Raw genomic sequence first — 130,222 nt, forward strand, 5'->3', positions numbered from 1 at the left:
AAAAGTCAAAGTATACTGCAATTTAATTTGTCGTAAAAGAACTGAAGTAGGTGGCTTTTAACAAAACTGTAGATCAGAAAGTTATGTAGTTTCATGCCACCTTACGCATGCATGAAAAATGGTACATGACCCATTTCTTTTTTTTTTTTTTGCTTTTAAATAATAGAGAATAGTCTGACAATAATCTTGAATCCTGAACTGTGGAAAAAAAAACTGATAAGCAGCAACTGCTACATGTGTAACACCTGTGAGAAAGAATGCTGTCCTGAATGCAGTAACTGTCTGTACATCTGTACATGGGATTTGAACATGTAAAAAAAGTTACTTACATAACTGTCATTGCTCATATTAGTTGTCTGGTGAAAAAAGAGTGGGACTACCTCAATCTTTGGATTATTTATGCATCAGAGCAGTTCCAAAACTAGGCCTTACTATATATTTTATCAGGTAAAAATATATGGATTTGCCACTTCTGTTATGATTTGGTGGCACCACAATACAGCAAGAGACAGCATTCTTTAGTTACACAAGTGTAATGCCATGTTATTACATGGAGAAACTGCCTTATTGGGTCAGAAATCATCAAATTGTGCAATTTATTTTTGTGACAGAAATCCATAACTGGTAGACTGTAAGGGTCTTAATCATAGATTACACCTGAATGAACAGAAGAAACTCAACAATGCTCAGTTTTGAAAGTTGGTGAAAGAACATTTCTCATTTTCTATCTTTTTACAAGTTCTATAATTTTTGTTTAGTCGCTCCAATTCTGTAATTTCAGAAATCATGGAGCATCTACTGGGAAATAAGCCATTAACAATAATTTCAATGTACCTGAGAGTCTATTTAAGACTGATTTTATTTTTTTTTTCAGAAACCGAACACCAGACCAGATAGGGTGAAAAAGGCAATTTTCCTAATACCTTGAGTTCCCATGCATATAAGTCCTCCTTCTCGGCACAATTCAACACTGATTGAAGTTGAGATGCCTGGCCAGAATAGGGGAAAGTCCAGTAGGATGCAGCTCCAGAACAAGGACTTTTGAAAGACCTTCGACTTTGTCTGGCAGTTGATTCCAGAGGTGGGAATTAATTTTGCCCCTAGGTCAGCTTAATCCCCTTATAAGAAGAACCCTTCAATTATAATAAACTCTGTTAAATTATTTATGATATCTCTGTGATCTACTGAAGCTTTATTCAGCAAGACCTTTGTCTCTGGCTCACACAGGGAAAGAAATGGGGCAACTGATCATGAAACTCAAGTAATTGTAGACTTCAGAGCAGAAGCACTAAATGGTCTGGTTCAAATTTATTCTTAAAAAAATTACGCTGATTTCAGAGGAGTTAGCATAAGAAGGAATTTAGCCTGTAAAACCCAATTCTGCCCTGTTTTACACTGAATATGGTCTCAGAGAAGCAACTGAGTCTGCCAGGGCAACATTTCAGTTCCTGAGGTAGACTGCAGGAAGTCCTATAGTCCTTACGCAATTTTCACATAATCTCTTTTGTCTTATTTTCAACTGGCTGCTGTAGGCTGTAAAAATGAATTTAAAAAAAAAAACCAAACCCACAAGACTGACTGGTGCTTTAGGGTGTTCAGTCTTAGTACCTGACCCAATAAAATATATACATACACATTCAACTTCCACGCCATTAAAGCCAGACACTTTCTTTTAACAAAACCTGGCCCTCAGTTGTAGTCTATACCATACAGAGGCATTTAGAGAGTAAAAAAATTCTCACAGGAAATTCTTTATATAAAGATATTCAGAAATGAAAATACCATGCAGGTTGCAGTCATTGGCACATACAGTTAAGCTGTTCATTTTTAACTAGGTCTGTGATCAGAAAATAGCCAGTTTTGCTTTCTGCTTCTTGGGGTGTTCAACAATTTTGTCAGCCAAAAACTGTTAGCTGCTGAATTTTTAACAATCCTTTATTGGATAATAAGGTTTTGTTTTCATTTGTCTCCAATGGCTGGAGCCTCTGTTAACAATTATATTGGGGAAAAGGTTTCCACAGTAGGTGGGCCCCACAGTCTACCAAAACCTTGGATTAGCACTACAGAAAAAAAGAAAAAAACAACACAAAACAAAACAAATAAACAAACAAAAAACAGAGGGAAAAACAAAGAGCATTTAAGAAGAAGGGCAGGTTTGGTCTTTGGTTACTTCATTACAGAACTAGGTTACTTCATTACATAAATTAGGCAAAGGAAATGAATACACTCAATATAGTGAAACATATGAATCTGCTTGTCTCTTGATTGGCAAGATTCAGCCACCTAGTTTAAGTGGTCTTTAGTTAATGGTCAAATAAAACTACACTTGTTACTTCAGGGGTAATAATATGGGGTTTTGACAGTAGAGCTGGGTAGGGGCCCGCCTGGCTCAAAAGCACCCTCTGTCCTACTGTGATGTTTTAGTGACTGTTCCAAGAACAATGCCTTTTTTGTTTACAGAGGCACTTTTTCACACTTAACTTGAAAAAAACTGCTGCTCTTATCACCTTAGGAACATCTTCAGACCAAAACAAGTTTTTCCTCTTCCTTTTAATTTCCAAGGCAGAAGGAGGGTTTCTTACTGGTTCATCAAGACACATTTCTTCATTTCTTACGTTTTTTGTTTCAGAAGACAGTTTTGAGACTTGTGCATAACCTCTGCTTTGATTTCTGGTCTCATGTATCAGGCAGCATCACTTTGGGATCTTTAAGATGGTACATCAAGAAAGAGTGTCTGTTTTGGCCATTGGCCTGAGTCCTGAAATTTGAGTATAAATGAGACCCCAAATGGTTCACAAACTGGAAAGACAAAATCAGAGACTGTAGAAGAAAAGAGGACAAAAAGAAGAGAATTTAAAGGGAAAAAATGGAGAAAGTTGAAATGCACTGAAAATAGGGACAGTGCAAGCCATAGAACAAAGGAGAATTTTTTTTAAGGGTATCCAAATTTTTTAAAAAATGGGTTTGCAGAAGAATTGTACTGCAAAACCTCCAAATCTGCACAGACAGGAATGTAGCTGTAACATATGTAGGGTTCATTGCATAACCTTTCCTGAGAAGACTGCCTGGAACTTTGTATTAAAAACTCAGTATTGCTTTTAACTTTGTCAGACTTTAACAATTTCCCATACAGGTATGAAAAATATCCAGCCATACCAGACCAACTATTTTCAATCATAGGGTAAAAGAGTTATTTGATTCACCAATATAAAAAATAATCTAGTGACTTTTTCTTTATTTCGAAGACTTTTCAAACATGTGAAATTCAGCATCAATGGCTGACCATTTTGACAAGGATACGATTTCTGTTGCAAGACTGGAACAAACACAAAGAAGCCTCTGAAAAAAAATCTCTATTTAGGTACATTTATTTCTCCTTTTCATCAGCCAAAATTTCTAGAGATTTCAATTCCACAAAGCATCCCCAGACTTTCACACTTTCTAGAGATAAAGTACATATTCTGCTACTTCACAGAGTTGGTCTCCTATTTGATATTGGACTGCATGTTGCAAAGATAAATTAATTTTTATGAACCTTGCAAATATTATCACAGTCTCGGTAATAAGAAAAAAAAGGAAAAATTCTGCCAAGGAGGCGAGGTCTGAAAAAAGTGTATTGAATAAGGCACTGGGTCACAGTCTGAATAATTAGAAGGGCATCCAGAAAGAAAAATCATTATACATAAATATTTATTTAAAGGATTGTATTAGAAAGCACATGGACAAGAAAGGAGGGTGGAACTAAGCACAGTTTTAAATCTTCATTTCTTAATCTATAATTTTTTACCCTACTAAACATCTGTAAAATACAGCCTGACACATCTAATACATTCATACAAGAAAAGTAAATGTGATTGTGTATGCAGGATCAATGCACGCATGCAGTCTACATAGGAGCACACACAGACATACAAATTAAATGAATGAGAAAAGGCAATGCAATACAAGGATGTAGGATAAATTGTGTTTACCTCATTTGTAATTGCATGGTTCATCCTAACCATATGGTGAAGAACTATATAACTCACTCCATGCAGTGTATACTGACTAGGTCACATTCAGTTTAACTTCACAGTCTGCCCCAAAGCATTTCCTTTTTTGGTGGAGCCCATCAAACTGACTCCAAAGTGACAGATGAAAAGAACTTGCTGTCTTGAAACAGTCAGTAGAGCAGTTTCACTCAAATAGCTGCAAAATATGGTAAAAAATGCTCAAAAGCTTTAAGCTACAAGATGTGATTACAAGCACTCGCTGTTTGCTATGAAATATATGAGTTGTGCATTTTGGTTCTCATATTTGAATTGACTCAATATTTTAGTCAACAGAGTGTCTCCCTAAGGAATCACATAACATGGAGCCCATCTGCTGAAGAGCTGTATTTAACCTCCTATGCAGTCAGGAAATTGAGATCACACAGGATTTCCTGTCCAGTGGGCTAAGGTTTTTTCACCTTTTGATTGTGTTGGTCCAGATTCTTTCAAGTCTCAGAGTTGTTCACTTTCTGCTTCACCTGATTTACCAGCATAAACTTTTCTATCTGTGCTTTGCACTCTCCATGCTACTTTAATAGGCTACTAAACCTGAAGCTCCAGATGCAATGAGCTCAGTGAAATCAATGGGAAATATCTGTGTGCACAAAAGGCCAGATTTTGATCCATTGTGTTCAAGCAGAATGATCCTCATTAACCTAACAGATAAAGGCAGCAATGAGCGACATTTCTCTAATATCCATGAAATCACTATTTCATGATACCAGTGAGAGCCAAGGGAGGAGGTTTCTTGGTTGCAATAATTAATAATTTACAAAAAGCTTTAACTAAGCAAGACATTGCCCACCTGGAAATTGGAATGAAAGGATATTAATGAAGCTGCAATGCAGATGGTCATGCTGAAGGTGATGAAGAATTTATTAGAGAGACAGCCATCAGAGGCTGTGTAGTATATGAAGCATAAAACTGCTATAACTAATGACAGCAAGTAGTTTAGGCAAGTAATGGACAGCATAGCTACAAAAGGGAACATGGAGATATATTATTTAGTAATAAAGTTCTCATAAAAATGTGAAATATGAAGTAGAAAGATTAATATGATTGCACAAGCCATCTTAAATATCCATACTGAACTTCTGCCTTTTAAAAGAAGTAGACTGAATTTATACCCAAGCAGCAACATGTAAGTCACAACACTTATTTACATAGTTTATGCAAACTACTACAGATCTATCCATTTAATTTATTGAAATAATGTTTGAAAGTGGTGTAATTTATTGCATTAAGAATACAGCAGATGCTATATTTCTATCTGCCAGGTGATCCAAGAAGTGTAAGTCAGGTTATCAATCATCATATCATACTCCAGAAGATCCAAGGACCTGCAGGTTAGCGGTTGCTCTGCTTTAATAATTGCCATCTTTCCTGAGACTGAGCAGTAATCCTGTCTTTACATATCCACTGTTGGATTTAATCTTTGCACAAAAACAGGGTGAAAGAGTTGGATGAAAAAAGACAACATGAATACAAACATTGCTTAAGACACTTTCTTTCCTAGCATTTTGTTTGCAATTGGAGCTAGAAAATATTTTTTTATTAAACAATCTGTTCTGTGCTTTTCTTTTAGTAGTAGTAGAAAGTTGAAGAATTTTAGATTATGCTAACACAGGCATGCAGATGAAGTTAGTAGAGGGAAATTACAGAGGATTCTGGGCTATTTTTAAAAGCTGTTGAAGCCTACTTTTCTCTCACCCATCTCAATTCATAATACATTAGGAAATGTGAAAAGTGTCTTTAATGCATACATTGATCAAGCTGCCTAATTAGAGGAAGCCATTCTTTTTTCCAGTTCATTTTAAAATGTATGAATGCCTATCCAAGACCAAAATCACTATACTTGAATGAGAATTTTCTGCCCAAAATAAAGGATTGTTCTAGCGCAGATATCCTGTATTATAAAAAGCACTGCAGATTGCTACACTTCAGTCCACAATAAAGGTTTATCCTTCTTCTCAGAATAAAAAGAAAAAATTACCTAAAATATTCTTGATGTTATCTAAAAAAGGGATTTTAATGCATTTGCCCTAAGTTAGCCATAATACTTGTCTTTAGTGGAATTACAGTAATGTGAGATTGGCACAAAGTAAAACACAAAAGGACTTTCTTGAGAACATTTACTTGATCATTCTTCTAGAAGGACAGCTATTTTCTCAGCCACACTTTTACTTATTGAGTTTTTAATTATTTTTGTGTAATATATTTTTTTCTGTCAAGCAGTACTTCTGGAAATGCCTTTGGTACTGGGAACCACTGCTTGCATCTCTGGTTTGCTGAAACAGTTTTGGAAAGAAGCAGGTGTTGAACTGATCAGGCAGCTGCACTCAGGCAGCTGCACTCAGGCAGAGTGAAGGGAAGTCCAGCGGGTGAGAGCCAGTCATACGAGGGGGGCTCCTGAGTCCAGGAACACCCAGGCAGCAGCCCCACGACCCAGAAGCCAAACAGGAAAGGAGGGGGCAGTGCCGGGAGCGACCAAGGGACATTTAAACAGCTCTAGGCAGCATGAACAAACCAGAGCACAGCGAACAGGAGCGAGCAAACAGGGCCATGGCACAGCAGTGAGAGTGTGGCATGGCAGTGAGGGTGTGGCACATCAGTGAGGACACAGCCCAGCAGTTTGCAGGGCAGTTCCCACAGGCAGGGCAAGCAGGAAGATTTCCTCTTGGACCATCTGAGAGCAGCTAATAGAGGCAGCAAACAGAGTAAGAAGCTGGTAAGGAAGAGCAAAGAGATCCTTTCAGCCCCAGTCTTATTAGCATATTAGTTTAAGATCCTCAGTGACGGTGTTGACATGCTGTAAAGCTCAATCCCCTGTAACTGCAAGAGTCACTGTACCAGTCATGTCACAGGCAGATGGACAGACAGACCTGATGATGGCAGACACAGCTCTCCAGGTCACAGGTTACCAGGTGTGCCTGATGTCTCTTCACGAGGCTGGGGCAGACAAACAGTTGTTTTACAGAAGGTATGCCGGCGTTGAAGAGCTATGTTGCCAGGTGAAGGAGCTACGGGAGGAAGTGAACGGGCTCATTTGGGCAAATGAGCAAGAGATTAACTGGTTATTTTCAAAGAGGCTACAGCCTCAAGACTCTCAGGAGTCTCAAAACCCCATTGTAGTGGAGAAGCAGGTGGACTCAGAACCCTGCAAGGTAATTAGTCAAACAGTTGTTACTCCAGGGTCTGTTAAAGGTGAAGGCTGGAAGTTGGTGACTGCACATACCAGGAGAAAGATTCTTCTTTCTTCTCAGAATTTGACAGGTAGGACTTGCACTTTCTACAACAGGAAGCTCTGGAACTAGAAGGCCAGACAACTGATGAGGTGGGCAAAGGTCCTCCTTGGGCCTCCTAAAACAACACCATCTGTACCCTGTATCAAGATCTTCTCTGTTAACAGGGAAAGAAGGGTAGTTGTATTAGGAGACTCTTTTCTAAGGGGAACAGAGGGCCTGATATGCACACTGGACCCAACTCACAGGGAAGTGTGCTGTCTCCCAGGGGCTCAGACAACGGACATTACTGGAAAACTCTCCAGTCTAGTAAGGCCCTCTGATTACTGTCCACTATTGGCTGTTCAAACTGGCAGTAATGAAATAAAAACGAGAAGTCTAAGGACAATCAAAAGAGACTTCAGGGCCCTGGAACAATTGGTAGATGGACCAGTAGCACAGGTAGTGATTTTCTTGATTCTTCCCATAATGAGGAATAATATTGAAAGGAATAGGCAGATATACCAGGTCAATGAGTGGCTCCAAGGTTGGTGTAACTGGAAACATTTTGTGGTTTTTGACTATGGGATGATGTGCTCAACACCTGGTCTACTGACATATGACACCTATCTCAAAGGGGGGAAATTAGTTTTAGGGCAGGAGCTAGTGAGGATGGCATGCCAAAACCAGCACCAATGGGATCCCTCAATCTGCCTCAAGAGGTGTTGGCTGCAATGTACCACACCTGAAATGTTTCTACACCAATTCCCACAGCATGAGGAACAAACAAGAGGAGCTTGAAGCTTTGGCCTAGTCCCAGAGAGTTGACATCGTTGGCATGAGTGAAACCTGGTGGGATGAGACCTGGGACAGGAGTGCCCTGTTGTACAGTTACAGGCTCTTCAGGAGGGATAGGCAGGGTAGATGATGTGGAGCAGTGGCACTGTGTGTAATAGAAGGGTTAGGATGTATGGAGCTCACAGTGGGCAGTGGCACAGTTCAAAGCCTTTGGGTAAGAATCAAGGGGCAAACAAATGCGCATGTCATCGTGGAAGCCTGCTATAAGCCTCCTAGCTAGGACCATGATGCTGATGAATTATTCTTCAAGGAACTAAAGGACACTTCCAAGTCAACTGTCCTTGTCTTTATGGGGGACTTCAACTTGCCAGAAACTAACTAGGAACATCACACAGCTGGTACAACCCAGGACAGAAGATTCCTAAAAAACCTAGATGGTAACTTTAGGGAACACATCCTAAGGGAGCCAACTTAGAAAAATGCCCTCCTTGATCTTCTGTGTGTCAACAGAGTAGATCTCATGAGTAAAGTGGAGATTGGAGGCCGTCTTGGCCATAGCAACCATGAGACAATCAACTTTAAAATCTCTATTGCAAGGAGGAAAAGGGCCAACAAAACCTCAACTCTGGACATGAGGGGTGCAGACCTCAGGCTGCTCAGGGAATTTGTAAGTAAGATCCCCTTGGAAAATTTTTTTTCAGGTGCTCGGGTCCATCAGTGCTGGTCACTTTTCAAACATCACTTCCTAAGGGCACAGGAGCAGGCAATTCCCAAATGGCGGAAGTCAAGCAGGCAAGGCAGAAGGCCAGCTTAGCTGAGCAATGTTCTCTTTGAAAAAAGGTAACAAAGAAAGGTGTATGCCCAGTGGAAGGAAAGCCAAGTGACATGGGAAGAATACAGAGATTCTGCTTGCCACTGTAGGGAGAAAATTTGTGTGGCCAAAACTCAACTGGAGTTGAAGCTGGCCAGAAATGTGGAGTACAATAAAAAAACTTTTTTCAAATACATTAATGTCAATAGGAAGTAGAGAAATGCCATTGGCCCATTCCAGGATAAGGATGGTCACCTCACAAACAGGGACAGAGACAAGGCAGAGGTGTTTAACGCTTTCTTTGCCTCTATCTTCAACACAGATGATGGACTGAGGGGGTCTCAGTGCCCTGAGCTGGACGACCATGATTGTGAGAAAGATCAACTCCCAGTTGACCCTGAAATTGTGTGGGATCTGCTGCCCCAGCTGGATCCCTACAAATCTATGGGTCCTGATGGGATTCATCTCAGAATCATTAAGGAGCTGGCTGATGTCATCACACAACCTCTCTCAATGATTTTTGTGCAGTCTTGGGAATCCAGAGAGTCCCAGCTGACTGGAAGCTGGTGAAAGTTGTCCCAATTTTCAAGAAGGACGAGAAGGAGGGTCCTGGAAACTACAGGCCCGTCAGTCTCACTTCAGTGCCTGGTAAAGTCATGGAGAAGGTTATTCTGTGAGGTATTGAAAAACACTTGAAAGACAATGGTTACAGCCAGCATGGCTTCATGAGAGGAAATCAAACCTGATTTCCTTTTATGAATAGGTAACCCACCTAGTTGATCAAGGGAAGCCAGTTGATGTCATCTTTTTGGATTTCAGTAAATCTTTAGATACTGTCTCTCATAGGATCCTTCTGGACAAAATGTCCAGCACACAACTGGATAAACACATCATGTGGTGGGTGGGCAATTGGCTCATGGGTCAAGCACAGTTTGCAGATGACACAGAACTGGGAGGACCTGTTGACTCCTTCAAAGGCAGGGAGGCCCTACAGAGAGTCCTCGACAAATTAGAGAACTGAGAAATCACCAACCAAGGGGAAGTGCTGGATTCTGCACCTGGCATGGGGCAACCCCAGATGTACCTACAGACTGGGGAATGAGATCTGGAAAGCAGTGCCATGGAGAGGGACCTGGGGGTCCTGGTCGATGGCAAGTTGAATATGAGTCAGCGGTGCCCTGGCAGCCAGGAGGGCCAACTGTGTCCTGAGGGGCATCAGGCAAAGCATTGCCAGCTGATTGAGGGAGGAATTTGTCCCACTCTGCTCTGCACTGGGAAGGCCTCACCTTGAATATTATGTGCAGTTTTGGGCACTGCAATATAAGAAAGATATTAAGCTATTAGAGAATGTCCAAAGGATAGGTTAGATGTTAGAAAGAGATTCTTCACCCACAGGGTGGTTGTGTGCTGGGACAACTTCCTCAGGGAAGTTATCACAGCACCAAGCCTGACAGAGTTCAAGTAGCATTTGGGTGATTCTCTCAGACACCTGAGTTGTGTATGACACTTGGGGATGGTCCTTTGCAGGGCTAAAAGTTGGACTCAATGATCCTCGTGGGTCCCTTCCAACATGACATATTCTGTGATTCTGTGAAAAAAAAAGGTTTATTTTGATATGTCAACAGTAATATTTTATTAGCAAATTTGGGTCACTCACTATTGAGAGACTTTTAAAATCTTCTAAAGGGTAGTAGTATGAACAAATCTGCAGCTTTTGTTGCTTTGGGGCACTTGTTTACAAATCATATAATATCTTCTATGAAGAATATTCCATTTTCCTTTTAAAATGTTTCAATTCTTTCCTTCTTTTTCTCTCTCTCTCTCATTTTTTTTTCCTTTGGAAATGAAAAAGCTTAGAAAAAATTAACCTACAGGGTGGATAATTTTCTTTTTCCACAGTACACTGAATTATTCTGCTACCACGATGTAGTTTGTCATATTTAGTAGAGGGTTTTTCTGAATCATAAATGAATAAAATAGTTCATTTAACTGTTACTGGCATTTTACACTTTCCCCTTGTGAGTGGTTTTGCTGGCCTTATAATACTGTTTTGGCTAGTTGAAATCTCATGAGTTATGAGTGTTATTTCCTTACAATTGCACATATTTTCCATATTTCACACAAACCAATTATTTATCACACACATATACATGTGTTTCAAATTATTTTTAAATTAGTTCCTTCCTATTTTATACTGTTTTTAAATTACTCTCAGTGTTTTGATTCTTAAAATAAATGATCTGTTCACCACTTACTAATGTTTTTCAAGATTTCACAGAATAGCTGCTGGTTTGTTTATGAAGAACACACTTTCTCACCTATGCATCATATCCTCTTGCACCAAGGGATGCTTGGCAGTTGGTTCTCCCTTTCTCTCCTATGAATGGTGTAAATCCTAACCAGTATAGCAGAAATTGGGATTGCTTGCGGTTCAAGACATTCCTTAATCCAACTTCATTGTCTATTTCTGTTGTGCCAGATGGCAAAGGCTACATAATTCGTCATGTCAATCCTGCAAACAATGGGCATAAGAGAAAGGAAATACATGAGTGCCCATGTAATACCATAAGGTGATGTTTAATACATAAAGTTTTAAATATATTGTAATATAAATTAAATGCAATGTTTTATGTAATACTTATATATTCTATATTTAGATGACAATATATAACAATATATATTGGTTTAATATATTGATTTATTTTCTTCCATTTTACCAGTTAAAGGCAATGGCTGCAGTCAGCAATAGACATAAAATGCCAATCAAATTTTGGCTTTGTGGCTGGTGTCATTGTGAGAGTTTTGGCTTTTTAACAATGGTACGTACTTAGATGCTTCTAGAGTGTTAGGGAGAAATAGGATCCACTTGTCTTGAAGAGGCAAGAAAGTCTTTGTCAGCAGGCTGGCTGACTTTATGAGGCAGGCTTTAAACTGAAGGACTCAGGATGCAGGGTCCAGAGGGGCAATACTCAGGTCATCACATCCAACTTTGGAATAAGCCAGGCCATTCTGAGCTTGTTTCTGCCTTCTTACATAACTTGGACAGAATTGAGTTGTGGAGTGAGAGAAAATCTGCTCACTGGGATGTCTGAGTAGGCTAATTCACGGTGAATTCCTTTCTCTCAATGTTTTGCATAGATTGTCCTGGGATATATGGAGAATCTTCAGAAAACAATTGCCAAAATCAATGTTCTTTTGTTCCTTCTAATTTTGTTTTGGTTTCTCTACCGTGTTTAGGTAATTACCCAAATATTCATGTCTCACCAAAAATAATTGCCTTTGGCAGAGTAGACGGATTTCCTAATTGCCTTCCTAACAGTTGGCCTGAACAATTTGTAAATTTATCACTTTTCCAAGTATTCTATTGTCTAGTCTGTATCAATATATATTTGAAAATGTCATCATTTGCTAGTTACCTAAGCTTCATTTTATGTTCCTCTTGCTTAACAAAGAACTTTCAAAGGATAACTGAATGTCAAGAATTTTTATCTATTTCTAAAGTAATCTTCACTCTAATTTTTGAAATTGTATGTTTTCTTTCCATGACAATTCTTCTCCCCTCCAAATATAGATTAATTTTTATTGCCTCTATTTTCCTTCTCCAAACTTCATTTTTTTTATTATATATTTCTCATAAGTTTGGGTTAATTCCTTTTTTCTAATTTTGCATTCTGGAAAAAAAATATTTCATGCTATTGACAGATCCTTTGAAGTATGAATATTTCTTCTTTCTTGAATTCTGAATCTGATTATAAATATAAATATAAAATTAAACATGAATTATTTTCATCCTCAATTAAACTATACTTTAAAAGTATCTGAAAGACATCAGAGCATCCTAATGTGCAACAAGTTACAGCATATAGTCACAGAATCATATAATCGTAGAATGTTAAGGGGTTGGAATGGACCTTAACACCCCCTTGCCATGGGTGGGGACACCTCCCACTAGACCATGTTGCTCAAGGCCTTATCAAACCTAGATTGGAACATTGCCAGGGTTGGGGCATTCACAATCTCCCTGGGCAACCTGTTCCAGTATCTCACCACCCTCACCATAAAGAATTTCTTCCTGATATCTAACCTCAGTTTCCCCTCTTTCGATTTATACCCATTACTTCTCCTCTCACCACTACAGTTCCTCACAAAGAGTCCTCCTCAGGCTTCCCTGTAGGCCTCTTTCAGATATGGAATATTGCTATGAGGTCTCCACGCAACCTTCTCTTCTCCAGTATGAACAGCCCCAACTTTCTCAGCCTGTCTTCATAGTGGAGATACTCCAGTCATCTTATCAACTTTGTGGACCTCCTCTGGACTTAATCCAACAGTTCCATGTCTTTCTTATGTTAGGGCAACCAGAACTGGACAAAGCACTCCAGGTGGGGTCTCACAAGAGCAGAGTAGAGGGGAAGGATCACCTGCCTTGACCTGCTGGCCACACTGCTTTGGATGCAGCCCAGGACACAGTTGACTTTCTGGGCTGTGAGTGCTCATTGCTGGCTGATGTTGAGTTTTTCATCAACCATCACTCCCAACTCGTTCTCTGCAGGGCTGCTCTCAGACACTTCTCTGCCCAACCTGTAGGTGTGCATGGGATCACTACGACCCAGGTGCAGGACCTTCCCTTTCACTTCCCTTTATTGAATTTCATGACATTTGCATGAGCTCATCTCTCAAGTCTGTCAAGGTCACTCTGAAGCTGCCTTCCCTCCAGTGTGTCGACTGCACCACACAGCTTGGCATCATCAGCAAACTTGCTGAGGGTCTACTTGATAGTGTACCTGCTGGTTGTAGTTGATCAATTCTTTCCTCTTTTCTTTCTTGGATGAAAACCACAGGCCAGTTCATGTGCTCGTGGCTTAGTTGCAGAAAATTCTTATTGAAGAAAAAGGAATTAGGGGGAAGTAAATGCTGAATAGAGGTTTAAACATCTGGACAGAGATTTCTTTCTGCCATTACCTGATTCCTGAACTGTGTTAGCCTCTATTTCTTAAGAATCTATTGGCTTGATACTAATTGAAATTGAGAAGATAATTACTCAACATTGGTAACTATTCCTACATTCTCTCTTTTTGTTGTACTTTTATAAAGACTTAAAGAAAGATTTAATATTAATTCTCCTTTATTTCGGTTATTGATTTTATTAACAAAGCGATTGCTAGGCTCATTCCCTTCAAGTATGTTTAAAGTCAAATAATTTTTGTGAGCTATAGCTGTCAAAGAGCTACCTCTTTCTCTGTAATTCTGAGAAACCTGTATTCAATGAATGTGCTTTTCCTCATTTCTTTCCCAAATGCAATAAATTTCACAATAGTGTTCTCCATTATGCAATGTAATAACATTATACCTACGCTAACTTCAAATTTCTAGTGTCTTACTTGACTTTTAACAACAAATTTTAATGCACTATGTAATATTCCCTTTACAGTAACCACACTTCTAGGCATCAGTTAGTTCTGTTAGCACTAATAGTTAGCACTATTGACAATACCTAATTATCTGTACTAATAGCTGTAGATAGATTATATCACTTTGGTATGCCCAGATATTTTTTTTTGTGCTCCTTTTATACCTCTGATGATATTTAAATAAAATAATTCTCCTCTTACTCATTACTTCCTATTTCATAAACAGTTCATCCTCTATCTTATTTTAAATTTAAGTACCAGGCCATACATGAAATTGTAAAAATATGAGTAGAATAAAGATATAATCTTGCTTTTGGTATTGATGTGGAGTCTATGTGACTTTCTAAGATATTGAATTCTCTTTAATAATCACTAAAAGATAGGCAAACACTGAGCAGGTGATGACAGTTACCTGTGTTACATTGACAGTGTTTGGGTCAAAGGATCTCAAAAAATTCCCAGACCATGAAATTCTAAGAGCACTTTAGTAAATAAAATAAAACAAACAAACAAACAAACAAACAAACAAAAACACCCAACAAAATACCTTACCCCTCTGGAGAAACTCAGCACATAATTACAGTCAGTAACTTTCTGCCTAAACTGCCTAAGTGAGAGAGAAGGCAAATGTTTACCACAAGGCCCTTAAAAGCTGGAGATTATTTTAAAAGCTGTATTGTTAAAAGACCAGAAGGGTCTTTTCTATTACTGCTGGTCAAACTAACAAAAAAACAAACAAACAAACAACGAAACACTGGAACAGAAAGTTATCTACCAGCCTAGTAAGTTATCACTCAAGGTAAACAGCACAAACCCTTTCTTTCAATGAAATATATAAACATTATTCACAGAATTGGTTCTGCTGAAATAAATCAATACTGAAATACTGCACTTTTAGAAAGCATCAATCAGTGTAAAGATACACAGAATTTTCTTTTAAAAATGAAATATATATATGGTTGAAAGGTTTAAGCATCAGAAAATCCAGAAATAATTTAAATAATTAAAAAGAAGCCTATCATAAGACGTGCCATATTGGAAGGAAACTGACTGTCCATCACAAGTGTATATAGATACAAAACGTCTCAAGTTGCATGACATATATATGACTGTGATGTGTCCATCATAGTGCTCACATGATCTTAGCAAGCTTTACAAGAAATGTTAAGATGAGAAAGGATCATCAGTCATCAATTCTGATTTCCTGCATGATAAAGGGCTTAGCATTTTCAAAGCGCATACATAATTTAGAAACATATAGACTGTGGGGTTCTCGTTAGATGCCCGACTCCTACTGATTCCACATTTGATAAATGACATTGAGTATCTTAAATCTCCAAGGTCCAGATCTTCAAAGGCACTTTGGAAGCTAATTCCCCCTACAATCAAAGAAAATCAAATGCCTAAATGTCTTTGAGGACCTGGGCCTAACCCATTTCTGAAAAATTTGCCCTTTGTGTCTCTCTTGATAAAGATAGGTGTAGTTAGATGAGGGGCCATTTTCATTTTCCTTCATAAGGAGGTGATAATGCAGGCACTTGTCTTTAAGCATTCATCCTGGAAGTGGATGACTCAGAATCAGCCCTCTTCTCAGTCTGAGGATATTCTAATTACATCTTCTGCCTCCCAAGAGGATGCCCTAAGCAGTACTCTCAGCTGAGCTACATTCTACGCTATTTAGGAGAGGGCGCATTATCCACTGTTTTTTGCAGCAGCTGTCCTATCACGAAAAACAGAGAATTCAAAATTCACTGGGCCAGAGAAGAAAAACAAGCAGAAACATGGCACACATTTGGAGAAAGAGACAACATGGATCCTGGTCCTTCCTTGAGTTCGTTCCTCATTTTTGTTAGTGGTACTCTGTGGTAAATATAGGACTGTGGGAGCAGGAGTCCTAACTGCTCCTGGCTGCCAGGGTAGTGCCCTAGCCATTGCACTGCTCTATAAAAGAGAACTAGCACTAGCATTAGCATAGTCACAGGGACCTTCTCTTCTGTTTTCATGTGTGCAGATCCTGCTCTTTCTCTGAAAGTTTGAACAGCTCTTTACAAGAGGCTGTAACAGCCCATGAATTCCAAGCAGGAGATCTGAGCAAGGCTCCTAATCCTTCAGTACAGGTAAAAATATATTCTTTTAACAGGGTGTTTTTTATTGTCTACTGTCAACTGTTGCTAGCTTCAGGCATCTCCTTCCTAAATTAGCCAACTTTCTGATTCCCATTCTGAGGAAATAGACTGTTACCAACAGAGTACACAAGGTGCTCAAGAGCCAGACACAGAACTCTGGGCTCCATCTACAAGACGGTGTGTGGGTATGGCTGGCATTCCACTTAGCTTTTAAAATACCTAGATCCATTGTTGGATTCATTTGTAAAACACTAAGAAAGGTAGCTGCCCTTTTCAAAACTGACCAAACTCAGAGAAAGGAACATGGGTATTAAGAATTCCCAGGATAATCCTGAATGAAGTTAGGCTAAATGGCTGTCACTGTTGGGGTGCAGAAAACAGCTTTTAAAAGGTACAGGAGTATTGGTACCATTTAAAAACCTTTCCTACAACCATCCAAACATATATACACCTTGTTTCTCATGTAATGCATTTTCCTCTGTGATCAAGAAATCACCGAGAAACAAGAGAAAAAGCAAGCAAGTTACTAAATGTTCTGATTAATAGTGATCTAGATGGGAAGCTCCTGTACTGTTATCCTTCAAACAGAATAGCACTAACATACTCTGTTTAGAAAAATCAACAGTAGGCTTTAGGCAAGACATATAAGAGGGCCACAATAGGCCTGACCCTACAGTTATCCTATGATTTATAGTCTTCTTACAGCAATGTACTGTATTTGACACTGGCTAAGGGGTTAATCAGTTCTGAGCATTGGCTTGGTAATAGGGTCCTGCCCTCAGGGTCTATTCAATCAATCAGAGTTGTCCAATGCTGTAATGCCTCAGTTCTGTGTGTAGGCAGATGAGTGTGCTGTTGTTCAGCATCCTGGAGGTATATGGGCTTTGAGAAGCTTAGTGGAAATTCCACCTACACCAGGGCTGTCAAGCTCCCTCCATGAAGAGCACTGACGACAAGAAGTAAGGTGACCACGTTGAAAAAGGGGTCATCATCTTCTCTGAGGGCAGCCTGAAGCCCTGGACCTGCTGAGAATAGGAAGCTACAGCCATTTTGAAGAAGGAAAATGCTTGGCCACATCCTCTCTAGAAGGAATTGTTCTTCGGGCCATGTTGCAAAAGAAATTTTTCATCTTGAAGAATACAAAGGAAAATTGCCATTAAGTTGAATACATTTCTTCCCAAAAATTCCGGAAATCATATGCTCAGGAAGAAAAGGAATCAGGAATATTTCTATAGAGTATATAGGGGACTAAAGAAAATATTAATCTGCATAAAGGGCCGTGACATCAGAATCTGGAAGAAACTACCTTGGATGTTTCTGTTTTTCTGGTGTACAATATGGCATCGAGCTTGTTAAAAAATAATTCTCCACTTATCAGTTCAGTCCTTATGTGCAACATTCTAAATGGTTCCTGAAACAACTAGGGCTGAACCACTGAACATAACTAGATTGTGTTGCTTAGCTACCTTACTCTTGTGTGCTGTTGCTGCAGAAACTGGTATGCATCAAGCTCTCAAGACTAGTGGTCTACCTGGTTTTGTGGATGCCTTTTACCCTAAATATAAGGGGAATTTTAAGAAATATCAGATATTTGCAGTGCTGGAGGTCCTTCCATCAACTGCCTCCTCCAGGTGACCTTTCAGAATAGCTTGTACTCATAAGACAAGTACCCCCAAAAGGCACACATACTTATAAAACTTACTGCACTTAAAATACAGAGCATTCAGACAGTGCTTATGTTGTCCAAAACACCCTGGCTACTGTGGAGAAGCAAGGTGTTTCAGATGTAGCAGTGAGGGTCAGAGCTGCTACAAAGCATGGGGGGAAGGCACTTTACTTAAACCTTTTGTTAATAATCATTCACAAGGAAAATAATAGTTCTCTAAAGACAGCATTCTTTATTTATCCTAATTATAGTTCTGTATGAGATTACTCAGAAGTAGGTATCAGAGGAAAACTAAAGGAGCTTTCTTCAGTAATAGTACGTATGCGTGAGGTCAAGAATTTTTCAAAAAGCTTCTGAAAAACTCTCTGGGCAGGGAAGGAGTGGAAATGTGATCCTTCTCTCTGGGTGGTAAATAGGAGGTGTAGGAAATTGCGTGTCTGTGCATGGGGGAAGGGAGGGATAAATGTTTCTGTTTAGACCTCAGCAGAGCTTTCAGCAGCCAGTATTTCAAAACTCGAACGGGAACACATTTAACAAAAGTGCATATGCTCTTCTTTTCAATGACAAAAGATGACATAATTTACTTTGGTCAAAGTAATGTTGATGATAGAAAAGGTAGTCTCAACACAATCGGTGTGGTTTTTACCACTGATTTCAATGTAGATAGGTAGAAAATCAATTCTTACCAAATTGGTGGTTAACAAAATGCACACATATGTGAAATGTGCATATTTCAGAGATGGATAGATATAAGTTCAAAAATACAGAACCCCAGAAACTGCGTTTACTTTTGTCCTGAATAAACTTTAAGCATTGTGATTAATATTTAATATCTAAAATATCCTTGCATATGCATGATTGGACACAATTAATTTCTTACTTTTTTTTTTTAATTTTATTTTCATGAGTATAGCACTTTATTTTTTTTTCTGCTTGAGGAAAATGTTTGTATCAATAACATTAGTTTGCATTTATGGTAATAGATTTCTGAGTGTCCATAAATGGAGACATGATCTTTTGTTTGTTTGGCCTCACAAGTTTTCCTCATTTCTACATAAGAAAAATAAATTGTAATATGAAAAGAGTAAAAATTTATTTATGTTTTCCTGCTATAGGTCATTTCTGATGAAACTCCTAAATAAAATTTAAAATAGAATTTGTTGTGTTGGTATAGCTGTAGTTGTTTGGGTTTCTTCTTTTTTGTTTGCTTGTTTGGTTGGTGCTGATGTGCCATGACAATGATTGAAAGCATCACCACCAGGGAAATATCAGCAATTAATTGTCTATGATGTGGCACTCAGCAAACCTAAGGAAAGTGCTAATTTTCTTTAAACACCTAATTTTGAAATCAGTTACATAGCACAGCTCATTGGACAAAACAAATCAGAATACATGTTTTTAACTGTGCTTCAGCAACACAGAAATGGTCTATCTTGTCCTTTCTAAGTCTCTGTTTATTCTCACCCCTACATATGCATACACTTCCTTAAATAATTTAAGCTCTTGGGTTTGTAGATTGATCATCTCCAAGCAGTTCTGTAACATGTAGGATAAAACACAACCAGAGGATGTACAGCCATAGTTATAACTATTCCTTTTTTAAAATGTTTCTTCAAAATATAAGAATGATCTAACACATTAAGTACAGAAAAAATTATAGAAGAATTTCTTTCTTTCTTTCTTTCTTTCTTTCTTTCTTTCTTTCATTCTTTCTTTCTTAATATTTTTATATTATCTATGAATGTTTCAACGTGTTTGTTTTTTTCAGGTGCTGTTCACTTTATTTACCACTGGAGGACAGGTGAGCTCGGTTAAACGTCCATAACCAGGACAGACTCACTGGGTGCAACAGTCACATTAGGTAAGGAAGAAACATTTGGCAACATTTCTATTGTTTAAATATTTTCAAGGCTGGTAGTGTTAAATGAAGTATGTGATCCCTGAAATTCTGAGGTCATTTCAATGGTTGCTTTTTAGTGGGAGAGGTAAGAGAATAATAGCAATATAGCAGTGTAGTTACTTCCAGTTCAAGCTCAAGATAATTCACTCTCTGTTGAGAGACTGAAATAACAATGTTTATTGTGAATCAAATGGCTATTATTATTATTAGCATTTAAAAATTTCAGTCATTCTGTATGAGAAAAATGAACTGGGAAAAAAATCACTTAATGAGGAAAGCACAATTTCTGGACAATGCCATGAAGATTTTCTTACTGTTCTGAAATAATTTGCAATATACATGACCAAACAGATATGTAATGAAGGTAGGATTTTTAACAGGATGCAGCATCTCTTTGACATCCCTTTCTTTGACATCAGCATTGTAATCAGCCACCAATTCCTGCCATTTCAACAGACAGTACAAAATTACCAGTCAAGAGAGAACAAAAGGAGGCAGTCGATCTTTTTATAATGCTTTTAAATGTTACAATTCACAAAATGAATGCTCTTGTGGTGCATCATGTAGTACAGCATAGTGCTGTGAAACTTCATTAACAAATATAATATTTTTCACCTAACTGGTCTTGAAGGTAGCTTGATGTATAAACTGGCCAGAGTCTGACTATGATGACAAGTCCTGGAGAAAAACATCTTCTCTGAGTAGATCAGTTTGCTTTTGTTTTGGTTTGATTACATATCTTTCCAGTGTAAATAAACAATCGAAATGTAAAGCTGCAATATGCAGGTCTTCTTCTGTCACAAAATCTTTCTGTGCAAAAAGTTTCTGACAGCTTCCTCTTCAGCATGCGTCTATGCATATGATCCTGAAGTTTAATAAAATAACATCTATCACCACAAAAAAAGGTGAGAAGAGAATGAATCAAATAGAAAACAAAAAATACAACCTAAAAGTTTCAAAAACAAACAATAATTTTCAATACTTGATATTTTATTGATTCAAATAGCTATAATATAGAGGGAACTGAATTTCAGAAAGTACTGAGAGCTCTCTCTGCTGTACACAGTGTATTTTAATTTCATCATGTTTAGGGAACACATGCTGTGATCGACCCAGAAACCATTTCAAGAGTTAAGACATTGTAAATATTCTGCTTTATTGGTCACAGTCATTACCCATGTCCTAAGTCACTGCAGTAGGAGAACAATCTGCTAAGTGAAACTGGCCAGGTAATTTCATTGAGTGTATTCTGGCTCACAGTTAGAGGCAAAATCCAAAAGACCTGTGTGAACTTGACCTTGCAAGCATTCTTACATCAAAATCTAGAGATCAGTTTAGCCCTAAATGACACATATCAGTCTGACCTCTGAGAGTTTCTCAAATGCTAGTAACACCTTAAGCACTTCTTGTCACAACACATGTTGCAACACCTTGTGTCTCAGAAAAACCATACTCAACATGAGAAAGGTGGGAAAAAGTTCTTCCTGGCCACTGCTGAAAGCCCTGAAATATATGGTACAAAAATAGTATGAAATTCTCCTTCCATTCCTCTTTAAATAACTAATTTAACACCCAAAGATTTCTGAAAGGGGAGTTGATGGTGGAACAGTGGTTTGGGAACATGCCAGACTGCTCACACTTTGCAATCTGGAGTCTAGGTCCCTGACCTGAGAGTCTGCTAGGTCTCTCCTTTGTGGCTGAGGGCTGTTGAACTGGGCTCCTCACAAATGAAGTGTACAGCACTATTCAGCTGACAGGGTGCTGCCACCTGATTTAATGTCAGCTGAAGCAACCTTCAGGCTCAGCTGGTAATGTTGACTACATCTCCATTGATTACAGTGGCAGCTAGACACCCAATGCACATGCAGACACTTGTATGAAGATAGTTGGGATTCTTACCTTTGAGTTGACTTTCATATCTAGCTGTCAAGCTAGAAGGTGGGACTAAAACACTAATGGCTTTTTCTCCCAAAGAAAATGCAGTGTTGATGACAGACATATTCCATAATGCATACATGACTTGAAGGCACTGAGCTAGGACTGCAAATTAGGACACTGCAAAATAAAACTGGCCAAGTGAACATATGTGTCACATAAGCAGCATCCATGTGGACAAATCCCAAAAGCACAACAGAGTAACTGCCCTCTTTATTTACCTAAAGGGTATGCCAGTCTCTAGCTACAATGCATATAAACCATATTTCTTGTATGATTTGTCTCTCAGATATACAGTACATAGTGTCATATGTTTTCATAATGTCCTGTATTCTAATACTGCCTTTTTAATGCCTGGGAAATGGTGACTGAAGCACAGTCTGATGAGGAGGATAAGCAAGTGATTGTATTGGTCATAAACACTAGGGCTCAATCCTGCATCCTGATATAGACTACCATAGCAGGTCTGCTCTGTGTCTAGCTTTTGCTCAAGGACACACTAAGTGTTTTTCTTCTTTCTTGAATTCACAGTTCTCACAGACTGGGACCCACCAATGGAGCTAATGAACAGGATATCCAATGAGAACATGGGCCTGCTGCCAAAAAAAAAAGGGCACAGCCTACATATAAGTAAATGTTTTGCTGGATCTTTTTACTGCTTTAAGTTTTACTTATGACCTTTGTTAGATTGAGTCCTCACTAAACTTACAATATCGAGTAGAAAAATAAAGCTGCTCAGAGCTACTCGAGAAGCTGAACAACCACAAGTGGAAAAGACCAAAACTTAAGCATCAGCATTTAGGAAGCTAACCATTATTACCTTTAACACTGTTGGAAAAATTCATTCCAGACTCATATATGGATTCTTACTCATACAAGAAAAAGTATTACATTAAGTTTTTTTAATATTGTAGTTTTTGTGTAAATGAAATAAAATGTTAAAATGTCACCTATTTGGAAAAAAATGACTTAGTGTATGTTAGACAAGCATATTGACAGAATGATATTTCCTGCCTGAAATCAAAAAGGGATCTATGTTCCCATGGGAATTTATAATACAACTGCAAGAAAATAAATAGCCAATTGTAAGGTAGGGTGTGTGGGGGTGAACTTTTCAGTAAAGTTGTTACTATTTTATTATTTTTAGATGAACTATTTTCAGTGATAAAATCTCATTTGAGGAGTTGTTTGAAAAGAAAAAGTGAGTCATTGGTTTGTGTATGAGGTTATTTCTAGCTTTTTGAGTGATTTTTTTTTTTTTTTGCACTTTCCAGAATTTCCAACACAATTGAATTTTTATTTGTTTAAGTGCTGGAATAGCTTTAAGAAGACTAAAAATTGGGGCTACTTACCAAGAAACAATCCCTGTTTTCCTGCAGGAATTGGATGGTTTCCTCTGAAGTCCAGACAATATTTTCTACCTCTGCCTATTAGCTAGGCTAGCTGTGTTTCACTTATGAAGGTAATTAAGTTTTTTATTAAATGTTCATATAAAATACATCGTGTGTGCAGAGCTCTAGAGCCCTCTAGTGCCTGTCATTCCACTTCCTGTGTATCTCCTTAGGAGTAATTCCATCGATTTTAATGGAGAGATTAATGAGAAGGATGTGCTCAGTGAGATTTAAAAAAAAAAAAAAAAAAACAAAACAAAACAAAAACGCACCAAAAAAACCCCACCAAACCAAAAGCAGGAGGTTTGGATGAGAATATTAGAGATATTGCAAGAAGCATTTCCTGAAGAGCAAGAATAAAACCTCTATTCTGGAGTATAGTATTGACCACAGGAGAGATAGATCCTAATTACCTGCAGATTGCATTGTTCAATTTGAAGGAAAAAAATATTCACTTTTGGAACATTGCACATCTTGGAAGGAATACATAAGGAGAGTGGGAGATGATCATCAGGGATCTACAAACCCGTGACCGGACCCCAGAGTCGCAGAGCAAACTGAAGAGTTGATTCATCTCTCCAAGTCCTTAAAATGTTCTCAAGGCTCTGTCAGACAACACTGGACAAGGGAAAAGTAAACCATTTCCCCAGTCAGAAGCTCTCCTCCAACAATTACCATGCTCATGGAATGAAGATAGAAAGTGACTTAACTGGAACTACCAATCTTGCATTTATCAAGTATTCAAATGTATACACATACTCCAGCAGAGTTTTTCAATGAGCAGTTATGTAGGACTGTACATCATGCTTTGACAGTAGAAAATCGCAAATTTTGTATGCATATTTATAGTATTCATATTCTTACTTAGAAAATCATGGGTTCCATTTGCTGTTTATGTTGGGTTTAGAGAAATTCACTTAATAGCAGGCCAAAAAGCAAAACTGTAGTTAGGATCTATGCATTACTAAACTGCTTTCTTGGTGTAAGTCTTTGTATTCAGAGATTTATAACTTGGAGAAATTCCAATCATTTGGACTTAATTTCAGAGATCAGATTCAATACATTATCTTTTAGAGGAGCACGGGATACCAGCCTTTTCTGATTATTAGGTGAGGGGAATCATTCTCAGGGGAATCATCAGCAGTAGGTACAGCAGCCGTATCCATCCTTTTGGAAGTGGAGGGGAGGCAGATAGACTTTTACGGAAACGCTCAAGAGCCTTCATATGCCAAACGCCTTCTTTCCCACCAAAAAAGAAAGGTTTGGGTTTTTTTATTGTGTGACCATAACACATTTTAAACATTAGGGAGACAGGAGGGAGGAGGGTCACACATGATCAGGTCTCATGATCAGATGTTGTACGTGTATTGCTTACGATGTAGAAGGGAACACTCGCATTTTGGTAACGAGTGAATGTACACCAGATTGGAAGAGATGTGCTAACTTTTCTCATGAGTTGCAGCCAATCATCATAAAATAGGATGTTCTTGGTACAGAATGTCCGTAATCCAACTGTTTCAAACACTGGTAGAAGATTAAAGAAGAGACAAAGGGCCTTACCATTAAGCCATAGGATGGTCTTTTGGAGATTTGACTTTTAACCTCAAAATGCACTGAAAACCTTGCATTTCGCATGTATTAGATTCATATTGTTTTGATTTTGAGAATAAATTCCCTGAAAATTTCCTCTACATGGAACACACTTCTGCCAGGGATGAAACTGTGAATGCAGACAGCCTGCAGCCACTTGCAGGCCATGCCAGTTCACTGTTGTGGTATCTGTGTTCCCCATCAGGAATCAGTCCAGAATTAATTTTTTCCCATCTTGGCCATTTAGAGAAAAAAACCTCAGTCCTTTCAGTGTAAAAGAGTCAATCAAAGACATGGGGAAGAAAAAAATAAGAAGTGGCTATAGTAGATCAGAACAGATTCTGGAGTGTGGGTGGACTGCTACTTGAGGCTAGATGGTTATGAAAGTGGGATACTAGGAGGAATATTGGGTCAGGGTTAGACTGCCAGGCCTGGTAAAAGACTCATACTGACTGAGCAAAGTAGACTGGCTTACAAGTCTATAAGAGGAAATAGTAAGATAAAAGCAGGGAAGAAGCAAGGCAAAGGAGAACAACAACAACAACAAAATAGATACTGGAATGAACTAGAAGTTATTTAAGAAGGAAACTTGGAAAAAATAGAAGACACAACACAAAATGGGTATGAATAACCTGGACAGTAGTGACTATAGCCTGAGAAACTGCTGTCTTAGCCTGTAGCACATATAAAAGGTGTAAATATTGAGCAGGAAATGAGAGACTTGGAGCCATGCATTAAGCCAAATAATGAAAATACTTTTCTATCACTCTGGAAACATAATTTTAGAGTGTTTTTCACCATGGTAATCACTCAACGAAAGGCTTTTGACATAATAATGTTCAGTGCTGCAGTGCTTAAAAGTCATGCACTCAGCATATTCAAAAAATGGAATTCATAAAGCTGAGTCAGAGATCCAACTTTGTCCTACATTTACTGGAGGAAAAATTAAGTCTGTAGACTGGGATTTAAGGCAGACAGTATGAGGAACATCAAGATGCATGATCCCACTCTACCAAAGAGCTCCAGTGTGCCTAGAATGTCTTGCCTGCATTTAAACACCTGTTTCATAGTCACTGTTCAGATTTCCAGGTTCCGAGGACCTGACATAATTTCCTGATTTTAGACACCAGTTTGCTCCCAGGGTAGTTTAAGTATTTGGCCTTTGACAAAAATGAGAAAAAGAAAACTGTGCAGGACTTGAACCCATATGACCCTCTCTGGCCAAATGCCCAAACAACTATTTACAGGGCAAGACTCCTACTATCTGGTCTGATCGGCTTTCCCTTTCTGGCTGTAATGTATCTCAGTGATAATAGGAAGAGAAGCTAAGTCATGGTCAAATCACTCCAGGGACTGTCGGTACAGATGCACTCCTAGAACACAAAAGCTGGATGTGAAAATCCTCTTACAGTGAGGAGCTAGATCAAAGAGGTCCTTTGGCAAACAGCTGAATTATTAGGCTATCATGCAAATGCAGCCAGAAGCATCAACTTCCCCCTGCACAAATGAAGTCAGATATGATCTCAGTGATACTAATTAGCTGTTCATCTCCAGGGTCAGACATATGCTGCTGCCTAACAACGTGTATATCTAGGGTATCTCAAACACCCCAGGACATACGAATAAGATTTTCCTAAATTTAAGCTCTCAATTTTAGCTGAAAAGTGTCCTGATCGTGTGTTTAAATGGACCCTGATGGTCTGACTGTACATCTAGTAAAAATATATGTGATCATGTGCTTTATCCTACCTACACTGTGGATAACAAAAAGTTGTATATGCAGCCTAAACTGCACTATTAGCTTTTGACTACTTGTCTCTTCTACTGTAAAAGAGGGATATAATGTGAAGTTTCTGGACAGTAGGCTAGAGAGCTAAAAATGTAGCAGCATTAATATCAAGGGGATATAAGAATTATTTAAAACAGTACCTGTGCAATAAGAATTAATAGAACGAAATAAAGAATAAAGAAAATGAAGAGAAAAAGCATCCTGAGCATTAGAACTATTGGACTGCTGAATAATTTTCCATGAGAAGTAATTAGTGGTTTTTTGCATTTTTATAAAGCATCCAGTCAAATGCAAATGTTCTATATCAAATGTTCTGAAATTAAAGACGAAAATGTACTACTTCTTTTCCACATATGCATCAACTTTCAGTGTTTTGAGTAATAACTCACTTAACTTATTCATAGTGACATAAATCTGTAGGTAATGTATTGACTTAAGAAAATTCAGTACCCTATTTTGCAAGGTGCTGAGACCCTCCTCCCCAGCTCTAAGTTTGTACACGTAGATTGGAAAAATACAGAAGGTTTTCTGTTCTTTCCTGCACTTAACATTACAGTTCAAAGGTGATTCAGTGCACAATTGTATAATACTAATATTGATTTCTTGGCTCAGTGAAAGCAAATATGACATGGAAATACTATGAATGAAGCTCAATTCAAGACCATCTTTCTATTTGAGATGCTGGTTAATTAGGAGATACCACATCTTCTACAGTTTTCTGCAAATAAGAAAGTTGCTAGGTAAAAAACTCAAAAATACAATACAGTCAGTGACATTCAGTGCTATACATAAAGAGTTTGCAAAAGTCTCCACCAAATACCGGTTTCTTTCACATTAGTTTTTCCAAAGCAAATACTGATCAACAACCATTCCTGTTGTGATTAAATATTTATCAACCTATTTTGGGGTTGATTTCGGATCTCATAAGTGTTAAATCTCAGCTGAAAAGTGTATTTTCTGTGTATCCATAGATTATTTGAGTTAAAATATTTTTCCATTAAAGGAAATTGATTCTTCCCTATTATTTATTTATTTAAAAGATATGTTGTGTGTGGTAGTCAAAGTCTGGGTGTAGAAATACAGAATCCCCTGCTGGACTTCTTTCTTGTGACAATATACAGGAGAAATCCTTGTTTATGTATATCAAGTCCCAATTAACTGTTGTATAGGGTCTATTTTGATATTTACCTACATCTACTGTTTGTGTAGAATAGCAAAATCAACTCAAAAACCTAAATTTATTTAAGTCTGTAGATTCTGGAGTTGAGATAAAAATGGTAAGACTTGGTTTGGAATGAAATGGTTTCAAATCTGACTGCATTTGCTCAATTAACAGTGGGTGTAGTCAAATAACGACCCAAGATAGACTGTGCCTAAGCCAGAAGACCTCTGAGAGTTTTCATTCATACACTTAAATTGCATATTTCATATATGAAATATTTTAATTACAACAAGTATTTGTGGGAAAGAATAAGTTAAATTCTTCTCACATGCACGCAGTAAGGATTAAAGTAGTTAAACTGATATAAATCTGACTCAAAACATTAAAAATACCAAGCTTTTAAGCACAGTGGCTGTGCTATAAACCTAACATTTTGCAATGTTAGATTACCAAATATACAAAAAGTAGAACCCATCTTTCCACTTAGTTGCTCTGTTTGGGTTTTAAGCAAGCTCCTGAAAGTCAGAATACTGGCATAAGTGTTAACATCCCTGCATAATTTATACATTGGACATCATTTTGTTGTCATTTTATTCAAGTGAATGCTTTTGCATGCAACACTATTGCATACATATATTTGACAGGAGAGGGATAATAAGTAGGACATGTAAATCATTTGGAAGTCCCTTAACTTTTCTTATTTTACTCTCTATTTTATATTAAAAACCAGTGAGGGACTGGCTGGCACCATCTCAGAGTACATTGTGGTTTGTTTCCTCATTATGGAAATTTGTGGTTAACTTTGCATTTTGTTTTTTCTTTTCAACATTGTCTCATTGTTCTCTCCCCTTATGCTTAGAAGTATCTTGTTCAAAAAAGAAAAGATACTATTTCCCTGTAGAAATAAACCCAGGCCCACTCATAAAGAGAACTATTCATAATATAAGGTTAGAATTAATCTAAAAAATGCCCATCTGTGTTACAGAAAAGACCTCTGATTCATGAAACTATACCGAATGCCAGTTCAGCTTTCTGAAAGAGCTAATGTTTTACTGTTACAAAGTTTAGACAAACATTTTCTCCCTCTAAGCATTAGTCCAGATTTTTAGAGGGATAGTCATACCATGGCAGCTAATTTAGGTATTTACTGTTCTGTTTATCATTTTCCAAAGGTGGCCAATCTAGTCAATGGCAAGAAAAAGAGCCCTACAAGGGCTAAAGTCAACTAACTATAGGGATGTGTATCTGTGTCTTCTTGTTTGAGGAGTAGTTAACAGCACTGTTAGGGATGCTTGGAAACTAAAGAGAAAAATCACACTGTTTTACTACAATAATATTATTCATCCAAGCTTCTCTGCTTCTTGTCCAAATTAGTGTTTCTTTCATTCCTCTTTTGCCATCATATCAGAAGGAAACTCAGAAAGATTCATGGAGGGCAAGTGCTGTGTCAGAAAGTGAAAGGAAACAGATGGTCACCCATGACCTGAACAGTAACATTGCAAATAAGCAGTTAGGGCTGAACATCTGCACTCTGGTTTCTATAAGCAGTAGAAGAGACAGGATTCTTTGCTCAGCTCCATCTGACAGTTTTTCATAGGTTTTGCTTTATATCTTATTTATTTGTAGACTAAGATATTTATTTATAGACTGAAATGTAAATTTCAGCTTCAATTTTACAATTGTGTAACCCAACAAAGATTTGAATGGGGGTTTATGCACTATATAATAAAAGGCAGAATTTGGGTCCTCTGTGTGTGTGTGCATGTGTGTGTGTGTGTGCATGTGTACTTGTTTCTGAATCTGTGTAAAAAGGAAAGGATAATCCTCATGTAACCATAAAGTGAACCAGAATTTCAGTTACAGAACTCACAGTGCAAACCAAAGAAGATCATGAACTCTTGTGTCTTATGCTTGGTCAGTGGTGTATCCCAGAGATACTCTCAGTAACACTGCATTTCCATGAAGAGAAGAGGTCTATCAATATCATCAGAATCTTCATTATACACCACTCTACAAATTCTTTGCTTTATATCTCTAGTAAGAAATTTGCATTTCCTCAAATGTTAAGTTCTGCTCATAAACATATAAATTATATATAAATTATATATAAGTATATAATTGTTTAAGGCAAATAGCCTTAAACAGCAGAAATATCACATATCATAACAGTGATTCCTCTCTTAATAATGCCCCTTTTCACAGAGCAAGTAGTTTAGTTCTTTTGTTTATTAGGAGAGTTTTTTGGGCTGGTTTTTTTTAACAAAAAAGGGAAAAAATGACACTAAGAATGAAGATAAGAAACTAACTTGCAGCAGAATCTGCAAAAATATTAATCAGTAATTGTTTCTAATTCATCTCATTTTCAATGCATTCCTTTGTACTCCATAGTGTAACTGTACTTGAACTAGTTGTCAATGGTTCATTGTCAAAATAGAAGAATGTACTGTGTGAGTATTCATGGGAGTCTGCTCCAGATCTGGTATCCACTGAACTGGATAAGAGAGTAAAGAATATATTTACTGAATGTGCACATAATTACATTTTCAGATAACAGGACAGGGAGGACAGTCAGGAATTAAAACATATTTTGAGAAACCAGAGATATGGTCTGAAAAACACAGTCAATAATAACAGTGTCATTAAGAATCAGCTTCACAACCTATCCCTGATGCTAGAAGAACACCTAATCAGAAGTTCAATGGAAAATTAATACAGATTTTAGGGCTACCTTAAGGATACTAAAAGGCCTGGCACTATGAGATTATGTACAAGATAGCTGTCTTGTACTTCATATAGACTCCAAATAAATATTATGTGTCCATACAGTCCTTCTGTATGTTAGCCGTTTACCTATGCCTAAAATAAAAAAAAATTAGCACTGGGAACATGACAGTGGGTAACATATTTAGCATGTGTCAACAGTATCGATTAAAATTAAGCTTTCTAAACTGTAGTTGGTTGTGTCTGAGCTCCAGACAAACCTATTTCCCTAACCTGTCTGCATTTACGGTTATGATCAAAGAAGAATGGCTTTTACTGAACAAAACTGTATTTTAAAATACTGAGGCAAGGATTAAGTATGAAAACACTTAAATCATTAAGGTACGACAGCAACAACAGATCATGGAGAATTAAACCGAAGTGGTAATATCATCTGCAGTGTGATTTCAGAATTTTGTCTGAAGTGGCTACTAATGCTGAACAGCACTTTCAGTAACCTCACTGGGAAACTGGGAAACTCTGCTCCAGGAAGTAACAAATCCCAGGTAACAGCATTTCTGAAGTAGTTGTTCAGGGAGATCTCAGGTGTCTGATGTGAACCACCAGCCTCCAGTCCCTTGGAACACATACTCATCACCATGACAAATGCTACAAGTTCCTGAACTATAATACTTTCATTTATATATTCTTGATAGGAATGAAATTGTATTTTGGTTTGATCTAGATAATTCTTTGTTACATCAGAACAATGCTACTACAGTTGAGCAATATGCAATGATTTTTAATGAAGTATACAAATGAATAGGGATGGCTAAAGTAGTCATATAATATTGTGACAGAGGCCAATATAACATGTTAGTCAGACATGTATCAAATTTTATATCATCAGTTCCATCATATTCATGAATTTGGAATTTGTCTTTTTTAATGCACAAACATCAGAAAGAATGGAACATGTGAAGATTCACAAATGTAATTTATCTTACAAACAAACTGCAATCACACCAGACTGAACAAGGTTAGCCTTGGAAGGAAGAAGAAATGACAGCAGGGGAGGATTCATCTGATCAAATGTAGACTCCTACAGTGCAAATCTGATCTAGCCAGCTGGATTACCCTTCTTGCTAGTGGAGAAAAACAAGTACCCATAGGGTGTTATTCCTCACATCTTATTTAGGATAGGTCAGATTAATTATGCCCTGCAGTGCCTTTGTCTTCCTTAAGACTGTAAATGAAGCCTAGGAAAAGTAGTTCAAATGTAGACAGCTAGACTGCAGACTTGTAAAGCGATGCGAGATGAATTCCACTCTTAACAGTCAACCAGAAGTTACGTAGAAAAAGGCATTAAAAAAACCCCAAAACGAGTTAAGAAGCCCATCTTTTTTCTTGTAAAGTTTTCAGAGGAAACATTTGACAAGAACATAAACCTGCAGAAAACAAAATATGTTTCCATGATCAGATTTTTAAAAATAAAATTTGCAAAAAATATTTCAATCTATTTTTCATGCCCCTTTGATTTTAAGCATTTATTAAGTTGTCTTTTCCCCTCTTTCCCCAAGTGGCTCCAATGGAGATAAAAACCCAAAGATTTGGTACTAATGAGAGGCTAAAAGTACAGCTATGGACTCAACTCCATCTTGGTGTGTGTCTTTGTTGACTTCAGTAGAATTCCGCAAAATGAATTTGACCTTGGATGTTTTCAATCAGTGTGTTCCAAATGAGAAAAAATTGTTGTTAGTAAAGACCAAAGAGGGAAATAAATCAAAGACACAAAGGGCAGCCAGTCGTCCAATTCTCTCTGATGCTCAGTGGGAATTGGGTGCTTAACAGCCCTTAGTATCCTTGAAAATCTCCTCTTGGGATTTGAAAATGAAAACAGAAATGGGTGACCTTTTTTACCTTCCAAAAATTGCTCTGCGAGAAGTTAGGTCTTTCTGTTGTTTTCAGGGGGAAAATTAGAGGTAAGTGGAAAGACTGAATAATTTTTTATAAATAAAATTTTACTATAGTGGATCACTCTAGTAAGAAAGGTGGGGGGATGTCATTTGTTTGTTTCAGTTTTCAAAATATGTGTTTGAATCAATTTGCTTTCCTTTGCGTAAAGGCAAAGTAATAAAAAAATCCATGTCTAGATCAAAATCGTTCCTGTTCTGAAAGGAACATACAAGGTTTCTGCAAGAATGACAGTCATAGCTCTTAAAAAACGCAAGTATGGGAAGCACTTGCTTTTGCAAGATTATATAGGTATTAACTCAAAGAGCTGATCAGTCTAGAGAGCTATCTTTGTCCCTTCTCATACATACATTAGATTCCCTGTCTCCTTTCATCAACCAAAATGAAATTAAAACAACAAATGTATATCATTTTCCTTTGCACATGGTGTGGGAGGTGGGAGAGGAGTCATTAATATATATGGACAAAAGTTTAAGATTAAAACATGAATCTCATTTGAGTTGTGACGATAAGTTGGGATTGAAATGAATTCAGGTCTCTGGACCACTTTGCCTTAACCCAACCATCCATACGGCAAATTACCTGGAATGATTAGATTGCAGAATTGTACCCATGGGCCCCTTACCCATTAAGCAGGGGGTGCTAGAAACTCTGTCACTGCTTCAATAGGAATGAAAAGAGCAGCTAACATTATACAGGATGTTTCTGTTCTGCAGCAAGTGCCAGGAAGGCAGCAGCTTCTAATCCCTTTTAGGGAGTTCCTCTGTCTTTCCTCTTTTTTTGCATTCATTTGATTGAAAGCTTTTTACTCATTCCTTGCACAAAAAAGAAGGTAAACACAGCTGTAGGATTTTAATGGCCTGAAGATAAGTGCACATATTTTTGTTGTTTTGGTATTGCAGGCTGTTGACTGAATTTCAAAGAAAGCAGTAACAACAGAACAGTGAGGGATTGTACTGACTCAGGAGATGCATTAATATTCAGACCATTCTACCAAATATGCTTGGGAATATTGTCAAGTATAATAAATTCACCACAAACTCCTTAACTGCTATACATTGCAGGCTACTATAGGCAGCTGGTGAAATCTAAGGTAACTGACCAAAAGCATGAATACATGCTTTATAAATGATTCAGGCCTCAAGCTCCCTTTGACTAAGTGAGAATAGGCAGCCAGGTATAAAATGAATAGAAGGGCAATGGCCTTTGTTAAAACAATATAAATGAACACAAGCATGACATGGTTATAGCATGTGACTGTACTCAGGGCATGCTGTACATATCTAATGTCATTACTCGTATTAAGTTCATTGTGTGGATGCTGACAAAGAAGAAAAGGAATTATTTAAGGTCTGTGAGTCTATTCTGTTTTAAAGATCATTTAGCTCCACACAGTCAGATTACAGCTTGCAATGAACATTTTTATTTCTGTGTGGCTAAAAACTAAACTCGACACCATGCAGATATTTGGAGATGCTCTGAAAGTGTGCCTATCCCCTCCCCACCCTCCTCCTCGCCCCCCCCAAAAAACGAGAAAAAGAAACAAGCTACCAAAACAAACTGTACAGAAGACTGAAGCAAAACTAAGCCATAATTCTCTACACATATGTACATATAACTAGCAAACATGATTTGTCTCTCAGTACAAGAGTACATCTCTACTCTTGCAGAACGTGAAACAAAGGATCTTCACTACAGTCACTATGCATCTAGCATGATTCTGAGTTATTACTAATTTATCCAGACTCTTTGCAACTCAGTATCAAAGAAATACCCATTTGCTGAAATTTTATTCAGTTACATGTGCAAAAATCTTTTTCACATTAGGTTCTCCTTTTCCTATTGGAATTACATTTCAGAAATATTACTTGACTCCCTGAGATAATGAATCCTTAAACATGCAGGAAAACACTTCTATTTTCCTGGGAAGCATCCAGGTCTATTAGAGAGGTCCTGCAATCGGAGCACAATTAGGTGAAAGCCTAATAGAGGTTGAATTTACTGCTTTGATTTGATGGTCATTAATCCTCCAGTTCAACCTCCTAATCAGAAGGAGCAAAAATAAATTTATAAAAAGAATAAACAGTGGGTGATGTATTGCAAGAGAAAAATTATTATAAACTAGATAGGTAATTCTTTCTGAATTTCACAGCTCCCCAGTGAATTACAAAATAGAAAACTTTTACACTTTCTAATTTGAAGAAGAGTGTTCTTTCTGGTCACAACAACTCTATATGTTGCACCATAAAGGGATCACCCGTCCTGAAAAAAAATTGAACTTAAGATGGTTGGTCACTCAGGGACTACCTACAGTTTCACTGATGATATTACTCACCCATACACAGCCACTTCCCTATATTGGACTGGTAAAATAATATAAATACTAAGCAAAGCATGGACCAAAGCAATACTGGTACACTGGTAAACCTCCTTGTCAATTGCAACCCATTAGTATTCATTGTCTGTTATATGTGTTTATCTGCACATAGGATCACTGCAAATTTGCAAATAAATGGAGTAACCACTCATCCAAATGACTGATTGGCCATATCTATGCATATAGAATCAAAAAAATCATATAGTCCAACCATTAACCCAACACTGCCAAGTCTACCTCTAAACTATATCCCTAAATACCACATCTGCATGTCCTTCAAACACCTCCAGGGATAAAGGCTCAGCCAATGCCCTGGGCATCCTGCTCCAATGCCTGACCATCCTTTCAGTGAAGAAATTTTTCCTAATATCCCATCTAAACCTCCCCTGGCTCAATTGGAGGTCATTTCCTTTTATCCTGTCACTCAGGAGAAGAGACCAATCCCCAGCTCCCTAGATCCTCCTTTCAGGTAGTTGTAGACAGCAATGAGGTCGTCCCCCACCCCTGCCCCGAGCATCCTTTTCTCCAGGACAAGCAATCCCAGTTCTGTCAGCTGCTCCTCACATAACTTACTGTCTACACCCTTCCACAGTTTTATTGCTCTTCTCTGGAAACACTCCAGCACCTCAATGTCCTTCCTGTAGTGAGAAGTCCCAAAGTGAGCACAATATTCAAGGTATGGCCCCATAAGTGCTGAGTACAGGGGGAAAATCACTGCTGTGGTCCTGCTGGCCACACTATTTCTGATCCAGATCAGGACACCTTCGGGCACCTGGGCACACTGCTGGCTCATGTTCAGCTGGCTATTGACCAGTACTCCCGCGTCCTTTTCCACTGGGCAGCTTAATATAATGTTTAAATTCAGTGCCTGCATCTCTGTTTGCTTGAATCAGATGTCTCTGTGTTCATGCATTCTGCACATATAATTGTGCAAAGAAAAAAAGTATGAAAAAAGCAGGCTTACAATGCGATGAGATAAAGTGTTTCAAAAATAAAAACAGCATTTCAGGACTGCATAATTCTAGTGTATTTAATTACAGGGAATACTGGAAGCAGTATCTGATTAGCTGAGCGCTTGGGACCTCAAATTTCTCATGATGTTTTCACTAAAATGGTTCACAAATATCTGTCATTGCTTGCATAGGCTGTAAACAGGAGGGGAAAAAAATCAACTACAGAAATTCTGGTACTTTCAAAATAATAATCCAGGTAAACAATATTCTAAAACTATTTGGAATGTGAAAATAAATCCTTATGCTCCAAAACTGAAAATCTTCATGAAAACATTAACTGCAGTCTTAAGGCTGCTTCGGCACAGCACAGAGTCAGTACTCAGAAAAAACTGGATGAATCAGTCCCTGATTCTCAGACTGTTTTTGCAGCCCTGGCTCGTTCTCTAGAATGAGACAGCTGCATTTGTAAGGAATCCTCTCTTTGTCTGGCATACTCTGTTTCCTCCAAATCCTGAATGCTTTGAAACATGAAATCCATGATCAGATTAATTACACAAAATCAATCAGGTACATTGGTTTTCCAGTGGTATCATGGTGACATGACAGCTGGAATTCCCAAATTCCATAGACATGAATAATCCAACAGCCAGTATTCCTAGTGTTATGCTTGATATGGATCTCACCATTAAACTCAGACAAGTGACTGTAATATAAATAGGAAAGTTTGACTAAAAACACATCAGGTCCTTGGAGAAAAATTGGATTTTGACCCAATTTTCATGTCTGGTACCAATCTATACTGGGTTGAGTCAAATTATGACCCAATGTTTGGGCAAATTCCCAGCTGGCTTTTACAGTGACAGTTCTGGCTCACCCCTCATCCTTTCTCTAGCTTTAGAGATATAATATAGGGGTTGAGGGTTCTAGTTTTCAATAATATTCTCTATTTCAGGCCCAGCCAAATAGAACTAAATATAGCTGGAACTATGCAAAATGTCTTTCTCTTCCAAGTACATTCTAACATAAAGAAACATTGGAGATAATATCTTACAAAATTGGACATTATTTAACCGAAATTCCTTACGGTACACTGTCAAGACATAGCTAGCAGTATTATCTTTCCTAATGAGATGGCTTCCGGAGAGTTTGATATACAAAGGATCAGAACCACCAATTGCATTTATATCACTGCATGAATGACAAGTAATGACAGTTAAAATATCTCTCATAATAATCATGATAACTTCCTTTAGAAAAAACTCCTATAACATTAATTGATTTGTAGTATTTAGTTAAAAGAGCTATAAGTTCTTATGAACAAATGGAATATGTCTTATTATTCTGAGTTTTAAAGTACCCACAGTTTGCTCTGAAGAGATCTTATGAATCTATGAAAGAGTTTATAAACAGAGTTTTTATTACAGTTTATATATTTGCAAAGATTTAGGTGTACAGTAACTACTTTATTTACCAAGTACTCAACTAGAGGAGCAAACATAATAATAGCAATTAAAATGGAAAACAGCAGGAACACTGAGCACAGCAGTCTGGTTACAATGGAATTCCTGCTGGTAGGACAACAGGAACACATCAAACAAGAAGCAGTACTGAAGAGAAAAGAAGCCAGCAAAAATAATGAGCTTTTAAATTATAAACAGAAATGGACAACCTTCTCTTTAAACAATGTAAAAAAGGTGAATATAAAATTCAGTTACATGAAATAGGCAGAAAGCCACTATGAATAGAAACACCATAGACAAGTTATTATAGAATGAGGGTTGTTTGCTGCATGGTTGTCAGTGAAAATGTATTGCTCTTATATTCCTTTCAAAATTAAAATGCTGCATCTGGGGACAGCTGTTGACTGATAAGGAAGGACTGCCTGGATTTCAGTGACATTATTTCTTTGCAACAGCATGTAGAAATTAATTGAAGACATGAAAATAAACCTGAAATTGAATAGATTTAAATATGCTTTTTCCAAGACTCAGAGTTTATTATTATTGTAATTGTTGTTGTTATTATTATTATTATCATTATCATTACTATTTAGTTTTTATTTCCCTTCAGTTTCTGGTGCTCAAATATGTTTCTTTTGGATGATTCCTTCCTGTCTGCAAATCCAAATAACTGAGATGTAATGACAGTTGTGAGCACTAGGAAGAGCATTCTACGTATGTTTTGATTAAACATTTTACATTGTGTATCCTATTTTAAAGGTTTTATATTAGTTGAGTGAATATCATCCAATACAAGATTTGCCTGGAAATGGACCAATAGCCACACCTTTTCTGTCATTTGTGCACAATGCCTAGGGATTTAATGGAATAGAATATCTGCTTTATATAAAAATGCTCATTTTAAAACAAAATGAGATCAGGCCATTTTTTTTTTTTTTGCCATCTAGAATCAGAAAGGAATAAACAAGTAATTCCCAAATGCTATATCGGATGATGGTCCTTGTACATCCATATTTAGAAGTATTTTTCCTGGAATAAAAATTTGCTCTTGTTTTTGAGTTTATCTCACTGCAACTCAGTATCTCTTGTGTGGAAATAATCTTAATAAATATTTCCTAACATTCTGTAGGAATAAGGGTTCATTCCCATCATTCCCAGTGGAAATCTTAATTACAGATTACCATGAAAAGCTGAGTTATTAAAACACTCATCACTTTACAGTTCTACAACTTTCTGATTTTACCTATGCTACAAAGGTGGTTCTTCTAGATGCAGCAAATGCCTGAAAAAATATCCACGGACCAGCAATTTAATATTTAACAGAGGAAATAGTACACTTTTCTCCTGCTCAGAAACGGAGCTCAAAAACACAGTTACTGTGATCCCTAGATCTTCTGATTTTGATGAAGTTTTATTGTTATGACAGTGTCCTACTCAAACACCAGTGTCTAGATTTATAAGACACAGCATTAATAATTTACCCTTTTATTTATAAAGCTCATCGCCTTTCACAAGTCAAGATGCTGTAAGATAACTACCCAAGATGTTCAGTCTGTTTTAAATGAGGTCACAATAACTTTTGATAACATGACAAAGAAGGCCTTTACAAAGCTTTAAAACGGCAAAGAAATTTAAAAAGCATTAAGCTTGCAAAAGGAAGCACTCACAACAAATGTACCACATAACCTTAACTCTGCCCTTTCTGTATGTGAGCCTTGTCTTTCTCAGTACATAACTACCTAGTCTTTGTCAGTACATAACTACCTATTCTTCTTATTAAAACAAAAGCCTCTTGCTTTCTCTCTCAGTGCCAGGGTGTATTAAGTTCAGGGAACACAAGCTGTTCGATACTCGATTTGACCCACACAGTTTATTTACTGTACGCTGTCAAAGCCCTTCTCCAGACACTTCAGCACAATTCAGCGTTCTTGGCCTTGTTCAGTGTCTAGCAAGTACTGGGACAGTGTGGTCATGAGTCTGCTCAAGTCACTGAGGATCTATCCACATGTTTCAGTGCACGTGTACTTAACCTGAAGGAGGTGGATGTCCCATGTAAGAGCAGAATGTGGTCCCTTAAGCAGGGGAAGTAGCAGGACATGTAACAATGGGGCACAGCTGAGCATGAAGTCATTCCATTGTCAAATGTATTCTTCTTGTAATATAGATTTCCAGTGGAAAATAAAGACTCCTCCCTGTGCAACAGTAAAGGGAAAGGATAAACAAAAAGCAGTTTGTCAGTTATTTGTGTTGAAAAGAAAAATGTACTGATCTGAGAAAGATATATCTTTGTGAAACAACTCCAAGTCTATATGCGCTGTCATGAGCGGCATGTAAAGAAAAGGATTTTTCTCAAAACTTTGTATTTTTATGCATTTACCTTCACACGCACATATGGAGTCTGAACACAGAGAATCAAAAAAACAATTTACATGTGCATTATGATGGAGAGAAATAAGAAAATTATTTTTGTGAAACTACTGAAAAACAAATCCCTGAGGCACTCTCAATCCAAATCTCAGCTTTCCTATCTACTACAAAAACATCAGATTGCTTCCCTCTTTTGAAAATTAAGGTCTTTTCAACAAAACGTCCTTCCTCCTCTCCTCTTCTACTAACTCTGTCTCTCCTTGGGGATGGAAGCATACCAGCTTTTCTTGTTACCGTTCTCAGAGCAATACCGTCTCTCTGGTAGCAACCAAGCAAAAATCTTTTAAGTAAGTCAAAAAAAAGTGAAGAAAAAGAGTCTATGAAACTCTGTGAGATCAATTTGGGCTGTTTAAGATAATTCAGAGCTGCCCATCAAAAAGAACAATCCTTGGTTCTTCTCTGCCAGCTGTCTGTATTTCTTCCTTTCTCCTGGAATTTGTATAGATGCATGGTACAAGATCATTAGAAAATTAATGCAGATGAAAATAAAATTTAAAAAAAAAAATCTGTCTTCTTTTCAGTTGAAGGCCTGATCTGACATAACATTACTCACTTGGGGGGGGGGGGGAATTTTTGTTTGTTTTGTTTTTAATACTAAAAAATAATCTTTTTAAAATACAGTTTGTCCCTCACAATGTCAGTGAGGAGTAGCTGACCTGACTTCGTTCTCAAGATTAGGATCTTAACAATATTTATCTCAGGAAAACTTCCATTATTATAGCCAGGTGGTTATATAAGTTGGGAATTAAGAAAACTTGAACAACTGTGTCAGCATTTATCTGCACAAACAGTGAAATCTACAGTTAAACAAAAAAATGGAAATATTATTAAAATTCATATAAACTGTGGTACCTTAAAAAACATTTTCCAAAAAGAAGTTTAGATATTATTTGATAATTTGACATAAAAATCCCAAGGAATTCAATTTCGCAACATACAGACAAGATTCTAAGATAATGCATTAATCACACAAAATCAGTGAAGGTTTTGGCTTTAACTGTAACAAAACAAGGCTTTCACCTGTGTTTTTCCAGGGCAGACACAGAGTCAAGTTTTTGCCAAAGTCAATCTGATATGAAACACGAGGCATCTAAAAGAGCATCTTTGGTGCTTATTAATTATCCTGTGTACCTATTGTTTTCAAAATCCTACAAGCAATAATAGATCAAAATACAGGTCCATGAACCAGTGCAAATATTAGCTGTCTTTAACTAATATATTCACTGAGCTATCTTCAAATAGCATCCTTGAGGAAAACTGCAAAACCAGATGTGTTTGCTGCGATTTCTTAGGCTGGCATTATACTTTTATTTTCAAAGCTAAGATTTCACAGCCTTCCTATAAACAAAAAAGGTATCTGACTCAGAAAAATGTTCTTTTCTCTGTAGAGAAAGAAGCAAGCAGGATACCTTTCCAGCTCTCCTGAGAACTCAGGGAATGACTCATGACTGCAGGAGCAAGTGATTCCTTAACCAACTGTGCCACCACGAGGCCAGAGAACCCAAATGCACTAAAATCACACAAGTGTCTTTGGAATCAAATGTTTTTAAAATCAAGAGCCTTCATAAGCACATATCCTACACGTTTTAGAAATTTAAGAATTCATAAAGTCAACAGGAGAGAAGCACTATTTTTATTCCAAATTAATTACAAGTGTTTTGCCAAAGCATTGGAATTCACACTGACTTTTCTTCTTTCCTTTTTATTTACCACTATGTGTAAGATTTTCAGAAATTACAAAACGTAGAATTAGATACGGATTCATTAATATTAATTTCTTTCCAGTTCTTGCAAATCAAACTTACATAGCATCACCATGTTATGGATCCATATGTTCAACTTTATCAGGAGAAGAGGGATTTGTTCACCCCCAGCTAATAGGATACCCTGGTGTGCAGGGTAATCTCTCATGAAACAGAGATTTGAGTCACTTCATTTCAAAAAAACATGTAAAACTTGAAAGCAGAACCTGTATCTCTGGGATGAGTGTGAAGATGAGAAGTAGGAAGATGAGGTAGGTAGTATGCTGCCTCAGGGGCTGGTAATGTGGCGTGTAGGGTTATTTCCCTCTACCCTGCAGCATTAGGGGCACCACCTGCCAAATCTTTAGAGCTGATTCAGACACTGTGGCTGATGTTCTCCCCATCTCCTAAACCTCCAGAACATCTGCAAGAAGAGAGGTGAAAAGAGATAGAGCAAGATTTACCCTATTCTTATTTCAGATCCCATACCTGTTTTTAAAAGTACAGACAGTAAAAAGACAGTGTAAAGACTACCTTTCACAGAGATCACAAGAAAGGACACTCAGTTCAACACAAAGACAAGGTCAGTCACTGTCATTGCCTACGTGCAAGATAAGTATCTACTGTGGGGACAGTCACTTTCCGGGTTCCATCACTATGGACAAAAAGTCTCAATTCAGAGCCCCGTACATAAAAATAAAGTTGCTTTTGAGACACCACGGGATTTCTGAAACACCTGCATAATGCTGGCAAATGTAACACAAATCTACAGGGAACCTGTAGCTGAATCAAAAAGTCTATGTGGGACCTACATTTCAGCAACAGAATTGTGCCCTAAATCTCAGTTGGTTCTATCAAGAGCTTAGATATCAAGGACTCTCGTAGACAATTACCTATAGAAAACTACATTTCAGTCTTCTAGTCCAGAAGTAGTTCCCATACATAAGGTTTGAGCTGAAATATAAGAAGACCTTGCAACCTGGCAGACCATCTAGAAAGCCAGATAGAGGTACCTAGTGCCCTTTGAGATGCCTTCAGATGCCTCACTTGGATCTTAGGTGCCTCTCCAGAAGACCTGGAACTTCCTGCAGATTCTGTGTCATCACTGCCAGTCCATGCAGATGCCTTGAACCTCCAGTATGCCTTAGAGAGTAGGAAATACCTTTGTATAGGTAAGTAAATAAAGCTTCTAGTAAACTTAATTAAACCCAGTTGGGATGAATGTCTGCCCATGGAAGCAGTACCAGTCAGCTTTCCAGAACAGAGACTAGATTCAAATGTAGTCTTCACATAATATGGAAGATATAGCTGAAACATCTTCCTCCCTGAGTAAAGGCTCTAACTCTTACCAGTGGTTTCCATCCTGGAAGATCTGTGAATCTTTCTTAAAGAGTTCAAAAATATGGCTAGGAATAATGGGCATACATACAGCACACTACTTATAAAAGATTTATGTTGTAGGGCTCACACCTCTAATGCAAATTATTTAGGTGTTCACTAACAAAAAGAAATTGAATGTCATTTTCCTGAGCTGTCATAAAGAGAGTGAGACTTCCAGCTAGTATTCCTTCCTGAATAAGAAATCTGGAGGAGATTGTAACACAAATGTGTGAATCCTAGCCTAACTGATACCCACAGGGAGACACTCCTGTGCACTGCTTCTCTACAAATTCCTGACTGACTGGGTTGGCTGAGCCCTTGCTCAGGGGCATCAGTTGTTATGAATCCTATCACAGATGTCTGATGCTTACTCTGCATTGTAGAAGCAACATTGGCATCTGGGATGGAATGGTAAAAACTCTGAGGGATGTTTCTCAGTAGAAACCTTTTTGGTTTTGCCTGTTTTCACTTCTCAAACTGCCACAGGACTGACAAAAGAGAAAGACACAAAACCAAATAATTAACTTCTAATTTTCTAAATTTTCATATTTCTTCATCATAAAGAAAGAAAAGAATCTTTATTTTTAACATAATGTATCCATTAAATTTAATAAGCTGAAGTACACCCTAATTTGAAGGCTTGTACTAGGAAACACAGAAGTTTTTTTATAGGGAAAGGTAGCATTTTAAATTATGTTCAAAGAAGTTGCTCATTTTAGTGTTTTTTCCACGCAGTGTCTTGTAACTAACACTCAGTGTACTCACACACATACCCCCACACAAGGTCTCTGTTTGGAACTTCTGCTTTAAAGGCAAGAGTCAATATCTTCAAATTTTTCAACTTCTGCTCACTCAAATGGGTATCCGCCTCCTCATCCTCTGCTGCCTGTTTCTGCACCCTTGAGGCTGGGCTGGGGCAACCCCTGGTATCAGTAGAGGCTGGGGGATGAACAGACCGAGAGCACCCTGCAGAGAAGGACTTCGGGGTTCTGGTGGATGAGAGGCTGGATATGAGCCAGCAATGTGCACTTGGAGCCCAGAAAGCCAAGCGTAACCTGGGCTGCACCAAAAGCAGTGTGGCCAGCAGGTCAAGGGAGGTGATTCTGCCCCCCTACTCCACTCTTGTGAGACCCCACCCGAAATACTGCATCTAGCCCTGGGGTCCCCAACACAGGAAGTACATCAACCTGTTGGATCAAGTCCAGAGCAAGGCCATCAAAATGATTGGAGGGATGGAGCACCTCTCCTATGAGGAAAGCCTGAGAGAATTTGTGAGGGTTTGTTCAGCCTCGAAAAGAGAAAACTTAGGGGTGACCTAATTGCAGCCTTCCAGTATCTGAAGGGAGCCTAAAAGAAAGATGGAGAGGGACTTTTAACAAGGGCATGTAGCAACATGACAAGGGGGGAACAGCTTTAAACTGAAAGTTTCGAAGAAATTCTTTAGTGTGTGGGTGGTGAGGCACTGGAACAGGCTGCCCAGAGAAGTTGTGGGTGCCCCACCCCTGGGAATATTCAAAGCCACGTTGGATAGGGCTCTGAGTAACCTGCTCTAGTGGTTCTTTTTTACTACACAACTAAAGACAGGAGTCAAAAATGGGCTTTTCATTTTAAAAAAATCGATGTAGTTTGATCCACTTAACTTCTAAGGAACCCTGCGTCTTAACAGGGTTAGAAAACACAGGACAGCACTATGAAGAGCAATACCTAGATATTTTAATGGAAGAAAAATAAAGGCAAATCTTATCCTCAGAACTACAGAGAAAACCAAAATTATTTTTCTGAAAAAAATAGTTGCAGGCCATTCATGTCTACCCATCCATTCCTTTGGAATTCTATAGTAGCTTTTGTTACATAATATTTTTTCCCCAGTTTACTTGAATATATGTGAATTCTTCAGATTGTCTCAGAAAAGTGCCATTGCTTGAGATTACTGCCTCATTTTAATACATCACATTATCAGAATTACTGAATAATGCACAGGTGACCATAGTTTATTTTCTAGTAAGATGTTTTTTATAATATATTGATATTGACAGCTTTCCTGAGTAGAAGAAAATAAGATTGTCAGAATTTGGGAAAGACAGATCAGGAAAATCTATCATATAGATGCAGCTACAGTCTTCATTTTTCAATGAAGGGTACTTTTTTTCATGCAGAAGACAGAAATGGATGCAGCATTCCAATGCTACCATTGTGATGTGTATAGAGGTACTTTCCTGCTCTGGTATGTTAGAAGCTTATTAACGTTTTATAGTCTTTCTTTCCAAGGACACATCATGAAATAGGCTGTAATTAATTCAGCATGAGCATTCAGAAATGAAGCTATCCAAAGTCAGGAAATGCAAGTAAAAAAAAGCTAAAAAGCTTTCTTGTTTTCTTTTTGATGCCGGTAGAAAGATATATTAGGCCCCAGATTGTTCAGTTTATTTTTGCACATAGTTTCATGGAATGTAATTGAAATTCTCAGAAGAGAAAGGCAAATGGATTTGGCCCAGTGTGTTTCTGAACAGAGTACTGTGAGAAAATGATACAGATACTTAAATGCATCTCCAGTTTCTTTATAAAGATATCATTTTCCACATATATCAAATTTCACAAACATTGATTGTCTCTAGACAATTTAGAGAAACCCAGTTAGATTTAGTACACTTTATCTTGACTTTCTGTTCCTTTATAAGATTTGACTCTGTAGAAGAGAGGCTTATTGAGAACCATTACTTCTATAGCTAGATCATCCTAACTTTTATATCCCATGTACTCAAGTCTACACAGCCTACACTTTACCATTACAGCATTATAATTTTTTTATAATGATACATGGACAAATGTACAAACACTTGAAAAAATGAAGCAATAATTAGCATTATGCAAAACTGCCTGCATCATTGTGCTGAACTGTTCCAGTAGGACCACATAAATGAGTCTATCTCAGCCAATGCTACTTCAATCATTCTAAGATTTTGAAGACATTTAAAAAAAAAAATTGGTTTTTTCCTTCAACTCAGATTGGAAGATAAATGTATTTATTCTGTCTCATTCACACACAGCAAATTTCTGTCCCAAAACTACCCTCAACAACACCCAGAATGGACAGCACTTAGCTCTGACTTCAAACCAAGTCATAAATCAAATATTTTATGACTTGCAAGGTGTAGAAATAAAAGTTAACAGGATTTTTTTTCAGCTTCCAGAGAGAATACAAAGGTTTACAGACCAAATCAATATACAGCTATTAATATTAATTATTGATGTGATTAATATTAATGTTACTCATTATGAAGGGCTGTTTGAGTAATTTTTCGATGTCTATAACAATTATGAATTCCACCTTTTGTCCTTCATGCCTATTTATAACTAGACTCTTAACATTCAAGTAGACTTATCTAAAAGGCAGAAAATATTATCTTACAAAGTTATAATTAGCTGTAGGTCAATTTTCTTGAATACAATGGTAAAAGGTGATTCTAAATCAATTTCCATCTACTTGAGAAGACTGCACTTTGCCTTTTCCAGCTTCTGTCTAATTTCAAATGAATCTGGCACAGTCTTTCAGGGATTGAATATCCAAGTATTGCCTTTGATTCACTAACAAGGAGGAACAAGAGGTGACTCATCACACATCAGTTACCTTATATATCTCTTCCCTTTATCATTTTAATTTACTTTGAAGCAGATTTCTAATCAGTTAAAAAACTACCTCAAATTAACTGTGGATAGACAGTGTGAAGACAAACAAACCACTGTGCAGGATTTGCTTACTCAGATACGCTTTCAAGATATTACAGGCAAACACAGTCACCCTTCCCCTTCCCATGGGAAGTGCCCTTCCATCATCTCATGCAAAATAACTTCAGGCAGCTTAGGCCTCTAGGAAGTGCCAGGTGCTCTAGTTTGAGAAGATGTGGCTGAAGGTCTGGTGGAGAAAATAATTGTTGGAAAAGGAGAAAGAAAAAGGAACTACCACACAAAACCTTTTGTGCCCCAGAACCATTTGTGCCCAAGAAAAATAAGACAGTGATAGCAGATTCATGCCTGCTTGGGTTGTAGAGTTACAAGGAAAAACTGCTATTACTGGAAAATGTTAATTGCATTTGTAGCTTGACATTCGAATAGACAGAAAATAAAAATTTATTTCATGCATTATATATTTAGTCAAAGTGTTACTCAGATGTTCTCACTAGAGAAAATTCTTACACGGAATGGTCAAAGCGCTTTGCTTATACATTCCTAATATTACTTCAGATGCATAATTTCTCTAAATAAGGAATAGTTAGTCACATACAGTCCTCATCCTAAACAAGTCCTGACAATAAAAAACTTATGACTTTTCCTCTCAGCCTCACTCCCACACACACATAAACAAAACACCTCATTCTAAATAACAAGAAGAAAGGCAATTAAAAGTGAAGTTGCCCATCAGCATGTATTATTTATATCTCGCCTCCTGAGGACACACTGTATCATTACTGCGAGTGCTGTTCTCTCCAGACTTCTTAGCACCAGTGTAAATCCCAGCCTCCCAATGTGCCCTGCCTGAATTTTCTGTTCTCTTTGCTATTAACTGTGGATCATAGCTTAACGGTGGGTCGCAGCAGGTCCAAAAATGAAGGGATGAAGAAGCTGTAGAAGGATACACTTAATAAGTTTCTCCACGGCTGTTTGTTTACTTACTTTTCAGTGTTTCAAATCTGTCTGGACAAAGTGCTTTGGTTCTGAAAACAGGGCTCAAGTGCAGCTACAGTTAGAATATTATTTTCTTTTCAACAGCATAAAGCCTTTGCTATGTAGAAACAAATCTGACTGAAAAGATAATAACATTTTAATGTCGCTCTAAATTTCCAGTGACAAACAGTATGTAGGAGAATCCAAATCACACATTTACATTTTAGAAGATCTATTTCATACTGATATTCCTTTATTAATCAGACTTAGAGGGTTTTTGCAGTTCTTAATCATTTCATTCATCTTCAATTTTAAAATACCTCAATAAATTGTATAAAAGGAAACTAAATAGCACAGAAAATCTGTAAAAAACCCTGGTTGAATAAGAAACATCAGCTTTTACAGAGAATCTGCCCATTAACAATTGCATGCCCCTTCAGCACTCTTTGAAAGGGGAGCTTAGCTGACAGCCCCTGACTAATAATTTAATTTAAATCCTTTGATCTTCACTACTTCCAACTCAGAAGGTTTTGTGATTCTGTGATTCTGACTAATAACATTTTGTTTGGAGCAGATAAAGATATGAACACACCACAAGTGGTATTACTCCGATTTTGCCACTTGAGGGCAGTCATTTCGTGTCCTCTAATAAAATGGTAATATTCAGTAGCAATTTTCATGTTGGCACTTGGGCTGTTCTGAGGCAAACTGTGTCATTGATACAAAGAAACAGAAAACAAACACAAACTACGTCTTCTGAAAAGCTAATCTGATCTGAAATTCATCTCCGTCAAACTTTGGGAGAGAAAGCTAATAAGCTATGACAAAATCAGCAATCACAAGGTAAGTGCTCAAACATGAGTTCGAAAAGAACAACTTAAAGGATACTGAGAGAAATTAGATGTTTTCAATCAGCTGGGCCTGAAGGATTTGTCCTGAAGTATTTAAGGCACTAAAAAGCAAATGTAAGTGCCTTACATAGAAGTGCACTTACTGCAAGCGAATCCTGAAGGATTTACCCTGAAGCAACCTCAGGATTGTTAGTAGCTGTAGTTGAACAAAATTAATAGAAAATTGATGTTGATACTTAAAAAGCAGAGGAAAAGTGAAAAACGTGGGAGATCTTGAAAGCAGGGCAGAACAAGGAGAGGCCAAATCATTGCCGATTCGCCATCTCACTTCAGAACTGTAAAATGCTGGCAAACAATAAAGAAATTTTTAAGCTCTTGAAAAGCAAATGCCAACCTGGGCTTCCAAGACAGAAACCTTATCACACCAACTTAATTGTTATCTATGAAAATACAGGTTCTCATGAAAAATGAAGAAGTGGGTGTCATACATCTTGGCTTTTGTCACGTGTTGACAATAGCTCAGAAAGCTTTAGTGAAAAAAAAATTAAGAAATCATGGTTTAGGTAAAACCATAGTCTAGACAAAACATGCCCGAAAATATGTACCTAAAAAAAGTTATTAAAGAATTTACAGTTTCAACAGTAGGACACATTTCACATTTCCCACTGACTCTGTCCCTGCATTCAACCAACACTCCTACTCTGCTTATATTCAGAAGTCTCCTCCAGCCACTGCTTCACAGACTTAATTCAACCACATGATTGCCCTGAATTACTCTACACTCTATACTTCCAGCTTCTTTTTCAAAATGTGTTTCTTCTTTACTATTAGACTCATTCATTCACCAAAAACAACCCTCCTTTTAGCCTGGATGCTCCTGCTGCCTCTGTATTACTATCCGCACAAATCTTCTTGAATATCTTTACAGTGAGTTGAACAAATGTCATTTGCCATGAACCTGGGTTACTTCTCTTAAATTGTGCATAATTTTACATTGAGATACTAATTTTAATTAAAGGTCTTCTTTCTGCTTTCTATTTTTTTTTTTAATTTGCAGTAGAAAGATACATTAATTTGCAAGATAGTCAAAGCAATTTTTTGAGCAAACTCAATTTTTTCAGCAATTACTCTCTGCAGACTACTCTCCTTGTTCATACTTCTTTGCCCTATGAGTGGAAAACTATGAGTGTATGTGCTCTGTGATAAATGTAAGCTACATATATATATATATATATATATATATACACATATATTTGCTTTTATATATATATACACACAATGAGGATAGTCCTTGGATTCCATCAATCATTTCCTGTCTCTTGAAACTACCATAAAAGCACTATTGACACCTCCTATTGCCCATAAAAAGGCAGTAACAGGAAGTGAGTGGATGACAATGACTCCATTTCAGTGAACTTTGATTCAGTATTGTAGCTTAAAAAGTGTGAATTCAGTTCCACTGATGGAAATAACCTTGGAAATACTACTATTTTGAACGAGGAATAGTAATAAATTTTACTAAAATACTAATATACTAAAAAGAGAGGACAAATGCTTTTCTTCCTTCAGAGAAACCAGATTCTACAACATAATGAATCAGAGTATAGTAAAGATGTTCAGGTTTTTTACTTCTATAATTTTTAAATCACCTTCAGGCAATCTTTTGAAAGGACAAAGGCAAGCTTATGACAGTGAGAGCACCATAAGCCTCTAAAAGGCTGTGCAGGTCTTGAATGAAAGCAGCATCACATTTATTGACACTGCAGATACCTCCTATTCAAAAGGACTCAGAGATCTGAAGTGCTGTTTGGGCTGATGGGATGTCACATTGTATTTGGAGCTTCCACTTATTATTAAGTAGGGGTATTATCAAAATCTGTATTGTATTTGCAATGGCATACTATCAAGACTATCCAGAAGGGAGGGACGGAGGGAGGAGTCATTTGGTTTTCATCTTGTTATCCCACACCAAAATAAATTCAAGCAATCTATCCATAAGAATGAGGGTTACTTAGTTTTAAAAGGACACCAGAAGGCCAACCAACCCAGCAAAGGCTGGACATTACTGTGTTACTCAGGAAAGACTTTAGCACTGTGACTTTAAAGAATTTTCTGAGCTGACCCAATTATACTGATTCATTCCTTAGTGGCTCAAAGTGTTTTTAAATATAGTTTGCGATCTTCCTTGAGATGAAGGAGGGTGTCTGCTAAACATAGGAACAGACTTTCCTTCTGAAAGCCCCAAAAAGAGGTGGGGAAGCACTATGAACAGCCTGGCCATAGTGTAGTCTACATTATTTAAATACTCTGGAGTTCATCCACAGCAATGGTGCAATTAACTACAGTTCCAAGAAAAGGTGTTTATACAGTACTGAGAATAATAGAATTTATATTGCACTATAATTACTCTTAAAGATTCTAAATTACAAAACTATGTTTCCCAAAACACATTTCCTCTCCTTTATAGCTTATGAATCTGATTCTCCAATACTTGCTAAAATAAATCTTTCCTGTGCAGAGCTATGGTCCTCCATAACATGCTGATATATGTTTCAGGATTAGTTTCATCTCTGAGTGACTAGATTTAATTCCATTTAGTTTGTGAAATATTAAATTATGTGCCTCCCAATGCTTATATCTCATTATTAACTTGGAAAAAAATAAAATTCAAAGGAATAGTTGAAACAGGTGTTCAACACTTTGAAGATAATAATGTTTCCAAAGAACTCAAATCACAGAATCACAGAATATGCTGAGTTGGAAGGGACCCAACAGGATCATGAAGACCAACTCCTGGCCCTACCCAGGATATCCCAAAAATCACAAAATATGCCTGAGAGCATTGTCCAAACTCTTCTTGAACTCTGTCAGGCTTGGTGTTGTGACCACTTCCCTGGACACCCTGTTCAAGTGCCCAACCACCCTCTGGGTGAAAATCCTTTTCCTGATACCTAACCTAAACCTTCCCCTGCTCAGCTTCATGCTATTTCCTCGGGTCAAGGGACTGACGAGATCAATACCTGCCCCTCTGCTTCCTCTCATGAGGATGCTGAAAACCACTATGAGGTCTGCCCTCAGTCTCCTCTTCTCCAGGCTGAACAGACCAAGTGACTTCAGCCACTCTTCATACAGTTTCCCCTCAAGGCCCTTCACCATCTTTGTTGCCCTCCTTTAGATGCTCTCTAATAGTTTCATATCTTTTTTCTATTGTGGTGCCAGAACTGCACACAATATTCAAGGTGAGGCCGCCCCACTGCAAAGCAGAGTGGGAAAATCCCCTCCCTTGACCGGCTGGCGATGCTTTGCCTGATGCCCCTCAGGACATGGTTGGCCCTCCTGGCTGCCAGGGCACTGATGATCATATTCAATTGATGATCCTTGTCATTGACCAGGACCCCCAGGTCCCTTTCTGCAGCATTTCTCTCCAGCCTCTTGTTCCACAGACTATACACACAACCAGGGTTGCCCCGGTGCAGTTCTGGCACTTGTCCTTGTTAAACTTCATGTGGTTGGTGATTGTCCAGTCCTCTAGTTTGTCTCTCTGCAGGGCCTCCCTGCTCTCAAGTGAGTCAACAGCTCCTCCCAATTTAATGTCACTGACAAACTTACTTAGCATTCCTTTGAGTCCTGTGTCCAGGTCGTTAATGAAGATGTTGAAGAGCACAGGGCCTAAGATGGAACCCTGTGGAACCCCACTAGTGACAGGTGACCAGTCTGATGTCACCCATTCACTATTACCCTCTGTGCTTGACTGTGAGCCAACTGCTCACCCACTACATGATATATTTATCTAGCTGTGTGTTGGACATTTTGTCCAGAAGGACCCTGTGAGAGACAGTATAGAAAGCTTTGCTGAAGTCCAAAAACATTAACATCAACTGGTTTTCCTAGATCAACCAGGTGGATTACTATGTTGTAGAAGGAAATTAGGTTTGACAAGCAGGACTTTCCCTTCATGAATCCATGCTGGCTGTGACCAATGACTGCATTGTCCTCCAGGTGTTCTTCAATACCTCTCAGATTAATCTTCTCCATGATTTTGCAGGCACTGAAGTGAGACTGACAGGCCTGTAGTTTTCAGGATCCTCCTTCTCGCCCTTCTTGAAAATTGGGACATTAGCCAGCTGATTTTTACCACCTTTATAATTTTCATCATGCAAATTTTGATGCAAATTATGGTGCTTTTTGACATTTTAAGGAAATGTCATCAGAAACTTAATCACAAGTTAATCACAAGTTCTTACTGTATTTTTTGTTATTGGCAGTATGTCTATTCTTGTGTATCTATTTAGGAGAAATAGAGGTAGCTGCCTATCATATGATAGAAATGTATTATTGATTTTCATAAAACAGATATATTAGCATTAATAATTTGAAAGCATTCTTCCCTCTCCAGGATATTTCAAGAAATCCTGCATGATTGCTTTGGGTCATTAACTAAAGTAAGTCTATGCTACCTTTGGGTAGGGTTCAGTTATTCTGAAGTGGAGCCATGCATGAGCTAATATCAAGAAAACATGGACACATTATACACTGCTCAAAGAAAACTGTAGTTTATGCTATCCAAATAAGACCACGCGCCTCTTAGAGAAACTCAATCAAAACACAGATTTCAGAAGGAATTAAGGATTTCAAATTGCAATGATAGGGCATGGGACACAGCTGGACAAATGCACCAGCTAGCCAAATATTTATATTTTACCAGCCTTTTTTATTCCCTTGTCCCTCTACTTCCCACACTTGCTCCTCCTCGAGTCTCCTACATCCCTCCCTTTTTCATCTTTGGTTTCTGCCTGGAATCCCATAGGACTATTGTCCTTCCTCTGCATCCACCACGCAGTGACTCCTCTTAGTTTGAAAGGTGATTTCGAGAGCTGCTCCCAAGAACTCATGGTGATGGGGTTTATGCCTGGATACTGGGGTTGGGGGTCTCATGGGGCAGCCATCAGCTTTGTGATATATTACTCCGCCTTCAAATTAATGGAGAATAAAAACAAATATTCACTTACAGCTAATTGTCCATTTGCTACAGAGCAAAATGCACAAAGTCATAAAACTATCTTGCCAATGATGCAATAACACATTTAATCTTTCTTTCTCATCTTCCAAAATTTCAGGATAATGGGAGTTATGTCATTTTGCTAGTTTTAGGTACTTAGAAAAGTTATACATGTCCTTTTATCTCTGCGGCTGAAAGCAGCTTAAAATGTTTTTTTACTTTCCAATATTACATTTATCTGTAGAGAAGAAACTGCAATTTTTAGTGTCTCTAAAGTCGAAGATGATGGATTGGAAGAAACTGTCCATGACTGAGAAATGTTCCCATTTATTTAATGACATAATGCATTAATTGATGGTTAAGCACCAAAGGAAAGTTGATGGCAAATTTTTTTTCACAAATTTAATACACCTTAATTTATATCTAAACAAAAATAAAACATAAAGAAATCTATTTTCGCAATATACTCTCAAACTTCATATAGCTCTAACCCAAACCAAAATCCAAACTCCAGTATCATGTAACCATTTTAACTTCTCACAAAACTACTACTATTATTATAGGGTTAGAGTCTGACAAAAGACTTACTATAGATTGTTTGCATAAGGAATATTTTAATTGAGATTCAGTAGAGTATGAAAATTAGGAAATTAGTAATTTTTCTATCTTTAAATCAGATTTTCTGAAGTTCTTAAAAATTACTGTCTACTCCTTCCTCAAATGCAGTGCTCAAAATAATTATTTCCCTAGTGAACAGTCTTGGGAAGACTGCAGAAACTTACTAAATATTAATTCTGTTAAGGTTGAATATCAAACTGATTTCAACTACATATATAAGTTAATAAAAATTTTGGGGGAGTTGATGTTCTGAAATATATTAAAACTGGAAACCATTTTAAATAGTAATCTGAGACATGTTGAATTGTATATATAGAAGCAAGCAAAAAGGCATCTTTTCCATAGACCTTTAAAACATAATGTATGCTTCAATTATTCTGTGCTTTTTTCCCTACTCCCCGGAAGTCTCCCTGAGACCTCTGCAAGATCCCAGTAGCTCTGAAAGCAATTCCTAACCATGCAGATGCTGGTGCTCAGTGTTCTGTGAATTAGAATCAGTCAATGACACACTCTTACTGCTATATTGTAACTTAACAAAGTTAGTTATAGACCAGGAATTGGATTTTAAACTTTTTTTCTTCTTTCATACCAGCATCCACCAGACCACTTGATTAGATGTAACAGGGAAGAGGATTTTCACAAAATCATTTAGGTTGGAGAAGTCCTCCAAGATCATGGAGTCCAACCTTTGACCAACTTTACCACAAAGGACAAGTTCATTGCTCATTTCAGCCAATACAAACCAACCAATCTGAGTTCAATTTTTCCCAAGGTGCCATCAGTATCAGCTCCTGACTTTGCCTTAGTGTTTGGCATATGCATAGGCCTTTAACAGTTTTAATATCGCTGTTCACTTGATGTCACAGTAGACATACTACAAATATTATATTTCTCAATCTTCAAGAAAGTTATGGAAATATATTCTCTTCCACTTTCCAGTAACAGTGTAGGGATCTCCAGGCTTTTACTTTTCAATAAAATTGTTGATAATATAAGGAGCATAAAATTTCAATATTGGTTGAGAACATGTTAAGTTCTTTTCAGTTTATGTCTAAATAGACAGCTTTGTCTTCTTTTTGACATTATCTTAGGTGGGTACTAATTCTTTCATTTCATAGATAGATGTGATAGGAGTTTCTTTGAATACTAAATGCCGTAGGCTATCACATCTATCCGTTTGTTTCTGCATTAAAAAAATTCAGTTCCTGAAAAAAATTCTCTCCTGAGAGGAAGAACTGGAGAATGGGTGGATTTCAACAGTTGCTCTCTGTACAAGCAGCATTTCACAGCAAGTCAACTATAATGCTCTTGATAAATTTCTTTGCAAAAATTATAATCAAATAATAAACAAGGTTTTGAGAGTCCAGCTAGATGTTTCTTGTTTCCTGTTACAGGCACACAGGCATATGGACCAGAAGCATAATATTAAACTTAGTATATGAGGATTTATTTTACCACAGATTAATTTTTTCTCATTAATTAATATATAAAAACAATTAATACCATGGCATATTAGGTTTATAACATTTATAAATGTTTAATATATTTATAAGCAACTACTAAAAATGTTTTAGCATTAATTTTCACTATTAATATAGTTTGGCTGCATTTTCTATGATTTTCACATGATATGTGTTTGAAAATACCACATGCATATTGACAAGGGAGAGATAAAACTGAAGTTTATCAACAGATTAAGGATTAATAAACATGGTGCAAGATACATAACCAGTAAGTATAGTTTACAAATATATACATCAACTAAGTGACCAAGAATAAATCAAAATTTTAAGGGCTTAATCAGAGAAGGTGATTTCAAAAGAGGCATTTCAGGACATACCTAACCCACCAGAGAGAAATCTTGTGATAGAAGAACTACTGAGACTTCTGCTGTGTTAGAAAGTTACTTTTAGTACAATGGTAAAATGAGCAGTATTTTACATATTTTTGTTTTATTGTGCAAGCAATTATTTTCTAGGATAAATTCTCAAATGTTCTAAAGCAATGAGCATTATTGAGAAGCAGGTAGCCTGTCTCTATGCTGTCTTTATTTAGCCTTCTAAAGTCGTCCTGTTAATGAGACGAAAAAGGGATTGCCATATTTTAATTCTAAAAGTTTCGCTTCTTTACTTCCACCCACCACAGAAAGTTTTTGTCGTGGTTTGACCTGCCACCCCCCAGGGGGTTGGAAGTGATTAGTCCCAGGTGAGTTTCCGATGAGGGGTCAATTGGAGCTGCATTTTACCCCTGCGAAGTTAGTATATTACAACAGCCAAAAGGAAGTTGTTGGCAGAGTGAGAGGGAATGGAAGCCAAGAGGTGAGAGGAGAGAGGCCTGTGGGCCTGTTGCGGGTGGGGCCAGGCCCTCTCTTCTCCCCCGGCCGGGCTGCAGGGGAGCCCAGAACAGTATTGTAACTGGACTGGGTGCCTGTGGCCAAAGGCTAGGGTTTTTTTCCCCCCACTGCCCAGGAGTGGCATGGACTTGAGAGGCCAGCCAGGGTTGGAGCTAGCCCCCCCCAGCAGGCAGGCACGGCATTGGAGCCAAGCCAGAGACGGGCCAGGGGGTGGCCCGGAGCTGTAGAAGCAGCGGAGGTCGTGCAGAGTTGGAAGAATTCCAGGCAGAGAAAGAGAGACCAAAATAGTCTCGCTGCCACCTTTCTCCCCCCACCGTGGCAGGGGGAGGAGGTGATCCTGAGCTGAGACTGAAGCAAAAACAGAGACGGGCCAGGGGGCTCAGAGGTGCTCTATGCGAGGTTTGGGCAAGAGCAGCCGAAAACAGAAGGAAGAATCCGGGGGCGGGGGGAGGAATGCCTCCTTATAACACGTGGAAGCCAAGCTGAAGCTGCAGCTGAAACAGAGAGAAGCCAAACCAAGCAGGCTTTTTCTAGGTAAGGACTTCTGGTGAAAATTCTTTGGGGTATAAAAGACTGAGCAAAACCCAGAAACCCTGCAACCTGGAGAGGAAGAGTGAACATCTTACTCTCTGGAAGGAACCTTCACAAAACAGGGAGAAAGGACTCAAAAGCTGACTCCCTGTAACTCGTGATGCAGACCTGGTAAAACAAGTGTTCCCTTGTAGTCCAGGAGGAGACCTCAGCAGACGCCAAGCAGCTGGTGGGGGTAAAGAAGACCCCTTCCCTGATACCCCAATGAGAGAGACTTTAGCTATCATCCTGGAGGGTTCTTCTTCTTCTGGGGTGGTAGAGATTGTGTTAATACTGTGTATTTATTTGCTTTTTAGTTTCTATAGTTTTTATTTTGTTAGTAATAAACTTTGATACAATTCCCTATGCTGAGTTGTGCCTATCTGAAAACTTCTCTTTCACATTGAGGCAAATGGTTGGGGGAGCTTGGAAACAGGATTTTTGGAGTGAAACTGCCACAGTTTTCATTGTTATTTTTCCTTATATTTTGATGTTATAATTGTCTAGATATTTAATTTAAATGTTCCAATAATAGGTGTGACTCTACTACAATAGTAGAGTTGGCATAACTTTACCACAGTAAACTAAAAGTGGATCTTTGTTAGGTTTTTTTTCTCTTACTGCACATCTTATATCTTTCTGAGGCAAATGGGATTTTTCTAACAACACAGGCCCACTAATTAGATTTTATTTTTTTTTAAAGACAGTTTTCTAATTGCTTTTGCTGTACTGGTGTTATTACTTAATGGTCTTTTCTGAGCTGGAAGATTCTCTTTTGTGTATGGTTGGTGCAGCTGGTGCAAGCCTTTGTAGTTACACTATGATATTACACACATCTGCATTGGATGATCTCATGTTGATTGGTGTGATTTTGGCAAGACAACTTCTATGGATTATAAATTTGACCTTTGCTTCCCCTTTTTGTTACAGAGTCTCTTTTCTGGTTTGGGGTTTGTTTTGTTTTGCTTTTTTCTTTTTTTTTTCAATTCTCTCTTACTCATGTTACCCAAGAATTTAACTTTCTTCAGTAAATTTTCATGTGGGTTGGCAAATTTACTTGGCTTGGCAAATTTTAATTACTTCAATAAAAATTAGTTCTTTGTTTTTGAGATTTGGGACAAGTCACAACCTAATCTTTTATAACCCCCCCTGCGCTCTTGCATTGTTAGGTCAGCTGTATCCTCTTTCTCTATCTTGTTTTTACACAGTCTTTAAAAAAAGTTCAATTTATCTATGCCATTCTAGTTTTTTAATTTACTAAAAAAAAAAAAAAAAAACCCCAAAAAGGAAGAAAGAACCAAAACCCAAGTGCATATAAGCTGTTTTGCTGTGCTCATAACAGGCATTCCTAGAATCAACAACTCAGAGTATTACAGAATCACAGAATGGTTAGGGTTGGAAGGGACCTGTACTGGAGGTCAACCAGTACAACTCCCTGCTAAAGCACATTCACCTGAAGTAGGTTGCACAGGATTGCCACGGTTCGAGAGGGGATGGGGCCGTGACACAGCACAGACGGGTCCAGAGTCAAGGCAGAGGTGCAAATAAAATACTTCATTGATGTGTGCCCAGGGTTTTATGAGTTTAGGCAGGGAAAGGGCTAGAACATGGGGTGGAGCATGAGACAGACAAACGGGGGAGCAAATCGGGGTAGGGACACAGGCAAAGGGGGAGGAACGTGGGAGGAACCGGGGAAGGAAAGAGCGAATGGTAACTGTCTCCTCTCTGCAGCTTCTTCAGCCTATAAGAGAGGGGAGCGGGGAAGCAGGGAGCAGGCAAGACTCATTGCAAGCCTCGGCATGCCCAGGCTGTGCACTGTGGCAATACACATATCTGAAGCCACATAATAACAGTAAAGTCCATATAATAAAGTCCTGTCAATTGCTGTATGTCTTTCTCCACACCTGGAACCACTCCCATCCTGAATCTTGCTCCTTCACATCTCCCCCTCTCTTGTTTGTTTGATGCACGGTTAGAAAATATCTGTTGTGATGGTCCTCTTACAGCATGCTGCAACACAAGAAATAGTTAAAAACAACACAAACAGAGAAAGTAGAATTTCAAAGCAGGTTAACAGGATTTGCTTAAGCTAATTAGGTAGGCTGGGTAAATTCAGTTTGTCAAATAAATCATCAGTGGAGAATTTTGGTGACATTTGTTTGTCATTGACCAGATCTTGTAACTCTTTTATGCTTTTGAACATGGATTGGAAGTGCTTTTCAATGGGACTTCTACTCAGGGGCATGTTAGGTTTTTCCAATTTATTTGAAAAATTTAATACATGTCCAATCTTTCCCATCCTGAATCTTGCTCCTTCACACAGGATTGCATCCAGTTACGTTTTGGATATCTCCAGAGGAGGAGACTCCACAGTTTCTCTGGACCTGTTCCAGTGGTCTTCCACCCTCACAGTAAAGTTTTCCTTTTTCACTTACTGCATATGAGAACTTTCAAGTAGAAACATGTCACAATATCCTTCTGTATCTCCCCCCTTCTCTTTGCTGCTGTCTCTCATTGTGTTCTCTTACATGGTAAGTTGGTGTGACAGAGGCACCCTCCCTGCATGAGCAAATAGCACTGTGGCTCAAGCACCACCGACCAGAGAGTCTTGACTGGAAACAGCCCTTCTGGGCAGACTGTGAGGACCATGCTGGGCTACATCTTCTCAGGAACAAAGGAGTACAAGCTGTGTCTTATCAGGAGCCCGAACTGGGACTGGAACTGGAACTAAAACTGCTACAGCTGCACCCCTGCACATATACCAAGGGAGGGGGGCTGCCTACGAGTCAATCACTTTAGACTATAAAAACCTGTGGTTCCCCTAAGTCCCCTGCGTTCTCCTGCATGCTACTGGTTGTACAGCAGCCCTCTAGATTGTTCATGAGCAGGGCTGGGCCTCAAGGTTACTCCTCGAGGTCAGGAGATGCTTTATCCAGCATCTGATATCTATAATGAGGTAAGCAACATTTTACATTAGGCCTAAAATATATTGTGTGCTAGAGTCATTTATATATATCCAGCTATATCTTAATTATTAGAAGTGTGCTAAGTAGTAGTGTTTGACTACTGTCTAAATTGTTGTCTAAATCAATGTCTAATCACCATCTAAACTATCATTTAAATCATCATTTAAACCATTGTCAAATCATTATCAATTAATTTTTAAATCATTGCTTAACTAATATTAAATTATTACTTTATCACCATTCGTTTACCATTTGATTTTCAATCATCAAATCGATTATCATTTTATCATTAACAAAACCTTTTAGTTATCCCCATAACGATGATTTCTTTTAATGCTTTATTTGCAACACTTTGTTATTTGGGTTTTGGTTGAGTTTTGTTGTTCTTGTTGCTTAAACAGATAATTCAGCTTTTCTTCACTAGGTGTCCTAGGGAAAAAAAATCTTTAGCCACAATATGAATTTAGTGCATCTTATGTGCATTTATTTAGTGTATTTATAGTGCATGTTGCTACCAGACAGTAAGGTCTGGTTTTCACAATTATTTTGTTACTTTTCTTGAGGCTTAGACACAAAGATTACCAATAAAATATAGATTCTGAGGCATGTGAAACCTTCAGAATATTAAAGCATTGGATCTACAGAGTTCAAGACAGACAAGGCATCCACTGCAAAAAATATTCATGCAAAGTGTTCAGACAATACATATATTGTAAATGAAACAAGGGAGGAAAGAAACAGAGCTGCCCAGTCCATTCTAGGAGAAAAAACATGCCTTTGTTTTCCCATGGCATTGTTAGACACAAAGAATGCTGAATAAGTGATGAACTTAGTTTTTGTGCGATTAAGTGCACCAGCTGTATTTCTGAATTTGCCTTAATTCTCCCATGTTGTTCTTTCACAGAATGTAGATTTGAATAGCCACATCCAGCTATCTATTCTAGAACAAGTGAGAGGTTTTTAATGTCATGCTGCTTCAAATCAGCATCATTTGAGATATCAGACAGCACTGAAATTATACTTATGGAATATGACGCATTGTAAGCAAAACACCCTAAAAAATACTAGTCTTAATCTCTTTATTACATGCTACTGGCATTATCAAAAGAGGCTAGGACTTTCCTATAAAATCAGAAGAAATCCCCTTCCCAAAGGACTATTTCTCTGAACAGCAAATAAACAGAGGAATGGAAGAAAAACCTTGCTACACAGGAGAAATAACTTTCTGGGGGAATGTTTAGGATTTACAAATTTTTCATCTCTACAAGCAAACAATATTAATTCTATCAAGACTACTTTTTTACTTGTTCAGTTTTAGTTTCCTCAGCCAAAGTTATTCTGTAACAAAGGAAAAAGACTATGAAGCATCCTGGTAACTTGCAGGGAAAAACATCCTTTCTTCAAGGAGAAGAATGGCCACATTTAATTAGCTGAAGACATGCTGGTTCCAAGGCCTGTTTTTCATATACAGGATCAGGACACAGATTCTTCCACTGTAACCCTCTTACATAAATGTCTCCTTCCCTGAGGCTGTATTCAATTTAGAACTGGAATAATGAAGAATCAATAGAGGCCTGACAGGAATACATGGATAAATTTTGGCAGTGTCATTATTTTATATTTGGTGAAGCTTTGAGAAAACTTTAGGAAAAGCTTTACATTCACACGCAGACATTATATCTACCTAGAATGGCAAACTGAAGCAGAATTTTTCAGCAGATTCCAAACCTTTAGTGGCTAAACCATCAGAGAAGCAAGGGGAAGGCCAGTTACCTTTTACAAAAATAAAGATTGATTCAGGCTTGTTTCTGTTTCCTGACCTAGCCTAAATATTTATGCCAGTGCTGAAGTAATGAATTTGTTGAAAAAAAGATAGCATTATGGAACACACTTCATTAGCAAAACCATCCATCTGGAGAGGTGATTTCTGTGCCTTGATATAACAGTCTGTATTGGGTCTGGCTGAGCTGGAGTTCACTTCTCCACAGTAGCCCTCACAGTGCTGTGCTTTGCGTTGGCAGCTAGAAAGGTGTTGATAACACACCTGTGTTTTGGCTACTGCTGAGCACAGCATCAGCACGGTAACATTCCTTCCTCAGTCAAGGTGCAAAATCCTGGGACGGGACCCAAGTAGGCCAGCTGACCCAAACTGACCAAAGGGATATTCCATACCATATGACGTCAGCTCAGATATAAAAGCTGAGGCAAGGAGCAGGAGAGTGGGCATTCATTATCTCCAATGGCTGCCTGCTAAGGAACCGTCACAAGTACCAAAGCCCTGCTTCTCGGGAGTGGCCGACCATCGCTGCTCATGGGAATTAGAGAATAAACCCTGCTATCTTTCGCTTTGCTTCTGCGTGCACAAGCTTTTGCTTTACTTTTTCTGCTTTAAATAAACTGCCTTATCCCATCCCACAAGTTGTTTTTTCCACCTTATTCTCTCCCCTGTCCAGTTGAGAAGGGGAGTGATAAGAGCAGCTGGGTGGGCACCTGGCGTCCAGCTGAGGTCAACCCACCACACAGTCACATCATGTTTTATTGTAGGTTAATTACTTTGAATAAAATTAGGAAATTATCCAATTCTTAAGATATACTAACTAAAATTAAAGCTCTTCACACATAATGGGATGACACAACTAAGTAAAATGAAAGAACTTGCCACATATTCAGGTTTGGTTGCTTTTCCCTGAAAATAAAATTGATATAAACCTATTCTGCTGCTTAATCATAAGAGGGGATCTTGTTCATAGAAAAACTCTCAGCAATAAAGAAATTTCAATGTGTTGAAATAAAACAATTACAGGAGCCACAAATTTATGGTTTTGGTAAAGATAATAAAATTCACAGTTCTTTCCTCCTTATGTTAACCGTTAGAAATTTGAGGTTTGACTGGTTCAGTACATTACACTTTCCTCTATAAAAACCACCTCTCAAAGCTATCAACTCTCTCTCAGAATACTATTTGAACAGCTTTGTATGTCATAAGGAACCACCACCCAACAATCTTTTGCTAACTGCTCTCTATCTGGAAATGAAGACCAGCTCCACAATGTCGTCTTTCATTGCTGCAAAAACAGAGCTGTTGAAAAATCGAATTTACCATAAAGAAAAAAAAACAAACAATCCAGTCATCTTCTGATAACCATTAGAGTGGATAAAAACACCCCATACTTAACAGAAAATAGAGTGGTTCGGGCACTAAAAATTCACTGTTCAATTTCCAGCTTTGTCACAGGTTTCTTATTTGACCTTGCTCATATATCAATGTGCTCCATTTCTCCTTTTGTAAAGTAGATATGAAGGACTCCTTTTCCCTTTTTTCTATCCCTCTGCCCATTAATCATTTAGACTATATCTAAGATACACATATACACCCATATATATAGAGTAATCCCTTTGTATATCTGCATGAGGTGAGCACCATGATGCACTCTTTAGTGATGCCAGTGCTGTCAGCACCAGTTAGCTGTTCTCCTGGCTGTAAGACAGAATTACTTTAGAGTTTAAGTAAGCAGACACAAACTGTACACTATATAGGGCTTAGGCAAAAGACAAGGATTTTTATGCTCAGTCTGAGTTTTTCCTCAGTATATCCAGACCCTAATTTTAAGTATTCAAGGAATTCTAAGGACAATCAAAGAGGATAAGAAGTCTCTGGAGAGCCACTCCAACTTGGACTTGAGCAAAACTTAGATACTGAAGGTCAAGGCAAGGCAGCATCTAAGTGACATTATCTTGTTTTTATTATTATGCATATGTACAACATCCAAAACATTGTGAGGTCCAGACTTTCTTTGAGAACTTTACTGCACATCAGAGAATATAAATAATAGTTTTGTTTCTATAGATTCAACAGTCACATTGCCTACTCAGAGTTTTAGACAGCATCTCAAAGTCTGCCCAGCAGAATTCTTTCTTAATGAATATTGCAGCAAAAATGACAAATCTATAGACAGAAAAGTTGATAGACAAGTGTATTAACTTTCTCTCTTTTACGATAAAAACTACAGGTAATCATCTATCTTAATGAAGGTTCTTGTAGCTGCAAAATTAACAAAAGAATATTATCTGTGCAAAACATTCACCAAACTCTTAAGGCACAGAAATGTTGCTGTTTGTGAAAGAATTTTCTTTAATGTCTTCTTGCCTGATAATTTTCTTTGTCATTGCATATTAATGAGTCATTGCAATTATCACAAAGACCATACTACAAAGATATGTTCCATTTTGGATGTAGTTTTCATTTAGAAAATGTTTGCTACAATAATTAAATGGAAAATTATAATCCAAAGTCTCTTAGAGACATTTGAAATAAAATAACTGTAAAACTTGAGTTCATTCCCCCATTTAAGGACAACCTTCAGCTGAAAAGCCCTACAGTATAGAGCAATATATCTGATAAATCCCCAGAAACTCAGATTTTAGAGCAAACTAAATTAAAGCACGAATTGTATTATTGACTTATCCAGTAACTGTTTTAAGAAAACAAAGGACGGATATTTTTTGGGAAGGTGAGAGGGGAAAGCAAGAAAAAACAAGTTTCTGTTCTGTCTTCCCACCACTCTACCAAAATCTCAGAATCAGGAGTACTTCCTACTTCCCACTGATTTTTGATCTGCTGACTGTGCAATTTTTTTTTCATTTGTGTGAAATAACATTCTTGGTCTCTTTCCACTTCTTTTAGAATGGCCTTTAAAGTAACCTCTTAGCTTGTATCTTTGTGTTCTTGGAGTTCTGTCCTTACTCTCTTTCTGTTGTCCTTCTAGATTTTATTTCAGCCATGGTCTCTCTTCAAAACCTTTCTAAAATATTTTTGGAGTTTCTTTTGCCTATTTAGCTATGCAATCAAAAGTCTCATTTATGTACTTATGAATTACCAAAATATTCTTTTTTTGGCTTTACCATGTGTTCTGCTTGTACAAAGTCAGAGCATTGTTACAATAATGAACTTTCTGTCCCATCACTTTGACTGCAGTATTCATTTCTGTGCATTCATACATTCATGGGTTTCCATGCAAACCTTCTAGACCTGAGACGGGACATCTTCACAAGTCATCTCATTGCCATCCCTATTCCATTTGTTTTTATGATGTCTGTAAATATGAATACTTTGGCTGCTACTGTTTTATGATTCTTGCATATTGAGAAAGACCAGGACTGAAGTACCCAACTGTATCCTACTAACCAGTGTCTTAATCCTTTGAACGTTAGCTACACGCAAAACATCTCGGTTTGTGGCCGGTTTTGTACCGCACCTACCCTAATCAGCTCCTGATGTAGGTCAAAGCTTTTTTGTGCCATGGTAACTCAAATCACATTTTTTATTGACATTTCTAGCAAAATTCCCATTTCAAAAAGGAGGCAGTTTGGATTATGCGTACTGATTAGATTCTGTTCAAAGCATGATGAAAACTGTAGTTGCTTATGAAACTGAAACGAATAAAACTGTGACTTCGGGCAGCAGTGGCAGAGGTCCGATTTAACACAAATACATTTTGCCAACAAATTTCCAGTTGCAAGTCTGCTGTTCAGCTACTTATCCACTTAACTAATCTTTCATTGCCTTGAGATAGCTAGCATACACTGTCCAATGACACTTTTCAGATGGAGCATGCTCTGCTGCTCCACTGTCATGCAATTTGGTATTACTTCTAGAAGATACTGCCTGTGTTGCTATCCAAGGCTCATTTCATATAATGTAATCTGTCTGACTGTTCATATTGCTACAAGTACAGTGAAATTCCACCCATTATAAAATGTCAGTGTCCCACCAATCATACAAATTTTTTCCCGTTTATCGCAATAATATCTGAGCTCATTAAAACACCTACTAAATCTCTTACAAGTTCTTCCTTGGTAATCCCTTCTCTTTTATCTGGAGGAAGTCTCTGCAGAAGGATTTTGTGACAGTTGTACCTTCCATTCAACTCTTGCTGAAATTTGTACTATTTTTCCAATAGCCTTTTTCCCCTCATAATACAAAACAATATCTCATTAACCTATTGTTGAGAAAGTCATCTCCAAAAGATTATTGTTTCATGTCTGACACAGTTGGCTCTGGAATGTAAACAGACCCAAATAAATCCACAGCTACAGATTGACTTGAAAATGGGATTCCCACTGAGGCACTGAGCTTATGAGTAGGCAGGCACAAGAAGCAGTTACCAATACACGCAGAAACCAAAGAGCAAAACTAAACCAAAGAAATTACAAGTCAACTAGTTTTTATAAAATTATGTTTTGAAAGAGAAGATTCAATAGCTTTGATACAGAATCACTAAAGTACTTGGTTTGGGAAATAATAGTTTTGAGCAGAAAGCCCCAACACCCTAACTGTATTAATCAAAACCACCAAACAGCTTTTGGCAAAACAATTATTAATAATGAATTTGCCTCTTTTTAGTCTCTAGAGGAAAAAAAAACCCCATGAAATATACACACCTATACAACAAAGAAAAGATTTCTCAGGAAACTTGCAGATGTCTTAACTGATAAAATATATTCCTAAAGATGACTATCAACTAATTTGAACTCCAAATGTCCAATGTTGTCCTGACTGCACTAAAGTCAGGAAGCACTACACTTGTACAGGAAAAGGCAGGAGCAAGGACCCAACCAAAAGTTTCAGAATATGGTACCCAAAGAAACAACTGAGAACTGCAAATGCCTTGAAAACCAGAACTAGATATGTTTAACTGCCGCCTACTCACCAACATTTAAAAAACTATGAGCAACCCACAAGCTTCTTTTATTTAGAAAACTAAGATTAGCCACCATCCAAAATTGAGGTTTTTATTTTTTTTAATTCTGAACTGAAAAGATTTGCCCAAGAATACTGAACAGAAAGGGATACAGAAAGGGAATCAGGAAGCAAAGCTAATATATAGAATCCAAACAGGCATTCTTCAGTCTTAGAAATTATTTTAGATAAAGTTTTAGGGGTGCTGGCATGTTACTGAGAAATCTGCCTAAAACCAAACTATTGCATTTTGCTAGATTTTGGATTAGGAAAATATGTATTTTCTCTGGTCAGACAGACAGCATTCTCACGTTTCTTGGCTTGTTTTAACTGTCTTAGCAGTGAATAACCCAAAGTACACAGAAACACTGTGGCACATTTTTGCTGTCAAATTTTCTACATCTGCAAAAGCACCAGGTTTTGGCAGCTCTCATGGTCTTTGCTTCTCTATTCCCTGTTATGCACTGCAAGTTTTGGTAATAAAGGTTTTTATATTTGTCTTTTTTTTTAAATTAAAGGTCTTATCTGTGTTGCAATAGGCTCTCTGCTGCACTGTAAAATGAAGAGTGGACAATCTTTTGGACACATCTCTTTAAAGGCTTTTACGTAACAATAAGCACCTGGACTCACTGACTCAAATGGGTTTCTCCACTAAAACAAACAGGTTAAGAGAAGAAATCTGGAATCAGGAATAAAACTTTACAGAATTTAAAATCTGTATCAATGACAGTTAAAGAACTACACTGTACATTAAATGCTAAACATGAACTGAAGCTGAACTCCTAGGAAGGCATCTAAATAAAATGAAATGTGGACACCGCACACAGACCTATACTAAAAATAGCCTCTCCATTACAGGACTTACTCCCCATTTTGGACTTGACTCTTTTACTCTTGATTATGTTTGCAAATTTTAATCATTTGACCTATAAGATTAAGAGCTGTGCAAGCTTCAAAATGTACTTTATTGTTATAAGAAAATTATTTTCTTCCAAAAATTGTCAGAGTAACTCCAACCAGTATAACAATAAATCTGATGAGCTCTCTTTAGTCCACATGTTTTGGATGAGGAACTGAATTAATCACTAATATTCAAACATATTGAAATCCTTGAAAGTCTGAAAACTACATATGCTCAGAGAGAACTGGGGAGTTTCAACAACAACCACTTCTAAGATCCCACTCTCACAAAATACACTCCAGAGAAGAGTCAATAGGACTTTTCATTAACTACTTACCTCGTACCAGCTCTGGAAAGCTGAAATTTTCACTTTGTTTATTCTGTGACAGCCAACTCTGTCTATCTGGCTTCAGACTGCATGGAAGATGAAGATGCAAAGTTCAAACGCAAAAGTGACGTGAGCAAAGAATTGGTTCAGATTAGAGGAGTACATCGACTCAGGCTTTTCAGAAAGAGTTGATGGGATATGGTGACAGGCCAAAATGTCACCTGGCAGTTGTGAAGATATGAAGTGAGATTGAACTATAGATCCTCTAATTTTATTTTTTTTCACCACATATTATTAGGAAGTGGGAAATCCCACAACATGGAGAGGAGCTATGTTGAATACTAGCAGAAAGAATGAGGAGCAACTAAAATCTGTGGGGGCTGGTATAAGAAACCTGAAGATGGGAAATAGCTTGAAGATCCAATAGAATGCAAAGATAGAGTTAGAAGAGGACATGAACAACATACATCAAGATTCTCCAGTTTTTGCTTTTCAACTGTTGACAAATAGTTGTGGAAACAAGAGGTAAAGTACTACATCTCACTTTAATATCATAGAATGGTTTGGGTTGGAATGGACCTTTATAGATCACCTAATCCAACCCCCATTGGGGACAACTTTTCACTAGATCACTAGATATCCATTCACACAAGTAAACATATGGAAGACCTATGTAGGTATCAGAATTGTCACAACAGGATTTTTTTAAATTTAAAAATAACAGATTCCCCATACTACATTTAAAAATGTAAAAAACAAAGGTTGGCAAGTCAAGAACTTAGAAGACATTATGGCTAATGTCAGAATTGAGATTGCTTAGTGTCTTAATTTCTCCCCTTATAGCATATGATTATAACAGCATTATATTGTTATAAGTTATTTTTCCCACTTGGAAGGACGCATTATATCCCAATTCTAGTAATGTATTTTTAAACACAGAAAATGCTACAATGGGACTATGATTCCTACAAAGTTTAGAAAATGTATAAACAAGCAATGAAGCTGATGGTGGGAAATAAGAAAATAAGAAAACGCAAGCAGGTTGCAATTTAAAGCGTTAAGAAATCAGACTTCTTTGTACTAAGACAATGCTGGAAGCCCCAAGGGAAAAAAAAAGAGGAGAACACATCTGTTCCTATTGACGTCAAGGAGGCTATGGGCCAGGATCTGCCCCTGTACACATACAACTACCATTACTTCCAGCTGAAAGAACTTGTAACTTTGGATTGAACTGGGTCTTGTGCAAAAAAGTCAAAACATCATAGTGTTATTAAGTGTCGTAAATTACTATCAGTGTATTTTGCTGGTGCCTAACAGTATCGTACAAACCGAATCTTTGACCAGTCCCTGCCTTGAAAACTTAAGTGTCCCAGTCTAAGAAAATACGCAACTAGCTTAGGAGGAGGATACCAAGAAACACTGGCAGAGGCTTTCTGCATCCAGAGTTTGGTTATTCTAAACTATTTACAACCAGACCGTATTACTTGAAAATTCCTGTTGCTGTAGATTAGAAAATAATGTACTGAATCCTTTTTAATTCATATTCTTTTGATAGTTATCAAGTGATCAATCAGAATTTACTTAAATAATTATTCCCTCCCAAATGGTTTGGAATGATTGTAGAAATACCTCTCTAAGTATATTTTACTGATGATGGTTTTCGTTATAAGTCTACTTGGATATTGTTGACATTGTAGTTCCTCTTCCAATGTTCTTCTTCATTAGAGGACTTTTGAGTCACTTTTCTGTCATAGATATTACACCACAACCAACTGAACAAAATGTGTTCATTTACTTTATTTACTTAAAGGTTTATAAAGCTTTAATAGAAAGAATAAAGAAAGAAGGCGTAAGGAATTGAAACATTGTTCATGGAGAGACAGTTTAATCTATTTGCTTTTAAAAAATACCTGCAGAAACAATACTTCTAATATCAATATTTTTAAATACTGTCTCTTCTTAGTAGAAAGCCTATAGCAGTTTTTATTTTGTGCATAATTATATTTGTGGGACCTGAAATTATAAATAGTGTCAGAGGGATCAGCTGGGCATTAACTTATTAAGGGGTGTAACTCAGGGTTCTTATGGTGCATTCTTACATAGTATTTCAATATCAGTAAGACTATTTTGATATCCAGCAGGGACCGTACTCTACTATATTCTCCATGGGAACTGTAAAATAATGTTCAGTATCTTAAACTGCACTGCTGGTGACTTGTGACAATTGTTTTTTTCTGTCATTTTTTGAATGCTTATGTAAAATTTTTACCCAGATCTGTTAATAAAAACTGGTGAAATTTTATAAGAAGTACTTATTCATTGTCATGTTTTCATTTAAATGCAGTCTGAGGAAATCCAGAAAAACCCTACTATTAAAGTGTACATTAGTATTGAGTTTAGTATTAAAAGGGAAAAAAAAGCCTATGGCAAACTATGATAAATAATTTGGTTATAACAGAATTATCTATTGTTCTCCAGGAAATAGCACATTGGCTTGCACTGCAGAGATTCCAAAAGAATCAGAATTTTGGAAGGCATGAAAAGAACTTAGCTGCCACATGAGCTGGGAGATATGGGTTCTTTTTTATACTTGGTACAGCCAATTTTCCTAGTTTCAGGAATATAAACTTTAAAGAAGCCAGTGTGCAGTAGTCCTTGTATCTTCTTATGTTCTTGTACTACTGGCTGCAGTAGAGTTAATTTTCTTCATAATAGCTATGCATGGTGCTACAGTTTGGATTTGATATCAAAACAGTATTGATAACACAGGGATGTTTTCATTACTGTTGAGCAGGGCTTGCACAGCACCAAGGCCTTTTCTGCTTCTCATACCACCAGCGAGCAAGCTGGGGGTGAACAAAGGGTTGGGAGGGGACACAGCTGGGGCAGATGACCCTGAACAGGGATATTCTACATTACATGCTCTGCATATAAAGCTGGGGGAAGAAGGAACAGGGAGATACTTAGAGTCATGCCATTTGTCTTCCTAAGCAACCATTATGCATGATGGACACCTGTTTTCCTGGAGATGGCTGAACACCTGCCTGCAGATGAAAAATGTTCAAAGAATTCCTTGTTTTGCTTTGCCTGTGTGTGTGGTTTTTGTTTTACTATCTTTATCTCAACTCTTGAGTTGTCTTTTACCCTTTCAATTCTCTTCTTCATCCCATTGTGGTGGTCACTAGCAAGTGGCTATCTGGTCTAAACCACAAAAGTGCTCCATATAATATATGCCTTCATTAGTAAGACGTTGTGTAAATCAGATCCATTTTCACCAACCTTCATTGTCTATGCCATTTTTACCAGTGGTACCAAGCAGACTGGTAAAAAAGCTAAGTCAGGTCCAGGGGACTTCATTTTATTAGGAACTTCCTGAAGGTCCTAATGCTCATGGAAAGTCTTACATAATTTCTATATATATTCACATACGTATATGTGAGCAAGATTGCAATGAAGTATTTCCTAACAAGAGAGATTCAGAAAGATCCAATAAGCTACTAAGTACTGCTATACAATCTATGGCATAGGTTTTTGGTGCAGTAAATGAATAGGTAAAAATGAAGTAAAAATTGGCCCATAGGAGTTTACCTTACTCTGTCTCTAAACATAGACCAAGAACTCAGGAAAGACACACACATTCTCTAAGTTACAGAGACAATGAAGTCAAACCTAGAGGCAATGTATGAAAGTATCTTCTCAACTTTACTATTACAATTCACAGCTCATGTATACATGCATATTTGCTTTGTTTACACAATTCCTACAAATTATTCTCTGGATGGACTTGATTCTTGCCATTTGTTCTTATTTTTCAGTGGTCAGAAATATCGGTGGTCACTACTTGACCACTTGATCAAAGTGTCCGCAAGTCACTGGTTAATTGCTAAAAAGAAAGAGCTTTCTGTAAAACCATTTGTTAATCGTAACACACTTTCTACTGACAGCTGTTGCCACAGCAAACTCGAACAGATAAGGTGAGATACAACCAGGTCAACAAAATTCCATATCTATACTAGACACAGTTGATACATGATAAAAATACACTTTCCCTTCTCCAAACTTTACGACACTGCTAGCTCAGAGTCATTCCAGAATCTCTAATATTTATGAATTTTTCTTTCCTTTGTGATTTTCAGATGTTGAGTCTCTAGTGTATAATCAAAGTTTTGCCTTTTTTTTCCATTAAAACTTCATCCCAGCTCTATGATTTTGCTCCTCATCTGGCTAGTATGTAATTCTAAACATCCTGTATACTGCTTGTGTTTTTTACCAATTTTAATTAATTTGTACTTACTTACCAAGACCACTACTGAAAATGCATTAAAAAAATCAAATCCAAATTTTTGAAATGCTACCCCTAACTTTTCTCCAGAATGATATCTTTAACAGGACAACTTTTTGACATCCTTCATATACTTAATCTTTCACATGTACACCTATCTGTATATTCTATAGTTTATCAAATGGGTTCTTCAGTAAAAACACCCCTGAATTTCAGTGTTGCATGCCATCATCAACTATTTAATGTAACTGAAATTTCCTAGGTCTCTTCTCTTTTCTTAAATATTGGTACTGCCTGACTAACTCCAGGAATAAGGTATCGGCTTTGACTTAAAAAATTTAGTTAGAGCTTTACTCCTGAAACTTGAACACACTCTTGATTTTAATTTCACTGTGGAAACAGTACAATAATCCATTTGTATACATTCATTCATTCCCCTTAATTGTTTTTCCTTTGCTCCACGCTTTACTCCAGTCATCAATTATCAAGAAAGTGAGTACTCAGGTTGAGGAAGACAGCCTAGATTTTTTACCCCGTCCTCACTAAAAAAAGAGCACAACTTCCTCATTTAGTAATTTCTTTACATTTTTACAAGTGATGCACCTTTTATTATTTATTATTTATTTTAACCATCTACTTTAATTTGAAAATTGGCAAATCTCATCTCATCCTTTCTATTTCTTAGCTCTAAGTCTCAGCTTTCTCCTCCTCCTACTTCTACTGTCTTAAGTCACTCCTTTTGCAGATAAATACTGAGTCTTCTTAATACAATGTTCTTCTCATTTATTAAAGAAATTTCCAGACTTTCACCATATTCAGAAGTTCAACAGATTTCACTATTTCCTTCTAATTTTCCTGACAGCATATCTTTTTAAAGCTGAAGTACTTAGATTTCAATTAATTTATATTGGCATTCATTTTAAACTGATTGAATCCATAATTACTAAATCAAATATTATATTCTCTGTGTAGAACAGGTTCTGTGAATGTTGCTAAATGATGAACACCTATGCATTTTTCTACTAAAATAAAGTCCTATAGGTGTCTTACCCATATGTTCTTCCTTGTTTTTAGCAATTATGTATATTGAATAGTACTAATTAAAACTCTCGGGCAAAGAGTATTTGCTTTTCTTGAGTTTGGAATGTACTGCTACCAATGAAATAATAATAATTATAATAATAAGTCTTGCTTTTTAACAGATGAAGGATTTTCTAGTATGCTGATCATTTAGTGGATTGTGTTATGAGTTGCTGAACCATATAGCCCAACAGAAGAGAGGCTGCCATAGCAACATTTTCCTAGGTCTAGTCAATAGCAAGTCTGAACACATACTCCTAACAAGCACACACATTCCTAACAAGCACACACACACAGTGTACGTATACATAAATATATATATAAATATACACATGGCCAACCATACAGATCAGTGTAGATAGAAACACTCAAGCAAACACAGATGACAGGAACGGTGAAATCCTGACCTCCTCTCTGGCATGAGTCCCTGTAACCTGAAGTGTGACTCTTGCTGCTGGCACTTGCACCCCATACCGAGACACACATATAGAACAGGGAGACCTCTCACACAGTAAGATTTAGAAACAGAGTCTAGTCTAGGAGAGACTGGGCTGATCAGGTGCAGGGCATAGCCAGACAAGCATACTGACCAGCAGTTTGTTTACACAGGACTAGCCCTATTCACCTCCTTATCTTACCTCCCACTATTTTCTCACACTTGTTAATTCCCATATCATCTCAATCCCTTCCCTTTCCTGCCTTTGACTCTTGCTCTAAACATCCCATGCTAAGCTTTAACAAGCCCAAAATGTTCTCACGATTATGTGTCCTATGCCCCTAGGTAGTTAACACCCTCAATCTGTGAGGTGATACATGGAGATTTTTGGTTGGCTGCTGGGTGTTCCCCCAGCTTTATGGGGCTGAGGCTTCGCTGGAAAGGGTTGGGCATGGACTCCCTTTCTCTGATGGGGCTCCCCTGCCTGCCCAAGTGCCTCTTGGTTCCTCTGTGCGTGTGGAGATGACCCTTTAATCACCTAATCTAACACACTGTCTCCTGAAATTAAATATCACCGTTGAGTTGCTGCCAGGTCTGCAATGCTAATCGGCAGAAGAGGTTCAAGACAGGAAGTAAGCAAAGGCAGCCCAAAACAGCACAACTGTAGGACTAAGGTGAAAAGCCTTACCATAACTGCTATAAAAATAAACACAGTCAATTTCCAAAGAGGAACTTAGGCTCAGAGTTCTTATATTTCTTCTGAGAGACTGTGATTAAGGACTACACCTTAATGAGATTCTTCTCCCTTTTTCTGCTTCCCTCTACCACTACAGACAACCATTTTATCTATAACCAGACCATTGAAACAGCTCTTTTTGTTTCAGACTTTACCACCATGGAAATCATCAACACTTCCGATTTGGGTCAACTCCAAAACCTTGCTGAGGCACCACTTGACCACCAGGTCAATTAAACTGGCACAGCACCTTGGAAACTCCAGTGTTTGGTTTTTCTGGGAGCTTGTCCAGCATGACTTGTCTTGACTAGACACAACTCTGCTTTGCTCATAAAATATGAAGGGCTCTTAGACTACAGGGATCTGACATGCACTGGTGACATGTATTATCTATCTGAACTGACTGCCTGGTGTTATTTATGCAGCAACATAGCTGTGCTTGTCCTGCACATGGGATGGGTCATGGGATTGTAAACTGTGATAGGAATCCAGCCTTCTTTATGAGCCTGTCGGTTACTCAGTACGTGCACAGCACTCTCTGAACAACAAAAATAGACATGGTGCCTACTGTTGGGTCTCAGAAATATCAGGACGCCCTGGGTAAGGGAGAAGCGTGCCCATGTGACCTTGAGCACAGCACAGTGCCCTTCCTCTGTTCTCCCCTTCCAGGCACAGAGCAGGAGCTGCTGCCAGAGGAACTCCCCTCCGCCCCAGGGAGCGCTGCATTTTTTAGGGGCGCGGGCTGCGAGTGCTGGCGTGCCCTGAGGCCGGGACGTGAGAGTGGGAGCTGGGTGCCCGAGCACGAGCGATTACAGCGGATTTTCCTTCGAACAGTGAGACAGGCACACGGCTCTCCCGGGGGAGGCCCTCCTTCGGCCTTGCAGCGCTGCCCTCCCGCGTTCCCCGCCGCTCAGCCCGGTACGGCCGAGCGAGCCGGCGGCGCCAGTAGCAGACACATCCCCACCAGCCCGGCTGCAGCGCCGCGCGCCCCACGGCCCGCGAAGGGGACTCCAGGGAGGGGAGGGCTGAGGGGGGCGGAGTGGCCCATCCCGCCGCCGTGCCCGGGGAGGGATCCCCGTCGCGCCGCCAAGCGCCGGGGGACGGTGCCGCCCCCGCAGCCTACCGGGCAGCCGGGCACGTGCATTCCGGCGGGAGCGCCGGCCCCTCCCGTGCGGGTGCAGCGCCAGAGCCCCGCGGCGCTCGGGCGGCCGGGCAGCGGGGCCGCCTACCCCCCCCCGCGGCGGGAGCGGAGTGCGGCGGCCCGGGGAGGGGGCGGGGAGGATGACTTCATGCCGCCGGAGCGCCGTGAATTTAGGAGCAGCAGCAGCAGCTGCCGGCGGCGTCGGGATGTGGGGGTGAAGTGACAGCGGGAGCTGCCGCCAGCTGAGGAAGGAACAGCACCGGGCACCCGCAGAGCCCAGGGGCTCTGGGCCGCCACCAGCAGCCGCTGCGGGAGGGAGGGAGGAAGATGCGCTGAGCCGGTCGCTGAAAGGTGAGCGGGAGCTGCGGGCGCGGGGGCTGCGGCGCTGCCTGGCCAGGGGGAACGCTCCGGCCCGGAGCTCCGGCTGTCCAGCGCCGGCACGGGCTGGGGCTGTGCTGGCCCGCCGAGCTTCCTTCTCTTTCCCTCTCCTGCCTTCTCCCGCGGTTCCCTCCAAAACCGGCGAGGCTGCTCTCTCCGAAGCGCCACAGTGTTGCGTTTTATCTTTCGTTGCCAGGATGTGCGGTGGCCCCGTGCCAGCCCCCGCTGAGCGGCCCGGGCTGCTCCCGGTGCCCGTGTCAGGAGGGATGGCGCGGCCGAGGGGCATTTTGTCAGTGGCGCAGCACAGGACGGGGGCGAGGGCGGGAGCGCTGTGAGCACTGCGGCAGGTGCGGGACTGCGCCCCGGGCTCCCCCGGCCTCTCCTCGACTCGATGTGCATTCCTCGAGTGACGGGTGACGGGGAAGACATCTTAGGGCAGAAGGATTTCAGGAGAACAGAAGCAAAAAAGGATGTCGTCTCATGTACAGACCTGGATTTGGAAGCTGCTTCACAGGAAACTAAAGAGTGTAGAAGTTGGAGAACCAGCCCTTACACCAAAATGGATTCTGTTGACTTTTTCGGAGAGTTGTGTGGTTTTTTCTTTTTCCGTTTTTATCATCCAACACAAGATTCGTGATAAACAAAATAGTAGCAAAATTCAGGTGAATGTTTGTTATATGGAAGAATTAGTGAGTTGCTCTTTCACCATATCATCTGTAGAAGTGGAAAAAATAAGAGGGCGTTCAAATTGTAGGTTGGCCATTGACGTTGCTCATTGTTTGTGGTACGTACACAGGTCTCAACATCAATTGAAAAGTGGTTTTGAATTGAGTAGAAGAGAAAAAAATCTGCCCGGCCTATTTTTTTTTTTTTTAATTTGTTCTCTAAGAAGAAAAGCTTGCCCTAAAGCAGATATGGCAGTACAGGAGGCTAGGGCTGGTGTGCAGAGGGAGATCATTATAATAAGCACTATCTGCGGTTATAATGGTTAATAGATCTATGTGGTTTGGAAATGAAAACAGTGAATGTCTCTGGGAAGTAAAGTATTAATCTGTTCTTAATGAAAAAGGAAGCAGGGTACTGGAAGCTGAAGGTTATTTTATTCGATATCAATTTACCTGTATGTTCATCTTAAAGGAACCCTACGTGTTCACAGAGAAGCTCAGACAGTTGTGGGACTCTTGGTTGAAGGCTCTGATCATGGTGCTAATGGCAGAAGTAGTACTAAGGGAGGTAATGGAGTTGCTTGGTTTGTTGTCATTATTTCTGGGAAGATGTTTAAATACATGTATTTGCCTCAATACTGTTGCTGGGTGTGCAGAAGACGAATGATGGCTACAGAGACAGAAAATGTGTATAAAAGACAATTGAGGCTTCACAAGGCTGAAACAAAGAGTGAGTGATGAATTGCAGTGTCCGAAATCAGTCCAACAAGCAAGTCTTGGCCCTGAAGAACAGTCATTAACTATGACCCCATATAGGCTTGTTGCTCTAAGTGCATCATGGCATATCCAATGTATGTATTTCCGGGTAGAAAAAGAATCTCATTTTTTGTCAAACCTGTATCTTTCATCTACCAGCATTTATTTTGTTCCTGTAAAACACTTGAAAGTGTTGGTTAGGACATTTCTACTGTTTTTTCCTTTCTAAAATAGAGCATGGCTAACTGTCTCAGTGGTTGAAATGTTGTAGTCATTGGCTGATTTCTTCTCTAATTGTGTGTTGTTGAAAAAAGAAACCATTTAGCTGGGTTCAGATGCTTCACATATTAGTCCACCCATTTGATATAAGCCAATTTCTTCACTGAATGGCCACCAGATCAATTGTTGCAAATACAGGGTAGTATGAGTACTCACTAATGTTGACACAATATTATCCCAGTAAATTTAGCTCTTTGTGCTTCTTGGCAAACCTAAACAATATTTCAAAATACTGCAAATTTGAGTTACTTTTGTTTTTATCTTGTGTTCTCCAAAGGCAAATGGTGTAATGTGCACCTGTCCATAGGAAAAATGTGTACTTAATTATCAATGTGAATTTAGTTAAATGGTGTAACTAGTGTAAATCCATTTCCTATAGATTTATCTCCTAGAACTCTTCCTCCTCCTTCTGTTACTGTAACTTTCATACCTCTGCGAAGCGGAGAAAAGCATCTTTATTGTGGTTGATCTGGGGCAGCAGCCCTGTTGACTGGAAGAACAGCCTAGTTGGCCAGCTGGTCGGTGCTAGACAGACTGGATAGCAGCTGAGATTTAGTTGCCTTTTCCTCAGAGGTTCTGCTGTTTTGGAACATTTCATCTGGGTTAGTTCTTCAAATTTGGAAGAGCTTAATTATCTTTGAGATTTCTAGGCCGCAAGTCAGCCTTTGAAACAGGAGGTTCATTTGCCCAGTTTTATGAGTGGGGGCCATAAGGATATGTTTGCATAAAGCTTGTTTCCTTAGGAGAACAAACTGGAAAACCCAGTGACCTTGAATGCACTTGAAGAGGTTTGATTTCACTTGTCCTTTCCACGGGCTGAAATGGAACAATTCAGTTAAATATATTTTCTATTATTATGAGAATATTTAAAGCTTGTGTTTCTAAGTGCTGTTTGAATTAACTGAAATAACCATATTTCAGAGCAAGCATATAATTTTTCAGTTATGTTGTTACTAGGCTTTTAGTTGGATTATTTTTTCAAGTTTAAGAATTCCTTGAAGAAAAGCTTGAGCAGGGTGTAAGGGGACAAATATTCAGATATGAACTTAGAACTGTGTACTTTAGCATGTACAATCAATCAACACCATTTCAACAGCAGTGATACCGTTTATTCTTTTGAAAAACCAGTGCATTGACACCTTCCAAATTTACTTCTTGTGCACAGCTAGCATTTCTAGGAGAGAAGAAATTTCCACCTGAAAAATAAATGCTAGGCATAAACTGGAACTTTGTCTTCTACTATGCAAATGGATTTCATGTTGAAGTAATTATTGTCAATAGAAGGTCTTTATGTGAGTGCCGAGTCAACTGCAAAGGTAGCAATCATTAAGGAGAGCTTGATAAACTCTAAGATAAGAGTTTTATTAATTTATAATATATTAGTGGTGGGAACAAGATGGGCATTGATTATCTTTTTATCTTGAATTTGATGTAGTCAAGTAAGTCAGCACTTCACAACCCAGGTAACGAGCCCCTGTTTTACTATGAAATATGGAAATAGAAGTGTAGAGTTTGCATATGCTTCTTGCAAGAGCAGGCTGATTTAAGCCTTTCCCTTGAAGGAGATTGCATGTAACAGGAACACAAGCACAAATCCATTTATTTGTATTGCTTTCATGATGCATTGAGAGCTTAGCTTCGAGGAAGTCTTCATATTGTATAGTCTTATAAAATTGCTCTATTAAGACAATATTATAAAACAAAACAATCTGATTGTACTAGAACTGTATGTTTCCAGTACATGTCCCAGTCTTTAAATATAATCTTATCAGAGGAAAAAATAACACAAAATGGACTCTCATAGGACAGTTGGTGCAAATGTCCCAGCCAGACCAAAAAATTTGGGGTTTTTTTCGATTTAATTCTTGTGGTAGCACCAGTAAGAGTTTTGTCTTCCCTGACATACTGAAGATATGCTGCATTTCTGAACTGGCCATGTTTCTGTGATTGTAAAATGATTCCAAGGTATCTCTGCCCTTCTTCCCTGGCTGAACCAAGTATAAAACATGAACTCTGAAGGAGAGCTGCAGTGGAAAAATTTCTGTGTTAGCTAGCATGTAGTTTTCTCTAGCACAATTTAGGTTGTTTTCTAACCTTTATTAAAGTGAATTTAAAAATGTTCTATATTGCTGTTCTTTGCCTTTACAGGATTCATAGGGAATTTGACCTGCTTTTATAGCAAGTGCCTGGTCTCTGCACAGTTATGCATCCTTTTCTGCACTAATGTGATAGGCAAATAGGTCTAATACCAACATCCAATCTTAGTTTCTCTTACTTTTATTGCCTTTTGTGTCACATCTTTGTTATAGCACTATTCCAGAAGATCCAAAGGTATATCGAAGTTATCTTGGCAGCTGTTAGCTAGCCCGTAAAATGTGCTGCAGTTTTAATGAGATCATATAGATCTTAATATATCCATATAATTTTATATATTATATAATATATATATATTTGCTAACTACTCACTCATTTGCCTTCTACCTCCTACAGAATTTTTACTTACACATATGGTGAGCACATAACTTTGGTGAAACGATCTCACCACCTGTTGTTTTAGAATAGCACAGATGCTTATTAATGGCCCTTCCATGATACTGTTTATAGTACATGTTAAACCTCACTTAAAATACTGTGGATCATGTTGGTAAAGGATATTATTACTTCAGCAGCAGCCTTAAATTGGTTCCTGTTCAGCATCTTGACTTCCCTGCTGATTGTTAGTAGGTAGGAGAGAGGTAAACCTCATGGAAGAGTCAAAGCTGTGATGCTTATTAAGAGAGCTGTCATTGAATCCTTTACAAGTTGTTCTGTGAAAATGCTGCCATTTGGATAGCTAATCAACCTGAAGAACTTCAAAAATCGTGAGCACACAGATTCTCTACATTCATAAGTCTCGAGTTCAGCTGATGATCAGGCCAAGGCTCAATAGCAGAGTTTTTGCACTTCAAAGCAAGGGAAAGTAATAACTACAGAACTTGAGCCTTGGCCAAGAGTGTCTCCTAATATATGAGATAGATATATATAGAGATGTATAGATATCTATATATAGATATATATATCTTTTTCTTCTTTTAGTGGGAAAGTCAGTTTTAAACTGACTAAGTTTAAGTAAATAGATGTTCCACCAACTCCTGGTTTTCTTTGTTCAATCTCATCAGTCACTTGGATTCTCACCTTTGATTTCAAAAAATTTTGAGAGTTCTGTCTAATATTTCTGATCTGCAACTCTCTACATTTTTCTTTGTTTTTTATTTTTTTTGTCTAACCCAGTCAAAGTGGAAGTTAAAAATGTATTTCTCCTTTGAAATAATCTATCCACAGGTAGACCAAGAAAAATTCTTGACTAAAGTTAAGTGACAGTTCACTTTGTTTGAAAGCACAATCAGTATAAACAGTGTCTGCTGCTTTCAACCTTCCCGTGGTGCTTGCTTGAGGCACAGAAATTTCTTGATATCTGCATGTTGCTAGTGAATTCCAAGAAAACACTATTATACACTGAAAAAATATACAATGAAAAAAAGGAACAAAAGACGTGTCTCATTTAATTTAGCAAAAGCTCCTAGTAATTAGTAGAATGAGTGGCTTTGGGCTTTTTGTGATTTTTTTTTTTTTTAATATGAAATATATATGAAGACTTTACTTTTTTTCCTGTGGTACATGACAGATGGCACTGATTGTTTGTGTCTAGTATTGCAAATAAATTAAATTATAGCTGTTCACACTAGAACGGTGACTGTCAGATGCCTGTTCAAACTGTATTGGGTGGGTAAAAATCTCTTCTTATTCAATAGAAAAACTCTGTGGCATATTATAGATGTAGCCTGTGAGAATATAAATCTGCTATTAAAATGAGATGGCTGGCAAAATTCCAGTAAAGGATGCTTAGAGAAGTAATGAATAAATTAGATGGAGTAATCATCTTTTGATACAGTCTCCCAGTGTTTGGTGCTCAGCATTGATTAGGAGTTCCATGAGCATAAAGCAGTGTTTGCATTATTATGTTTAATTGCAGGAGGCATCGTTTCCTCATTGCATGTGTTTGGTTGATCTGATTTCTGTTCACAGGCTCCACAGTATCCTTTGGCAGTTACATGATTCAGTGCATGTGGAGTGTAAGGAAGTAAGTCTCTCTGTTTTCACTTAAAATTTGTTACCTAATGGTTTAGTAGGAGGCCTTTTTAATTGTCATGATGCGAGTAATGTTAAACAATTGTTTCCTTTTCAGTTTCTCAGGACTCAAGTGTTCACATATTTCTGTCACGTTCTTCTTCCTGAAGAACATCTTCCTCTGTCCACTCTTTCTGCAGATACAGGCTGTTTCATATCTGATTCATTCTTTGTCACTTTTTTGTATGCTTCCAGAAAATTTATTTCTGCTGTGCAGTGGTCAGAATTTAAGAACTCTGTTTAGTAGCATAATAATTTCTATTTATATCCCATTTCTTTTCCATTTTTTTCACTATGCATGTTTTTCCAGTTACTAGTTACTTTTTCAATTGGACTGATCTCTTGTGCCCCTGTTAGGTTAATTTTCATTGTAGGATCAATAAAGTAATATGTTTGTATGACTACAAGGAACTGATGTCATTAGCAAGAGACATAAAAGTTGATAGCTGAATATCAAAAATGAATATTTTAAATGTAAGAAAGAACAAAATACAGTGTGTGGCCTTAGAGAGCAACAGATAATCTGTCATAAACCCTACCTTTGTTTTGTGTTACTCTTGTTTTAAAATCGTTGGATGATGGCAGCTTTACTGACTTGAGCTAATGTTTGTGAGCTCAGATATAGCAAGCAGAAAATAAAAGAGAATAGGATTTGATAATGCATATAAGAATTGGAGCATGTGAAAATAATTCAGACTCTAAAAGGCAGGCATGATGTGAAACACTTTATTTAAAAAAAACCCCACAAAACTAAAAATAGACTGCTGCATTTTAAGTAACTGTTATTTGTAAGGTCTCATGGAGTCAAAGCGTGATAGGAGATGTGAATGGAGTCTGCATAAATATAGAAGCTGTATGACTTGAGAGAGACATAGCTTATCAAAATGGATTACAGCATGCCTCTAAAGCCTAAGGGAACTACAGCTTTTTGTCAGTGAAATAAGCCCATTTTATTGTATATTTGTTTACATACAGGGTACTAATGTTTATAAACACCAAAACCTTTTCCAAGCAAAATATTTGTCTTGAATAGGGAGTTCCCCAAGTTATCCTGAATAGCTAGAGGCTTTGTCACCATGTGTTTATTTACCTGCAGAGAGTTCAGGTGTTGATTTGTTGGATGGCAGCTATAATATTATATGGTAGTTAGAATTGTACAATGCCAGTGTCATTCACTCTAAGTGACATTATGCAAAAATAATACCAGCACTGCTGCATGTCCTTTTAAAGTCTAATTTTTGTGTCTGTACTTAATGTGGTACTACTAGGGCCTCGCTGGGGCAATGGCAATATTCTCTTCAATTTTACAATATCAAAATCAATGATACATGGTGAAAAACAGGTGCAAAACCTTCATGCATCCCCAACACGTGCACAAAGCGTCTCCGGAACAGATCAGGTTTGAATGGGTATTTATAGAAGATGAACATGATAGCCCTGTGCCCGGAGGAACACAGATGCTGGATAAGAAATTTAAGCATGTAACATCACTTCCTCACTGATACTTTCATATTCATTACATGTTCATGTGACAGTAGGCTTTTAATATAAGGTAATAATGGGGAATGATTTCATTAGCATTTAAGGAAGAAATTGCATGAAGGTGTTTTGCATGGAATGATGCATTAGCTAATTGTCACACTGGAAGATACTTTTCAGTTGTATACTCTGCACAGTTATGCAATTACTGTGGAGACCAAAGAGCAAGGAGAAACATTTTTGCTATCTTTTTTTCAGATACTGAAGAAATGTATTATTTATATAGCACCTTTCATCATGGAAGATCTCAAAACGTTTTTCAGCACTTCCATTTTCATTGGCAACATTTGGAAATAAGGGATGAAAGCTGTTATTTAAACATTGTCTTCCCACAGTTGTGTAGCTGATAAGACTGCAGATCAGAGTTATTTATGCAAATCTCCAGAAAAAGGTACTGATTTCTGATGACTGCTGCAGCACGCTGAACTGTGCTGTTTCCTTCCAAGCAGAAAATTCTCTTTCCTTTCACTTTTGTGCCTCATAGAAGCAATTTTTGAAGTCCATTCATCCGTTACAAACTGCTGCTCTGTTTCTTAAGCAGTGTTTCCAGTGGGACAACACACTATGCAAATATATTTTGTGTAAGTGTTTTAGGTTCTCCAAGTCCACTCTTTGCTAGCATTTCTCTTCTTCTATCCTCGTCTAGCATTCTTGGTCTGGCTAAGCTAGGGACTGGTTACCCTCTTGCAAGTTTTGCAAGCATTTTTTTTTTCTTTTACTGAATTTTGTAGTGTGAAATTTTTGAGTTTATAGTTGTGTCTCTCCTGGTAGTACAGTATTTCTTAACTACTGTCTTGAACGTTTATTTGGAGACTAACAGGTTGCATACCTTAAACAAATGCATATGATTTCTTAAGCAAACTACAAGGCAGAATTCTAGAAAGAAGAAAACTTCAGCACTGTTCTTGGGTCAGCATCCAAATGACTGCCTATCTTCCTGTGGTGGTATGTTGCTTTAATTTCCTACTGCAGTGGGAGGGGAAAAAAAGGTGACAAAAACATTGCAAGTTTCCTCTGCTTTCCAGACTACATAATCTGAGTCAATTGCTGAACACTGTGTATTCTTTGAACCTAAGGCAGCACATGAGCACTTCATTTTGGTGTCCAAGCATGTCCTATCCAGCTCCTTTTGAGAGGAGCAGTTGTCTTTGTGTTTAATAGGGATTCATTACACTTTCCTCTCAGGGCTGCTCTTCAGTATCATCTTTCATAATTCTATTCTTGTATGAATTTTGGTAACAAGTTTCTGAGTTTGGGTTTGGGTTGTTTTTTTTCTTTTATGAAATGGCTATCAGCAAGATCAGAGTTGAAACCTTTGCTTTGAATTAAACAATGTCTGTGAATACTGCTGAGGACTAGAACAGTTTGATATACGACTGTTAAGCTGTTGCCAAGTATTTTTGTGCATTGTTGATGTGTGTCAACTTGTTCTTCTGAACAAGTCAAAACTTGGTCTGGGAATTGGTGTGGGTTAGATGCCGTTTCCCAGTAGGTGATTTTAATGTTGTTTAGAAAATAAATTTTCATATTAGAAACCTCTTAGTTTACCTGACTCTTCTTTGATGTGGTTGCTGTTGAGGCAGGCCAGATTTTTAGCTTATTTGACTGTCTTTTCCCTGTTCAAGCTGTTGAAAACAGTGGAAGCTTTCCTGTGATATGTGTCTTTCAGCTGATATTCTTTCTGTGACACTCTTCTTGAACACTTACTTAATCATATCTGCCATTTCTTCTCTTGAAGAAATTTCAACTTCCCATCCCTCTTTCTGAAGTAGTCCTGTTCTGCTCATAGAGCCGTAATTTCAGTGAAGTGTTCTAATTTATCTCTATTCTCTGAGTGCATTTGAAAGCCTTGTCAAGGAAAGCAGAAATATTTTGGAGTAATGTGGTTTTCATAGTAACAGTTGTAGATACTTTCAGTAGTTTTACTTTCTACATATGTTTTTCTGTGTGTGATGTGAAATCCAAGATAAGTCATAGTTTAGCACTCTAATTTGGTTGATTCTCCCTATATAGTGCTAATTTATAAAATAATTATCATTCTGATAACAGTGGCCAAAATACTAGACTTTTATTTTGTCACCAAGGGTCCTCTCTCTTAAGAGATTCTTGTGTAAGAAAGGACATAGATGTGGACAGGTTGGAAAGAAGTTAAATAGGAGTTAAATGTCACCAGAAGAATGGGAGGGTGGATCTAGTGTGTGTCTTTCTGCGTAAGTCAGATATAAGAACTAAAAACTTAATTGTATACTCATACTAATGTTGATATGTCAGTTGTTTGTCCAGTGGCTGAGTTTTTCCCTCCTTCTCCATATAAAGTGCCATCTCTGTGGAACTCACGAGTGTGAGACCAACATGAGTGAGAGAGTAATTCCTTTTCCAAAGATCAGTAATAGTAAAATTTGAGTAACTTGAAGTAAAGGTAGCTGTTATCTCCAGGCTGAACTTTTCCTTTTCTGCATATGTGTGTATTTTGGTATTAGCTAGGGGATTTTATCTTATAGTTTGGGTATAAAGACTTCTTAAAAACTAAGAAACAAAGGCTTCTGTGTTGAGGTTTTTGTTTTGTCTTTCTCATAGGTTCGCGTTCTTCTCTCCAATAAACCAGCTCACTGAAAGCCAAAATCTTACACTGGGCTCGAAGGCTCTTTATATCTAACTTGATGTATCACTAAATGAGAAAGTATTCAGGGAAACTTGAAAAGATTCAGTAGGATTAAATAGTGAAGCAAAGGGTTTATTCCATGCAGGAGCAGGCTTTGAAAGCTAAAAGCAGCTAGAGTCATTAATTGTGGGAAGTTAACATGTAAAATGGGACTCAGAAAAGAAGATTTTTCAAATCCTTTCAGCTACAGAAAGCGTTGAATCAGAGGTCTTGAGTTTACAAGTGATCAAGTAGAATAGAGGCCTATTAGGAATAAAGAAAAATGGTTGAAGTGGCTGTTACTTACCTGCCCATAATCAGCTGTATGTGAAAAGAATCTGTTTTCTTCTACCCTTGAGCATGGTTTTAGCCATATTTGACCAGAATTTTTGATTATTTAAGGTTGCATGGATGACATCTGAGAGTGAGAAATAATTGAAGTCAGTATCCATGTATCCATCTTCTATAAATAAAGAAGATTGCATGCAAGGCCTTGCTGAATGCTGGCTTGTCTGTTAACTGAAAGGCCTAACTATTCATAAGTTAATTCAAGCTTTATTCCTTCAAGTACTTGATTGCTCGAAAGCTAACCAAAGCAGAACACAGGTTACTTTCTCTTTGTATTTCTCTTTCCATATTTACTGTTGCTTCCAGAGCTTCATGTAAAACTTGATGAAAACACATTCTGGCTTTTGTAATCATTTACTTGGTTTCACGTGGGAAATCTGCACACAACTGTATCTGACAATAACCAGTTACTCCTGAAGGATCCTTTGTTGTCCTCTGGAAATCCTTTTGTCTCTGAACCCAAGAGGAATAAACCAAGATTGGAATAAGCTCTAAAATGCCAAGCTGAGTGCCTCACCATCTGCACTTGGATAATCCACAGCACACTTACTTGGACTGTGCACAATGTGCCTGTTCTTTCCATGGAAACTGGAATGATGATGCGGAGAATGGGAATGCCTAGGTCTCATCCTGACATTTAATCATGACAAGTCTGCAAGTACTTGTGAAATATGCAACTTTAACATAACCAGAATCTCTTTTTTGGTCTCACTGACTGGCATGTTTTGCTGCTTTATCTACAGGTAAGAATTTTTTTTTTAATTTCTTCTCATTTTAAAAGTGACAAAAGCTACTGTGTTGTCTGCACTGAGCAATACCTCAACCCCTTTTATTTACTGGAGCAGCCCCAGCAGGATCTATCAGACAGTATATGGTTTAGCTCTAGTTTTGTGCTGAAAACACCTGTTTTGACAAGTAATTTTTATTTCCACAATTGCTTGGAAGAGAATGTATTTGGTGCTTTCTCATTTATCTGAAGCTGAAGAAAAAATACATATTTACACGTGAGGCTTGTCTCAACATGTAAGCTTTCTGCCAGGTGCTTTGAGGGAGCTAAAATTCTGTTACTTCAAATAAGCCATTTCAGAAAGAAAGTGGTTAACCAAATTGTCATCTATAGTCTTTACTACTTGAAGTGCCTTCTTGAAAAGGTACTTCATCTCATAGCTGATATACTTTTGACTTCTTCCTCAAGCTTCCTAGGAGAAGACATAGACAAGAAAGGGTTTTTATCTTCAAGGGAGATTTTTCTACAAGCCTTTGATGATGTCCATTTTTTTCTGTGGAACTTTTGTGGAATCCTTCTCATCTTCAAATGGCATCTGTGACCAATTTTCTAGTCTTTTTCTCTTATTGTGTGTATATAAGCTACCAAAAAGAGCGGAATTTATTTGTCCCACTTTGTTGGGTACAACTTGCATATAAAAACCAACAGTGTCACTAAAATTTAGTTTAAACTGTTCACCATTCCTTCTTCAATGCTTCTGTACTCTTCAGTCAAGTATTTTGGAATACCAAGGAAATTGCAGTAGTCAGAAGAAAGTTTATATAATATCTTTTATAAAAAAAATAAAAACATAATGAGTTAGTTACCAAGGTTTATTGATCTGATGAATCCCAGGCAAAACAGTAAAAAAACCTATATAACTTTGCATGTGTAGCTTTAAAGCACAGGATTATAATTAATGCAAGTCACTGATAATGAAAAAAAGATCCTGTCAAGGAGACCTTGACATATTTTGAAGGTTACAAGTTTGACTGAAAGTAATAGGCTTAATATAGTGTATCTTACTCGCGGTGGAAACTGTAATGCTATTTCACGTATGCCAGGCAAACGCATATTCCACGTACACAGTTTCAGCATCGTTCAACATACCTATGTCTTACACTCTGCAGCTTTTTTGTCATATATGTGTGATGAATGACTTCCCAAAAAGTTTGTGGTGGCGTTTAGATCAGTACTGGCCCAGACTGTAAAAAGCTGCTTCAGTGCTCGCTGTGAAAAGATTCCTAAAAGATGGAATAGTTAAGAGTCTTATCTCTTCAGAAAATACCAACAAGTATCTGTTTGAAGGAGAACATCTGCTTTTCCCTGTCTTGCTCTATCTCTGCACTGGTTTACAATATTGCGAAGTGTGTTCCCTTACCTTTCAGTCTCCTCCCCAGCCTCCCTCTATACCAAAAAATAAAAGCAAGAGGGAAGTTTTTCCTGCAGCAGAAAGTAAAAACAGAATTAAAAAGTGATCTAAAGAGCCCTGGGTATCTGGAGAGCTACGTAATTTCATACAGCTTCCATTTTTTAGCAATGGAAAAAATTATTTTCCTATTGATAACTTACCTTCTCTTAAAATAAAACTCTGAAACCAAGGACATGCAAACTAAGTTTACTTGTTCAAAAGTGCTGGTAGTCGGAATGTTTAAATACAGCAAATTTGTCAACAGTACCTTAAAATACCTTCATAAGGCTCACTAAGCATGTTTGTTAGATGAATTCAAAGGCAGCACAAAGCAGATTGAGTTTTTGCAGACTATCTAAAAGACCTGCATGACTAGTGCTTTTTTGACTGTTTACATGTAATACGTCCTGTTCATTGCAAATTTATGTATTAAATCCACAAAAATGATCACTTTATTGCTGGAAAGCTATCAAACTGTTGAAACACTGAAACTGGGCATTTCTGTTTCTTTCCATATGACTCATCACTTTGTTTGCCTCCTTTAAATGTTTTACACCCCATTAGTTCCTCATCATTACTTTGTGTGTTTGGTTCTTTCTACTTTGTTTGTACGGAACAATACAAACTTTGTTTTATTTGTCTTTTTGCATTTTAAACTTTGGTACAGGCTGTTCTCCATTAGAGCTCCTTGTTCCATCTACAACAGAGTAAGATTCTCCCAGACGTCAGCATGTTGCCTAAAAATCAAGAGGCAGCTTAATGTCCCATTATCTTTCCTACTCCTCTTGTAGTAGATACAATGAAGACTTGACTGCTGTGAAAACAGAGGACTGCCAGCTGTGCTATGTCCATGTTATCTAGTAGTGTGAAGAGAACCTCTTGTATCAGTTGCAGTCAGAGGATGCTAACTGGGTCTTTCAGATTAATTATTGAAAATTACATGAGAAACACAAGATGAAGAAATACAAAAAAAAAAAGGCTCACTAATTATAATGAGTAAGATAAGTAAGGTCTTTTGAGGAATCTCAGAGAAGCAGCTTTAAAAAAAACACACCAAAAAGCAATTAAAAAAAAAGAAGCCTGCACCCAAACCTTCCTAGTTTATAAATTACTTGTTTTTCAGTTTTCTAGCCGTATGAGAGTTGCCTTTGCAGAATCCTTTGTCTTCACTCTCTAGCAGTTCCAGATCACTCTGTGCCTGTACCCCTCCCCTTTCTTTTTGTTTTCTCTCAAAGGACAAATATGAAGGTCAACTCTGGGCTCAGATCATATGTCTGAGTGATTGTTTCTAACTATACATCTACTTCTTTCTTTCCTAGCTTCTTTTACAAATTCATAGTTTAAAAACAAAGGCTTTAAAAGTTCATAATTGCAGTATATGAGGAAACTTCTCTACAAAAATGCATTATTAAGTATTTTTTCCAGATGCTGCTAACAGATAAAATTTCTTACTACTTTTTTATTTTACAACATCAACATTTTTTTTAAAAATAAAATCTTATTTCAATACCTGCTTGACCTCTGTGTTCTGAAGGCTTTCTTGTGGGCCGGTTTATAGTGGAGATTGTTCTGCTTCATGTAGTATGCTACCCAACTTGCAGGTAAGATATATATGTAAGACTTTATTAGATAGAATATGTATATGTGTTAGAAGCAAAATACTTAGCAGCCTTTCAGCTATCATCAAGCTCAAGGTCAGAGAATGTGTGTTCTTGCGAGTTTAGGAGTTAAGTATGCAAATCCTCATCTTCTCTTGAGAAATTAAATATTTTTGACTGTATAGTTAGAATCTGATGAGAATTCAGCCAGTGAAAATTCTCCAGTAAAGTTAATTAAAGCTGGTATCCTGAGAACACTTTACATTAATTTTGTATCAGATTATACTTCTACTTTCTGCAACCTTAATTAATCAAATCTTTATGGTTACTGAATCTATAGCACTGTTTGGGGCTTAAAAATATCAAGAGGTATGTTCCTAATTGAATATTGGTATATGGGGAGGGGAGGGGCAGAAAGATATTGGTCCCCTTTTTCAAGGGGGAAATAGACTCTGAGTAGAAGGAAGAGTAAGAGGAAAAGGGCAGCTGGTCCTTCAGGACAAGAAATGGCAGCAGAAGGCAGACAGCAAAGTAATTAACAGGTCTTTCTCCAGAAGAGTAGGTGGCCTTTACTGTGCCTAATTACACAGACTGTAATTTAAAACATGCTGTCTTGTTCTCACAGTGCTGGTCTTTCAATGCTGGTTCACGCAGGCAGTCTGCTGAAGTCTCACACCTCTAAGCAGGTAGGCAGGTAGTCTTTGCCTGAGACCAGAAGCTGAAAAGACAGATTGCTTGTGAAGAGTTAGAAGTCTCACTCTTTGTGGACTGCTGTTATAGTTTAATCCCTTGTATATTAATGGCTTTGGCCTCTAATGTTAGTGTTTTACATTGTACCAGGATACAGAGGAGTATCCACTTTAGTCCAAGTCTGGCCTCCAGTAAGTAGAAAGCTAAAATCTGATTTTACAAACTATGCAGACGTGTGACTAAAAGGACAATATTTATTTACTTGTACTGTATATCAGGAACAAGCAAGTTTAGAGTAGGCCATCCTAATATCAGGAAATTGTCTTGCCAAGACTGAGTTGTGTGCGTCACTTGAGGACTGTATTTCACCTGTGACATGCTGATAGAAACAACTTTTTAAACTTGCTAATTGTGGATTAAACAATGTTTCTGACAACCAGTAACCTTCAATTTTATAGTACTTCCAGTGAGACTGGGTTCTTGAGTCAAGAAAATATCTGGGAAATACATGTACCTTTTAGGAGACTGAATTCAAAACTCTAATCTTTCCTATTTTACTTGAAAATGATAAGCATCCAGAACTGCTAGCCAGACTCTTTGTATTTGCTAATTGTCTGTCTCACCTAAGGCTGTTTTAAGATCTGATAACTAGAACTTTCTGATCCTAAACTTGCTAGGAATGAGGCAGCAGTGTGCCATCACAGTCATTTGGACCACTGCTACAAAAGGGATATATTGACATGCCAACTCAAGTTTAATGGAAGCCACAAAAAGCACTGGAGGTTGGAGCATGTGATGTGTACAAGCAGGGACCATGGGAACTGGGTTTGTTCAGTATGGAGAAGACACTACAAGGAGATTTGATTTAACAGCACTACCTGAGGAGGGATTATGGAGATGATGTAGACTTGTCTTGGAGGTCTGCAACAAAAGTATAAGTGGCAGTGGTCACAAGTTGCAAATTCCCACTACATGAAAGGAAAATATTTCACTTAAAAAATGGTTTAGCATTGGTACAGGTCAACAAAATGCCTGAGGAACCTCTAGCCCTGGAGATACTAAAAATTCATCTGAAGTTCCTGAGCAACCAGACAGTAGTTTGAGGTTAGCCTAGCATTTAGCAAGTGGTTGTTGGACTTGGTAGCCTCCAGATATCCCTTCCAGACAAAGTTTTTCTGGGATTCAGAGAGACCTGGTGATCTACTAGATGTGCCCATACAGATCTTTCAGTCCTGACTCTAACTCAAAAACCTTCTACATGGAGATAGGAAAGAAGTGAATCTCACTGCTCATTTTCCACATAATAGCCTCATGTCAAGGAAGGACGAGGCCTGGAATCCAGACTGTCCTCAGTCTCAAGGAACTCCATCCCATGTCCAAGCGGAGGACAGAACCACCAGTATAAAAGGTATGTTAAAACTGGTTTATCATGTAAAAGCACAACTCTTGTCCTTGTTTTCCTTCTGGTCCTGTACCTTTTTGTAGACAAGAGGATGCCTGACTTTTGTGATCTGTGTGCCGAAGACCGGGAAACCTCCACTTCTGGATCATGCTCCTTAGATTAAGTGTGTTGGTTTTAATTGACTCTGGAGTAAAACATATGAGCAGTTCTGGAAGTCCTCTTAGCTCTCGGTATTGTGTGTAAGACAGTCTTTTCTGTCACACAGTGCTTATTTCACAGGAATAAGCTGACCTAAGATCATGCAAGAGACAGCTTCAGTTACACCTGCCCCAGAGAGCGTCCAAATGCAGCAGAGCAGTGCTCAAGTGCCAAGGTGATATGAGTCTCAAACTTCTGCATGTGGAATAGAGCAATGGCAAGCTGCTTTTCTCCTGAACCTGTAAGACTTGACCACAGTCTTTTTTGTGAAGAGTTTACTTCTGTTTTCCATATGCTGCCACATGAAGTAAAAATCTCACTAAGACAATGAGATGCAAACCAAATAAGCAATTCCATATTTAGGTATTAATGAGTTTGCTGTTGTTTAATGTACCTTACTCTGGTGGAGAAAGACACCGATATGTGACAACAGGCATTGCAAACTAAATTTATCCTTGTATAAAACCCACCCACATAGAAGATGTTCAAGAATAGCTTCATCACATGCTGAAATATGTGAAACATAAAGCAACTCTGGGAAGTAAAGTAATTTACATTAATAATGGTGTATCATTCATATTGTGCTAGGGGGATGACACAAGAAACAACAGAAATCAAGCAAAAGGTGTAGAAGTTCAGGGCTTTTTTGGGAAGTTTTTTTTTGTTTTGGGTTTTTTTGGCTTATTTTGTTTTTTTTTTCATTGTGAATTTTTGCAACATTATTCTAGGAGATCTTGTAGCCTCCTCTCCTGAAGTGTATTCACTTTCAACAACTGCCAAAGTCTTTCTGCACAGACCTGTTAAGGAAAGTTAGTGAAAAATGCTCATTCTGAGTAGAAAAAACACTTCTGATTCTCAGAAAAAAAATACATTTGTTGGTAATGTTGCTGGTGTCGTAACATGAAGTAATTGCTTTATATAGAGCACAGGGGTTTTTTGTCTATTCATGAGGCACAATTATAGTTTATACTTTGTTTTTACCTATATATAATTCTTGCTTTCTTATAACAAAACTATCATAGGATTGCAGTTCCTAGATTCTATACTAATCTATTTGGTTTTAACCATGATCAGCACAATATTTTTGAGACTTCTTTACATCAAATAGAAATAGGCTTATGACATAGCATGGCTTTGGCTCTGTGTGTTTTAAGGAAAAAGATATTTGGCCTTATAACAGTATACTGAGAGTAATTGGTGAAGCACGTGAGTTGACTTGAAGCTGCTTATTCTTCTAGATATACCTCATCAGGCTTTTGTTTCTAAGGACCTTCTCCTTACCTAGCACCAGGCATGGTTCTGTCTCTGCAGCTTCTCTGCGCTATTATTGTTGTTTTAGAGTGCCCAAGATTAGTAGAAAGAATGCAGAAGAAGGAACGTACTATGAAGCTGAACAGAGCAAAAATCTGAGTCATATGGTTTTGCTCTGAAGTACTTGATTGTTTATTGTTGAAAGATCTGAAGGACATAATGCTGTGCAGCTTCATAAAAACTTTATGCGGTAACATTAGAACTCATTGGAGTCTTTGATTACACGCTTAATCATCAGACTAAAACCTCTTGCCTTTGTTGGCAGTGTAATGACAAGCTGTATTTAATCAAATTACATGTGGTGGTTAGTTTTCTTTAACTTATCTGGTTTTTTTTTCGTGTGGTGGTCTCTCTGTTTTTTTTTCTTCAAGTTGTCATTTAACTGGAAAGTTTACTGAAAATGTTTCAACTAAACTTGTTGGGTAAGAGGCATTTGTTTGGTCTTGTATGTGGTGAGTGGAAGAGGTGTGCTTGTGTTTTACCTGGGAGTGTGGGGGCTTTGTTTGTTTTTTAAAAATAAACAACCCCCCTTCTTTCTGCTTATATGAAGTGAATATGGTGAATACCTTTTTCTGTGCTATTGTTTTTGTCATGACGATGGCAAAGCACCTAATTTATTCTTACCTTCAAATAATATCCTCTTTCAGTTGTCAGACTCATAGAATCCATATACTTTTACACATTCTCAGCAGTCCAGTTGTATGATTTTAAGAAAATTAAAAAATCCTTCTGTATTTATTTTTTGTGGGGAGAATTTGATTAAGTTTGGTTTTACTTTCTGTTGAACCCACTAACTTTTGTAGTCCCTTAAATAGTATCCTGAGGTAGGTCAAACAAAAGGATAATTTACTTTAAAATAGCCTTAATAAACCTAATAATCATCATGTTATGTAATGTGATATATGTGGAGTTTCAGGCAAATAACCAAATTCCCTTTGTCTTTACACATAAGTTTGCCTCATTTGGCATACAACTCAAATGGCTAAAAGATTTGTACTGATTCCCAAAAAACATCTTGTCACATGTAGATCGCTGCTGTCTGGTTAAAAAGGTGTTATTCTAGTAATGACAACATGCAAAATAGCTCTGTGGAAAGGAGAGGACACATGTCAAGACATGTAGATTCAGCAGTGCTTCACACAGGAATGAGTTATCATGGGTTCGTGAATCTTCATCCAGAGGTCACCTCTGGGGAAATAGTTTTCTATTTCAGTTAACCTTCCAGATTCTTGATTATTTTTTCTTAATTTTTCAGTGCTTTGCATGTTTAAGCTTTAATTCATTCATGGCTGGGCTTCGCGAACGAAGATTTGGGAAGGGCTCTACCCACGTTTGTTACAAGCGCACTGGTGGCTAAAAAGGGCAATATGAGATAGACAAGTCCGGTTGCAAAAGGCACAGCAGAAAGACTCCTTAGGTGGAATATTCTGCAAGACATGATTCTTTCTGCGTTGTCTTTCTCCTCAAGGGTGATCCTGCGTGTGTTCTCAAAAGCATTAGCAGCGTTATAGATGGTGTGTCTCCAGGCCTCCCAATTGGAGGCCAGAGTAGACCAGTTATGTTGATCAATATGGCCAAGGCTGAGATGTTGTTTCAGGGAGTCCTTGTATCTTCTCTTCGGGACTCCTCTCTTGCGGCAGCCAGTGGCAAGTTCACCATAAAGCAGGATCTTAGAGAGGCGGTGGTCCTTCATCCGTGAGACATGTCCTGCCCAACGGAGCTGTGTTCTCAGTAACATGGCCTCAATACTTGTAACTGCTGCTTGTTCTAAAATATTTCATAGTTAATGACATGTTTTTAAATGTCATTGATTTTAATATTTAAGTCTTAATGTTTGAATAATCCCCATTGGGGGTTGAGCAAGAAAAGTGGCAAAATACAAAAGGGAGAAAATACTGCTTGATTCTGAAAGTCATACTTTAAAGATATTCCTGACAAAGCGTTAACAATCAAGTTGCTTAGGGGAAGGAGGAGCATTTTGGAAAGAAAGATTTAAAACAGAAAGACTTGGAGGCTGAGCATTGTATAGTTAAGATGTGTCTTATCTGAACATTATTTCATTCAGACTGATGAAAAGCATTTCTGGACTGAAGATGCATCTTGTCTTTCCATTTTTAGTTTGGCTCTGATTTTATTGGAGTCTGATGAAAACAAATATGGAATGTTATCTGCTGTGCAAATATCAGTGCTATTTGTTTGAAAATACTGGTGCTGTTTTTATTGGATCATGAGGAGCCTGTAGGTATAAGGTATGTAGTAGCAATGGAAAATTTTGTTAACAGGAAGGGTAAAAAAGATCAGTTTTGGTGGTTGGGATGGCAAATTTCAAATATATTGCACTAAAAGTTAAAATTAACTTACCTAAAGGCTGCCTGTGAAGCACATGTTTAGTGAAGCTTTTAATCCAGTTGTAAATAGTCATGTTAGAAAATGTGGGTATTAATTGCTTGGTAGTAAAAGGAACAATGTTGGTTGTCTTCTCTGTCGTGACGAGGGAAGAATGAGACGCTCAATATGAGAATCAGCAAGCTTCGTTTATTGATCACTACTAACAGCTTAATATACACTTTATAATTAGCTCATACATATTGCAAAAACTAAGCTCATCATTGGTTCTGCTTAAATGTTGACCTCATCCCCTACTCCCTAACATTGTTGACACTTAGATGTTAATTCTGTCTTTCACTCCCTTCCTTTGTTGGCACAGGTGGCTTTCAGTTACTTTTTGTTTTGCTAATCACAGTGTCCTGTTTACCAGCCAATTAACACGTACAAGGGCACTGTAACCTCTCTCACGGGCCTAGACAGCTGTGTTCTATACTCTAGCAGCTCATCCATAGCTTTAGCTATATCCATATGTCCCTGTCTTGCTAGCCAATCCTCTACACTTCTCCTCCCAGCAATTTCTTCCCTTATTTTTTTTTTTTTACAGTATGGATGGATTTCTGACTGAGCTGAAATCTACATGGGGTTTTTTCATCAAATTTTGGTCTTGAAGTTTACATTCTTCAAATTTCATGAGTGGTGTCCTACCTTTCAATGTTACGATAAGTCAAATTTTCGGAAGTGCTAAGAGGCTTGTGTTTGCTAGTTGATTGGTTCCTAATAATTTCTGAAGCATGTATTCCTTTGTAGTATCTTATGTTGGTCACCTGAAACTGAGAATACAACTGTCTATATACTGTAATTATTCACCCAAACTTGGCATATGGGCAAGCGTCTTCTTTTTACCTAACTTTTTTTATAGTATTTACTTTATAAACAAGCTAATCGATGCTTGGAACAAATCCACAAACAAACATGTCAACTCTTGCAAGGTGCTTGCATTCTTGGCAGTTCTTGCTTCTCTGAGAGGCATTAGTTCAACTGAATAATATGATGTGAAAAATACTTGTAATTTTCTTTCTATAATGAATGCTTTTTGGAAGTAGTCTGTAAGGTTGAAAAGATGGTATGTATACCTCTTCTACCTTTCTTGGTATAGAAACCTAAAAATGTCAAACCTAATGTTGTGTGAAATTACTTAAAATAACATAGAAAAGATTCCTTGTCATCTCTCATGTAAAACAGGGGCTATAGTCTTGGGGAAGAACACATTGCTTCTGGTGTCTATGAAAGTCATGACTACGGTGATCATGATCTTTGAAAGCACCTATTTTAATTGGCAGCAAGTTAGTTCTCCCTTTTGCTGGTGCTGATAGTTATTAACACATCTGCCTGTTTTTATCTCAACCCACTGGCTCTTTCAGACTTTCATCTTATTTTCTCCCTTGTCCTGTTGAGGGGCAATAAGAGAGCAGCTCTGTGGGCATTTGGCAGTCATCTAAGGTCAACCCACCACAGGTGGTTCTTAAAAGTTAATTACTTTACAAATGGACAAAGTTTTGGGATGTAAAGCAGTTGTTTTACAGCTTATAGAAAATCTACTAAAGTTTACAGACTCTATGGGTAAGTATGTCTAAATGAAAGTAGTTATGCAAATAGAATGAATATTTAATGATACCCATCTTGGCAGGTGTACATACATATATTTACATGGATGGATAAGGTCATTTTCCAGGTTCCCTGACCCTGAACACTCAAACTGTTGTATAGGAACATACCTGGTTTCTACTAATTTGGTCTAGTGTTATGATCCTTCACATATTTTTCTAGGTGCAAAGGTGGACAGTTCTAGTTGGATGGGGTAGAGTCTTACGGCTAGCTGTCAGCATCCCAAAATCTTTGCCAAGATTTACCTATAAAATAAGTCTCTTCTCTGTCAGGAGGAACTTCATGTTTAATTGTTTCTTCCTGCTCAGTCTTAGAGTCCATTTGGGTTTGTTTTCATGCTCTGCTTATATGTCTTTTCATTGGTTCTCAGTAACTTAATTATTTTACTCCCTTTATTGTTAAAATTTAGCTTTTACTTGAACAAAGCACTTCTGTAGTGACTATAAGATGTGTGTGTATGTGTGTTTTCAGCAATGTTTTTATATAGTTATCTTCTTCCTCTCTGAGATTATACCTTCAGCTTGCTTTTTATGAGAAAAATGGTATCCAGGAACTCACATCTCTGGGTGATTCTTAGTCTTGAGAGGTTTTTTTCCTTTGCCAGGATTTAAGAATTGGAAGTCTTAAGAAATATTCTACCCACATATGCATTCTGTAAGTGGACAGCTGATACTTCTTTTCCTTATCCACAGTCCAACAGGTAGAAAAAAGGAAGGAATCTGTGATTTGCTTGGTCTGAGAGCTCAGGTAAGCTATTCAAGTAAGGAAGTACTTTTGTAGTCTAACAACATGAATTTCTCTCAGGAATTTTTAAGTTCTCCCGTTTCTGCTCATACCTGTCTGTTTATGCTCATATCCAGAAAACATAGCTTATACTTTGTTGCATTTTATTTGTTTTATGCATGTGGGAAGAACTGTATGTTCAGATTCTTCTTAGGCTCTTCTAATATTAGCGCTCAGCAACTTCTGTGAAAGGGAAAGTTGGAAGGTAGACTTCAGAACTTGAGCTGCAGGAAATATGTGTGCATTTGTTTGGTTAACTTTTCTTGGCATGAATATAAAACATCTACTGTATGTGGTTTTTAATAGGCCATCTCTTAAAGCGATTGGGCAATTTTTATGGTTGGCTGAAATCAATGAGCTCTGTGAGAGTCCAGAAAATCCTACTTTGTTTATATGCTTCCACCACTGGCTCTTGTAAGTTGTCCACCCTGTTGTCTTCCTCCATTTGATCCTTTCTTCTTGTAAATGAAGACTTGGTACGTTAGAGGGATAAGAATTAAGTATTTGAGCTGTAGTTTTGCTTGAAATTGGGGACAAGAGTAATATTTCAAAGTATCAAATTCAAATATCTAACTAACACTGATTTTAAGTAGCTGTGGTTTGCAGAGCCTGTATCTTCCTCAATTGCTGTAGGGTATTGTGTTTGTCAGGGTACCTGGGTTTGCATCTAGAAATGCATCTTCAATCTGAGTGTCATGGACAGATTGTGTAATGCAGCACAGTTGGTAATTAAATATTAGTCTATGCAAGGCATTTACTTTTTTAGTTTACCCATCTAGTTCCAGCATGTGGAAATCTGTCAGGACAGTTCTCTAAAGTGCATAGTTTTCAATCCCAAGTGTACAAAATGATCCTAGGTCACAAAGGATTATTTAGCAAGAAGGGTTGTTGTTTGTTTTGCTTTTTTTCTCTTTGCTTAGTTAGATTCTGTTTTAAACATGGAAAAGAGGTCAGTAAGGTTCCTATCTTTAAGCATATTATGGCAAATGTGAGGCTTTTTTTTTGTCTAGGTTAGAAATTATTTGGTCTGTCTTCTAAATGCCCATAAATACTGCAAAATATAAAATGCAAACTGCGCATAAGAAAGGATTTCATCATAATAAAGATTTCTTTATTAATACTTTCCTCTCCTCCACCCGATCCTGTGTCATTTTTCAAGCTGGTTTCTTGCCATAAAGGAGATCCTTCCAAGTGTTGCTGCTCTTCAAGTTTTGATCTCTTTGCTTTCAAAATGGTATTGTTATAGATCTGAGTCTGAGCTGTACTACTTATGTGGTTTTAAAGGATATGCAACACTCTGTGAGAGTCACACTCACTAAACCTTGCTGAATCATATTCTTGGATAGCTTGGCTATTATGCATGTATGCAGTTACGCATATGAATATGGAAAATTATCCCTTTATAGCACCTCATGCATTTGGTTTTGAGAAGCCCCTACCTCTGCCTACCACACTCTACTCCGTTTAAGAAAAAGTCATCTTTAAGACTTCAGATCTTGCAAACAGTATGAAATTGCTGCTATCTTCCCCCTCATCCTTTAAAAGACTGCAAGTGGACTTGCCTCTGCAAGGGCCTTAATTTAAACCTTGCTCTTATTTTCTCTGGGTCTGGCAAACATGCTTCTTCTTCTCTCTACCTCAATTCTGGACTGACGCACTGCTCTCTATAGACACAACTGCTGCCGAACATGCTAAGGTGAACAAGAGAAAGGAATACGAGGTAAAATATTTCCTTTCGTTAAAATGTTTTGTACTGTTAGATCTCTTTCCTTTGATCCCTCAGCCTGGTGTATTGTAAGGCATTTGGCCCTCTGGGATCGATCAATGCTTTATCAAGAACCCTGTGTTTATATTGCTCTACATATTTTTACAGAAATTAATTAACTTAAGATTTCCAAGTAGGACAGCTCTAAGAAAACAAAACATATTGGTCCACCCTTGCAGCAGCAGCACTAGAAGGTTGTAAAAAGATAAATCCTGTTTGAGGCTGGAAAAACCGAAGGTTTCACAGGAGAGTTCCTCAAGGGCTGCTTGAGTGTACCTCAAAAAACAAAAACAGACCCAGTTTGTGGCATCTGCAATGTGATTTTAAAAATTTTCAACCTTGTCCTAAAGAATTCTAATATCAGCTTATTTGATAATGAATTGCAATACAGAATACTTGCATATATGTTCCTTCTGTTAAGATGAATAAATTTATAATAGACTTAATATAAAGAAGGTTCATTTTTCCTGCATGTTGACATATTTAATAGAGAGAGGTTTTTTTTCCCCTTGAATGAAATAGAGTGAAACAAAGAACAATTAGGATTATTTTTTCCTCTGATAAATATATGGCTTTCATACACCTGGAGAACATCTGGCAAACGTATAGGAATATTTGAGTTGTTTACCTCCCGATGTTAATGCAGCAGGTATGTCCTGAATTTTGCAGGCAATAACATTGGGTTGGTTTTTTTAACTTAGATAGGTACCAAAACTTCCCAGGTGACCACCTTCTAACATTGTGATAATATCAGTGGTCCATTATGAAGAATCTGTAAAGTATTCGTGCTGGAAACAAGTCTAAAAAAAGCACATTTGAGACAATTATTTCAGGAAGCCCTAAGTAGGCTATGCTGTTGCATAGCAACAGAGCCAGGCAGTCCTTAGTCTCTACAGTAGTCAGTGTACACATGGGAACAGAATGCAAAAATGATGGAAACCTTGAAAAACGTAAGGCTGAGACTAAGAGAAACCAAAGTGAAATGATATACAATATAAAATGTGAATCTATTGTGTGAAGTATAATAAATTGAAGTGCTTTTAAGTTAAAAAAACTGAAATGCTGTTAAGCCAAATTGTGCACTTTTTTGTAGCTTCTAGATAGTAATTAAAAGAAAGGCAGGATGTCTGATGGCTGGGAAAACTAATTCAAATATAAAGTAGATTTTAAATGTCTGATACAGAAAATAAATTGGATGGAAAAGGCAATTTATTATTGACAAACCAAAAAGCTGACCAGATATACCAGGAATAAAATACTGATTAATGTATTGTGGCATAAAGAGGCTCAAATACTTACGTTATTAAAAAGCTGCTTGTCTTATGTTCACAGGTCTCCAGGCTAGCCCAGTGGTATTTATCTTTGCAAACACTGAAAAGTATGGTGTCATTGGGTATATTTTTGGCAACTCCAAGCTTGCATCTGAAATGTGAGATCTTAACAGAAGCGTATTATATTATAGCAGCTTTGTTTTTTTAAGGGGAATTTATTTTATTAAAAGCAAATCTAGGAACCAGTATTTAATATTTGTAAACATAGGGTTGTAGTTGATCTTGCTGTCAAAAAAAAAAAAAAAAAAAAAGGCAAACCTTTTCCTTCCAGTACAGTTTTTACCACTGCCCAAGAAGAAACAGTAATAAGCTCAAGCTCTTCTGTTCTGGATGCTTCAACACACACTTTCATGATGAGTCATGACTGCATGATTTTAAAAGGTAGTCACATGCAAACAGTTGAGCTACTCCACCAGAAACTGCTGAAAAGATATGTAATACAAAAATTGTTGCTTCTGTCTAGTAGCTGACATTGTTGTAAAGATCTGAGGAAAGTGCCTTGGAGGGGGACAGTTGGTTTTTTAAATACTAAGGAAGAGTTTAAGGGTAGCTAAACTGTGGAGCATATAGGTATTTTGAATACTTTATAGCCAGACAACACATTGTACTGAAACACTTGAAGAATCCTAACAAGTAGGTCTGGAAGAAACCTTATGAAAATGCTGTCATGATACTGTTATCTAGACATTTGCTTTTTGCTGTTCTGACTGCATGCTTTCCCTTTCAAAGGCTTTTGTTACCTGCAAACTGCTGTTGTAGATGCTGTAAACATATCAGTCAAATTGACAGAATGCAGAACATTTTGTCAATGCAAACTTTAGTTAAATTGGGAATGGTAGCAATCCATTGCAATGGGGGAGCCAAGCCCTGCATTTAAATAAGTGACCCTGTGTGAAGTCCTTGAGTCAAGTTAGCCCACCAAGAGCCTTTTGGCAGAGCAGCTGGAAAAGTCCACCCCAGTCTTCCTTTTTCATTGTAAACTGGTTTCTCTAACTGAACTCTTCAAATATCTAAGGCACTGCTTCCTCCCCATCTCTTTATGATTTTTTTTTTTTAATTTCTGATCTTGTCCTGCAGACAAATTACCCCTTTTGGATGGTATCTCTCCACCTGATTCTTCACAGCCATATTTTTTTTTTGTAATTCCATCATATTCCCCCAACCCAGCACATGCATAGATAAGTCTTGGCAGTGCTAACTGATATCTTCTTGCTTACCTTTACTGACATTTCAAAAAAATGAAGAGCAAGCTCTTACCCTAGCAAAACAAAGCTATGTATTTTATCAGATTGGGCATATATTAATATAGAAGAAATGATTTACATTTCTTGGCTTGTAATAAAGAGCATGAATCTTCATGTTGGTTTCATGGTTTGCTGTTAGCAATTGCAACAACTGTAATAAATTACTTTGGGATGTTTAGCCATTCAGATCTATAGTTCAGCTGAGTATTTCAGCCCTTACAAATGCCTAGAGACTGCTTTGCACGTTGGAGCTATTTCTTGAAGAACACAGCTGGTTCCCATTTAATTGGAAAAGTATAACGCAATGTACTGCATACTGTCTGTTTGCCATTGTTTGCTTGATTTTGGTTTTTTGGTTTTTTTAATGAGAGTGAAGTCTTCTTGTTTTCCTTTTTTTTTTTTTTGCTTTGACCTCGAAAGCATTAGTACTAGTAAAGGGATATCTAGCAAGATGTATAACTACAGGGGACAAAAAAGATAGTGAGGGAAATAGGTCTTACATGGATAAGCATTTTATGTATGCCGACTTTAAAAATTCAGTGGACCAGAATCCTTTCAGATCATCTACAGTAGGATTCATAGAATCATAGCATACCAGCTTAGAGGGGGACCTCAAGGATCATCTAGTCCAACCTCTCTTGGCAAAAGCAAGATGGCCCAGCACCCTGTCCAGCTTAATCTTGAAAGTGTCCAATACTGGGGAATCCACTACTTCCCTGGAGAAATTATTCCAATGGCTGAGTGTTCTCTTTGTGAAAAATGTTACTCGTGTCCAATCGGAATCTCTCCAGTAGTAACTTGTACCCATCACCCCTCATCTTTTCCATGTGACTCCTTGTAAAAAGGAAGTCTCCTTTTCCTTTGTAACCACCTTTATATACTAGAAGATGGTGATAAGGTCTCCTCTAAACCACCTTTTTTTGAGGCTGAACAAACCCAGTTCTTTGGATCCAATGGATCTAATTCTTAGCCCTTCCAGAACATTAAGCTTCTGCCAAAAACTGGAAATCTGTTTGACAGAAAACCCTTTATCTGAGTGGCTTCTGCATTATTGCCTATGTAGCATTGATAGTATAGGAGGCTCATACTGGTCTGCGCGTAATTCACAGAACTGATTTGCTATGAAACCTTCAGTTAAAAGTTCGCTAAACCTATATTTTTTTTCAGTGGAAAACTGTCTGTTAGGATAACGGTGGTTCACAGCAGTTTGGCCTAAAATGTGTGCAGACTACTAATCAGTGTTTTGTTCTTTCTTCCCCCATGAAGGGGGAAATACAGGCCATTGTATTTAGCAGTGACTAAAGGAGACGTGGATGTTGCAAAAATAATCACTACAGTGCTTATATCAGGTTCTCTGAAGAACAGACATCAGACTCAGCTAATGAGACCCGTGCTGATCAATACCTTTGAAGCACTGGATGTGAGTGCTGGTACTATTGACAGAAATGTCTGAGAGAACGAACTTGCTTATAGCATGAATCCTGAATTAAAGGCAAGATTCGGAAGATACGGAGATGCTTCACGAGCGAAGCCCACACAAATTCACTCACCCCCCTCCCTGCTATTAAACATCCTGCTGCAGATTTTATGTTTCTGCAGCAAGTCTTGTTTCTGCACAAAGCATTTGCAAGCTGCCAGTCAGTTATGAATCCTCAATATACTCGTCTTTTCCAGTAATCCAGCAGTTGAGGAAGAGCCTGTTATTCATGTTGAGGTGTGTATTTTGTGTTGTCTTACTCTTCCTGAGCTTATTTCATCTCTCTGTTCTATGAGTGCTGCTGGATTGCCATATAAAGACCACAAAGGACAGGCTTTCTCCAAAGGCTGAAACCATTCCTTTTGAACAAATCACTGTATTTGTTCAGTATTGTGTTAACTGTGCTCCTTGGTTCAGAGCACCACACCATTCTAAACAAATGAATTGCAGTGCTGCATACCTGGCCTCATCCTCCTATAACCTTAAAACATCAACCTCCCTACAGTTCAGATGGATGTGAGAATGCTCAGCAGGGCTGCCGGATGTGTGTCACATGAGGAGCTTGAAGGTTCCCATCTTGAGGGAGGGAGCTCGAGGCCCTTATCTATCTCTGTGATTATGAGGTAGTATAGCAATGGTTTTAGTTGTTCATAGAAAGTATCAGAGCATCCTGAAAAATAGTGCTTTAACTCCCTCCTTCCCTTCACAAGCCCAAGAGGTTAATTCACAGACTGCAAGTAAAAAAATCACACAGCAATAGATGCCTCTTTTCTCAAACATATGATGTTTGCCACTCAGTGTTCTCTTTAGGTTAGGCAGTGAAGAGTGATGGTAGATTCTAGGTCACCCTCTTCTGTTTCCTAACTTAGTATCCCTATGTGGATACTTAAATTTCTTGATTAGTTTCCTCCATAGGGTGTTAACTTCAAGATATCAAAACGTGTATTGTTATTTATAATTATAGAACCAAGTTCTCCTCTTTAGTATTACTTCATTGATTATGTTTGCCTCTTTCATTGCCCAGTTTTATGAAACAGTGGAAGATAAAACTGAATTTGTGAATTCAAATTAAGTGGTAGATGAGAAACCAACTTCTTTTGGTCATGGGCATAATAAAATTTGCCTGAGCAAGGACATGGTAAGAATGTAACTATTTGGCTTTTAGTTCTGTAGATCTCTTTAGGTAAACTGCAATTTAGATAACACAGAAGGAAAACCTATTAACTGTCTTTGTGAATGATCTCTTTGTGTAGGTTATGAGCTGAAGGATATCTAACTTCATACTGCTTTTTTCATGCAGAGTTAAATGAGCTTAATTTTTATTTCTGGTAAAAATATCGCAGGTGGTAATTTTCTTTGTTCTGTTTCATTGTTTAACCAGTTGAATTGCCCACTAATTTCCAATACGATCTTAATAGTACTAGGATTGCTACATATAGTATGTTTGCTGTAAAAGTATGCTAATTGTCAGAGGTAAGTCACCTGTTCTACGTTACTGTTTTACAGAGTTGGTCATTTCAGAAACACCAGACAGACAAAACTACATGACGGATTTTCAACGTGCAGAGTAAAATATGCCCAGCTTGGTAGCTGGCATGGATATTTATATTTATTTTAGTTGGCTTTCAAGAGTTAATGCTGTTTTCCTGCTCATTTGTGTCTATGCAAAAGCAAACTGTTGTATAGCACAATAAATATAATCTCTGTGGAAGAAAGATACTTTTGTTAAATTGTTTCTGCTTTTAATACAGAAAACCATGCATGGGGTAGAAATCTAGGTACAGGTTGCTGTAGAATAGATCTGTATCCTCACTGGAAAGAGCCCTGTAGCCCTGTCTCTAAGCTAAGGCTAGATTTGGAACCAAAATTTATTTTAAAAGCATAATTATACACCTTCTCTAAATCAGACATGCTATTAAATGACAAATTCTCTTTTTTTTTTGTTCCCTTATGAAAGCTGAATATAGATAATTACATTTAAATAACGTGCTGATCGTGATACAACATTTAGCAGCCAAAGCCTGGGAGAGTTTTATTTGAAAATCCCTTATTCTATGCTGCCATTAAGCACACATGGAGAAAGAGGGGGAGTAAACATTGAACCATCATACGTCTTAGCCTTACACTGCAGGTTTGCCAAGACAATGGCAACTCTCTTGTCCCAGGCAGCAGCATATGCCAAATTCCATAGACAAGCTATTTGTCAAATGCCTGCACTTGTTTGTCTTCCTTTAAAATAATAATACCAATTAGTGAAGGTACTTTAAATTCATTTGGGCTTCTTTTTGGTATCTAGTCCCTTAGGCTAAATTCAACAACCTCAGATACCTCTAGCCCATGATTTAATTCATGCTGGTATGCCACATGATTTTTGTTCTTTCCCTCCCAAATGGGAGAACAGTAGCACTGTGTAATACTGGGTTTCACTGAATTATTGTGGAATGCAGTCCATTTTGGATTGCATTTGTGAACCACTGCTAACTTTTTAGGTGTTTGTGGTGTGTTTGGTTTTTTTTTTCAATTATAGTGGTTTGACAGTTATTTTAAGAAACTTGTGGAATAACATTTGTTATATGTAGTGTGGAAATGGAAAATTTAACACAAACTGAATTGTGGAGTTAAAGTAGTAGTCTGGTAAATTTCTGAAAACACAAATATTGATTCTTTCTGTACCTGTTAATGATTCTGTGAGGAGAACAGTATAATTTAAGGTTGGAAAGGGCCTCTAAAATCATCAAGTCCAACCGTTCACCCAACAGTTGTTGGGTTCACCACTAAACAATCCCCTAAGTGCCACATCTACATGTCTTTTGAACACTCCAGGGATGGGGATTGACTACTTCCCTGGACAGGCTGTTCCAATGGCTGATCACCCTTTCAGTGAAGAAAGTATTCCTAATGTCCAATCTAAACCTCCCCTGGCACAAGTTGAGTCATTTCCTTTCATCCTGTCACTTGTTACTCGGGAGAAGAGACTGATCCCCAACTCACTACACCCTCCTTTCAGGTGGTTGTAGAGGGTGATAAGGTCTCCCCTCAGCCTCCTTTTCTCCAGGCTAAACAACCCCAGCTCCCTCATCAGATTTGTGCTCCAGCCCCTTCCCCAGATTCATTGCCCTTTTCTGGACTTGCTGCAGCACCTCAAAGTCTTTCTTGAAATGAAGGGCCCAGAACTGGACACAGCAGTCGAGGTGTGGACTCACCAGTGTCAACTACAAGGGGACAATCACTGCCCTGGTCCTGCTGGCCACACAATTTCTGATCCAGGCCAGGATGCCATTGGCCTTCTTGGCCACCTGGGCACACACTAGGTCATGTTCAGCTGCTGTCGACCAACACCCCTAGGTTCTTTTCCGCAGGGCAGCTTTCCAGCCACACTACCCCCAGCCTGTAGCACTGTGACTCAGGTGCAGGACCCAGCACTTGGCTTTCTTGAACCTATCCTTGGCATCCTTTTCTCCTTCTGCATTCTTTGGATACTAATTCTATCCCTTATGATGCTTACTTGTAAAAGTTCTATAGAAGGAGGCCTTTTGCAGGTCACAGAATTATAGAATCAGCCGGGTTGGAAAGGACCTCCAAGATCATCAAGTCCAATCCTTGATCCAACACCGCCCTGGTTACTAGACCATGGCACTGAGTGTCACATCCAGTCTCATCTTAAAAACCTCCAGGGATGAAGAATCCACCACCTCCCTGGGCAGCCCAGTCCAGTGCCTGATTACCCTCTCTGTAAAGAATTTCTTTCTAATATCCAACCTAAACCTCCCCTGGCACAGCTTAAGACTATACCCTCTTGTCCTACCGCTGGTTGCCTGGGAGAAGAGACCAACGCCCACCTTGCTACAACCTCCTCTCAGGGAGTTGGAGAGAGTGATGAGGTCTCCCCTGGGCCTCCTGTTCTCCAGACTAAACAGCCCCAGCTCCCTCAGCCTCTCCTCATAGGACATGTGCTCGAGTCCCTTCACCAGCCTTGTTGCTTTTCTCTGGACCTGCTCCAGCACCTCAATATCCTTCCTGAACTGAGGGGCCCAGAACTGGACACAGTACTCCAGGTGCGGCCTCACCAGCGCTGAGTACAGGGGAAGAATCACTTCCTTGGACCTGTTGGCCACACTGTTCCTGATCCAGCCCAGGATGCCATTGGCCTTCTTGGCCACCTGGGCACGCTGCTGGCTCATGTTCAGCTTCCTATCAATCCAAACTGCCAGGCTGCTCTCCAGCCTGTAGTGCTGCATGGGGTTGTTGTGGCCAAAGTGCAGGACCAGTATAGCAGTATGTGTTATACAGAATATTCATTAATAATACAGACGCATCTTGATACACTGCCTAAAATCTGAGGTGGCAACTTCTTATCCTTTCGTCTTATCCTTTGTAATTCCTTAAGTACTTCTAAATAATTTTCGGCACAACTCTCTTTGGGAGGAAGGAGTTGGGAGGAGAAAAAGACAGAAGTCTAAGGTACCCACATTTCTAGAAGTTTATAAAATTAAGAATCTGAGGAAATACAAGATGCTGTATGAAAATCCCCAGGGCTGTGTTGCAAACTTTAAGCCGTTTTCAGGCATAGTGACTCTAAATGAGGGGAAAGACAAAGTCTGGGGGAGACTTCAGATGGAGGTAGTATCTTATCAGTTACCAAGGAATCCAATCTCACAGAGCTGCTTTCTTTAGTGTGCTGTTTCAGTTGGCAGAAGCAGTGAGGTTTGTAGGCCTCTTGTTTCAGTTTAGTACCATGTAGTGGCGTACTGGTTTTGCAACTTAAAAAAAAAAATTAAATTAGTAGAACTAGAGGGACTGTGACGACAATCTTTATTGCAGGAATCCCTGTTAATGCAATTATTTAGGAAATTCAAATTATATTTCATAGAATTATTAGCAAATTACACTCCTTCCACAGAGATTGAAGGGAAATAAAAAGGGGTTTTTTTGAGTGAATGATAATTCCTTAATAACTGGTTTAGTGAATAAGTACAGACTGCTGGGCACTGAGCCATCCATTGGAAGGGGAGCTCTTGGGTGATGTCAGTGGAGTTCCATATTTATGAAGTAATGTCTCAAGATAATGCCAGTACAAAACAGAATGCTATTTGATATTTAGAAGAAAAGATAGGCAGGAAAACTTGGAAGTGTAATAAACGTGTGTTTGATAACATTCTTTTTTGATTAGAATGTTGTTAGTAATGCCATATTGAGCCTATAGAAAATGAACATTTAAAATAAAGATCTCTACAAGCACATTTTCCTGTGGATTTATAGCTTTTTTCATAAAAATTAAATAAGCTTGAGATTTCCCTGGTGTTTATGAAATGTTTCAAGAACAATATAAGCTTACAGAGGTGTATTCCATGGATGCAGTTTATACATCCACAGAATTGCTCACAGAGTACAACCTGGCTCATCTTGCAAGCCTTACACAGCCCTGCACCTTGTTCCACCTCAGTCATAGTCTTCTCTGATTATTATGGGCCTAATAAACTCATATGCAGCTTTTAAAGAAAGAAACAAACAAAACAAACCCCAAAACCATCTGTGGTGGTTTTTTTCCTATGCTAAAATGAAATTAATGTTTTTGTAGGGGTGATAGCTATGATGACTTTGGACTGGTCCTACACTAATGACAAAATCCAAGCCTGTATATTATTGGTTTCATGTTTTGCCCTTCCTTTCCTACAGGTCAGTTGCAAAAACAGGCATGAACAAATATAAGTTTCGCTTAAAATCTTTTAATCTTCTGGTTTCAGTGAATGCTATTCAGTGAACGGGTCAGATAAGTCTGAAAACTTCTACTTTTTTCTTTCCTTATTACAACTGTCCTCCCTTTACCTTTGCAAGTTATATGCTGGATTACTGCATGGTTGATACATTTGGTATTGCAACATCTGCACCTTGGGCAAAGAACTTCTTATTTGCTTCAATATTCTTGCAGTGTTTCAACAAGAGGGCAATTCATGGGAAGAAATGCACATGCTCTCAGAGAGCTCCTGAAAGCTTTTGTTATTGAACAAAGAGGCACTGCATTATTTTATGTGTGTCTGGCAGGCTTTCAGTTAATGCTGACCTCTTTTCCTTCCCTAGGTGTTTGTCGTTAGGTTTTGTGGATTGATTTTTTGTTTTGTTTTGTTGTTGGTTTGTTGGGTTTTTTGTTGGTTTGTTGGTTTGGCTTTTTCTAAGCAGTTTCCTGTTTCCTGGGGGTTGTTCGTAAGAGTAAAATTAGCCTTGTTCAGCATTTTTGGCATGGGACATCAAAGCTTGATAGCAGTGAACTTCTTCTCAAGTCAGTCAGTCTTGCAATGATACTTGATATGGTTATATTTAGACAAAATATGGTGTAGAACCCTTTTCTTGGCTTCTCAGACACATCATTTGTACACCCTCATACAGCTGACTGAAGTTGAGGACATGAAGACTAGAATGAAGATGAAGAATAAACAGGGTTTGTGAAGTTATTCAGAGTTGAGGATGGAGAAGGCTTGGCTGTTGTCTTTTTTGTATCTGTTTTTAAAATAAAAAGTATTTATAAAAATTATGGGTTTTTTTCTTTTATTTAAAGAGAAAAAGCTGAACCCTTTGCTGCTGTTAACGTGTGCAGTGACTTAAAGGGTGATCAGCTGCTTCAGTGTCCAGAACCTACAATAGGAGCTGATTAAAAAGATTAGTGCACTCTATACAAATGTGAAGTTCTGACTACTTTAATAATAATAGCTAAAGCTTCTCACTGTATACAGCTCTGCAATGTTGCCTTAATGGCCATGTCCTCTCTCTGCAATATGCAAAACCAGAGAAATACTGCACAGCAATGAAGGAAGCGTACAACTGAGGGGGTGCTGGTTTTCTGTAGTAGGTCTGTAGTTTCTTCTCTTTGGAGTACTGCTCTAGCAGAAAGTTTCTCTGATTCCTCTATGACCTTGAAACATAAAACATGAGGAGAGCTACATTTGAAGCATGGTAGCCTAGCATTTTGCAGGAAACCTTAGATGAGTACCAGCGAAAACACAGTAAAAGCAATGCAGTCAGCATTTAAAATTTTGTAAATTAATTAAAAGAAATAAAACTCTAACAGCTTAGACCTATAGCAAATATTCTAGCAGGGATACAAATCTTTCTCTTACTGAGATTGAAATAGGAGTTTCCTTTTATCTTTGGCAGATCTTACATTAGTGCACATCATCACATGATTCCATAATGACAAAAGGAATAATTATTTTCTAATGAAAAGAAGTTCTGATTTTATACCTAGCTTACAGAGCACTGCTTTCTGCCTCTGCATTATAGTTTAGCTACCCTGCTTGCTGTGTTAGCATATCTCCACTTATTTCAGTAACATTATGGTATTGCATTTGCTTTGGGGCAGCTATCACACCAAAATAAAGTAGTTGAACCTGAAGGGGTTTATATGCCATGTTAAAACTAATACTAACAGAAAAGAAAATATACAGAACATAACTGTACCTGTGTATTAGCACAGGGTTCTGCATGCAAAAGCGTAATCGATTTGTACTTTCTTACTCGTTAGACTCTGCTTTTTGTGCAGAAAAGAACTTTGTTCCACCCCCTACCTACCTCCTACATCCCAGCTAATATTAAAAGCAGAGACAACTCTATAAAGAAATTATGTTGCTGAGGTCATTGCTTTTATAAAGTACTATTACTTTATGAAGCATGGAAAATGAAGTTGTTTAAAATACTGTTGAATACAGATTGCATAAAATACACACAGCTTTTCTGCTTTCTAATCTGCTTCTCTGATTTCTCCAAATTTCGAGACTGAGGCATCTTCTTTTACTGTTTAGCAGTTCCACTCCACGATGAGAACGTTCTAGTTATATTCCCATTCCATAAAGTCATCTGTTTTTCTGGTGGTCTAAGTGGTGGTGTTTTTCTTTTTCTTTTTTTCCTCCCATCTAGGTACTGCTATGTGGATATTTGTTAGCAATGACTGATGTGGAATCTACATATGCAGACTTTATTGCTTCAGGAAGAACAGGTAGAAGAAATGCGTTACATGACATACTTGTGTCCTCTCCGGGTGGGAACTCTAGTGAACTAGCCTTAAAGTTATCAGAGCTTGATATAAACAAAGCAGGTGAGTACATTATGAACTTTCATTACATTTATTTAAAACTGAAGTGCATGGTTTGTGTGCATGCATTATTTCCTTGACCCTTAGCAGCAAAAATATTTTTTTTCTAATCACCAGGGGTTGCCTACAATAAGAATCCCAGATTTCATAAATGGAAAGGGTGGTTATTTGCAAGTAAAACATATCACTGAAAAAAGAAAAGTCATTCTTCAGTGAGTACCTAATGTCAGAGTCCATATCAGAATAAATTTTATGGAAAGTGTAGAGAAGAAAATAGGGAAGTCTTTATTAAAACCCAAGTATTTATAATATCTTTTAATGGAAGATATCTGGTTTGAAGCCTGTAGGAGAAGCCATGTGTCTGTTTGAAAGGTTGTTGTGAAATTAATTTTTTTTCAGCTGCCAAAGGACAGAGCAATAGCAATGCGTTGTTGTTTGTTTTACCTGGGTCTTTTTTTCTGAGTAAATTGTCTCTTTCTCCTTTCTGCTAATAGTTTGTCCTTCTTCTAAGGTGATAAGTAGCAATGCAATCATAAATCTTACTTTGCCTTTGATATTACCAAAATTTTTAAAGGGTTGTGCACCTTTAGTGGAGAAAAAGGGGGGAAAGCAGACCTTACATTAAAAAAATAATATGACTGTATAATGATTTTCGTGTTACATGGGTGGGGGTTAATGAGTGTATCTTACAGATATTAGAAAGCCCTTTTCAAATCTTAAGGAAGAAGTGTTTTGCTTATTTTAGTAACTGCAGAAGAAAATGAATGCAGCAAAGAAGAAACTGTTGATAAGCAGCTGCCCTGTTTGTGCACATTCTTCTCTCAGAGACAACAAGAGTTCTGAGAGGCAGACTCTTCACAGGACAGTCAGATGTAGGCAGCGTGATGTTCAGGTGGTTGTAGTGCTGTTTCGAGTGGGGGATTCTTTTTTTTTGGCTTTTGGACTAGTGTACATCATAAATCATTCCTTCTGCAGTTGCCAGTTTGGGACCTATAGATTCTAGATGCATGCAATTCTAGCTGGGAAGGGCCTTTAGTTTTTTTGGTTTAAAAAGAAAAGCTTTATTAGTATGTGTGTAGGTGTGTCTATTTATTTTAATGTGGGGATAGGTGTAAAATGTTGGAAAAAGAGAAAGTAGGTGCCATTTGAAATGCATGATACCAACCTTCCTTCTTGCTTTAATTTCCTTCAGTCTCAAACTTACAGTTATCAAAATTGTCTTTGATCTTGTCTGTTTAGAAGATGTAAACAATCCCTAATTTTAAGTTAAGATGTGAAGTGGTTATAAGCCAGAACTGTGTTCTCTTGTGAGCTGTAAAAAGGATGTGACTCTGTGCCTGTAACATATGTTGATATGCACTTGCTACCTGCAGTTTGCTCTGTAGTGATAAGAGTGGTTTAAAAAACTGTTAGCCTAATTTTAATACATAAATTGGGAGTCTGTTTAGTTCTTGGAGATCCCTTTTGCAGCCTGGGTAACTTAGTCATTGCAAAAAAAGTGTACAAAGTTGCTCATAAAATTACCTTAGGTAATAGAAACACGGAAATTCCTACATACTTCTTCAGGAGATTATGCAGCTGCAATTAGATATAATGAAAACGTATTTAAATTTTGTATTATCAGTACACCTAAATGCCAAGTAAAAGCCTCCAAACCAAAAATATTGAAAAAGATATTGTCTAACCTAGCACTCATGTGAGTATTAATGTTATACCCCATCATGTCTTTCCAAACCAAGAGAGGTTAACAAATATTTTGCGTGCCAAATCCTAGTTCAGAATATATTAGTGCTTGTGGGATGCATATATGTATCACACCTGACAGGATTAAGAGGAAAGCACATGTTTGTGGGTTATATCTTATTTCTTTTGAGGTGCATGTCAAACAATTTATGCTAAGTACTACCTAATTATATAAATATAGACATCCAGGTTTGATTCTTTCCTTTCCTTTTTCTTTTATTCTTATCACAGCTACACGCATTTTCTTGCAAAACTGCAAGTACATTTCCTGGAGTAATGGCAGAGTAGGATAATGCAGATGTTAAAGAAAAAGAAGGTGGTTGTAAAACATATGCAAATTAAATTACCCGAGCATGTTTAGTACATTCACTTTGAAAATCCTGCAGATACATATTCCTGTAAAATACCAGAACGGCTTTGAATGGCACTAGGCAGTGAGGCCTTGTTCAAAACCACGTACTTGTCATGCAGTAGTTGATACCTGAAGTGAGTGTTAGTTAATCCCCTCATCAATGAGCCGACAACAGATAATAAAGAATTTACTTGTAATACTTATGTATAATACGTATAATTGCTGTATAATACTCTCCCTTCAAAACAGCTGTCCTAGTCTTCTTTGCCCATAACAAGCTAACAACCTGCTATTACCTATGAAATGGACATATTTACCAAACCTCAAAATACAGGTTCCAAGTACTCTGTGTCAACATATTTTATCTAAATTTAGTAAAAGCAACACTAGGTGCATCTGGTAAGTACTGCAACAGAAATCATAAGAAAGAAGGCAAAAGAAAGATTTTAGTAAAAAAATCAGCAGTCTGCTCAACACACTCAAGGTAACCAGTACAATCCAAAGAACCTGGTATTTAGATCATCTTACCAGTGATTATAGCTAAATGAAGCAGTAAGGAGAAACTACAATGAAGAGAAAGGACCAGTCTCTGCAGATCTAATCTCTAAAACAAACTGCTTGTTTTCTAGGTGCTACAGAACACTAGTGGAAAGGACACTTTCTTGTAAAAGTTGTAGTGGTCCAACCATCTACAAAAAATGGGGATAATAGTGTGTTGAAGTCATACACAACTGCAATGAAGGACTGATTGTAGAAAATTGTGATTAAAAGTGGTTTTAGATCATGGTAGAAATGTTTTAGGTGTAAGCATGGGAAACAGTGATGAACACTGTAGAGACAGTTGCATTACAGGAAGAAAAATTAGTTAAAAGCTGCACATTAGCAGAATTAGTAACTGTTGCCAGCTTACCACATCACACAACTGTATGGTGACTTGGAATATTGTATTATTTGGTTTTCTTTCCTTTTTTTAATACTTCCTGCTGGTTTCAAAATGCTGTGTAAGAATTGCAGTCTTACTCTAAAGACCTTAGAGCCATTATATTTTAAGGGAAGAATAGTTCAGGAGTGTGCTTTGGCAATTTTGGGATTCTCCAAACTTAGAAGCAAATTTATTTCTATGAACATTTTATAGCCTTTAGTGGAAGAGCTCTACCAGCAGAATGAAGAAATATGTAGTACAAGACAGTGTATTATAGATTAAATGGATTTAAACTAATGAGTTTTTTCAGTAAGTTGAGAAGAATCTTTTAAGAAGTGGTACATTAGAATCTTAGTGCTCCTTCTCTGAATCTTTGTGCTCTATGTTTAACATGTAGATAGTGAAATGTTTTTGTGTCCAGGATGATTTTTCTTTTAAACACAAAAACCTTGCAAAGGTTTTGTTTGGTTGGTTGGTTGGTTGGTTTTAGTTTTGGTTTTGGTTTGTTTTTTTTCAAGAAGACTTATTCCAGGAAAGTGTGGCTTGCCCAGCTAGCATAAGGGATATTAAAGACTTCCTAGTAGTCAGAATAAATGGAGGACAGAGTAGGCAAAAAAGGAACAAAACTCCACGATTCCACTCATCTGGACTTTTGCAGTATCAGAACAAATGTAGGAGGCTTTGTAGAAAGTGATTGGACAACTTGGGCAAAAGGGATTTCTATCCAATGGTAAATAATTGCATGTAGATCCATCCTGATGGATTCCTTTCTAATTTGAGTGATGAAACTGAGAAATCATTTTTTGAGAAAGTGCCTTGCAAAACAGATGTTCATTTATTACTCAACCCATGTCATGTAATGGCTGGGCTTCGCAAACGAAGATTTGGAAAGGCTCTATCCACATTTGTTACAAATACGCTGGTGGCTAATAAGGCCAATATGAGATAGACACATCCGGTTGCAAAAGGCACAGCAGAAAGACTCCTTAGGTGGTGTATTCTGCAAGACACGGTTCTTTCTGCGTTGTCTTTTCTCCTCGAGAGTGAACTCAACCCATAATGAACAGAATAAACCTCACTGTGTAATAGGTTAATCAACTTCCCGTACAACTTTTCATCAGGTTGAATTTGATAATTCACGATACCTTCTGAGGCATTTTCCTGCCTAAAATACTCGTCCATGCACAAAACACAGCTCTCATGTCTAAGATCTTGGCAATGTTCTTTGCAATGCAAAGAACTTTTTTCCATTAGCAATGTACCCTTTCTTCTAAACAGAAAAGAGAAAATGTTTATGGTCAGAAATAAAACTGCAGATGTACAGTGTGATCTGAAATGAGGAAACAATAAATATCTGCATGGATAATCCTACTTTTGTTCTAGAGATCTATAGATTAACGTTAAGAGGCAGTACTACCTCTGTTTAGATATCTTTACAACCTAGCCATGAAATTTTCTTCTCTTAACTACTCTGTCAAGCCAGTTCAGTACAAATTGCTCAGAATCCTTACAAGATACAAGAAACTATGTATTATTCCTTGTACACGGGATGTATTATGTTCCTCACATTGTTCTGAGGTTTGCAGGGAGACAGCTGGATTGAATGCTGGGAAGTGGTGCTGAAAACAGACACGCAGAACAAATACAGCTTTAACAAGCTATTGCTTTTATTGAAGTTGCATCTTTTTATAGCAAACTGTTCAGACTTGGTGCAATGAGGTTTTTTTCTCTTATACTGTCTTAGTATGATAGTTAATAAATTTTCAGAAATACTCTACCGTTTTTGTTAAATTCTTTAATTTCTAACTACTTTAGGTCTTTACTAAAAATAATAGTGGTGATTGTAACTAGGAATTTGCTTCTCAAGAGACACCTTCAAAAACAAAGTATGGCTATCTTAGTAATAAAGGGTTTCATGTTTCACATTCAGTTTCTTTTTACTTTGTTTTTGAAACTGATGGATGAGCAATCAGGGTTCTGGAAGCAAGACCTCTTTATTTTAGCGTGGATTACTCATCCTTTTCTTCTGTGTTATAGAAGGAGAAGGAGATGCACAACGAAATCCAAGTGAGCAAACCGGGGAGACCCAAGGGGAGGCAGCAAAGCAAGAAAGCTGACATCCGACTTTGACCGAGTGGAGCAGCTGCTGGATGTTTTCAGACTACAAGAGCGTGCAGGAACAAATTTGTTTCCATGAGCAAGCTGTTAGAAAAGAAAGTGCATGTGTCTTCACTGCTGGAACCCACTCAACACAATGCTAAAAAGGGGGGTACAAGCTGTGACAGAAGACAGAATCTCTACCTCTGTCATTAGCAATGGTTGAACATGTATTGAGTTTTTGGGATAGTGTCATCAGATCCCTTCATAATGACTCGATGGGAGCACTTTTAGAAAGTAGAACAGGTAAATCTTGTAGCAAATGGCCTTTGAAACGTCAGAGGATCTAACTGTCTATCTTAAGCAAAGGCTTGTGTGATCCTCAGTTTAAAATTCTCTGGCCAAAGTGTTTGCCCATTATAAGAACTGTAAAGAAAGCACTGTTTTTAGAACTTTGCATCTGTTTTACAGCTCTGTTATTTACAATGGTTTTTGTATTGTACAACTTAGATGCTCCACACTGCCCCTTCTCAACTGCTTATGAAGAATATTTCTGTTACTGTGAATTTTTCTACCACGTGTTTTGAAAGGGCTGGTTTTTTGCATAAGGTGGTGATGTGCACATGATAGATCATAACGTCAGTTGCTAAATTGATTATGCCTAAACCTAAATGACTCAGCAACACTGATTTGTTACTAGATGAGCCTTCAAAACGATTTATTAATGTGAATACTTGAGCGCGTGTTGTGTCCTTGGTACAGTTTTGCCACTCACGTGTAGTTAGTTGCATATCAGAGACTCAAATTAAATATTTTATGTTATTCTTCCCCATTTTTCTAATTTTACTTCCAATTTCTTAATCTTTTCTGAGATATTTTTTTAAAATGTTAGTCCAAGCATTTTATTGTTATGGTAGTTTTAAGAATACGTTTATAACATTGTATGGGTTAAAATTCAAACAAATTCCATGGTGCTAGAGGTTTTTTTTGGTTCACATTGTTTAAGATGGGCTTTGTTTACACATGAGAAAATAACTGGCATAGGTTATTGCCAATTACATATTCTGAAATGAGTTTTAAAATGCAGGATAGTCCAACTTTGAAACATGGGCTGGATCCAGCCAGGGGGACAATTTTTACTATTCCTTGTCTTTGCCTCAGTGGATCAGGCTGTTGAGTTTGCCCAGCCAGTCACCTGTTACTGATGCACCAGCACAGCCAAGTGCTGTAGTGTAGAATCCACTACAACAGGCTTTCACCTTGGAGTTGGGAAGGGAAGCGAGAGACTTGGCATCTAGCACCCAAGAGACTAGGTTTTTTTCCCATTTCAGCTATTCCAAAATGAAAGTCCAAACTGGACCTTCATCAAAATACCAGGATAGTTTGTCCATCCAGGACATAACTTAAAATATCTACAAATTAATAACCTGTTCTGCAGTAGCTATTGCTTATTGCTTTTCTTCCCCCCTATCCTGCCCCGATGAAAAAGGCCATACATGAGGCTGAATGCTGCAAAATGGGGCAGCCACACCTCTGTGTGACTAAGGTGAGTGAAGAGAGTGACTGATAGTAAACCATGGCAATCACACAAGCACCAATCACAAAGTCAGTAGATTTGTTTTCTTTTATTAACAGGAGGTGATGTCACTTTCTTTATATATAGTATATATATTATATATATTTTTGTGTTGTTGGTTTCAAATGTTATGCACTTTTTAATGTTTGTAAACTTTTACTAATGAATAGTGTGATTGCTTCCTGAATATATTAATCATCAGTTGACGAAACATCCTTGTGGCCACAGCTGTTTGTTTCTACCATATGTATCATAGTACTTGTCACCTGAAAATCTTTTGTGAGATATGTGGAGAAAAAAAAACACTTCTGATCAGTATTATGAGATCATTTATTAGTGTTAATAAAAAACAAGCCAGCAGTATGCTTGTGGCTCATTACTGTAATATTAACTCTCACCTTTTAGTGTTTGGAAGCTGAATGCCTTGCCTCTTACTAGCTGTCAAATGCCCTATCTTGTTGGTAACAGAAGTACTCCATTTGCTTTGAAAACACTGTTACCCTTAAACTAATTATTTATTCATTTGTTTCACTTGGTGTTCCTTTCAAACTTAGCACATTATTATTGATTTTTTTTTTTTAGTTGTTTCTCCCCCTTTTGCGCTTGCATCATGTCTTCAGGCTGAACTGGTTGCCCCTTTGTCATGGACTACTTACTGTCAATCTAGCACAAGCTCCAGAAGAAAATAAGATTCCAGAGTTTTTCTGTAGTGTTACTTTATTGGTGATCCATGAAGCATCATCAGTAAAATATTGCGGAAAAAGGCAATAGCGAAATAAGTATTTACAGTACATTAAAGTGATGGTTTTCCTTATTTTCCTTCAGTGGTTTATTTCAGTACACTTTCCTTCTTAATTCTTTTGTGTTTTAAATAAAATTAATTTCAGCCTTTCCTCTCTATTTTGTACCTGTTTCTTCTATTTCTCATCCTATTTTCAGTTGTTTTTAAAGAAATCATGGAGGCCTCTGCTGGTTTTTGAAACACATCTCTTTGTGATGGAAAATAGCACTGCTAATTTTAGTAGAGTAAATGGCTGTTTATGTTCCTCTTCCCCCAAAAGTGTATGAGTGCTTGCTTTATCACTTGAACTCTACTTGCTTTCTTAATTTGGGGTGTTTCTGTAGCATCTATAAACAGGCCTCACTTAATGTAAACATATGGTTAGTCTGTACCAAGTCACAGCACTGTATCTTGAGTATAATTATTACCAAATCAATTACAGAAGAACTAGTTGAAGTATACTTACACCCTTACTTCTGTATAATTCTCTATAATATAACAGGGACACTGGTGGCAGAACTGGACTTTGACTAGGTTACTTTTCCTTTTGCCAGTTATCTTTTTCAGTGAGCCTGACACTCGGGCTTCTGTTCCAGTGTCTTCTTCATATTGTATTGTTTTCATGATGAGTAAGTACTTAAATGTTTTTTTAATCCATGATTATCTTAGAAAGATCTTCCCAAAAATCTATATAAATTCAACAATGTTAGATCTGGAATATCAGCATAATATAATACTCCTTAAAGGTTTGACTTTGGTGGGATGGTGGTGGGTTTGTTTTTTTTTTATTTATTTTACTGTCTCTTTAGATGGATGGTTTTGGTGCTTCTTTCACCCTGCAGGATCATCACTTAAAAAGTCTCTATACTCATGTTCTTTTGTTCATAGTAAAGTCTATGACTATGTCTGCAAGCATTCCACTTGCAGGGTTTAGGTTACCTGTCCACTTGAAACACACAGATTCTAGAACTAGAATTGGACAGAGATACTGGCATTTCTTCTGCTTATTTCCATTAGTGTTGGCCATGTGCTTCAAAAAGCACATGTTAAAAGACAGCAGCAAGCACGCACATACTGTTACTTCATCAAACCATAATTTTAAGCCAAAAGTTCACCATGACCTTCCATACAAAAATTATTAAATAAATATGAAAAAAGTCAGTATACTGATTGCTACTTGGCTGTGTAATTTCCCTTGCCATGTTTTATTCCCTACAATTTTGAAGTGGTAAAAAGTGTATCCTGGTATGACTGCAAACGGATAATTATCTGGTGCTCAGAAGGAGCAACTACCAAAGTGGTTAAGCTGGACCTTTTGCAGTATTAATGCCTTTCTCAGCTAAACTGAAGAATTTCAGGTGTGCTTAATGTTTGTGTTTTATGTTTCAGAAATATGAGTAAATTTTCTGCAAAGGAAAGACTGAAAGCTGCTGTTGAGACTGAGCACAGTATAGTAACCTCAGCTTTGACAGTTTGCCTTACCTCAGCAGTATTCCTGTGTTGAACTGCTGTATTTTTGTCCTGACTTATTTGTTTTACTCTGCCTCTCTTTCTGACTGGTTTATTTTCTGTCCTGTTCTCCCCTCATGTAAAACAATACCCTAGAAGTATATGGATGTGGAGTACTATATTTCTGTATATTTGAGTGACTTAAGTCTTGTAGTGGAAAGGTTGTTTCACTTAATCTTTTTGACCAATGCACAAAGGGGGATCTGTTCCAAAATTCTCATTGCGAGAGAAGCAAAATAGCCAGGAAGGAAGTGTGAATTCAAGAAGATAGGACAGCAGTATATATCTTTTCTTAATAGTAAGGCAGGTGGGGCCCAGTGCGGAAAATAGCTTTCTCCATCCTATGATGAACAGTCAGGATGTGTTGCTAGTAGCTAAAAAGCAGGCAAATTGTTCAACCTTAGGTGATATTTTGATTTCAGAACCAACTTCAGTTTTTCAACAGAAGCATCCACAAATCTGTGGCACTTAACCCTTGAGATCAATCATAGCATCATCAGGTTCTAATGAAAGAGAATGAGAGATTTCTTTGAAAATAAACTCCATCTCAGCCAGATCCAATACAACAGAACACATAAATAATTAACAGCTAATAAAATTATAGAAATCAAGATAGTAGCAGGAACATTCTCACTGTTCTCTGCAGGCTGAGGCTGAACTTATTTTTTCCTGCCAGAGAGTAGGGACAGAAGTAATTATGGATTTTTGGTACATTTCCAGTATTTCATGTAACATACTGCCAATATCTGTCTGAGAGAAAATAATGGTCAAACGGTGATCTGGACAAATAAGATAACTGGGTACTAGGTTGGTTCCTATTCTGTTAACTCACTATCTAATAATGAGTTATATAGTGAGTTAATTAGGGAGTGTTAATACGAAGAAATCTTAGAGAGTAAAGGTAAACAAAAATATAGTGCACTCATGCTTACAGAAATCATCCCTGTCTTCTGAAAGCAGCAGGACTTCACACTCTGTCTTTCTACATTGATTCTTACATTATGGCTTGGAGCTGCTGATGTTTTAGAATGGAGGGCAGGACAGACTTGTCAACACATGACATCTGTGTACAAATGATCTTATTGTATTTTAGGGCAACACATACTTCAGTACCCTGAAACCAAGCATTTATAAAAGGACCGATGCAAGTGATGACTTGCTTATGAGTTCTGAAGGTTTTAGCAAATTAGCCGTCAGTGTACACTTTCAATCCTATTTGCTATTAAGGCATTCTCTGGTGCTGATCCATGTGCTAGCGTGATAGGTGATAGCCTTATAAAGGTTTGACTGAGGCAGATGATCTTGAGTGCTCCCAAAATGTCTGAGACAAAGATACGTGTGAAAAATCCACACCACCTTCCTTCAATAGCGAAGACATATAAAGTGTTTTGTATTTGTTAAATAATAAGCGTATTGTGTCAGTGGTTAATCAGTTAATGCACTATCAACACCACATGTAATTTTGGGGAGGGATGGGTAAGAGATGGGGGTTAGGTTTGCAGCCTGAAAACCATATCCTGACTGAAGTGTGACTACGAAATTAAATCTGGAAAACTTAAAAAGCTTTTAACATTTTAAGAAGTTTTGCCAAACCCATACAGCACACCATTGGAAATCTTTTTCAGGCTAGTGATTTCTTTTGAACAAGGATGGCATGCACTTCATCAAAACACATTGGATAGAAGATGCAACAAAAAGTAGAAATGATCAATCTGATTGTACAGCCATGAAAAAAGTGTCACTGCTGCACATTGCCCTCCCTCACAGCATCTGCAGGCAGCGCTTGTGACTGTTGCAACACACTATGTTTTAATTTGGTTGGAACAGGATTTTCAAGAGACCCTGTGGAGTATGTCTGAACCATACCTTCTATCAGCAGGAAGGCTGATCATATTTTTATCAACTAATATCTACCTATCTGATGTTCAAATGAAAATATATTATTCACTCTAAAGTATCTTTGAACATCCATGTGGTAAAAAAAATGGCTCTGCTTTAGGCTGAAGTCTAATAGGAATGTCTTGTAGTCATTTGTAATGTCCTATGGATCTGTACATATTTTATGTGTGTATTTGCACTGCAACTACACTATATATTTTCCAATTAAACATCACAGACCAAATGAAAATATGCAACATAAAAATATTGTGTGATATTTAACATTTTAAAGTACACACTGCTCTCTTCCTGGAAGTTATACACAAGTACAAATAGGACACAACTTATGTGTTTCAGTAAAAATCTTTGTTTCCACAGCCTCATCTTTGATCCTGCAATGCAGTCAAAATGTAGACTGTGTAACATCTGATTATAGTTACCATTTCCCTAGCAACAGACTGATATCTTCATTCAATACATTATGAAGTATATTTCAGAGAACGGGGCATGCTGGAAGGGATGAAAATGGATGACTTAACAGGTTTTTTTCCTCTATAATCCTCTCATCCATGGAAAGAATTAAGTACTCTCTCTGGACACAAACACAATCTCCTCATTTGTTTGGAAGTGCAAACACCAACGATATATAATAATAATGATCCTATAGAAACTGCTACCACTGTGGTGGTGGTACGGAGCTCTCCTCCCCAAAAAAATTAGAAAAGACAAGTACCCCGGAACGTAACCGATAAATAGCACACGGACACCTCCTGGTGGCACTGGGGTGTATTTTTAAATAGAAGGATTTGAAATTCAACCTATGGGAACAGAGGTCCAAACAGCCACGATGGATCTGAGATGATTAAGGTGTTGAGAAAAATGTTTGAAAATTATGCGAGCAAAGTATTGTAATTGCACCTTTTACATTATTACATTATGGGCTTGACCCACTCCTTAAAGTGGTCCAACCCCTCTGCTCAAGCGGGGTCATCCTAGAGCACCTTCAGTGGTACTTGATATGATTCTGAAAATTGTTCTTACATGGAAACTTGAAAACATTTTTCATATGTGAAAAAGCTGTATGTGGATTGGGTTGTGCCAGTCATTTTATTTTAAAGAGACAAGATGACATGTATTCATACTGTATTTCATGTTATCATATTACTTTGCACTCACATGGTAGAAGGAGGCAGAAGATATATGTCAACTTGAAATGTATTTCCCTTTATACCATGTTCTTTTCTATTTGAACATTTGAGTAGTGCTGCAGAGTGAATATAACAGAAGAACTTCCATCATCAATTATACCAGTGGTAATGTCTGGAACTGAACATGTTATTTAATAGAATTCAATACACTTACATGTAATGTGTTACTTTTTAATCGATATATGTTTCATACACATTATTAAACTGATTTCCTTTTTTACTATTTCTGTAACCATATACTGACGTGTCTCTATCTAGTTTGTTTTGCCACTTTCTGAAGACTTAGCACATTGCTTGTTTGAACCTGAGACATCTGCTTTTAATATATTAAATATTAGCTCATTTGTCCTATTTGAGTAAAATGAAAAGGCTTTTGAACATTTCTGTATAGGAAACATGCAGTTTCAGAGAAGCATGGGCACTCTGTAGGTAACAGCTTCAAGGTGAAAACTCAGGTTTTGTTATTCTGTGGTTTTGTCTACAGAATAGAGAACACTTAGGAAGGGTTTCAGAAAGATCATGCTGAGGCTTTTTTTCATAATACGGAGGCATCCTGACTAAGAATCTATCCCCCTACTCAGCCAGGAGTAATAGGTTTCTGCCCTGGGAAGAAGTGGTTGAGTTCAGACCAGTGAAAGGCTCCCTTTCTCACTACTTTTTTCTTGAACCATGAAGATCGTTGATAAAATATTTATTCAAATACATGTATTTCTGTCTATACCTATATATCTTTATTTATATCTATACATCCAATCATGTGGATTAGATATAGCCATATGGAGATATACTAAGTACGTTTATACAGATATAATCATATAGATCTATACAGATAAGTATATATTGCATATTACATATCTCTATAATGATATAACTACCATTTCTCAAGCAGAGAAATCACATGACTCAGTAACTACAATCACATGCCAATTCACTTATTTTTTCAGTTCCAGCAATAGGAAAAGCAGAACACATTTTTCTTGAGCATTATAATACCTAAGTAGTCCAGGCAGGATGAGATTATTTTTGTCTTTGTTCAAATGTCTTTGTAATGGCACGTTAGCATTTATATTCCAGCAAAGATAATACACCAAGCATTTTGCAAACACGTTACAGGACAAGGGAGTGATTTTATCTTAAAAGCTTTCGTGGTGCAGTGTGACAGCTTGGGCTTTGAAATTTGTGATTTCCATGAACCAGTCTGCCAGGCTGTATGACAAGGAAGTACAGATGTGCTGTACATGAAGTGAAGGTGCAGCATATAACCTTAAAGCTTCACACATGGAAAAGGTTAGCCCTTTCTTTCCGTTATCATCTTTCAGCCGTAAACCGATATGCTCACTCATCCTTCCCAGAGAGCTGAAATAAACATCAGAGGCAAACATTCTCCCACAGGGATTGTTTTTGACTGAGCTCATTTAGTGGCTCTGAGTATGGCAGCCACTGAGTATGAGACTCAGAACTGCCTTCTAAACCCTTCATTCTTCCAGAAAGTTGAGTTTCTACTCTTTTAGACAGCTATTCACCACTTTTACCAGTGATCTTTTAAAGTTAAAACTCGAAACCTTAAATAAGGGACCTAAACATAGCTCAAGGTCCAGATTCTGTTTCCTTTTGTGGTTGAAGGTAAGATCTCTTCCTCTTTCCTGTTGAAGCCATAGAAACTAGGAGGCACAGCACCAGGCCTGACAGAGTTCAAGAAGCATTTGGACAATACTCTCAGGCACTTTTGGGGATGGTCCTGTGCAGGGCTAAGAGTTGGACTTGACGAACCTTGTGGGTCCCTTCCAACTTTGCATGTTCTGTGATTCTGTGAAACTTTGGGTCATTCTTTTAAGTACCTCAAGCATACATGAAACAAAGCAAGGGGCAGATCATCATGGAAGTACACTGTGTCTAACAGTCATTCTTCCTAGGACACCACTTTATCAAAGGATGTAGCAATAGTGCCTGTTTCCACTACAGTTTGAAGAATAAAGCTTTGATCTATGACATCAGAGGTTTAGAATAATTCCCATCCATTGTCTGAGGCTTTGAATCTCCACCTTCTAGGCAAGAAAGAATTCTAGTGCTGAGAGTCTCAAGCCTTCCTTTTAAAGCATTTCCCTACTGTGTAAAAAGAAATTAAAGGCCTTACCTTCTCCCAGATGACAGTCCTAACCACTAGATTACCTCACAATGGGTCCAAAACTATGCTGATTGTTTTCTTTAAGGAAACAGGGAGGATTGATAATCTCATCTCATCTTCAAAGGAAACTGCTCAAAGGAATTTATGTACTTAATAAGAGCAGTCAAGCCAAAGAAGAGAAAGGCACCCCCAAGCCCAAAGGCAGAGATTTACATCCTTGACAAGCAGGTCTTAAACACCACTTAGTGCTCTTCTTTACATGCTTATGTACAGACACATGACTTCCTCAGATCCCAGTTCTGTGCCCATAACCCAGAGTCAGTCTAGGCGGCCTCAGAGGACAGAGAATTGCAGTAGTTGCATCCTCCTCATGAACACAGTCCAACTCTTAGTAAGTCTTCAGCTCTCACACGAGAGATCACAAACCCCACAACTGATCTGAAATTCAGATATAACCAACATTTTCCCTCCATCAACAAGAATGGTAAAACTTCCTTAAACTATAACTATTCAACAAAGTATTGGCATTCAGGAGCAGATTTCCTTCTGGCATTAATATTCCAAGCAAATTTTGAGAGAGGTTAGTGACAAACAGCTGCTTTTGAAGCTGTCAGTTAACTGCTTCCCCATCCTAGGGTCTTTGCCTTTATAACACAATCCGCCTTTTTCATGTATGATGTTCCCAGTTCACAAAAAATCCCCAAATACCCTTTATCAAGAGAAACATACAACTGGAAGAATACAATTTACATGCAGAGGAAGAAAAAAAAAGTCTACAAAACCATTGGAGTTAGTCCTTTCTTGACCTGGCAGTTGCTTTTACAGTATTCCAAAAAAATACTTTGAAAAGACTTTTATAAAGACCTACCCTACACTAAGAAAATGCATTTAAAACTAATAGGAAAAAATATATAACTTACACAACTACGTTTAACCGAAAGATTTATCTTACATGCATAGAAATAGGTATATATATGACAGAAAAGTATACCATAAATCTACAGCTATGACTAGAGAAATCGATGAAGTCAGACACTGAAATTAAGTGGCCATCTAAAAAAAGAAAATTACAAGTGAGTATTTTCCCTTGACTCCATCTCTTTAAAATCCATTGTTCCTGAGTAGATTTGAGACTGCTGGGGCAAATTCAGCTCCCATGATGTAAATCTAGAGTAATAACACTGAACAGAATATTACAGTTATTTATTGGCTTTGAGGGCAGGAATCAACTGTACCCTATAATTTCTGTATCAAGCCCATGCTGTAAATCAGATTCATATTTTAGCAGAATTTAAATCCATGCATAGATGTATTTATTCCTAGGGTGTTTGTGGCAAAATTGCTACTTCAAGTCCATCAGTAGGGAGGGGGGGTGTCCAGCACTGGACTGGAGTTCCTTCTAAAGTAAAATGTCTGTATCCTAAAAAATTATCCTTAGCAGAATCCAGCAAAGATATTTCAGAGCTCACTGCCCTTCTTGGAGGAATTTTTTATGGTTTCAATGCTTTTGAAGAGATGAGAGAGGACTTTTAGAAATTAAAACATTTACAAGGCCAGAGAACACAGCAGACAGACAGACAGTATGCACAGAGATTGCAAAAACCTGATGAACACCACACTTCTGATTCAGTTTCTGGTTTACAGCAGCTATTTTTAAGAAAAGGGCAGGACAGTTATATTTCTTTGCAGGGATGGGTCTTCTTTGCCACTTCTGTGAATACACTTCCTCTGACTTTCCCAGCCTGGTTCTTCTGTCTGAAGTGTGTCATTAGCAACTCCAGTTGTAGAAATGCTGAGTTTTGTGCCCTGACCAGTGCTGCCAGTCACAGAATGTGTTACCATTCTGTTCCATCTAGGACTGGACCTCTCCAACGGCAAGTCAGACATCCGAAACTGAAGCGTCTTCCAAGAATTGTACAGAGAAGTCAGAATTTTGTTTTTGTGAATAATTGTAGATGACCTTTTTATCTTTTACACTTCACCTTGTCCCATTTCATGTTTTAAGTCCTGCAAGTCTGAGTTACGGAGTGAGATCCTTTTCCTTAAGAGTTTCAGAAAGCCATTTGTAGTCATCCTTTATATAGTCAGTCACAAGGCAGATGGATGCAGTATAGCAAATAGCAAGCTATGAAGTCACGTAGCAGATAGATACCTATTAAGGCAATCACAGATCATGACAGCCTTGTCTTCCTCTTTTTTACGAAAAAACATTCCTTGCTAAGGTTTTCCAGCATTTTTCTTGATTGTATTGCACTAAGGAAAGAACACTAACAAAACTCCTCCTGTAAGCCAGTGCTCTGGACCCAAAACAATGAAAACTTACACTTCTGGGGACCTAAGTAGAAAGGAGAGGTAGCACTGCCAGACAGGTGGAATGTCCTCTCTGGGCAGAGGCTCAGATGCCAAAGGACTCATTCTGGCAGCACAGGCTTTACTGTTACCACTTTGATAAAGTCTCATTTGGAAGAGGCTACTGCAGAGAGAGATCTGTTCTCAGTTCCTGATCAAGGCTAACGAATTTGGAAGGACTCACCAATGAAAAAGCTATAATAAGTTATTACTTCATGCATTACGAAAAAACTCTGGGCGTGAATGCCTTTCCTGTTTAATATAATATTACAATAGCTTGTATAAAAAGGAAAAGGAGTACTCTATCAGGACCTGCCTAGAATTTCAGGAGGGTTGTTAGGTAAAGAGCACTACAATATTCAGAATGATATTTGAGCACATCACTGTGTTTCACTCTCCACTCCTACTTACAAGCTTTCTAACTGAGCTGAACCTTTACAACTTCAGGAATTCAACTTGAATAAAGAACACGGGCATTTCTACACAACTCCTTAAAGCAAAATCCTCTTTCAAATGAAGAAAAGGTTTGCGTAGAATCACAGAATAACGTAAAAAACTGTAAGAATGCGAGGTCAGATCTCAGGCTGATGGCTTTGGAAGCACGTACTGAACCCATAAAAGGATAAAAGTGAGCTTTAGCATCTACTAATAACAAGGGGTCACATTTTTTTCTACACCAATTATGTGGGTGTAACCTTCTTTAGTCACAAAGTCAAGAACTCAGGTCAAGGCTATTAAGACCAAATACCACTTTTCCACTTATTATTAAGGGAAAAACATTTCACAGGCTTGTTTTGTTGTTGTGATATTCAATGCCAATGAACACCAACATCAAGTCACCTAGTTTTGGTTTTATAGTACTTTTCAGTCTTTATTATTTAGCATGCAGTTGGACAAGGACGAAATTTTTCTTACCTTTAAGAATGTGCTTTCACTCACAAAAAGGCTTTCTACTGTTCATTTAAAAGAATTGTAGCTAAAGATGACTATTGGAAAAGGAAGAACCTTTATTTCTGAAAAAAAAATGTAGTCTTTCTGAAAATGAAGCTAAAATAGTTTCCTTGCCAAGTCCTAAAATCATATTGCATGGTTTCCTACACCTGTAGAAAGCCTTGTGTCTGTCAATATCACTCCACAAAGCATTACTAATAGAAGGATAAGGACAATAAATCATCTATACCACAGCAGCACCGCAGCATCCAAATTCAGCCTCTCTGATGTTTTTGTAGTGGTTTAATGATCCATAGGAGTAAAGGGAATGTTTCGTAACTAAACAGTGTTTTCTGTTAAAATGGCGTTTCCTCAAATTGGGAACGGCAGGACTTTTAAAACTGTAAACAAAAGGAGTTGTGAT

General features: G+C 37.9%; 1 protein-coding gene and 1 long non-coding RNA gene across 2 annotated transcripts; both read left to right on the forward strand.

Moving 5' to 3' along the window:
* The first annotated feature begins 59,776 nt into the window (after window positions 1-59,776).
* On the forward strand, window positions 59,777-70,378 carry LOC113945006. Its single transcript, XR_003526912.1, has 3 exons — window positions 59,777-59,850; window positions 68,127-68,353; window positions 70,307-70,378. It is a non-coding gene; the product is annotated as an uncharacterized LOC113945006 (long non-coding RNA).
* Window positions 70,379-75,652: 5,274 nt separating this feature from the next.
* Window positions 75,653-119,918, forward strand: PKIA (cAMP-dependent protein kinase inhibitor alpha). Its single transcript, XM_027638573.1, has 3 exons — window positions 75,653-75,854; window positions 112,154-112,331; window positions 117,383-119,918. Exons 2-3 carry the CDS (start codon window positions 112,181-112,183, stop codon window positions 117,460-117,462), a joined length of 231 nt encoding a protein of 76 aa, XP_027494374.1. The 5' UTR covers window positions 75,653-75,854; window positions 112,154-112,180; the 3' UTR covers window positions 117,463-119,918.
* The last annotated feature ends 10,304 nt before the right edge of the window (window positions 119,919-130,222 follow it).

Source organism: Corapipo altera, unplaced genomic scaffold (genome assembly GCF_003945725.1).
Source record: "Corapipo altera isolate COAL_440 unplaced genomic scaffold, ASM394572v1 49, whole genome shotgun sequence".
NCBI classification, from domain to species: domain Eukaryota; kingdom Metazoa; phylum Chordata; class Aves; order Passeriformes; family Pipridae; genus Corapipo; species Corapipo altera.

Bases quoted from the DNA above. Each gene is read 5' to 3' on its own strand.
- PKIA (XM_027638573.1), top strand. From the start codon at position 112,181: ATGACTGATGTGGAATCTACATATGCAGACTTTATTGCTTCAGGAAGA. The intron at 112,332-117,382 runs GTGAGTACATTA...TCTGTGTTATAG, and splicing joins GCTTGATATAAACAAAGCAG to AAGGAGAAGGAGATGCACAA.